This window comes from Sander lucioperca, chromosome 16 (assembly GCF_008315115.2).
Source record: "Sander lucioperca isolate FBNREF2018 chromosome 16, SLUC_FBN_1.2, whole genome shotgun sequence".
Lineage (NCBI taxonomy): Eukaryota > Metazoa > Chordata > Actinopteri > Perciformes > Percidae > Sander > Sander lucioperca.
In genome coordinates, this window is record NC_050188.1 from 2,717,589 (window position 1) to 2,861,767 (window position 144,179).

The 144,179-nt window shown below is 41.5% G+C and overlaps 5 protein-coding genes across 10 annotated transcripts; 2 read left to right on the forward strand and 3 right to left on the reverse strand.

The window, feature by feature from the left end:
• Positions 1-3,217: 3,217 nt before the first annotated feature.
• Positions 3,218-21,060, reverse strand: tent4a (terminal nucleotidyltransferase 4A). Of its 2 annotated transcripts, none has more exons than XM_031287089.2 (13): positions 19,991-21,060; positions 16,371-16,494; positions 14,513-14,559; positions 14,295-14,415; positions 13,207-13,314; positions 11,555-11,683; positions 10,666-10,879; positions 10,191-10,317; positions 10,001-10,104; positions 9,328-9,509; positions 8,648-8,806; positions 8,358-8,411; positions 3,218-5,898 (listed from the first exon to the last, which is right to left on the reverse strand). In XM_031287089.2, the coding sequence occupies exons 1-13, from the start codon at positions 20,809-20,811 to the stop codon at positions 5,728-5,730; spliced, it is 2,361 nt and encodes a 786-aa protein (XP_031142949.1). In that variant the 5' UTR covers positions 20,812-21,060; the 3' UTR covers positions 3,218-5,727. The 2 variants fall into 2 exon arrangements, with proteins under 2 accessions (XP_031142949.1, XP_031142948.1); XM_031287088.2 differs by having other exon boundaries at positions 8,238-8,411.
• A 2,779-nt stretch (positions 21,061-23,839) lies between these two features.
• Positions 23,840-33,215, reverse strand: srd5a1 (steroid-5-alpha-reductase, alpha polypeptide 1 (3-oxo-5 alpha-steroid delta 4-dehydrogenase alpha 1)). Of its 2 annotated transcripts, XM_031287092.2 has the most exons (6): positions 32,782-33,215; positions 32,307-32,473; positions 28,589-28,690; positions 25,431-25,581; positions 25,235-25,309; positions 23,840-24,692 (listed from the first exon to the last, which is right to left on the reverse strand). In XM_031287092.2, the coding sequence occupies exons 1-5, from the start codon at positions 33,090-33,092 to the stop codon at positions 25,243-25,245; spliced, it is 798 nt and encodes a 265-aa protein (XP_031142952.1). In that variant the 5' UTR covers positions 33,093-33,215; the 3' UTR covers positions 23,840-24,692; positions 25,235-25,242. The 2 variants fall into 2 exon arrangements, with proteins under 2 accessions (XP_031142952.1, XP_031142951.1); XM_031287091.2 differs by having other exon boundaries at positions 23,840-25,309; positions 32,782-33,214.
• Positions 32,928-47,268, forward strand: nsun2 (NOP2/Sun RNA methyltransferase 2). Of its 3 annotated transcripts, XR_004102868.2 has the most exons (20): positions 33,413-33,759; positions 34,524-34,681; positions 35,250-35,354; positions 35,440-35,545; positions 35,778-35,849; positions 36,010-36,094; positions 36,276-36,468; positions 37,601-37,675; positions 37,814-37,944; positions 39,245-39,318; positions 39,507-39,637; positions 40,414-40,510; positions 40,695-40,903; positions 41,190-41,282; positions 41,378-41,513; positions 42,557-42,637; positions 43,232-43,370; positions 46,004-46,043; positions 46,303-46,662; positions 46,737-47,268. XR_004102868.2 is itself a non-coding variant. In XM_035992921.1 (19 exons), exons 2-19 carry the CDS (start codon positions 34,626-34,628, stop codon positions 46,610-46,612), a joined length of 2,133 nt encoding a protein of 710 aa, XP_035848814.1. In that variant the 5' UTR covers positions 32,928-32,946; positions 34,524-34,625; the 3' UTR covers positions 46,613-47,268. The 3 variants fall into 3 exon arrangements, 2 of the variants coding, with proteins under 2 accessions (XP_035848814.1, XP_031142950.1); XM_035992921.1 differs by lacking the exon at positions 33,413-33,759 and adding an exon at positions 32,928-32,946 and having other exon boundaries at positions 46,303-47,268; XM_031287090.2 differs by having other exon boundaries at positions 33,414-33,759; positions 46,303-47,268.
• Positions 47,269-49,231: 1,963 nt separating this feature from the next.
• On the reverse strand, positions 49,232-85,011 carry ube2ql1 (ubiquitin-conjugating enzyme E2Q family-like 1). Of its 2 annotated transcripts, none has more exons than XM_035993062.1 (3): positions 84,761-85,011; positions 83,152-84,067; positions 49,232-49,850 (listed from the first exon to the last, which is right to left on the reverse strand). In XM_035993062.1, exons 2-3 carry the CDS (start codon positions 83,857-83,859, stop codon positions 49,818-49,820), a joined length of 741 nt encoding a protein of 246 aa, XP_035848955.1. In that variant the 5' UTR covers positions 83,860-84,067; positions 84,761-85,011; the 3' UTR covers positions 49,232-49,817. The 2 variants fall into 2 exon arrangements, with proteins under 2 accessions (XP_035848955.1, XP_031142978.1); XM_031287118.2 differs by lacking the exon at positions 49,232-49,850 and adding an exon at positions 70,621-74,286.
• A 1,137-nt stretch (positions 85,012-86,148) lies between these two features.
• med10 (mediator complex subunit 10) lies at positions 86,149-92,415 on the forward strand. The gene is made up of 4 exons (XM_031287199.2): positions 86,149-86,429; positions 86,516-86,599; positions 90,612-90,714; positions 91,586-92,415. Exons 1-4 carry the CDS (start codon positions 86,308-86,310, stop codon positions 91,679-91,681), a joined length of 405 nt encoding a protein of 134 aa, XP_031143059.1. The 5' UTR covers positions 86,149-86,307; the 3' UTR covers positions 91,682-92,415.
• The last annotated feature ends 51,764 nt before the right edge of the window (positions 92,416-144,179 follow it).

A 144,179-nucleotide genomic window follows, 5' to 3' on the forward strand; every position in this document is an offset into this window, starting at 1 on the left:
TTGGCTGAGGACAGACTGCTGGCCTGGGTCGTCAGGTTGTGTGGCTGGTACTGCTCAGACATACTGAAGCCAGCATCTGTTTGTTGGACAGATTCTTGGGTTATTATTGCACACATTGCACATATTCCTTGTACTGTGAACAGGTCTTTAAATAGTCAACAATTTGCCTTCATTTTAAATACTGTACAGCTCTTTTTATTTTAAAACCGATACATTTTGCATAGTTTTTATTGTTGCTATTCAATATTGATGATTGTTGACTTTAGTTCTTTGTTGGTTTGCTGGTAAAATACAGCACTTTTCCAAGCTGAAGAAAGGTTCAATACGTCGCCAGCATTAAAAAAAAAAAAGGCTCTTTACTTGTCTCTGTTTTCACATTTCTTATTGGAGTTTTTGTCACTTTAAGAGCACCCAGGCTTCTCTGAGAAACCCTTGATTCTCATCTCTTCATCTTTTTTCCTGTCATCCCTCTCTATGTTGTTCAACCTCTCTTGCACTGGACACTAATCCTTATGTCTCACGTTACAACAGCTTCACAATTCAAACACACTCACTTATTGGACCCTTTCACCTTCAAACAAAGCTTTAGATCTAATCTTTTAAGCCTTCCTCCGCAGTTCATCTGTATAACTGTTCAGGGGTCACATCAGTGAGGTTAAGACAAGTGGATCAGGATCGTCATCAATATGCCTGGGCAGGTGCTTCAGAGTGGGCTGTACTGATTCCTTTCTATCACGAGTAGCACCGCTGCCGACAAGGACAGTACACCTAATCCTAAACAAAACCAAACACATTCAAACACCTGACATCCACTGAAGGCCTGTGATTGAATATGAAGTCTGGCAGCGTGGAGTTAAGACCTCTACTGTATATTTGGTTTAGGGATTTAACAGAACTGAAGACACCAGAGAGCTCAGCAGCCTTGTGTTTAAGAGGTTCTCCTAATTCAGAACCGACAGCAGTACTTGTGCACCACCCAGTGTTGGTGAGAAGATTCACATGTTGACTAAAGAGGATATCAGAGCCTCATAGACACAGAGGGAACTAAACAGATAGATAGATAGATAGATGGAAACGGAAAAAACACACACACACACACACACACACACACACACACACACACACAAATCATTGCTGTGGAGCTTCATTCAGGGATGATATGGCAGAAGGCACAAAACTGTCACTTACTGTGGCATAAGTCTCCAGGCCAAGGACCTGTAGTGTGACGAAGGGGTAGAGGGGATGACTGGGGTCATGTGCGATTGTCCGTGCTTTAAGTTTGGTGGCTTTGCTGTTGAGGTCTGATAGGTTGGGGGTGGGAAGGCCAATTATTTTTTATGCAATCTGGGTGACACAAGTGAGTTTGTTTCTGTTGGTGGTAGTTAACATGTTGAAAAAGCAGGGGGAACAGTAGAGGAGAATGGATTGGAGTATGCTCTTATACAGTAGTAGTAGTAGTAGACACATAGTAGGTTACTTTCAAGAATGGCAAGTTAGAGCTACACTAATCCATATATATATATATATAAGGGCTGTCAGCGTTAAAAACTGTTTGAAATGCAAAATAATAGAATTGTAATCGTGATAAAATATGCAATTAAAAATAAATTAATTGTTTGACAGCCCTAATATATATATATATATATAAATAAACAAACCCAAAGAGAATCATCACCTGACTCTGCAGTCACCTCAGTGGTTCAGCATGTTGTTTAGCTCATTTTTTTGGTTTAATGGCCTGCACCTTTATTGTTTTGATTGCGTCTCACCACTCTCATCAGTGTTGCTTCCAGACACAACAGGCAGCTCTTTTAAACAACTAAAGCTATAGCAAACCCACTGTACACTGCCTGCCCAGCACCAAACAGGCAGCAGAAGACCAGAAAACTCTCACATTCTGGTTCGGTAAAACGACTGTTTTTGTCAAAGGAGTCTGGTGGCTTTGATAAAGCAGTGAAAATATTCCAAATATGTCGTACACTTAAACTGATATTGATTTGTTTTAGGTGGCTAAAATATGTTTTTTGCTACATTGCTTAGTTTCCGTGTCGGTACTCCTGCCTGCTTCTCCAAACCGGGGGCGACCGACCATCATCTACTGTAGATAATACACAGACTGTCATAAGTACCTCATACAACCCCACTTAAAAAAATCGGAGAGTGAATATTGGACTTACATTTGCCAAGTGGCCAAAACACAACTCCAAATGAATGCTAACGTTGCTCCGTGTCTGCTGGAAGTGCAAAAATAATGGTTTGCTTACATTTTCGGCATAAATGCTTCATACGATAATACGTATGTCAATGTGGTCAGAAATGTGTGCCCATATAATCCTATATCATATCATTCTATGTCAATACAAATAGAAAAACACACGCTGAGTGGCAGTTTTAAAATGTTTATTAAAAAATAAAATAGAAAAAAATATATTTACATAAAAATGTCCAAAAAAAAACAACCAAAAAAAAAAAAAAAAAAACAACAACAACCAAAGGCTGGGCAGTGGTTTCCTCTGGCCACCGGTAGCTCAGTGTCCATTTAGAGGGCCACTGCTCACATGAATCAGCCAGGACAAAGAGGGGCTGCCACTTTTCTTGAAACAGCAGCCGCCAGTTTAAAATCCCTCATTGTATTGCAATGGGGGGGGTGGATACTATTACATTGCATCTACATGTACTTGTGTACGCCAAAATCTCAGCGGTCCTAGCCTCTCTCTGTTGCTTCCTTTTACCGTCATTTCTACCAGTCTGGAGAAATGAAAGCAATGTGGCAGAGCCCCACTGAAACGTGAACACGGAGAGCTGCTTTAGACCGCTGAGATGCACATAGATTTTAATCCATACAGACTTCCTACATACTGCATGTCAAGTCTTTGCTGTGGAGATGCAAGCAACTCTAACCCAGTCAAAAAAACTCCCATTACCAATTGCATTCTCAGCCTCTCATCAATGCTGGTTCTAATCTCTAAAAGCAGACATGGCTAACAGGGGATGCAGCTTGCAAGTTCAAATCTACATCCACCTAGTTATCCAATTTATATCAGGCTAGGACTGCATGTAACTGAGCATTTCATGCGCCAAAGTGATCACCTCCCTACGGATGGAAATAATCACCCATAGGGAAAAAACAGAGTGAAAGGGTACGACAGTTTGGCCGGGGACATATCCGAAAAAGACCATAACGATTTTTTTTTTTTTTTTTTTTTTTTTTTTGGTGGTGTGGGTCAAATCATTAAAACGTGAAAGGGATTTCTCTAGCTGGAGGTGATGATTAGCTTACAACCTGCACTGCCTGTAAACTATCGGTCAAAACAGAAACCCTTCGTCTGAGATTGAATTGATGCCAGGTGCAGTTTTGACTGAGGGATCAGAGTTGCGATGGTTTAAAAGAAAAAGGCAACCATAAATAGTTTAACAGTACTGAACAGAGTCTCAGTAAAAGCTAGAGAATTGTTGGTGGACACTTCGGCCCCTTCTGAAGTGCACCTGCAGAGTGCAAGTCGCTCTCTGAGTGCACTTGGCTCACGGACCGTCGGATTAAAAAAAAGAAATCTGTGAAGGCAAGGCATGAGTCTCGATACTTTCTCACACACGTTTCACTATGTCACACACTACACAGACCCATACCCAACCATTGACATTAACATCCCCCATTCCTTACATTTGACTGATAAATGTAGAAAACTAGACTTTGAAACATATCAGGACATGTCTTCATACAAATACAGAGGGGGGTGGGGGGTGGGGGTGGACTTGTAGTTGACTTGCGAGTCTTGACAGTCAGTAACATTACTCCAGTCCAACAAGCAGTGTTGTCATTTGAAAAAAAAAAACAAAGACGAGAGTTGACACAATAATTAGAATAATCCACTTGCATAGTAATAACACCAGCGTGTGTAGTGTTCTGGGCGAGGCACAGCCTTTGACAGTCCTGTCTGTGAGTGTGTGTATTTGTGACACAGTGTGCTCGCCGAAAACGACGTACACACACTCCAAGTAAACACAAAGAAAGGCATTGCAAACAATTAGCGGAAGTACCTGGCAATCAAATATACACAAGATTCCTGAATGGAATCAAAATATAATTCCCTTTCACTAGGGTCCTTGGTTCAGGAAGACACCCCCCACCCCCCTCCTCTCTCTCTCCTTCCCTCCTTTTCCTTTGTCCAGGACCATAAAGGAGAAAACCTTATCGCTGAGCATCTTAGTGTTGGTCTGCACTGATTTACAGCTTTGGGCAAGAGTTGACCTCAGCCCTGGGATCAGATTTCCACAACCACGTCCTCCGTGGCTTTCTGCCCTCTCACCCTAATCTTTGATCTTCAAATTCAAGTCAGACACGCTGTTGCCTTCTTGGCCCAAACCCTCCTACGACATGTAATAAAAAGAGACGAGCACAAAAAAAAGATGAAAAAAAAAATGAAAACACACTAGCATATATGTCTAACAGAACAGGCCTTTTTAGGCCAACATTCTGCACTGTCTGGAAGCTTTTCTTTTAAAAAAAAATCTCCTCCGGTGGAGAGAAAACTAGCAGGCCACTACCAGCCTTCCCCAGACTGACGTAATATGGCAACAGTACAGTCCCATAAGAGGGACACACACACACACATACGGAGATATACACATTACACACAATCTCGAGGTGGCGCTGCTAAAGCTCTATCTGCTCGGGAGCTACCTCTTCTAGGCCCAAACAGAATTACATCCTCTCGTTTCTCAGGATATCCTAGGGTGCAATTTCCATTCCCCCCACTTCCTTTCAAGACGCCTTAAGACTAACTGGACTGAGGAACAAAACTTCCAGGAGGAATTCCATGTTAACCTCGCCCGTTATCGCAGGACAGATGAAGACAAAATGGGAGGAATATCAAGATAAGAGCTTAGTAACCCCTTTCTGTTCCTGCTTCTCTTTCTCAAACAGAACACAAGTACAGAGGGAAGAGAAGAAGAGAATGAGAGGGGGTGGGGGGGGGAAGGGGGGTGGGGGGGGGGCTTTTGAACTGGGGTCCATCTCAACCTGATGACTGACTGGTGCACACACTCCCCACACACGCACCGAAACAACAACTGAGGAACACACACACACATTCCAGAGATGCTGCCTGGGGAAAGGTTTTGTAAACAAAATTTTAAAACTCTACAAAAATAAAACAACTGTATAAAAATGCCTTTACATACACACACACACACACACACACAAATTAAATAACCATTTACTTTAGTTCCAAAAAAGAAAAATAACATTATTGCACAAAATGAAACCGATTGTTTTTAAGTGTATAAACTGTAAAAAAAAAAAAAAAAAAAAAAAAAAAAAAATATTACACTGAACCACAGGCAGCTTGGCTGCAACGGTCAAGACGAGGTCAAGTGAACTTGGAAGTGGCAGCGCCACCAAGTCCAACAAAAAATAAAACAGGAACAGACCTGAAACAAAGATGAGGGGGAGAAAAAAAAATACTGAAATCAACGTAATACTGAAAACTAAAAAAAAAAAAAAAAAAAAAACTGTGACAAAAGTCATGCAGAAATGAAAAGGTAGAGATAGTAAGAAGAAGATGCCGAGCTGAGGGCTGTTGCTCCATGTGGCGGCAGCCCCAGAGTGAAAACTGCTGGTCTCTGGTCCTCTGCCTGCCTGTCCATCCTCCTCCGAGACGAGCGAAGAGCCAGGGCTTTTGCAACCAGAGAGGAGAGGGAGCAAAAGTCGGGGAAGGGGAGTGGTTTCTATCTGCTGAGGCTAACCGGTAGGCTGTCCCTCTTTCTGCGTCGCCAAGTGTTGCGGTGATACTGTGTGTGTGTGTGCGTGTGGGTGTGTGTGTGTCCGCGGTTAGCCAGAACAGGGTTGCTGACCAGCGGCGGGTTGTGGAAGCCCTTCACGTTGAACTTGGCTCCGTTCTGGAGAGGGGTGGAAAGAATAGAGAGAGAGAGAGAGAAGATATGTAAACAAACTTCTAATTACTTTACTGATGATGCACCAAAAAGGAAAAATAACCAACCAAGCAAAAAAACACAGCAAAACAAAAAAGGCCAGGCTAGATGTTTCCTCCTGCTTTCAGTGTGAATGTCAAGCTAAGCTAATTCCCTAAAGGCTGTGGCTTTATAATTAATGTATAAATATGAGTGGTATCAATCTTCTCATCTAACTCTTTGCATCAAATTGAATAAGCCTTCCTCTGAGGTCTTTACATTGGCTTCATGTCTCTCAAAGAGTTGATTTTAAAATACTACTGTTGGTTTATAAAGCACTGAATGGTTTAGGGCCAAAAATACATTTCTGATCTGCTGCTACATTATGAACCATCCAGACCTCTCAGGTCGTCTGCTTTCTGTCCCCAGAGTCCGAACTAAACATGGAGAATCAGCGTTCAGTTTTTATGCACCACATATCTGGAACAAACTCCCAGAAAGCTGCAGGCCTGCTGCAACTCTCTTTTCTGGTTGACGCTGCCTTTTATTGAGTAATTGTTCATTTCTTACACAGGAATTTAACTTATATTCTTTTATTTCATACCGGTCTCATTCTATTTTAGCTGTTTTTATATTCTCTAACTGTTCTTTCATGTTTTATGTAAAGCACGTTGAATTGCGTTGTTGCTGAAATGTGCTATACAAATAATACTGCCTTGCCTAAGCATCTTTCCCAAAAAAATCTAACTATTCCTTTAATAAGCCAGTAGGCTGTGAGAACTAAAAAGTCCCTCTTTATGACATTTCTCATAGCAACACGTACACATCAGTTGTTGGAACACCAGGCCACAGAGAAGCAGTGATAGTTACGGACTACAGATGGCAACGTCAGAGAGAGAAATCGTAGCCTGAAAATCCAGACCCAAATCCGAAAGATTAAGTGTCTGGCATTGAGTAATGAAAATGGCCCAACTCGAGGGGCGGCACCAAGCATGCATTTGAAAATCTCACTGCATGCAATTGGATAACACTACGACCAATCACAACAATACACGGGGTGACGTATCCAGAGCCCCATACGCTTAGCTACCAGCGGAGCTACAGTAACTGGTAGATTAAACTGTCGTCATTTGTTAAGCTCGCCTCTGGCCGGCCTATATCAGATACACCGATGTGATTGGTGCAGCTCGGCTACAAGGGCATAGTTAACGAGCATCATTACACAATGCCAGAGTGACTCGCTGAGCAAATTCAAATTGTGCTCTCGCGAGAACTCTGGATTTCCAGGGACAGGGACAGGAAATCACACACACTTGGAAGAGAAACTGTGGAAGAGAAACAGAAAATATGAGATAAACAGTGTGTGTGTGTGTGTTAGGGCTTTGACGCCGAACTTCGATATTCGAATATAATACGAATAATAAAAAAAAATATTGATATTCGAACGAATATTAGGCAGCCCTTAATATTCGAATTTCGAACCTGTTATGGGCATTATTTTTTTGTAAATGTGTTTGCTTGTAAACCTTGTTTTCAATTGAGATTCCGAGGCTTTTTCACGCATTTCAAAATGTAACTACACGTCGTGGCGACGCACGTCGCTCGGCCATGGCTTGGTAGCGCATTTCCCCCGACTCATTTCCTGGTTCTCTTTCTCCATAAACAACGTAAAATCAAGGAGAGGGTTAACTTTTCCTGCTACAGATTTCCCACCGTGGTCAGAAAGAACAGGGGAGACACTTTGTTTCTCTCACTAAGACTATAGAGTCGCTACTTGCTCCGAAGCTACCGGTAATCACCGTCACTCTCTCACAACACACTCCCCAGACACACACACACACACACACACACACACACACACACACATACACACGTGGCTCGACGCACACACCAGCGCAAAAGTATGAACATCAGACCACTTACGTAGGCTACGGTGAAATATCCGACCTTCCTGTTGAAAGCATATTGTTTGTGTTTAATCCAGGGTCTGACTTTTAATTAAAAAAACAACAAAAAAAAAAAAAAAAAACCAGTGGTGGCAGTGTGTTTTTCTTCTAACATCATTGCACGCCTACTGACTGATACACTGCCCTCTGGTGGACAGAACATATACGAAGTTTGATACCAATATAAGCCTTACTGAAGGCATTTAATGGTCAAAATATTATTAATAAATATTCAAATATATTCAAATATTAATATTCATAAGCAAACGAACTTCGAATATGATTTTTGGGCAAAAGTCAAAGCCCTAGTGTGTGTGTGTGTGTGTGTGGCAAGTTTGCCTCGACAGTGCAGTGCGTGTTTTTGTGGCATCCGGCGCCTACCTTGTGTGTGTGGCTGGAGTGGGGGCTGGGCGGAGGCTGGGGGCTGGAGGGGGCAGGGGCATGAGCATGGGCTGGGGGGGGCATGTGGAAGAAGGGGGGGAGCCCGGTGTCTATACACACCTGTCTGCCAGGTATGGAGTGCATTGTTAGACCACCGGGCAGTGAGACGCGAGCCTGGGAGGACGAAAGGGACAATAAGTAAGTAACAGGAAAGAGCAACAACATCCAGTTGTTCTTGATTTCATCAAACGCTGTAAATGTCTAGTTCCAAAAACACCCTTGCTCTTAGAGCTATTTGGTCTGATGTTCTATATATAGCCTCTTAACTCCTGATCCAAATGTTAACCATCACTTCCTAATTTCCATACATTATCTAAGCTGCAGTGTAATCCCTACTGCTGTGTGCCTACCTGTGAGCCTGGAGGCAAGAGGAGATGGTGTCCTCCCATGCAGGGCTTGCCGGTGCCCATGTTGAGGCCTGGTGGCAAAGCTAGGCCCAGATGCGGGAAAGACGGGTATTGTGGCAGGGCAGGCGGAGGGACGTGACACGGCAGCGTTGAATCAGAGTCCTGGCAAATGACACAAAAAGGAGAAAACAATGAGCAAGGTTGAGCATGTCACTTGTCGCTACGGTACGTTTCCCCATTTACATACTACAATAAAATTAGATGCAAATTGGGTGTGCTTCCTTTAGATGGGTTGGAGAAAATAAAATAGGATATGCTTCATGCGGTATTACTCTATTATGTTGGATGTCAATTGCATAATCGCAACAAACTGTAGTTGTGTCAGATAATATATCATTCACAGAGGTGAAATTGGGTAGAGGTCTGCAGCAATTCACCAGTTTGTCATGGGCGTTTCATACCAGTTAGTGTCGACTGCATTTCATGCTGTCCACATTCAACAGAGTAGCCGTTATGTTGACTGACTCTTAACTATGTCAATGTTAATATGTCTATGACGTTGACAAATCTTTCTTCCATCTCCCATCTTTGAGTGTAAACTCTTACTTACAAAACCCACATAAAGTGCTTTAACAGTGTGCGCTTCATCTGCTTATCCTGCCTGTGTGTATGCATTTTCTTACGTTGTCTGATCCAGACAGTGAGGAGACAGAGGAGGCTGAAGAGTGCTGCTGGGGGCTGGAGATGGACATGGGGGAGTCTGCACTGTGGGGCGACACTGAGTCCCTTTGCTGCTCCTCCGATCCGACACTACCACCGAGCGTGCAAGGCTCCTGCTCCGACACTGGCTCCTTGGGAGGTGAAACTACCAAAACAAATGAAAGGTTCAGGGACTCACAATTTCTACATGATATGCCAAGTGGATTTTTATTATGTATACATTAAAAATAGTGTACTTTTTCTGTAGACTATTGAACTCTCAAATGTTCTCATAATATCTGGAGCTGTTCAATTAGCTGTAATTTATCTGATTTTCCACTTACTAGAATAAACACTACATTTAAATTCTACAATTAAATTAGATGCAAATTGGGTGTGCTTCCTTTAGATGGGTTGGAGGGAATAAAATAGGATATGCTTCATGTTGTTGTACCAAGTGGGTGGCAGTATTACTGCATTATGTTGGATGTCAATTGCATAATCAGATAATATAGAATATACAGAGGTGAAATTGGATAGAGGTCTGCGCAAACTAAGACCTCATACCGTCTTAGTTTGAAGACATTATCACGATAAGCACAAGCAGTTATTTCTTCATTACTGTAGAATTGTATATTAAAGTCAGAGGAACCGTACCTCTGCTGTCAGTTCGCGCCAGATCCCTGCCCCCCCACTTCTTGATGATCCATTCCCTGTAGTCGATCACTTCCTGGGTCAACCTAATTATCCTGCCCATGGTGCTGCGGAGAAGAGAGAGAAGGGGTTTAGAAGAGCACCACCTGTATCCAGGATATCTTTGGTGCTGCTGAGTGGATCGAATACTAACCTTTCAGAGTCTTTGTTGGGATACGACCGTGCAAGCGGGGACACGGCATGACTCAGGACAGTGTAGGCATAGTCAAACACCTGCTTGACATGCATGGCACCATAGGAACCCCTCCCCACATCATTACCTACATGGAGTAAAGACAGACACGACAATACAATAGTAAATATTAAAAAGGGTAAAGAGAAAGATTTGCAATTACTGTGTCCCATTGCTGTATGCCACCGTGTCGCTCCTGGAACTACCACCAGATGTCACCAAAATGAGAAATTTTCAAATCCTACACATACGTGACTTTAAGCTGACATTTGCCATGTTCTGCTGTTTAAAATGACATGTCCAGCCTCATTTCACTCGTTAACCAGTTCACTAACAACCTCATACTGACTGACTTCTATGATTGATGGTGGTCAATTTGCAGAGGTATTTTGTTCTTGGAGTCAGCATTCACACACACACACACACACACACACACCTGGGAGCAGTGGGTCCTCTATGCAGAGCATGGATGGTCTGTATCCATTTATCATGGCCTTCATGATCTCCTCTTTGGCTATGTATGCGCCTCCATTTTTGATGCGAATCCCTGTTTTCAAATAGTTGAAATGGCGGCCGTATAACTCAAAGAACTCAATCAGCAAAATGCCCAAGTTCTCATTGGGGTTTCGGGCATCGATACGAGGATGGAGCTGAAGAGCAAGCACAGAAAGACTGGATTAGTATGTATTTAAAACAAGTATTACTGTGCATTAGTCAAGATTACCATTGATGTCTGTGCCCAACACTGGATAAGTGGGAAGCCGTTTTCTACTACTAATTCCACTATGAATCCTCTTATTGCTGCAACTATCAGTATTGGTATTACTACCTTAAAAGGCCCCATATTGTAAAAAGTGAGATTTCCCTATAGTGTCCTTAGTCATTCCTCGGCTGAAATGACAGTACAGAGATGCAGAGAGTGCACGTGTGGAAGACCTGGAAGCACTGACCAATCAGAGCAGACTGGGCTTTTTTTTTTTTTTTTTTAAAGAGACAGGTGCTAAAATGGAGCATTTCAGATACAGGTATATTCAGACAGATAGCATGAGAAAAAGAATGTTTTTTTTTTCATTAAAGCATGTTTTAGTGTTTTAGTAGAATATCAAAATACAAGTTTGAACCTGAAAACGAGCATGATATGGGACCTTTAAGACACACTATGGCTAATATACTAGAATACTGCTACTGTCGCATTATTAGCACTGCTACTACCTCTGAAATTGCTCCCAATGTGCAACTGCTACCACATCCTGCACTAGGGCTACTTTCTGCTCATATTACAACACATGTTTTCTTTCGGGGTGTGTATCTGCATCTCAGTGTACCTGCAGGAAGCTGATGACCATGAGGATGAGGCTGTAAGAGCTGATTCCCCCAGTGAAGACTTCGTTTAGATCTCTCTGCAGCAGAAACTGCTTCAGTACAAAGATCAGGTAAGGCAGCACTGGATACATCTGAAAGTGGAAGAAGAGACAGGCGTGAGAATGGTTGATTCAGGTAAACAGTTTTACACATTAGTTATGTTTCTGCAGTAACTGTGACTAATGCATACTGTGCCAAACCAGTGAGAAACCCCCTGCTGATGCCACGGTTATTGCTGAAACCACACTGGTTCAATCTTGTTTATTTTAATTAAAGCTGCAAGAGGTAAAAATGTAAAAACAACAGCAGAAACTGCCTCCCCCAGCTTTAAGTTGAGGCAGTTGACTAATCATAATTTGTAATCAATGCTATGTATGAATGATAACCCTCTCACTTACCACATAAATACTCCATTTTCCAACTGGGTTAAACCTTCTAAAAAAGGTTTTTTTGTTGTTTTTTTTAAAAAAGGTGTTCAACGAGGCTTCCAAGAGCCTGTGACTTGATAATGTGCTGAAACCCCAGAAGGCCTGGTAATGGGAATTACAAATGTGTTCATTTTCCAATCGAAAAGGAAAGCATGACCTCCTGGCAGTATGTGTGTGCATATCTGTGCCAGTGGAGCAGCAGGACTTGGTTTGACTGTTTAAATATGCTTTTAAGAAGTGAGAAAAAGACTGGGCGCTACGCTGCTCCAAGTGGCTGGCATGGGAATCTGACATACAGTATGAGGATTGGCTTCGAGGTGACCTTTTCACTGGAGTCTGGTCACACCCACGCATTCATCATTCAACATCAACTATCCCTGGATTGATGCCAAGTGTGGTTGTCAGCAGCCGGCTATCAAGCTCCGACACGTTTTCCCAGAGTCCCATAATACAAAAATCAACAACAACAAAAGGGGAAAAAGTCAGACCCTGACAGCTCGCTGGAACATCAGCACCTGGAATTCCTCTCCTGCATTAGCTACTACAACCGTGACTAAAGCAGGCAGAGATCCACCTTTGGCAGGAATCTTGTCTGAGCCATGGGGTGGATTTCACCTCTGCTGAGTACATTTGGCAACAAGGTTTTCAGCAACACACAGACTCAGTTTGAGTTAAGTGGCCATTATACTGAGCACGGTTGCTGGGGTCCGTTCCAGCTCCACTTTGGAAATGAGATGTGCCAATGCAAGATTGGAGTGAAGTACAGTGTCATGCTTTAAACTGCTGGCTCGCCTGATTCACAGAGGGAATATCCAAAGTTCTGTATTTAGACCCCGCTGTAAAAAACGGTAATTATGTGACTCCTCTGGTGGTTTTTATATATGTCTACATAACCTTTTCCGGCTCTCCTCCTCCATATCTAAGTATTGCTTGTATTGTGCGTTGTGGCCGGATTTAATTTAGTCCACGAAGACTTGAATTCACAATCCCTATCTGGTTTTAAAATGCAGTAGCAAAAGGTGCACATGGATATCTGTGCGTCATTTGATGCCTTCTGGTCTGATTCGATGGCGAAATAAATTAATACTAAGTTAACATTTGTACCTGTAAGCTGTACATCCTGACAGCGGTAGGACCAAGGCCATATATATATAAAAATAAACACATATAAATATATAACATCTCACCTTAACATAATCTTTAATGAAGCTTGCCGCCCTGACTCCAGTCTCCACATTGAAACTGATGTCCACCTTCACCTCGGTCTCCTGGTCTGTCAGCTTGATGATTGGCACCTGAAGGGAGAAAAAAGTGACAGAGTATTAGCAAACATTACAGTCAAGTCATCTGCTCAGTCACTATGTGAGGAGGAGGAGGGGGAGGGGGGGGGAAGAGAGAACGACTGACAACTGACAGCCTTTTAGACGGAATGAATCCAAAAATGAAAAATTCAGCCATTAACTACTTATCATGTCAGTCAAGACAGCATTGTAGCTTGCAGTGGACAGCCTGTTTATGTGCACACGCCACAGGATGACAGTGCATGCTACCATACCACTGTGGGATTTTAGCTATAAACACTTCCACCAGAGTGGGGATCCACATTAAATGGCCTTGAGGCACAACATGCATTTGTTTTAGCTGCAAAATTGTATTTTAACTCCAAAACAATAAAGAACTACAAAAGTAAACAGTGGAGTATCACTGACCTTTTACTTTAGGTGGACTAGAGCTGACAAAGTATTCACTGCTATTGTAATATTATAGTGGGCATAAACAATACCATGTATATTTACAGTTTAACAGGAAACATAAACACACAACTGGCAGTGTGCACCACCTATCACGCAAACAGATGGAAGGCACTAATTGAGTGGTTCCTTCCCCCCCTCATATTCTCATGGATATGAGAGCCAAAGCTTTGTACATCAAACTGACCACTTGAAGTCCAGAACAACTTTTCTAGGAATGTAATAAGTGCTGCCAAATTTTCATTTGGCTAGGTTTGTTACAATTAGTTGCCCATTTATTGGGGCTGTAATATTCTATTACTTATGAAGAATTAAACCTTTAGGAAATTAACAGTCAAACTATTTTATGTTTGAAATCATTAATCATTGCACCAGTGTACATGGAATTTTAAATGGTCTTTTTTTTTATCAAATACGTGTGATGAAATGTGTCAATGTGGGTTTGATGGATATCTGTTGCTCAAACCAGTGTGGCTTTATTTAGGGACTCAATATGAAGACAGAAAGATGCCCTGGTTACTTACTGTAGCCTTGTCCAGCACTTTAATGGAGAAAGGTTCTGCCACGTTATGCTTGCGAAGAGCTTGTTCCAGTTCTTGCAGTGGCGGGCGCTCCCACTTCCCAAACACCACCAGGTCAATGTCACTGAAGACAAAAAAACAGGCAGAACGTTAAAATGCCGGCCAGCAAAACACATCAGTTTGAGTTTTTTTTGTTTGTTTCTTAAATACTAAGGTCTTACCTTGTTGGAAGGTACAGCCCTGTGCTGAAGCTGCCAAATATCTGGACCTGAAAAAGCAATGTTGAAGAAATATGAAAACATTGACGAAATTGACACACACACACACACACACACACACACACACACACACACACACACACACACACACACACACACACACACACACACACACACACACACACACACACACACACACACACACACACACACACACACACACACCTTTCCTATCACATTCTAACTATAATGGGCTTGGCTACATGCTTTTGACAGTACAGATCCTGTATCGTACAACAGCTCATTTGTCTTGATGATTAACAAATCCAACTCGAATGTTTGCAAACTAAAAAGGAACTAGGTATTTCCCTGTGCCACTTCAGGGACAGTAAATGCTGACAAGCGGAGTAAGCTGCCAAATTAATACAAAAGCTAGAAGGAAAAAAAATGCGGTGTTTGGGGGCTGCAAGCGAAAGCTCTCCAAAGAAAGCAGAGTAGAGGTCTTTCCCTTTCCGTCTGGTAAATACGACAAGGCAATAGCACAAAGACAGGCCGGGATTGATAGGTTAAAATGAAAAGGGAGGCTGGTACAAATCAGGGGCTTGATCCATTTCCCTGACAGTCGGGCTCACAGTGGAAGAGAGGGGAAGACTGGCAGCCAACAAATCACAACTGCGCGTGTTTTACATCATTAAGTAAAGAGAGGGGCATTACGTCAACCCTACGTCGCTGCACTACTCAACCAGCATTTCTGCACATAGAAAGTGAGTGCACTTCAAAAATATAATTTTTTTAATTACTTTTTGTAACTTCAACTCTGTGGCCTGGTCTTTTCCTCTACAGAAACATCATTCAGCATCATGATAATGCACTTGCTGGTTAGCTTACAAAAAAAAAAAAAAAAAAAACCCATTGCTAACAAATAGAAAAATGTCAGAATACAGTGTTGGTCGGGTGTCAGTTTAACGGGACTTCCCACAAATGTGTTACAACGACTTTTACTATATTTGATTATAGCAGCTCAATTTAAAAATGTTAAGAAATATTTCTATGTATGACATTGTGTGCTGAACTAATTCTTGGCCAGTACCAGTTGCCACGCAACCAGTAGAGCAGGGGTCACCAACACGGTGCCCGCGGGCACCAGGTAGCCCCCATTGACCACATGAGTAGCCCTCAGGCCTGTTCTAAAAATGAAAATTGAATATTGATATTATCTGTTTCCCACCTTGTTAAGTCATTGTTGATAATTATTGACAATGAGAAATCATTAACATGATCAGTGTCTTCACATAGATGACTATCATTAATCATTAATAATCATAACTTAAGGCAAACTGAGCAAATTTGTTATTTCAGAAGAGTGTATCAAACTGGTAGCCCTTCGTATGACTCAGTACCCATGAAGTAGCTCTCAGTTTCAAAAAGGTTGGTGACCCCTGCAGTAGAGACTCTGGGAAGTTATTGCTCCTGACCAAGAAATAGTCTGGTACATAATTGTCATCATTGTCAATTTGGTTTTTGTACGGTTTAAACAAATGAGACACCACACGTTAATTAGTGACTTTGGTGGCCAGATTTTCGTACGTTTGGACAACGCCGGGCTAGTTGTTTACCCTGTTTCCAGTCTTTGTGCTAAGCTAAGTTAGCCGGCTACTGTAAAAACACCGCCTCACCTTTAAAAAAAAAAAAAAAAAAAAAACTTAAAACACAGCATATCAAGAAAGCGTTCGTCTGTGTACCAATAATTCCTCCTCCAAGACTGGACTGCATGATTTGAGAGAGTGCTCTCTAAGATATTGAGAATCTGAAAGGGGGAAATCCATCCAAATTAAAACAGCGGCATGTGTGTGTATCTTACATCTGCAGTGGGCCACAGCTCCTTGATGATCCTCTCTATCCGGTCCACCACCTCCTTCCTCATAGCGGCTTCCTCGGGCCGAGGAGACATGAAGTTGTAGAAGTCCATCACCTCCTCGTGGAGTCTGGACAGAGAGGAGGATGACAGATAAGGGTTACTCTCACCGCTACAACAGTCATGCTCCACACAGACCAGCATGAAAGAAGGCACTGTAGATGATGTGGAAATATCTCTTCTGCTTTGGAGTATTTCACATTTCTTATTGCAAACTTCTATACGACTAACAATCAAAATGAGGATATCTTCTAAAAAAAAAAATTGACTTGCACATACACCATTTTTGGCTTACATTTTGGAATTTAAAAACACTCTCCAGATGGCCCACGATATGCTACCTTCTTAGCGCTGTGCTGGTTAACTGCAATCAATCCAGAGCCGGGGAAGCAAAGCAACAGCATAGTATGTTCTACTAAAAAAATATCATGGAGTTCTGTTTGGTTAGCTTCTACTTTACTTCAGACCTGATTACCAAAAAGCACAAGGTGCATAGCACAATAGCAAAATCCTAAGTATTGTGATTTTTTTGGCGACAATTTTTTTTAAAAAATAGATTCTTTTCCCCAGAATCGCGATTATATATATATATAAAAAAAAAAATTTCAACGTCACCTCAATATTTTCTGTTTATACATTACCGCTGACAGCGACTACATCATATCCGTTTCCAGCAAAGCAGACGGAAAGCAGAAAATACATGTTATGCACTTCTTTACAAATTAAATAAATGTCAGACTGACTGACTTGTGATGTGCATTCTTTTTAGAAAACAATTCGGTTTTTAGAAATGTCTCTAGAAGTGTATTATTCAACTTTTGTTTTTGTTAAGGAAGGAATAGAAAATTGCAATACTATGGAATCGCAATACTTCTAGAACTGCAATAAATGAAAATCACAATACAAATTTAAAATCGGCACCCATCGGTACCTAAGGAATTTCCCCAGGGTGGGATTAATAAAAGTCTATCTTATGTATCGTGAAATAATCAAATCGGTGTAAAGCATATCGTCCCAGCCCTAGGAGATATTGAATATGACATAACGTGTAGTTTGCTGTCGTATACGACATTGTCGGCCCCAGGGGGTTACATCTTAGTAACTGTAAATTGAAAATGGGAAATCCATAAAAAAACAAATTACTCTTTGTGTATTAATGACTACATTTGAAATAGCTTCAAACTACATTTACTTTTCTATTGAATTGTTATTTTAAAATCACAACTCTGTGAAACCATGAGGTCGTGATAAAAAAGGGAGGGAGACTTTGTAGCCTATACATTTTTCTAATCTTACTTTCAGTGAGAACATTTGTTCCTCGCCAAGAAACAGGTACAACAACACACGCATATGGAGGTTTTTAGAAGAATTTGACGCAGGTTTATTAAAACACTGAGGGTCATATCAGCCAGAGTATGCCTGATGTCCCTGGCTTTATCGTTATTGCAGATATGGATGGTTTCGTTTTTTTTCCAACAGAGGAACGCACATAATGTAAAGATTTCTGACTAGTCAAATGCCTCCGAAGAGTGGAACCCTGTTTAACCCTGTGGCCATTCATTTTTCTAGGAATGCATGCCATGATGTCAGTGTGAAATACAGAACAGGGAGACTGTCACAATCAATTACCAGAGCCCTGGAGGAAATACAGTCAGCCCATGTGCCCACTCTTTGATAAAAACTCTGCCAGCAAGCCAGTGCATATCCATGGCAATAGTCCACCGCTGACAGAGGGCATGGTTATTGTTAGCCCCCCCCCCCACAGTCAAAATAAGAACTGCCATCCCTGACAAACTAGTCAAACATCACCTCTTCAACAACTTTAGGGCCCAGTGTTCAAGTAATCAACGGTGTTCACTGGTGCAGTCTATGACCACACTACCACACTTTCTTTTAACCTTATCTCTGATCATCCCAATATCAATGCAGCATAACTACACAATTATTAGCATTTTCAATTTGAAGTGCAAATCCCTCTATGTGGGACTTCAAAGGGTACCCCTGAAGGCAAACTACTGCAAGATTTATCAGTGCACAAGCCAAAACTTGTACAAACACAAATGCACTTGTTATTCATTCACTATTTGCAGGAGAAAATATAAATTAACAACTTAAATGTTCAGTTCATTTAGGATGCGGGCTATTAGGGAACTAAGCATCAAGCATGTGGAAGTGCTGTCATGACCAACACCGATTCCTTGTACAGAAAATTCCCAGATGGGTGCAACCAGCCATTACAAATATCACACGGTCCTGCAACACATCTGGAAGTTCTTTAGTCAATTCTTATAGATAAAGGCTTCTGGCAGAGCAAAATAACTACCGTTAAAATGTTTTAAAAATCGTAATATATTTCAGTTACACAGCTCTCACTACAACAATGTAGGTGTCATGCATTTTTATAAAACCCCCACAAATCATGCATGAATACCAAACAGAAAAAAAGTTAGATTACACTAAAAAAATATAGTCCACTTAAGCTGTATTCACAGAAATTGTTATTTATTACTTTGGAAGATTTTGGCAATGGTACTTATATGTACATTTTATTTTTTGTTTTTTAAGACCCTATCTGTTATGTCACCCTGAAGGAAAAAGACAGCTAACTGTGACTGCACCCTGAATAACTTGGGAAGACGTGCATAACTAAGCTTACTAAGGAACAGTTTAACTTCACTTTTATTTAGTTTAATGCAGTGGAAACTACTAAAACATACAATACCAAGGCTCCTCCTTTAAACCCACAGTTTAATTATACTCTCACTCTAAGCAGACTGATCAACGGAACTTTTATGATCAAGCAATTAAAAAAAAAGAGTGGGATTGCCCAGGGATGAATCAACAGCTCAGTTAACTTCACCCATTACAATACACACGTTAAGTGTTATCCAACCCCGTTAGCTAAGACCTGGCCAGGTTGAAGTATTTTAATAATTATTTCAGTTTGCTATTAAGAGTTTAAACTCTACTTTCTAATTCGGCATAATTTTGACGGGAAAAGTGTATTCGTTTTGTTTTTAAAATTGCTAGTTTCCTAACTTTAATGTGGAGACAAAAGGGAACAACCGTTAGCTAACGTTAAGTTAGGCTCATCAGGCTAACAAACACTAAAAAGCACATATCCGGTCAAAACCTAAATAAATTACCCATTCAAAAACCACTTCTAAATCAAGTTCACACAATGCACGTCTTTTAATCGTTTTTCACAATGGTTTGTTGTGTTGTATATTTGTATTTTTTTTAGCGGCCCAGTTCAAACTTCAGCAGACGAAATCAGAGCACTTCCGGTCTTGTTGTAGCCAACCATCGCTGTCTATCGGTGGCTTTTAGCTATCCAGCAAACAGCCCAACTCCAGTTTAAACTGCAATGCTGGGTATACTGTCGTGGATAGCGTTAACTGCGTTGAAAATAGTTAGCTACATCACGTTCAAACGTTACCATAATACGTTATAGACATACGTTTTTGCGCAAGATGTAACAACGTCTTTTAGCCATTAACGTGAAAACAAACAGCAAATGTCAACGTTAGCCTTTTAATCCTACAGCAGTAATAGTGTTCACTCACCCGAGGACCCCAGGGTTGTACTTCCTCGTCTTCCAGGGCGTCCAAGTGCTCGCATAATTGCCATTAGTGCAGTTTGAAAGCAAGTAGTTCATCCCATAAGTGCTTGCTTTGTTGTCACTTTTCCTTCGGCCTGGATGGTGATTGTGTGTGTGAATTACAGGTACAGATGGGTGAATCTGATGGCGCCTCACGCAAACCTGCGGTAAATTAAAAGCCGGGTGCTCCTGTAACAGACGACTGTGGTAGAGGTTGACATTATTGTCCATGCTGTCCCTCACGCTAAATAGCAGATTGGCACCCCCGACGTTTTTATTAATGTTGCCCGTTACATTGCTACCCATAGTCCTCTCAAGTGAGCAGCTGGAAGGGGGGCTGTCCGCCCCGGATTCCTGTGAGGAGGACGAAGAGACGGATCCCGTCTTCTGGGGCAGGGGTCTACCCTTACCTGGTTCAGCGGCGTTTGTCGTGGCGAAGGAGTTACACACGTTCCCGTTGGACAGCGCTATCCCCAGCGAGGAAATCGCAGCGCCGTTAATACTAGTAGTGCCGTTCATGATGCTGTGATGGCTGCTGCCGCTGCTTAAACTGGCAGTAACGTTCCCGGTGCTGCTGCAAATGCTCTTGCTCGATGCCACCGCGGTCGCCACATTTTTTAAAACATCCAACGCAGCATAATTCACGCACTGGTTGTGGTTTTGATTGTGAAGCTGGTGCTGAGCGGAGAGTGTCCGTACTCCCTGAGAGGTCTCCCAGACGTGCATCCATAAGGCGTTCGCAGGTCCTTTCTGTTCGGGCTGAATCCAAGCTACCCTCGGATCCATTCAACTTCTTTCTCTGGTAACCCCTCTACAAGTATCACTAGCGAGCCCGTTGTGAATCTGCGCCACTACCTGGGCCGTTCAAATGTCGCTGCTCCGTCCGGGGTTGCGAAGAAGAGAAGTATTTAAACATAAAACCGAATCAGGACCATAGATAAAGTGGCCCCTTTACACCGCTAGCTGGGGGAAAAACGCTAGCAGTTTCCTACGGGAATTCAATATGGCGTATTCTATCTCTTCAAATCCATGCGCATGCGCTCTACGAGGGGTTTCTTTAACGATGACTGCGCCCCCCATCCGCCCACTTCTTTATCACTCCGGTCGTTTGATGAATTGCACAGAATATATATTTTAATTTTAATTTAATAAATATTTAATTGAACAAACAAGTAACGGAGTCCACGGTAAATCGTCAGTAATGAATAAGGATCTTGTGATCCAGTGGCTTTTGAAGCAGGGCCTGGAACCCAGAGGTCCTTATACATTAGCCTATATCCCCCGGCCATCACCAATGGGTGGGGGAAAGGGAGGGTGGGTTCATAGGGCATCCCCCATCAATGACTGTCAGCCTCAGATAGCTATTTTTAAATATTGGCACATAACATATCCATACTACATATGCAAAGCTGTGGATTTGGGGGACATTAATAGTTTGGGATTCAAAGGGAATCTGTCTGTCCTAGTAAGCCAGGCAGGGATCACAACTTCATGTACCTCTGTTTAGGAAAGCTCTGACATAAAATCGCCCACTGTTAACATATAAAATCCTAATTTGAATGTCTAAAAAATCTATAGAAATATAAAAAATCACTCTTCAAAAAATACAATTTACATAAACATTAGCCAGAGAGGGAGACACATTGTGTTGTCAGCTGGCATCTGAAATACAGCTGGGGCCCATAATCACAACCTCTGGCCCTTGAAATGCTGCTCACATACATACAAAGAGCAGAAAACTGCATTCCACAGGGTAACACACAGAGGGGTTTACTGTCTAAGCACAAATGGAGCATTTCAGATGTACTCTGCAGCCCATGAATCAAAATGCTCATTTTCAAGGGGCAATACACAGTAGATGGTGTTGATCATCCCAGACTCTGTATGCCACCCTGCCCGAGTAACAACCATCTCCCAGCCCATTAAGCTCTAGGATGGAGCGGAGGCAGGCTGGATAAGGCATAACCAGCACCTTCTGGGATGTGTATGCATGTAAAATAGAGGACGAGAGAGCGAGTGTCTTGCATAATGCCCGCCCCCAACCCCTGCTACTCACGTGCAGCATGTGACAGAGTCAAGGAAAACCCCCCAGAGCAATGTGCCAGCTAGGATATGCAGCCCTCTGTATGACACTCATACACACAGCTGCTCACTCCCACTGTATGCCTGTAGAAATCTAAACTCTTCTTTCTATCTCCCTCTATCTTACACTGTGTGAAACACAGGCGTTTGAGTGAAACACCAGATTGAGTAGGTTATTCCTCTCATTTCTCATGTCACAGTCTCGGCTCAAGCCAAACGCCAACATTGACGGTGTGCCAGAGTGTGTGCGTGCGCGATTTCAAGGCTGGTTTGTCTCATTGTCAGCTTTCATGGGATTACCACATTGGTGACGACTGGACCACAGCTGACAGATGTCTAACACACACACACACACACGGCTGGAAAAGACAACAGTATGCATAACAGTAATGGCAGATAATATTAAGGAAGCAGCCAGTAGTCTGTGAGACTGCATGTGGCTTGAATAATAATGAGGCCGCAGCATGTTCCCGATATTTAACCCACATTAGTGGAAAGCTGCATTTACACCGTTATATCAACAGCTATTTCACATCTCTACACAGGCACATATTGCCTGTGGTGTGTCAACTGCACTGTGGGGTTTTATACAGCATAACAAGGACAGAGTTACAATGGGCCCAGCTAATATCATCCAACTGCAGAGCTGCAGCTCCTACGGGGTCAGAACTGCAAATCCGGACCTGCCAGTTCCAGTCAACCTGCGAAAAGTTACAAAAGCTGTTTAGACCTGAAGTGTGCCATAATAGGCAAGGGAAAACAGCTCATTTAATGCTAACACTCGCACCACCTGCAGGCAATTGCTGAGGCTTTACGTTCGCTTTATTTTTGCTTTTTGCATATCAGGCTTTCACACTAACCAGCCAGTCATGTGTGTTATGTTAACTAGAGCATAGTTGTTATTTACACCTATCGTGGGTTTGGAAACTGAGGGGGAGGATCCTTACTAAATTTTATCAATCCAAACACACACAAAAAGGCCATGGGATGCAAAGGCCAAAGATGAAAATCAATTGAAATCTGCATTGTACAGTAATTTGACTAAGTTCTGTAATCAGTAATATTGATCTAAACGTTTTATTACGTTATTAAATCAATTGACCTACTCTTGTGTATGGCCAGAATAGTTAGCTCTGATCAGCTGACTGTTTCTCATGGTCCAGTTCCTGAAAAAAAACTTGCAAAACAAAAATCATCATCTTCTAGAGCTTACATTTGGTGTTTTAAAGACACAACTTAAATTCTCAAAACCTCATGAACACACCTATGTGACAGCAGCCATAACAAAAAAGCTGACGCTGTAATTGAAGAGGTATTCAAATGAAAGCAGCTATTCTATCTTTGTCTGTATGACGTGACATTGCAGGTCTACTGCTGCTTTTGCTTTGCTTTCCTATAGGGGGCCCAGGTTGGCATATGTAAAAACAATATTTCAGAACAGCGAATGAATATGTTTGAGGAGTTAAAAGCCAGTTCAATGAAATACTTAGCATATAAAAAAGAAAATCCTTTGGCGCCTGCCTAAAGATGAATGGTATTATAGTCAGATGGCAGGCTCAGTAAAGACTGGCTGTGTAATATAGAGATGCAATTACATGAAGCGTGGACAAAGAGGATACACAGAGGAAATAGCCTGGAAGAGAGAGACAGTGGGGACCTCGGAAATGAAGGATGTCACTCGGCATAGCCTTCAGTGACACGCAGCCTTCATTCTTCATTACACTCAGACACAGAGGTCCTATTATTTATTGATGAGACCATGTGTAAAAAAGATGACAAAATATATATATTTTTTCAAATACAACACATTCATAAAATTCATAATGACGTGGCCTTGACTGTGACTGGAAAGGGAGAACTGATTAAGAGTTATGAGAGGAAACTGCAGCTGGCACTTTTGGGGATAGGGAGCACTTCAGTATAAACTCAGCTTCGGTGCAATCATGTCATTTTCACTTGCATACGAATTCAACTTGTGAAAAAGTGGATGAGATAATTGCACTTGTTTCCTATCTAAACCTGTTGTGAGAAATACTGAACATAAAGCAGATCACATTGTTAGTATATAAAATAAGACATGATTTCAGAAAAGTCCCAACTCCCACTCATAAGATGAAACAAAAACAGAATGTTAAGAATCGATTCCAATGTTTAATTTTCGTATCTTCTCTCCCAGGCTCCCTCTTTCCATTCAGTCGCACACAAGCTCATCCATTCAGTGTTGTTTGCGTCAAACGAGCTTCTGCTTTGAACATAACTCATTCATCTCTCCACCAGGTCTTCTTTGCTCTCTTTCTCAGAAGCCCCGACAGGAGTGACGTGTTGAGGCAATGCTATCTTCTTCTCATTTCAGGCATGGCTGAGTTATTGAGGGCCATGCTTGATTCCCTGCAGCCCAGTAGCTGTGGACAGGCCTGCTACAGCCTCAAGTCTTTACAGGACAGCGATGCAGTTACCTTTTGTTCCAAAGTGGCTTCTCTTCCAGGAGTTTGAGATGATAAGGCGAGTAGTAAAAAGTTTTTACCCAGAGCAAAATGAGGTAGGGAAATGTATTGGGACTTAATTCGAGGTCCTTCGTCTTTCATCTGTGCAATTCAAATGGATGTTAAAAAGATGCACTTGCAACAGATGACTCGAGAGTGAAGTGTCTGCTTTGCATTTCCAAGTTTATGTTCCATCTGGGGGAATATACAGATCAGCGGAGAGTCTTAAAAGTGTTTCTTGCTGGTGCAGAGTGTTATAAATCCACTGTATTACTGTTGAGGTATACTCCATTTGATAGCTTATTTCCTCTGGAGGGGCGCTGAATGTTGCCTCTCCAGCAAACATAGCGCTTTCAGTACATTCAGTTCATGGTTATTGAGGTTATTTTGTGCTTTATGGACATTATTAACAAAGTAATAAGCAAAGGTAATGATACTAATCCATTTAAGATGATGGTTTTTAACCGTTGCTTGCTTGCAGCTCAGATGAGAGAATTTAAAAGCATGCAGCCTGTGATTGATTCTGTTTTCAATGTCAGGTTTGTTCTGACATTAGAGCTTTCCTACATTATAAGAATTTATTGTGAAAATTTTATTCTTAGCCATTGTAAGAACCAGTAGCTTTTCAGGCTTATAGTACCCACTGTGTTTTCTAGAGCAGAAAGGGAATCAGTGCCTTCCTACTTTTAGGGTAGTCTTCAAACTTAGCGAGGTACCATCTATAGAGAGAGAAGGAGGGGAAAAAAGGCATTTTCTTCTATTAATACAAGTCTTTGCTTCACAGTGTGCAATACAATCCATGAAAACCTTCTTAATCTGTGTGTGTGTTATATTTCTTACTTGTGGTGGGCCACAGCCCTGCTGGCGAGGACCACTGTGGTAAAGATGGCAAAAGCTGAACTGTGAACAGAGTGGCTAGCCAGAGCGAAGCCAGCCCACTCTGTTATCTCACCTAAGAAGTTGGCTCCAGACACATATTCAAACATTCCGCCTGAGGGTGGAAGACACAGGAATTAGGACGCTTACCCTTTCGTACGTTCACTGAAGCAAGAACATCCCAAATAATTTACTCTGGACGAACATAAAATGGGATGGATTTTCATCTACTACAATACTTAACTGAAAGAGTACTGACATTTCAACGATCTCAATGTAATTTTGAGTATGCAAGCCGCTAAAGTCTCAAAGCTAATAGCTCCACATTGACCATAGCTGGCTGAGCACTCTCTCTTTGACTGCAGGCCATGTGTAGTGTTGCTACCCTCTATGTGAAAATGGCATTCTTGGCTGAAGGGATTCCAGACGTGCCTGGGAGTTCATTTGGAGCAGCACGGCTCACAGCTTCCTCCTGCCTCGCCTTCTCCATTTTATTTTCCTTGAGGGTCCGGGACAGATTGTTTTAACAGGTTCACCGCAAGTTCAGACTCAAGGTGCTATTGTTGTGACTTTATGTTCTTAGTCAGGGGAGCCACTCTCTTCGTGGACCTGTTATGATTACTGATTCAGTTAGCAAAGGAAAAAAAATCCAATTTACTGTGTGAATTTGCCAAGTATGTAATCCAAAGAAAAAGGAATTTTGCTTTTCCAATACACACTGCCCTCAAAACTATGTCAATTTGGAGATTGGCCAAAATCTTGTTTAACCACCCCTCCCCTGTCCTTGTCACTTCTTATTAAATGTGCATCCATGTTTAACACAGTAAAGGTCATACACTCTAAAAAAAAAATCCAACATCAAAACCATCTTTCATCTGTTTTGTCAGTGAATTGTTTTCATTGTTAATCGACTTGTTGTAGAATTTTCAGAAATGTTCATTGTCTTGATACAAGTAGGGCGATAAACCCTATCATTCTTTGTTTTAAGGGAACAGTTCCATATTTTGGGAAATACACCTGTTTCCTTGCTGAGATCAGTGGATCCCAACCATTGTTTTTATTACAGAAAGTGTATGAAACTCATGACCAAAATAGTCATTCTTTCATTGTAATACTTATGGATGGAATTATTGTGGAAATAAAGGATTCCCTTTTTTGCTGGGGACCCCCTAGAACCCCTCTCAAGGACCCCTGGAGGTCCCTGGACCCCACTTTGGGAACCCCTGAGCTAGATGATCTTCTCATATCTGTAAGTTCAATATGAAGCTGGAGCCAGCAGCCAGTTAGCTTAGCTTAGCATAAAGACTGAAAACAAATAGGGGGGAACAGCTAGCATGGCTCTGCAAAAAAAATTTTTACCCTTTATTTTTGTATTTATTAGACAAACAATATATAGCACATTAGTGAGCTTAAGCTGTGCTGGCAGGCAGACTTTTCTACCTTTGTTACTGGACAGAACCAGGCTAGCTGTTTCCCCCTGTCTCCAGCGTTTATTTTAAGCTAAGCTAAGCTAACCAGCTGTAGCTTCATATTTGCCGTACAAACATGAGTGTCTGACTGACTTTATTTAGCATGTATGAATCAGTCAGGTTACAGACGTAATGTCCATGTTCCAGCATAGGGCTGTCTAACATGATTACTATAAACACTGTGTGGTTTAGAACATGTTTCTCTCTGTGTCAAGCACAGCAAAGCTACACACACAAACACTGCAAGTACTGTGAGTCACTAACACACAGCTGAGTTAGACCAGTCAGAGCAGGAAGAACATTTTTAAACACTAATGTGAGGGTTCACAGAGGGCAAGGCAGAGAGGAAAAGATAACTATTGACAACCTGTGATTCTGCTTACAGTTTGATCCTCTTTAATCATGTGACCACACTGGAAAATTAGCATCTAGCGCTGTGTACAAAGACTGCAGAGTTCTGTGCCATCATGTGATTACTGCTTTCTTGACTTTCTTGTCACTCCCATGACAGTGGTGGAAAAAAGTCCTAAACCTAAGTAGAAGTAGTGTTACAATGTCAAATGGGCCTTTGACATTACATGTCCTGCATTCAAAATTAAAAATACTCACTCGGTAAATATAAGAATTTTTAATTGTACATTGTCAAGGTTGGCTACAGTAACTAGCAGTCTTGTATAAAATACTTGAAAGCAATACTTGAAGGCGCTCTAAGCGATGTCACGCGTTTTTTAGGCTACAACATTTTTTGTCACATACAGCAAACATCTCCTCACTATCCGCGACCTGCCTGTCCCCTGAACACACTGTAAAAAAACAAACAAAAAAAACAAAAAAACAAAACGCCGTCTCTGTAGACAGCCCAGGCTCCACAAACGGTAATAAAAACAAACTGCGCCAACCTGCACCACCAAACATAACAAACAGTGTTCCAGCGTTCCAGCCAATAACTCACAAGAAGGATTTGGGGGTGGGGGTTGGGGGGTTAGTGCGCGGAGGGGACAGGATGAGGAGGAGGGAGGGGCGAGCTAGCCTCGTTTTGTTTGAAAATACGTCAACAAGAAGTGCCGTCACCCAACATCGCTTAGAGCACCTTTAAGTAAAAGTACAAGTATCTTACCAGAAAAAGACTTTGGTAGAAGTCTCCTTTTAGAATATTACTTTAGTAAAAGTCTTAAAGTATCTGATATTTACAGTACTTAAGTATCACAAGTAATTTTCTGATATTAGATGTACTTAAGTATTAGAAGTAAAAGTAAAAAAAAAAAGTTGGTTATGAACTTTATGGCCAAAGGGGTGTAACGCTATCTTCATCACCACTGTCGTCGGGGTGGTCATCGTCTGTTACAGCAGGTGCTTCCATGACACTATCCGTCATTATGCTTCCTCCTCTTCTACTTTTTTTGCTGCTTGGCAACAAACTTTAGGGCACCAACTGGAATAGAGCATGTATTAACTTGCAATCTAGGAGCAATGATTTGCCAAACCTGCTTTTCTTTCCATTTTATATCTTTAAATAAATGTATTTTATTATTTTAAACTTCTCATCAAGTATCCCTCTTTGAAGGTTAGATGTACTGTAACAGGAGTATAAGACTTGTTCGCTGTGGTGAGAGAAATTATTTGGCCCAGTGTTTTCATGACTAAAGCCCTTACCTGTGGGAATCTTGTAACCAGTCTCTCCGGGCTTTCTCAGGTTCCTCAGGATGTGGTCAGAGTGCACATTCACCAGCCACCCGACCAACCACAGTATGGACCCTGGAGACAGTCAACGGACCAAAAGCTGCTTTAGCATGACATTTTACTGACCAAAAAGCCAACTCATGTTTAGAAAAAAAATACTTTCAAACATTCTAGGAAGTACTCTTATTTGCTTTCTTTCCAATAGTGAGATGAGCAGATCAATACCACTCTCCTATGTATCTATGCAATAAGTAAGCCGCTTCCTCCTGGTTACAATCTTTATGCTAAGCTCAGCTAATTGCCTCCCGGCTCCAGCTCCACACTCCATGCACAGACATGAGCTTGAGTCTGAGCTCAAATGTTCTCATCCAAGTCTCAAAAAGAAAGCAAATGAGCGTATTTGCGAAAAATGTTGAACGTTCCTATTACAGTTACCAGGGCTGGGAATCACCAGAGGCCTCAGGATATGATATCATCACGACACTTATGTCACGATACGATATTTTCGCGATTTTAAAACATATTGCAATATTCTGCGATATATTGCAATTTATCACCTTTTTTCCAACTTCAAATTTTTCCCAATTTTAAATGATGTCCCCAAAAGGAAACGTTGTCAACATCTGTTTTGTCTAAAAAGATACATTTCTCCGTTTGTTCATCTCACTTCAATTTTACTTTACTTTCATATTTTATTGCCACGGAAAATATCGCGATACTATGCTGTATCCACCCCCCCTCCTAACAGTTAGAGCATGTTTACACAGTATTCATCAGTATGGTTGCTTCTGTGACCTACAATGCTCAAAATAAACTTCTTACACAACACACTTCATGAAACAGATATATAGTATTTTTGTACACTTAATATCTGTTTAGAAGGTCATATTCCGTCATATCATGAGAAACTCTCAAATTCACCTGCATAATGACAAATGTAACAATAGTTATTTAAAAACTAAACATACACATGATATTTCAGACATTGAGTTCTGTCACTTCTAACAGGTTTGTCCTGGTTAATTACAGTATGACCTGTTAAAGGGTCTCACACACCAAGCCGATAATCGGCCGTCGGACAGTCTGGCGAGGTCGGTGACTCGAGTCTGTTCGGTGTGTTCCGTGCCGTCGTCCGTCCGAGGAGCTGTCGGCCTTCATTTTGGCCGACCTGACTTGTTGCGTCGGAGGGCGGGCAGTCGGACTCCATGACCTATCTGATTGGTAGGCTGCTAACCCGGAAATGACGAGCGGGATGAGCGTGACTAAGCCTCTCAAAATCTGACAAAAATCTTTTGAACTGACCTTTGTCGATCTGAAATGAAGACAGATTCAACAACTGCACGGCCTATTTCTCGCTTTAAATGTTTTCAGAAACACGTTTCGGTGAACTCTCTTTCGGTAAAATATGAGATCGTATTTTGAACGAAGCCGCCGTTATGCCCGGTTGAAAAATCTGGGAGCAGCCAGACCCATGTGACGCGTTCATCCAATCAGCTGCTGGTTTTCATTTTTTTGGCCGACAATACAGATTAGCGCCACCTGCTGTTATGGAGACGTATTACACGCTCAAGTCGCCGTCGCTTCGGTGTGTTCTGAGGCACTTTTTGGACCTCGGGGAGCCGACTGATCAGTCCGACTGCCTTTTCTGCCAACGGTCGGCCGTTGGGTTGGTGTGTCAGGGGCTTTAGAGAGTCTGGACTGTGGACAGACTGGGCTAGTTAAACTAATCGGGTAATTACTGTAGATCAGCCTGGTTCCAGATTTTCTCTGGGATTCAAAATGGCAACTCAGTCAGGTTATACGACTATAATTATACGGATTTAAGGTAATATATTCACTGAAAATTGGGACATAAATTTAGGTCGGTAAGTGAGTCCTAACATATATAATAATAACATAGATACAACCCATATATCCGCATTAACACAAACGTCTCGCTACTCCACAGAGTTAATAATTGTTTTAATGTTATATACATGTGTGTTCCATCATGTGTGAATCCTTTTGTCAAGGATGAGTGGTAAAATGTTGGAAATAATTTAGTAAATTCCATTGTAATTCCACTTGTAAGTGCAGCAAGCTGACTCACTAGCCTAGGACCTCAAAGTTCTTTTGTACTAAAATTCTTGAATCCAAAGTTCTTCGTTTGACTGTTTATGTTTTGAAATTCATAAGTAAAGTATAAAAACTTAGGATCTTTACTTTTCTTACAAATTAACTGTGGCTCCGTGTAGGTCAAAAGACTATGTTGCTCCAAAGTCCAGCGGCTTCTGGCTGTTTTGCAGGGTTCTATTTCTTTTATACTAAATCTAACAGCCAATCAAATTACATTATTCTAGATCACTGGTCAACTGTTTACATTCCAATTACTACGTTCCATTTTGCAACACAGGTTTTCTCAGGTCTTACAAAATAAACTCAAAATATTATTACTTCCATAGAAATGGTTTCAACACCATTCTACTAGGATATTTATTTTGATTTTGTTACACTTGTTTTTATCTGCTGCAGGCCTGCGCGCAGATCGACAGGGATTGTAAGGTGAGTGGAGGGGCATTTACAGTGGAAAAACATTTATTTTAAATTTATAGTTTCCTGTGTTAACTTGAACAGCAATGGGAGCCAAGAAAAACTGCTGAGCACTTTGAGGTTTGGAAAGCGTGAGAAGCACCTTGCAGTGGAGCAAAAGCCAAAAGAGGGAAATGACAAGATGGACCAAAGAGTTTGAATGACAGCAGTGTGTGTTTAAGCAAAGTCATTTCATTTCATTTCAAATGGAAAAAGAGAGGAGTAGGAGACGAAAGAGTGGTAGAAGGGATGAACTGGGAGAGATGGCAGAGATAGGGATCCTGTATTTCCTGACTTTCACTTGATTTTTATTTTATTAATGTGAATGTTGATTTAACTTGAGTATTCTTCTCATAGAGTTTAAACACCACTGCACCCTCTCTTATCCGTGTACCTTGTGTGTCAACATTAGGGGTGCAAGATATATCGACTCAGTATCGTTATCGCAAAATCACGGTGCGCAATATTATATCGAGGGGTGCAAGATATATCGACTCAATATGTGTCGCAATAAGTATGCAATATTTATTTCATTTTGTGCAGCGCTGTGTCCCGTCCGTTGGCTGTGTGGCTTAGTTGTGTTTGATTTAGAGCTCGCTTGAAACGCTATAATGATCATGTTTCATTGGCCAGTTACCGTGCCACTTGCACATGTTAGTACACGTCAGCGCACGGGTGACAAACCCTATGTAGCGTACCATGTGACATGTGTGCATATTTCAACATTGTTAACAGAAATAGATAGAGACAACAAAACGGAACGAATCATGTTGTACCAGTCCAATATGACCGTCAGTTGAAATAAACCTTGTTTAATTTGTTATGAATCTATTTTGATGCGTTTTCCAGTAACTTTTGTAATTTTACATGTGTTTAAAAATATCGAAATTAATATCGCTATCGCAATATTCATAATCGATATCGCAATATCACATTTTGTCAATATCGTGCAACCCTAGTCAACATCTGACAATATAAAATAGAAGAAATCCTTCATTTCACCTATGCTAATGTCACAACATCAATTTGAATGCCAAGCCAGTTTCACCAAGACAAAAAAACCCAACAACAACAATTTCTATTTCCCTTGTAGAAAGTGAGGTAGCAGACACAGAACACCAACCTGTGATGAAGCATGGATGTGTAACCCAATATGCAGGGTACTCAGCATAATGGCTCAGGTACCTGATCTGCATGTAGCCATTATAGATGCAGAAAACAATGGCCAGGACAAATGAGGCGAATGGTGTTGGTTTACCTCCTCGGATTAAAAACGGATAAATAAGGGATCTGCAGCAGAACAAAAATATTAATAACACAACTAAGTTATTTGAAATACTTGCTTTGACATTCTAACATGGTGGGCTAGTACTACTGATACAATATGAATCTAATGTACGTTTTTACACCCTGATCTCTTCCTGTGTCCATTATTAAATTAAGCTACATAATTATTCAGATATTAATCATTTTATTTGTGGGAAGGAACAGGATGATGTACACAGCCACTATACTACCGTATTTATGCTGGTGACACTAGCCAGCAAACACTTGCCTCCAGGTGTAAACTCCTGATTAAATTGATTGTAATGACCTACCTCTGAACATAGTGGCAGAAATACATGGCAATGAGCAGCTGGTTGGGCAGTCGTGAGGTTTTCGCAGATGATGTCCAAACTACCAGACACAAAGGTACCAGGAACGCAGGCAGCTCCTGAACGAACCAAGCAAGCCTGACATTAACTGGAAATCCATATTTGCTGGTAGCATATCGTCCGTATGGGACATTTTCGAAAAGCAAAGTAACGAAAGTGCAGGCTGCCATGAAAGCCATTGAGTAAGCCATGCAGTCCAAAATGTACAGTTCCTCTTCTTCCGAGGAGAAGAGCCTGGAAAAGAGTGCGTCCATCACGGCTGAGAGGCTATTGTTACAAAAATGAAAAAATAGAAACAATGCAAATGTAACTAATGTTTGCAACTATTTGCCAAAATGCTGTATCACCATTGACATACTAGCTTACTGACGAATCGATTGCAAGCGGTAGCCACATGTGTTTCCCATGCAGGACCAATCACAGTCCCTGAACAGATATGGCATTGGATCTTATCAGCCAATGAAAATGCTCTCTTTTGTGTCTGATGTCACTAATACATATTCATTACTATTTACATCACCTTCTGTACTGACATATTAAATTAGAAAATGTATGTGCAGAACTGTTGAATGTTGAGTTTAACAGTGCAACAATGTTAATAATTATATAATTTATATAACACTGAAACAATTAAACTCGAAATCGTATTCGGTGTCAACAAAGGAACAGGCAGATTTCGTGGCCACCTCGAGTGGTCCTGATTCACGTGCGTCAGAGGCAACACGTTTCGAGGATAGCAATTCTTTTTCAAACGCTCAGTAGATTCACATTTTATCCGAGTTGCAGGGACATTTCTCTGCATCTACCACCACGTTTTTCCGCAGACTTTTCTCCAGAGTTGTGTGCTATTCCAACATGGGGAAAAGAAGCAGGCAGAGGCAGAAAAACCAGACTACTGGCAGGGACGACAGAGACAACGCTGTAAGATTCACACTTCTAACGTTGTGCAGCAACTTTTGCTAATGTCAACCTTAGGTGTAAAGTGCTCAGTCAGGCCACATACTAGCGTAACCTTTATTTAGTTAATTGCGAAGGGGGCTGGGATGAACACGGTTATATTTGTTTTAGAAAACCTGTGCAGTCATGCTGCTATACACTGCTAAACAGCTGCAATATCAGAGAGCTTTAGCTACTGTTAGCTAGTTGCCGTTAATTTGGCTATTTCCTAAGTGTGTGACCATCATTCGTGACGTTAGTCTATAACGGGCCTTTTTGTTTTTGCTCGGAGGGGTCGTGGGCTTCACCAGACTTAGTTCCGAAATGTGTTTATTTTATGTTGCCATATGTACAGGTACAGACATTCACCTCTTACGAGCCTTAAGACTGAATGAAAACACCGTGAAGGGAAGAAGCAAGCAGGGTTGAAAACTCAAATGTAATTAAAATAAGTGCGTAGTTTGTGGATCAAAGTTACTACATGCCGAATTGATCATTAGACCGTAGTAAAATAATGTAGCAGGTTTTATGACGTGTTCTAGTTATTCGCCCTTGACCATAAGCAAGAAAACAATAAAATTACATATTTCTGAATGACATTTATTTATTTATTTTTTTTCGTAAAAAACAAAAACAAAATTCATCTTTATTTAGTAGTTGCTTTTCCAGTTATAACTGTACTCAAAGACAGTTAAAAAAATATGTAGTAGATATGACCCATACTAGTAACCATGCATTTGTGTGTTCAGGGCTGGGGATCTGGCTATGCTGACATTGTCAAGGAGAATAAGCTGTTTGAGCACTACTACAAAGAGCAAGGCCTGGTGCCTGGGGGAGAGTTTGAACAGTTCATGGATGCAATGAGGGAACCGCTGCCAGCAACCATCCGCATCACTGGATACAAGAGGTGAGCCCGACAGATTTATAACCTGGATTTCGACTGTTTGTCATGTCTGTAAAAAAAAAAAAAAAAAAGTGTCATGCTCCAAGCCATGCAAGATGCTGTTCAATGAATGTGCCTGTTCTTTATGACAAGTTCAGAAATCTTAGAAGTTGTAAAAACAGACCAAAGGGGTTTGGTCTGTTTTTGATGTCTGTCTGTACATGTGTCACCTTTTGAATTGTCATTTTTCACAACACAAAAAATGTTAAAAGATAAAGTTCTTATTTTAAGATTCACTAGGTGCTAAGCTGCGGGAGACAGTTAAACTTGTTATTTAGCTGTAATTGATAAAAGTGCTTTTCAACCAAATTTACATGATGATAGATGTGAAAGAGTAAGGCATGAATGAAAGTTGGTATGTAGGAGTAAACCCACAACTTTGTACATGTGCATCATCTTGATCTAAGCCACCATGTTTGGGATTGTAAGGAGGACAGTGGTTTGAATTTATTGTATTTATCATGTTGGATGACTGCAGTTAGTATTTGTTGTTACTACATGCCCAATTTCTCCTCTTTCTGTCTTGCCCCAGCCATGCCAAGGAAATCCTCCACTGTCTGAAGGAAAAATACTTTAAGGATATTCAGGAAGTGGAGATCGATGGCCAGAAGATTGAGGCTCCACAACCTCTGAGCTGGTAAGATGTCATGGTTTACCCAAGACTAAAAGAACACACAGGTTCAAACTAGACACTCAGTACACACTGTGCCTGTCCTCTCCAGGTATCCTGACGAGCAGGCCTGGCACACCAACATGAGCAGGAAGATCATCAGGAAGTCTCCGCTCCTGGAGAAGTTCCACCAGTTTCTGGTCAGCGAGACTGAGTCGGTGAGTCAACACAAACAGAAATATCCCACAAACACCCGTGGCAGTATTTTGACGTCATTTTTTAGCCCTGTTAAAGAAGTTAACTTCTAACCGTAGCATTGCAGCTGTTCATATTGCCGATGTTCACAAAATGTACCCTGGATAGGAAGTTAGAAAACTAAAGTGAAACAAAATGTCGGAAGTTGTCCGAGAAATGGAAAGGCGAGCATCATTCTTGTGTTTGTCCTTGCAGGGTAACATCAGCCGACAGGAAGCTGTCAGTATGATCCCTCCTCTCCTCCTGAAGATTGAGTCACACCACAAGGTAAAAGCACTCCCCTCTTTGAAGGTTAAAAATGGTAAGTCTGTCTGTGCTTAATGCATTTTCTGTTTTCTCTCCCTTGTGTAAAACACTTTCCTTGTGGCGTGAAAACCGCTGTCTTTAAAGAAAAAGATATTGTTAACATGCATGTGTCTCTGTGCAGATCCTGGACATGTGTGCAGCTCCAGGGTCGAAGACAGCCCAGCTGATTGAGATGCTCCATTCTGACATGGACGTGCCATTTCCAGGTAAGATGCACACATTTAAAACCAGGAAAGATGCTACAATAACTGATTTCTTTGTATTGAATTGAAAAAAATAATTTCGTGATCTATGAATATAAACTTAGTACAAAATAACCTAGTGGGCTAATCAGCAGTCCCTGTCACTTTAACAGTAGTTCACTTTAATTCACTCTTCTACCTCCAGAGGGCTTTGTCATTGCCAACGACGTAGACAACAAACGCTGCTACCTGCTTGTGCACCAAGCCAAGCGTCTCAACAGCCCCTGCATCATGGTGGTCAACCACGACGCCTCCTGCATCCCCACGCTCAAGATCGACGTTGACGGCCAGAAGGACATCCTCTTCTACGACCGCATCCTGTGTGACGTGCCCTGCAGGTCAGCAAAGGGCTGCAGGACTTTGCCTTATGCATCTGGCTTGCGTCGGCATCACTGACGCATATCACACGGTCTCTCCGGGAATTTGCAATGTCGCGATCGCAACAATTCATGCAAATTCAACCAATCCAACCAATTTAACTAATTAGACGATGTCTCAAGTTGAGGAGAGCTACTAACAGATATATTATTGAAGATGATTCAGTAACATTCATTCAATAGTAAATTATCATTTGGTGTCTTAAATCCACCAGCCATATTTATATTGATCCAGCATTTGCAGAATCCTCAGCCTTTTTAGTAAGGTTACTTGGAACACTTAGCCCAGAGTAGTTTTATTCTCCCAGAAACAACTTTCCATTTTCTTTTTAAAGAATTATTTAAAAAGAAAAATCACATTTTTTGTTGTTGCAATTTTCACGGTCTTCCACGATTCCATAGCAACAAAAATACAGAAGCCATTGCAACTTTTATCGCAAATGTTTACAAAGCTGCCGCAAAATTAGGCATTTTGGGCCGCAACAATCCCCCCAAAAAAGGCAGCAAAATCCTGGAGGGACTGCAGGAGAGTTAGGGTTTGGAAGGCTGAGGAGGAAGTGGATAAAGAAAGAAATATGGTTGATGAGCTTTGCTGTATGCGTGGGTGTTTGGCTGGAGAAAAGAATTTGTGTGACAGATGGAGATGAGGCTTCACCCTGTCTGCCCAATGCAGGGCATTTACAGGTCCCTTTTTATGAATGTCTTTTTAATAATGTTTTGTTTCAGTACGGGGTAAGTGGTAAGACATCCTCCTCTTGAAATCTAGCGTCAGTTTATAGCCAAAACAGAACTGCATTTGTTTGCAAATGCTGCCTGAGTTTGGCCAGCTGTGGTGCTGAAGCCAGAAGCCCCTGCCAAACACAACAGAGCGAGAGGGAGGGGAGGAAAAGCAGTAATGAAGACAGAGAGAGGCAGGCAGGCGGGCAGGCACCAGTGATGTGACCAGTCAGCTAAAGCCCGGCATATAGACAGTTTGTGCTTGGCAGACATTTTTGCCCTGTGAAAAGTGTCAGGGATCTCCGGTGGTTTCGGCGCCTCGGGCCAAACTGGGGTTGTGTCTGACTGGTTCTGCTGTCTTCTCTGTGATTTGCAGCGGTGACGGCACCTTGAGGAAGAACATAGACGTGTGGAAGAAATGGACGACCAGCAACAGCCTGCACCTCCACGGGTGAGTGGGGAGACTGAGCGTTTGTGCTTTCGTGACAACATAGGAATCACTTGTGTGGTAGCCCAAATTGACTAAAGGACAAGGGAATGGAGTGTGTTCCTTTGTTGCTAATTAAAAAAATGTGTGTGTGTACACCAGGCTCCAGCTGCGTATCGCAGTGCGTGGGGTTGAACAGCTGGCTGTAGGAGGGAGGATGGTCTACTCCACCTGTTCACTCAACCCTATAGAGGACGAAGCTGTCATCGCAGCACTGCTGGAGAAGAGCGAAGGTAACCAACCTGCACAAACACTCACAGGGCTATTCAATTTAAGCAATATGCGTTAGACTTTTTATTTAAATCAATGTTCTTGTACTGTTTTCAGTTTTTTTTTTTTTCTCTTCCAGTTGTTATTGCTGGCTAGAGTAAACACAAGTCAAAAGTCTCAGCCCTGATTGGTTCAAACAGCCTGCTGTAAATTTCTCAAAGTTGGGAACACGCATTCACATTCAGGGGGAATTCATTTCGCCTGACTCAACCACATCCACAGCAGATATAGATAGAGGATCTCTGTCACAAAGTGACCGGCTACGGTGTCATTAACTAGCTTACGATTAGCTTACTTTGTGTTGCAGCTTTGTTTTGATGGTGAAAAATTTTAAGAGCACTGATGCTTAATTTATTACAACTATTATTAGGGTGGCAGCCAATTATTTTTTTTAATTATTAAATGATCATCATTTTCTCAATTAATCAATTATTGTTGGTCTAAAATGGGACAAATGCCCACTATAATTTCCTGAAGTCCAAGGTGACGTGTTCAAATCGCTCATTCTGTCCGACCAACAGTCTAAACCGCAACAATATTCAGCTTCTTATCACAAAAAAACACTCAATCTACACATTTGAGATCCTAAAACCAGAAAATGTGTGCCATGTTTTGTTAAAAAATATGGTCTAATTTCTTCAAGCGATCCATATTGATAAGTTATTAACATTATTTGCATCCTATTCCTCCTACTTTTTGATTTGTTGGTCTGGAAGCTTACTCTTCTGATGTTTACGTGTACATATATATGTTTATATCGGGTTCTCTGAACCTCATTTACTCGTATCGAGGTGGTATGAAAACAAGCATTCACTAAAACGAGTTACGTGTGGCAAATATTTGGTATGATCATATAACTTTGTCGTGTGCATTCACATCATATCCATTTGAAAATCCTATGTAGTGTCATAATGTAACTAAAGCGAAATGAGTCTTCAATGTGACCGTATGTTCCGGATGCAGAAATATTGTATTAGCACATGTTTGAATGCCCACACAGAACATTTCTGTTGTTTATTATACTGTTACAGACTGCCGTGGAAGAAAGTCTCCTTTTCTCCAAGCTATCAAGTAGTTTTAACGCTGTATGTTAGATTGTAAAACTGGTCAGATCATACAAAATGGCAGAGTTGGAAACGCCTAAGGTCAATAGCTGCAGAGCCAACACCACAATTTAATTCGCTTTTGAACTTGCGTTATATATAGATATAAATTTCAGTCGTTTGCTGCCAAGTTGTAATGTCTTTCCACTCCCCGTTGCAGGAGCGTTGGAGCTGGCCGACGGCTCGGCTGATCTGCCAGGGCTGAAGTGGATGCCTGGGGTCACTTCCTGGAAGGTACTGGAACATTTTAGTCTTTGACAGCCATTACTACAAACCAACCGCTACGACAATAAACCACAAAGGCAAACCGTATTTAGGTCGTGGAAGTGCTTCAGTCAGACAGAACTTTGTATGCCGTGTGTGCTCTGACCGTGGATTACTTTGACTGGCTCACACACTTAAAGCAGTTGTTGTCTCTGTAGCTGATGACCAAAGAGGGCCAGTGGTACGCTGACTGGTCCGAGGTTCCGAACCATCGTCACACGCAGATCCGCCCCACCATGTTCCCGCCGACAGACACGGAGAAACTTGCTAGCATGCATCTGGAGAGATGGTATGTACACACTCAATAAAGGTTTGTGCTGTTACGTATTGTGAGGGACTCTGTTTGTGACTTTTCAGTCCCTAAGCAAAGGCCTTTCCCATACTAACCCGTAACCTTTTAAGTCCATGTACGGCATGGTTCTAATAGCTTCAGCTAAAGGCTCTATTGCCAAAGCAAACAGGAGCAGCAGGACAGGAAGCCTTGTTTAACGCCTCTTTGAGTGCCAAAATAATCAGCGTGTTCTTATTCTCCTAAAATGTAACCCTCTATTTAAAAATTTCCCCAGGTGGTATTTTTCTGTATAGAAAAGGAAGAGCCATTCAATGTGATCAAACTGCCCCCCCCCCAAATCCTTTTCTTAATTTAGCTAATTTTCCTTATCTTTTATCCTACTGAGAGTATTTTGTTCTCATTAAAACACACTTGAAGACACGTTTCTGTTTTGATGCACCAACTTCATTAGCAGAGTAATGTGTCTGATGTATTTCCTTGGCACAGCTTTGCACACACGCATACACACTGTCTGCATGGATGCACATACATGTACACACCTGCACTCTCCCTAAATAGTGCATGATGTAATTTCTCCTCTGCAGCTTTTACTTTAATGCTCAGCCTCACAGGCACGTTGCTGGCCAGCAGAGGGAGCTGTTGTCACACGTCTAAGAACCTTTGTGTTTAATGCTGGAAAAATAAAAAAATAAAAAATCCTTGTGTATCTTCACAGTAGGTGGCACCGTAAAACTCAAGCCATGATTTATGTTTGTGTGTGTTTTAAATGTCAGTATGAGGATTCTGCCACATCACCAGAACACTGGAGGTTTCTTTGTGGCTGTGCTAGTGAAGAAAGCCCCGATGCCTTGGAACAAAAGATACCCCAAGGTACTTCCTTCCAAGCACACGCTCATCCAATGGATGATTAGATTGTCGGTCTTAACTTGAGGAGGGAAACAGAGCAGAATTCCCCCATGTGTGTATGCCTGTCTCCCTGCATCACTCGCCTGTTACTAATCACAGCTGGGACTTCTGTCTTCTTTGTCGGCTCTTCTCTGTCCGTTGTCTCCAGCTGAGGAAGGACGTCTCGTCCAGCTCAGCGGCCCAGACTGAAGGCTCCTCGGCGGCCTCGACCCCCGCAGACACTCCCCGCCTCCCCGAGAGTGCTGTGGAGGAGGGGGAAGGCCCAGAGGGGAAAGTAGACCGGGAGGCAGAAGAGGAGGCAACCAAAGGAGCTTCCTCGGCCCAGGAGACCACTGCCAAGCAAGACGGAGCGTGCGGGTGAGTCATGTTGGTGTGATGAGCTAATAAACAAAGGGAAAGCTGCGAGGTCTTTGTCATTGCTTTGAGTGAGAAATTCCTCTTTGGATTGACAAAAAAACAGCACTGGTCCTGAAGAAAGCTTTATTGAAACTCTTGATCTATAATATGCTTATTATATATCCAAATAAGAAGTTTCCTTATTTGTTTATTTATAACTCGTGTTGTGCTGCAAAAATATACTACTAATAATAAGTAAATAAATTGAGTGATAAATGAATGTCTGTCTTCTCTCTGTGTTTTCCAGGCCTCCAGCCTCTAAGAAGATGAGGCTGTTTGGTTATAAAGAAGACCCCTTTGTGTTCCTTACTGAAGAAGACCCTGTCTTCACCACCATACAGTAAGTGTCTCTATGTGCGTTGGACATGGAAATTTATAGTTTTCAGCATTTTAGTGTCGCAAAACTGTTTGTTTTTCTCTTCGGTTTTCTTCTAGATCTTTCTATGATCTGTCACCCAACTTCCCCAAGCTCAACGTTCTGACCAGGACCCACGACGGCAAAAAGAGACACTTGTACATGGTGTCCAAAGAACTCCGCAACGTGTTGATCAATAACAGCGAGCGCATGAAGGTGTGTGTGTGTGTGTGTGTGTGTGTGTGTGGTTTAGATCATCGCACACGTGAAACGCCAGGTTTGATGATGACGATGAAGCTTTTTCTTGCAAGGAAATGCGATTTTAAAAATAGATCCAACAAATCAATAATCATACCTTTCCTGGATGCAATGCATTTAGTATTGATCACACTATACAGTGTAGTCAGACTAACTGCATTATGCTTATTCTATCAGTGCACGAGCCAGTTTTTGGATACGGACATATTGGCTTTACTTTGGCACATTAGATCATTTTCATAGTGTGTGTGTGTGCTTGTACAGTACCAACCTGTCTGAGCGAAGCAGCCTAACAGATGGGACCCTCCTATCCCAAATCCCTCTGGTCCTCCACCCTGTAGCACCTGCACAGGTGGCACTGTGTGTATATGTGTGTTTCAGTGTCTTTGTTCTTCTCATTGTGTCTTGATGCTTCTCACTGTTTAGTCTCTTCCTATTGGGCTAAACAACAATGAGTTGCATGTCTCCACACATTCTGGATGGGGTGACTGAAAAACACACTAATAATATCTCAAGTTCAACAAAGAAAATCAATGAAATCAAGCCTTTTCAGAACGTTGAATAGTTCAATCTTAAGAGAATTGAATCTCTATTTCTCAAATTAAATTGTTGTGTTAAGCTAATTGTACTTGTTTTACTTCCCGTAGGTTTTTAAATATTTTATTTTTATTTCAGAAGTATTGTTGAATTTTGCTCAGCAGATCGCTGACAGTTTCCTCCCACTCGTGCTGGGACACCAGAGACCAGCTGCACGGTGTTTACCCACACATTTAGAATATCTTGTACAGTAGATGCCTTGAGCAAGGCAGTTTGGGGAACATCACTAATTATTTCCACACACACACACACACACACACACACACCACATTACCAGTGTAATACTACAAGCCCGTAACATAATTAGGTTAATTTTGATTTAAATTACCACCCTTGGTTATGTTTTCAGGAGAGATATTAATTAGTGAAGTTAAAGTCGGCATGCTGTTTTTTTTGTTTCTCAGGTCATTAACACAGGGGTGAAGGTGTGGTCTCGCAACAGTGATGGAGAGGAGTTTGGCTGTGCCTTCAGACTGGCTCAGGAGGTAGGACACACACACACACACACGCACACACCACAGCACCCTATTTTTCACCACAGCACCCTGGACATCGCTTCTCATCCTCACACATTCCATCTTCAGTGGAGTTAAAATCATTTGCTGGAAATCAACTTTTTGTTGAGCCGCATCTTATTCAATCGAAAGGTGTTTTTTATTGTGAAACATGGCATTCTCTCAGAATCGTCACACCTTAGTTGCACATTTTCACATAATTCCCATAATCCTATTTGCGTACAAACTAACATGATTTTAAGTGGTACATGCAGTGATGCATAGCTTCTATTTCTAGGGCTTCAAACCCTTTACGTATTCTTTGATGTTATACTACATTTCATTGTGAAAAAAAGCTCCTTAAGGTGTGTTCAAACTTGCAGTAGGTCAATCTTACTGTCATTACTGTATTCAGCACAGAGGCCACGAACACAGCTGAATAACAAGGGAGCCAGACGGCCGAGTTCACGCTTCAAATAAACTTAGAATTAATTCATTTTAAATGCATCGTGCAAGTGTAAAGGATCTGGAATTACTATGTAGGGTCTGCAGATTGTCAACTACATCTCCTCTCCGTCCTACAAGGGTATCTACACTCTCCAGCCGTATATTCGCTCCAGGATAATCCGAGTGAGTGTGGAGGACATCAAAGTGCTGCTGACCCAGGAGAACCCCTTCCTCAGCAAGCTGGAGGACGACGCCCACGCCCAGGCCAAGAAAATGGGTAAGCAGCACGGCAAAAAAAATCTCACTCCAAACAGACTGATCTCATGAAGTGGCGTATGTATGACACGCCAACTCGTATGCCATTATTCGCGTGTTATCAAGACGCATACTCACTTTTTAGCGTGTATGTCAACGCCGTTTGGCCTCCATTGACTTACAGTGAGGAAAATAAGTATTTGAACACCCTGCTATTTTGCAAGTTCTCCCATTTAGAAATCATGGAGGGGTCTGAAATTGTCATCGTAGGTGCATGTCCACTGCAACTGAGAGACATAATCTAAAAAATCACAATATATGATTTTTTGGTGCATGTCCACTGCAACTGAGAGACATAATCTAAAAAATCACAATATATGATTTTTTAACTATTTATTTGTATGATACAGCTGCAAATAAGTATTTGAACACCTGAGAAAATCAATGTTAATATTTGGTACAGTAGCTTTTGTTCGCAATTACAGAGGTCAAACGTTTCCTGTAGTTTTTCACCAGGTTTGCACACACTGCAGGAGGGATTTTGGCCCACTCCTCCACACAGATCTTCTCTAGATCAGTCAGGTTTCTGGGCTGTCGCTGAGAAACACGGAGTTTGAGCTCCCTCCAAAGATTCTCTATTGGGTTTAGGTCTGGAGACTGGCTAGGCCACGCCAGAACCTTGATATGCTTCTTACAGAGCCACTCCTTGGTTATCCTGGCTGTGTGCTTCGGGTCATTGTCATGTTGGAAGACCCAGCCTCGACCCATCTTCAATGCTCTAACTGAGGGAAGGAGGTTGTTCCCCAAAATCTCGCAATACATGGCCCCGGTCATCCTCTCCTTAATACAGTGCAGTCGCCCTTCCCATGTGCAGAAAAACACCCCCAAAGCATGATGCTACCACCCCCATGCTTCACAGTAGGGATGGTGTTCTTGGGATGGTACTCATCATTCTTCTTCCTTCAAACACGGTTAGTGGAATTATGACCAAAAAGTTCTATTTTGGTCTCATCTGACCACATGACTTTCTCCCATGACTCCTCTGGATCATCCAAATGGTCATTGGCAAACTTAAGACGGGCCTTGACATGTGCTGGTTTAAGCAGGGGAACCTTCCGTGCCATGCATGATTTCAAACCATGACGTCTTAGTGTATTACCAACAGTAACCTTGGAAACGCTGGTCCCAGCTCTTTTCAGGTCATTGACCAGCTCCTCCCGTGTAGTTCTGTGCTGATTTCTCACCTTTCTTAGGATCACTGAGACCCCACGAGGTGAGATCTTGCATGGAGCCCCAGTCCGAGGGAGATTGACAGTCATGTTTAGCTTCCTCCATTTTCTAATGATTGCTCCAACAGTGGACCTTTTTTCACCAAGCTGCTTGGCAATTTCCCCGTAGCCCTTTCCAGCCTTGTGGAGGTGTACAATTTTGTCTCTAGTGTCTTTGGACAGCTCTTTGGTCTTGGCCATGTTAGTAGTTGGATTCTTACTGATTGTATGGGGTGGACAGGTGTCTTTATGCAGCTAACGACCTCAAACAGGTGCATCTAATTTAGGATAATAAATGGAGTGGAGGTGGACATTTTAAAGGCAGACTAACAGGTCTTTGAGGGTCAGAATTCTAGCTGATAGACAGGTGTTCAAATACTTATTTGCAGCTGTATCATACAAATAAATAGTTAAGAAATCATATATTGTGATTTCTGGATTTTTTTTTTTTGATTATGTCTCTCACAGTGGACATGCACCTACGATGACAATTTCAGACCCCTCCGTGATTTCTAAGTGGGAGAACTTGCAAAATAGCAGGATGTTCAAATACTTATTTTCCTCACTGTACATTACCTTGCGATTGCGTGTGGATTTATGCCGTAGCGAGTTGTTTGAAAGGGCGACAATCCGCGCAGGGAGGTTGGTCGGGGTGGAGGATGGGTCAAACACAGGACTTTCACCCAGGTGACCGAGGATCGCGTCCCGCGTGTGACGTTTCCTAAACTCAACCGTCGCTTTCTTCTTTTACTAAAGCCAACTGGTTCTTCTTTTCCTAAACTCAACCATAGCTTTCTTCTCGCGATAACACGTTCTATCGCCAAGTGGCGTGTATGTGTACGCCCGCTCTATACAGTGTAGACATACACGCGGATAGCTCAAAAAGCGTACAAATAACACACCACTTGGCTTAAGAAAGTTGGCATGTATATTTAAGTCATGATGCCATGTTGCTCCAAAATATAAGACATGTATTCCAACTTAAATAACCACTTTCAGAAAAGTGAAGCTTTGTAATCAGTATTAATACAGACTTTTTACTACACCATTTTTTTTCTTTCTGATACCGAAACAAAATAAATATTTTTTGGGGAGCAGCCTAGAGGTTAGAGTAGCGGATTAGTGACTGGAAGGTTTCTGACTTGGCTGGCATGCGAATGAAAGAGAAAAGTGAATGAGTAATGCTTTGTCTTCCTCAAGAACTGGTGTTGAGCTGCCCTTTAGCAAGGCACTGACCCAGAAACACACTCGCAAGAGGAGCACTTCCAGCGAAAGAAAACTAGTTACTCTAATTCTCCGAGATGTAATTAAGTGTACATGACAAGCGTCGTGGTCCAAAATGGCTTTTGGAATAATCTGTTGTTTCTCTCTGTTATTCTCTCTACAGTAATGGGTAGCATTGTGTTGAAGTACATCCCCAACCCAAAGTAAGTTGTTTCTCTATATTTGAAGTGTATGCATGTCATTTTTTTTTTGTGATTTCTCAATCAATCAAACAACTTTATTTATCCCTAAAGGGCAATTCAATTTTGCCGTCAACCAGTCAGATAAAAAACAAACAGCCAAAATAAACCGCATTGCAATCATTCAATTAACCAAACAAACATGTCACTAGCAGCAGGTCAGCAAATGGTTCTCTTCATTTTTGGTCATACTGACACCCTCCATAACCCTCTTGTTTGTCAGTAACCCGGCAGAGCCTCAGTGTCCCATCCAGCTGTGTGGCTGGAGGGGGAAGACGTCCATCCGAGCCTTCGTCCCGCGCAACGAGCGGTTTCATTACCTCCGACTGTTAGGCGTGGAGGTCTTCAGAGACAAACAGGGCGTCGGGGCAGAGAAAGGGAGGGGTGGAGAAAAGGAAGGAAAGGAAGAGGTAGAGGATGCAGCGGAAAAGGACGCAGGGGAAGAAGGTGCTGTGGAAAACGAGACAAAGCTGGACTTGGAGAATGGTGAAGAGAACCGATCATCAGAACCAAAAAAGCAAGCAGGAGACTAGCAGGTGAGGATGTAGAGGAGACGGCAGAGAGAAAGGAGGACTGACTGAAGACGTAGTCAAGCTCCACGAGCTGTTGACCAGGTCAAAGACCACATTAGGTGGTAGAGGAGGGTGATGTTCCTCTACGGGTTTCTCTGTTCACATCACTGCCACTGCAGAAGGATTCCCTCCCACAGATGGACTCCTTTTGGAATTGTTAATTTTTGGATCCCCTCCCTCTCCCAGGAGGCATCACTATTAATCCCACTGCTTTCCTTGGCTAGGTACGTCCTGCGTAGCATTCAAGCGCTAGTATTGGCCAGGTTTCCATGCTTGCTGTTTCAGGTCCTGTCCCCTGACCAATGGGCTATCCATTACCTAACCACTCGAGGTCAACGCCTAACCTCCACAATCTGCCTGACCACTCAGCTGCTACACAGAGCAGGTCTTGCCAAGGAAAGCGGTGGCATTCATAATAACGCCCACAGGAACTTTTTAGTTGAATGCTTATTTTATTGATCTGTTTTTTTATATTTTAACAGACTTATTCCACTGACCTAGTGGCTTCAATTTTCTTTCCGTTGATTATGTTTAGAGAGGTTTACGTGAACGGTCTAATTTTTTTACACCTGTAATTAAGCAGAAATATGGGGTTGATTAAAAGCGTTAAAGGTTAACTGTGTCACCACCTGTTCAAATGATTTAACTTTCTGCTCATTCTTGGCCCACTGAAGTACTAAAGGCATGCTTGAGAAGGGGTTGATTAGGTTCTGCAAATTACAGACAATAAAACGGCTTTGAGGAATTAAATAGAAGTACGAACCCTGAAAAGTTGTAAATAAAGTGGGTGCTGCGGCACCCTGCTAGGGCCGGGCGATATATCGTCGACGTCAACGTAATATAAAAATGTCTATCGTATGTATTTTTCTATATCGTTTTTAATCGCAATATCAAAAAACAAGCAGCCGAACTGCGTTTGCAGAAATATTTACGTCCTTTGGGACGATGCATTACCTTCCGATCCTTGCACGTTATGTTCATTTTGCACTGAAGTTTTTAATTAATTAGAAAATCCTCAGTACTTTTTATTTGTCAAGTATTTAATAACACAGGAGTAAAAAAAAATAGTCTTTAGCATGTGGATATTTCACATAGACTCCATTAATTTAATTTTGAGAAAACATGCTACAGTCATATGAACAAATTAGGACACCCATGCTAAAGTTGACTAAAAAGAGGAATAAAAAAAATCATCTTTTGGAAATTGATCTTAATGCCTTAATTAAAAAAATGAGGAAAAATCCAACCTTTAAGGACACCAATTTTCTTTGTGAATGAATAATGTATCGTAAATAAATAAATGTTCTTCCTTAAAATATAGGGGGCATAAGTAAGTACACCCCTATGTTAAATTCCCATAGAGGCAGGCAGATTTTTATTTTTAAAGGCCAGTTATTTCATGGATCCAGGATACTATGCATCCTGATAAAGTTCCCTTGGCCTTTGGAATTAAAGTAGCCCCACATCATCACATACCCTTCACCATACCTAGAGATTGGCATGGTTTTATTTCAGTTAGCCTAATAGCTGGTTTGATTTGCATTGAGAGATGATTTTATGGAAAGTACCCCATGCCAATCTGTAGGTATGGTGAAGGGTATGTGATGATTTTAATTCCAAAGGCCAAGGGAACTTTATCAGGATGCATAGTATCCTGGATCCATGAAATAACTGGCCTTTAAAAATAAAAATCTGCCTGTCTCTATGGGAATTCAACATAGGGGTGTACTTACTTATGGCCCCTGTATTTTAAGGAAGAACATTTAATTATTTACGCTACATTATTCTTTCACAAAGAAAATTGGTGTGCTTAAAGGTTGGATTTTTCCTCATTTTTTTTTAATTAAGGCATTCATCCAAAAGATGATTTTTTTTTTTTTTTTTTTTTTTTTTTAAATTCCTCTTTGTAGTCAACTTTAGCATGGGTGTCCTAATTTTTTCACATGACTGTATATCGTGATATATGTAGTTGTCGAGATATGAAATGACCAATATCGGGACAAAAGATTTAGTCCATATGGCCCAGCCCTACACCTTGCGGTTTCGGTAGGACGGACCATGTGTGTGTTTTCATTTATTTACTTGTCACTTTTTTTTTTTTTTATGACGTGAAGCTTTAATAAAAATGTCATTTATATTAACTACATTTTCATATTCAGTTTTCAAATGTAGAATAATGAAAGAAATAAGCTGATATAGTAATGCATCACACTTACCGAAACTTGAGCTTTTCAGGTTCACAGCAATCGGAAACAAAGACTAAGGCTGCTATGATACCAAGTAAGCTTAAAGGACATCTCAAGACAAAACATGTCACTTTAACAAGTCATCAAGATATTGACTTTGAAAAACTAGGATATGAAAATGAAAAACATAGGATGCCATGTGTGTGTTTTTGTCAAGTCAAGTGGGTTTTATTGTCATTTCAACCATATACACATTGTGTATAGTGAGACGAAACAACGTTTCACCATGAATCAAGTGGTGTTACACGCTGAACACACTGTTAGATTTAAAATATGTAAAAACGACATTTGAGACAGGCTACATTTAGTGCACACACATTATAGATATACATAAAGTGCAATTACTACTTAAAGTAGAGCATTTAAGACAGACGAGGGACAGGACAGACAACAAAAGACGGGGCATAAGTAGACCTGTAACAGAGCACTGATTGTTATAAGTTAGGTTCACCGTGAGGTGGAGGTAGAATATAATAGAATTTAGCAGCAGAGAAAAAGTGCGGGAGTGTCCTTCAGTCAATTGGCATAGTTCTGGAAGGGTGCCATGAAATCAAATTTTAAAGACGGATGTCTCCTAACTCCAAGGTTGTACAGTTTTCTCAGACTACAGAGAGCCATGGTTTTCTTAAAGCGATGATCAAAATATGAAAAACACAAAGTTAAACTTGCCATCACAACAGCATATTTGCTGCATCTTGTTAGTAGTTGCCACAGCAGCTTCACTGCACTGGATGGACAGACATCGCTCCTCCTGTTTATTACCCAGTCCAGCTGCCATGACAACAGCCGTCATGACAACCAGCCCCCTCACCTCTCTCTGGTGATGGGAGGGAACAGAGGACAGAGGGACCACAGAGAGCATCCTGCACTCCTCCGCTCTCTTCATTTTCTTCTCCCAACTCCATCCTCCCTTCTCTTCTTTATCCCCTGTTGTCCCTCGTTCCCTGCGTCGTCTTATTTATTTATTTTTATTATTATTTGATCCTTGACCTCTAAAGCGCACGGCAGTATTACCATGCAGGAGAGCGGCTGTCATGTCAATTCCCTCGGCTGTGGCTCTGCCAGTGACAGCGCTGTTTGCAAAGACAGAAGGGTACAAGTCTGGGACAAAAGAAGTCAATGTTTAGGTTACACGCTGGGATGGAGTGGGAGGGTTGTATCTTGTTTTACAGGTTTTCTAAGGAAAGCAGAGAGACATTTTGACCAAATTAGACTGATTTCCAACGTTCATCCCTGCTAATATGACCGAGACAGATGGAAATGAAAGACTAAATGGTTGATGATTGAACAACATGGCTGAGGGATAGATTGGAACAGGTGTATTTTAGTGCGAATGTTGGGCCATGGCCAGGGGAGCTGCTTGTGGAGTCATTCAAGGATGAACGAGGAGAGAAAAACGCTCAATTCTTTCGAGCTGAGTAGAGGATAGCACATGAAAATGGAAGGAGTTGAAAATGATAAAAGCCTTGGGTAGATGAAGAGAGATGAGTGACTGGAGGGTTACAAAGAGGGTGGGGGGGTGAATAAATTAAATTGGACAAACCAGAAAAAGGTTTGGAGATAAGGCAAAAGTTGTCATTGAGTCATAGGCCTGTCTGTGCGTGGGAGTGTGTGTTTGAGTCAAGCCTGTGCCTGAATATGTGTGTATACTTCGGTTAAGCCCGTCTTTGTGTGTTTAAAGTGTGTGTGTGTACTGGTTTGTGAGTGTGAAGTGATGCCTAGCTTCTGCCAAGTTTTCACGCGAACCTATTAACACTAGCAATGACGTCAAATCCGCACACGGACACGTACGTTAACTTCTATCTCCTTCATCCTCTCTCACAATCTCCTCTCCTGTCTTTTTACTTTCAACTGAAATGTCCATCCAGTCCTTGTCTCTAATATTCATACCACTCACTTCCCCTTTCCATTTTGATTATCTCTAGCTTTCAGAAAGCACTCACGGCCTCCCAAAGCTCAGATTCTAAAATGTTCTCAAACTGTCATCTCGATTTAAGTCTCTGCTTTTAGTTCTTCCGCAATACATAATTTTTTTTTAACGGGGCATTATTGTTCTTCTGTCCTCCATATGTGTGTGGTAGCCTTTACTGAGATCTTTTTCAAGGCTTCAAAGACATTGTATCAGAGTATAAAGTATTAGTATTAGTTCCTGGTAATTTCATTAACTGGGTATTGCTGCACTACTTAATATTTTTATAGTACAGTGGATCAAAAGACTGAGGGGCCATCCACATGGAAACGCTTTTTGGTGTAAACACACGTTTTGCATCGTTTTGGCCGATCGTCCAAACGAATCCTGTAAACGCACTGCCTGAAGACGCACTTTTTAGAAACCTGGTCCCAGGGTGAAAAAATTTCGAAAACGTCGCCCTTGCATCTTCGTTTGGACGGCGAAGCTGCATACTTGCGCCTTCGACCTCTTATCCTGCGACGACGTCTTATAACAACAACAGTGGCGGACTACATGCTTGTGTTCCTGCTGGAGAAGATATTGAGCCTATTAGGGTTACTAGGGCAAAATATACTGTCTGTCTGTATACAGCGCGCTAGCTTTATGAGCATGCTCCGTCTCTTCTCAGTTTTTTTGTGAATTTCTGTAGCAGAAACAGCGCCACCTATAGGCCTGGAATATGAAGTAGCGTATTGAGTCATTTACAAATGGATCCATTTTGGACGCAAATATTCTTGAAACAATGCCAGGGTTTTGGTTTTGGTACGTGTGGACGTGGTCTATGTGTAATGTGAAAGGTATCACTTGTAGCAACGACTGAAAAGAAAGTGATATCGGAATATTTGTGCCAATTTGACCTCTGGACTGTTTGTGCACCTCATGATAGAGATGTTCCGATACCAGTATCGGTATCGGCTCCGATACTGCCTAAAACGCTGGTATCGATATCGGGAAGTACTGGAGTTTATGCACCGATCCGATACCACGTAATAAAGCCCTAAAGAAAATCTACTAGTTTATGTTCTTTTTCCGTTATAACTGACTGTCAAACTGGATAATACAAGAAAGTTCTGTGGCATTCATTGTTTGTGTTTGTTCATGTTTCACAAAGAATTTAACCTGAGCCAGACTGACAACAAAGATAGAAATCATATCACATCCATACAGAGATAGTAGTATACAGCTGTTAAAACATAATAAAATATATGACACACTGGTATCGGATCAGTACTCGGTACCGGCCGATGCGCAAGTTCAGGTATCAGAATCGGTATCAGGAAGCAAAAAAATGTATCGGGCCATCTCTACCTCATGATATTATTGACTCCGTAGTAGCCTTTTTTATTTTTTGGGATTCTACAAGTTTCCGCTCATCAACAAGTACCTGGACTCTAAGTGGTACCAAACCCACTGTAGGCAACCTGCCCAGCGCAAGAGTGGCAAAGTTAGCGAGATAGCTGGTGAAGAAAGTCAAACATCTAGCCACTAAAGACCCAAATATTTTATAAGGAGTTGGTGAAGACCAAAACGGAGATAAAAGAAAAGTGAATATTGGATTTATTGCCAGGTGGCTGGAAACATAATTCCAAATGAATGCTAATGTTGCTCCGTGTCAGCTGAATGTGTAGGCAAATGCTAGCATTTTGAATATTTCTAGCATGGATGATGTTGCGTTTTCAGATTGTTGTGTTGTGATGGGACTTTTTTTGAAAACAATTTCTAGTAGGCTATTTAGCATTTTTATACATTCACAGTGTTTATTGTGTTCTCAACCCAGTTTGAGGGACATTTTATGATATCATGTACACTATTTGACATTTATAACATCACCCTCTGCTTGCCACCTTGCACTATTTAAGGAAATTAATAAAACATGCCGCCTCATCTGCTCACCTTTAGATGATCTTACATCGACATGATTTATAGGAGTAAGTGTGTGAATCGGTCATTAGAGCTCTAATCCAGACAAGTAATGTACCCACAGTGCCGCAGCGCTATGGATGTTGTCCCTTCTTCACCTCTTTCTTTTCTTTTCCTTCCTTCCTCCATCTCATCGTCCCCCCACTTCAGTTTGATGCTCTTGCATACTTCATGCACTCTAGCGCTCAGCCTCATGGACATGCATATATGTTTGGGATTGTATAATCAAGCTGTTACGCAACGCTAAAAAAGACTGAGGGAGGCAAATTCACACACACACGCACGCACACACACAGAGGGAGAGAGAGTGACAGAGGGGAGGGTGTGTGTGTCTGTGTGTGGTGGGGGGAATCTTGTGTTTCATGTTTGGATTAAACCAAAGCCCACTCAGCTTTACACACACACACACACACATACACAACAACTGCTCTCCCTTTTAAAATCTGCTGATAAATCCCTGGTTTTGGATGTTGTCTCTGTCTGATAGTGTCATTGTGTAACGCCTGTGTGTGTGTGTATGTGTCTATGTGTGCCTCTGCATCCTTAAAATCTAACAATTTTAAGGCAGCTGCCTTCCCACTCCACACATGCACAGAGACAGAGCCCGCCCTATGCGATTTTATTCCTATTCCTGATACACACTCTGTTCTCTAGCGTATCATGCTGCAGCTTTCACAGGCTTTAATCCTTTTTTTCCCCTCTCTCCCTGACTCGTGCTAAACGTGGTGTGTGTGTGTGTCTCTCTCTCTCTCTCTCTCTCTCTCTCTGTGTGTCTGTGTCCAAAAACCGGGAATACAGTATACTTGTGGGTTCCGGACAGCTTTGTGGGGCCAAAATGTTGGACCCCACAACTTTAAAGGGCTGTTTGAGGGTTAAGACTTGGTTTTAGGATTAGGGTTAGAATTAGGTTATGGTTAGGGTGAGGGTAAGGGTTAAGGTTAGGCATTTAGTTGTGTAATAATGTAATGTGTCCCAGGACTACATCCAGGGTTTAAATCTGAATTTACCTCTAATGTGTTATGAAATGATCTCCCACACATGAGCAAACACCTACTCTTGCATTAGGCCAAATTAAAGCCAAGAGGTCCACTTGAGTCCTCTTCTCAGTCCTCTTTGGTAATCACCAGCTGAACAGCACCCACATCACGATGACTCTCTCTGCTTACACATCACTGTATTACTGTGACAAGTGAAATAAGCTCAAATATAAGACTCATATCAGCGTTTTATTCGTCAAATGTGGTCAAATCAGTGATATGAAGCTTAGCTAAAGTTAAATCAGGGACACTCCCTTTACTCACTCATTCAGTCTTGTCTCTCTCCAGCTATTAATCTGTGGTCGTTCACTCTTAAGTAGTCCAACCAGATCTTGCCACGATCTCGCTTAGCCAATCGTATCCATGTTGTCAAACTTTAAAATGCGTTCTCCCTGCTGCTGTCAGTTGTCATTTCAATAAGAACTGATGTGAACCTCCTCCACCCCTTCACCTCCAGTCTTCATCATATCAGCGCCCAGTCCTGCTCCACATTCCATCATCCAGGTCTTCAGCAACTCTCTTTACCACCACCACCACCACCACCACCAGTGTCTAGACCCCAGGGGGGAATATCCTGAATTAATCACGGCATCACTACCCCCCCTAAATATACTGTACCAAGTCCCGATGGGACTCCTCTCAAATTCTTTTTATCATGCACTTGAGTAAAAATGGATTGTTCACTCTTAATGAAATCTCTCCTGATTTAAACAAATATCACAGTCTTGATAAATGATTCAGTAATACGGATACATGTATGTGTTATTATTGAAATGTTATGTGAAATTACCAGGAACTAATACTAATACTTTATACTCTGATACAATGTCTTTGAAGCCTTGAAAAAGATCTCAGTAAAGGCTACCACACACATATGGAGGACAGAAGAACAATAATGCCCCGTTAAAAAAAATATTATTATTATTTAACAGGGTTTAAAAAGAAGGGTTTGGGAGTCTAAAAGCACAAAATCCCTTTGTATCGGTCAAACCCAAGATTACCGCACAGCCCAGGCTCATTGCTTACAAACTGTACTTGCTGGCGGTCTGTCAGGTTGACTGAGCTCAAATATGGTCCAAAGATTTGTCCTTCTCAGCAGCACGGAGAGAAAGATGGGGTAGTATGTCAGGATGACATTTTGGGGTTAGTTTGACCTGTCTGTTCCCCCAAGTGTGCTGTCTTTAACTACTGCCTCTCTCTTTCCATCCGTCTCCGTCTCTGTGGCTCTGTAACCTCAGCCCTCATCCTGCCTGCGTTGACAAATGACCAAAAGAGAAATAATAATCTCAGGGTAAATGAAATGAGGGTTCAGGGCAGAATCCATGTGAGGGCTGGGTCACCTGTTCACCATGCACATTAATACTGCATGCTCATGGGATTCCCACTGCATTAAATTGGCAGCAATGCCTCCATTCGGATCCATCTTTCTTAACAGATGAAGCTCATACCACTCAACATTTCTGCACTTTACTGCTCAAAAAGTGGCAAATATAATCTTCAACAAGTTACAGAAAATAGTGCTGGAGGCTTTTATCACCAAAGAATCCTTTAAGAATGCATGAAGCTTCTGTAGCCGATGTATGAAAAGAATAGTATAGTTCAAAGAGAGAAGGATGGAGAGTGTTTCTGTGCAGGCGCTTTGTTGATGCTTGGTGTGCTCTCAAGGAGTTCTGGGGCACTTTGCATGAAAAATAATATATAAAAAGAGCATTTTACAAATAGAATAAAAAGCCTCCATTACATGGACTAATTATAAAAGAACAGCTTGTAGACTTTTACTTGAAATCAAAGCCTCTGCACACATTCTTTTCATTTGGTTCTCCATGATGAAGACCACTTTTCCTTTTGTGTTCAGCCGTTCGATAAAGCATTTTATAGCTTTTGCTTTAAAAGTGCCTTGAAGCACTTATTGCAGCTATAGGCAATCTAAATGTGCTTATGTGAGTCAGAGACTGTAGGATTTTCATTAAGTCCTTGTGGAAGCGCCATGTCTGAAATGCTTAGGTTATTATCAGAAATGATAATATCCTCTATAGACCAAGTTCAAGACATAGTTCAAACTTAGTCTAATTAGAACATAAGTGTTGACTGAAGTGTAGATTTATGCATTACGAAATCAAAAAGGGTAGCACCCCACAAACTAGTTCATACACAGAGATGAATTGTCTAAATTAGGGATCTTCAACAGGGGGTCCGGGACCCCTAGAGGTCCACAGAGTCAATGCAGGGGGGCCTCCAAATTATATATTTTTATATATTTTTGAAAGTTTAACATGAATCCAAAATATTATTAGCAAATATAAATCCCCACTGACGATAAGCTTACTTGCCTGTAGGGAAGGTACTGTAGTCACTATGGTAGCCATCCCCAGATACAGTCAGTTAATCCTAAAGATTCACTGTGTCACGTTTCTGTTTTAACATTAAAACATGATTTATAAAATCATGCAATCAATTATTAGGCTATTTTAATAGTTTAGTATTATATGGAAAAAAGGTATGTATAAATTCTTTAGGCCACCCTACATGTTACTCTAGGCCCAGTTTAATATGCAACTTCATTTTAGACATTAGTCATATTATATTATAGTCATTATATCAGGCTGTTTTTCACCTGATATAATGTGTATCTCCTCTCCTAACATGCAAAGGGTCTGTCCTGTCATCACGTGTGTTATTTTCTGAGATAATATGGAGATGTCAGCTTTTTTCTAGCAAAAGTTACAGAGGGGATACACAAAATATCAGGCCGTTTTTCACCTGATATAATGTGTATCCCCTCCCCTAACATGCAAAGAGTCTGTCCTGTCCTCATGTGTGTTCTTTTCAGTTTTTACCAGGTCACAATAAACAACCTGAGATAATATGGAGATGTCTGCTGTTTTCTAGCAAAAGTTACAGAGAGGATACACATTATATCAGGCTGTTTTTCACCTGATATAATGTGTATCCCCTCCCCTAACATGCAAAGGGTCTGTCCTGTCATCATGTATGTTATTTTCTGTCTTTACAAGGTCACAATAAACAACATGAGATAATATGGAGATGTCTGCTGTTTTCTAGCATAAGTTACAGGGAGGATACAAATTATATCAGGCAGTTTTTCACCTGATATAATGTGTATCCCCTCCCCTAACATCCAAAGGGTCTGTCCTGTCCTTATGTGTGTGTTATTTTCTGAGATAATATGGAGATGCCTATTGTTTTCTAGCAAAAGTTACATAGGGGATACACAAAATATCAGGCTGTTTTTCAACTGATATAATGTGTATCTCCTCCCCTAACATGCAAAGGGTCTGTCCTGTCCTCATGTGTGTTATTTTCTGTCTTTACCAGGTCACAATAAACAACCTGAGATAATATGGAGATGTCTGCTGTTTTCTAGCAAAAGTTACAGAGGGGATACATATGTAGTAGGGGGACCCTGCTCTGTCTCTCTCGGTTAAGGGTTCCTTGGCTTAAAAAACGTTGAAGACCCCTGGTCTAAATATTTACACCCAGTAACTGCCAGGTGTTAACTGTTCGCCAACTGAGCTAACTAACAAATTAAAGAAATAATCTCAAAGATTTTCATTTAAATAAAAATATCTGTTAAGTCACTATGTATCGCTAAATGAGGTAACATTCCCAGCAAAAATTATAAGCGGCACCCAGTTAGTGATGTCAGCCAGTAATGGTTGATCCGCCAGAGAGGGGGAAGGAGCTACCGAAACAGACTCGCTCTGGACTATCTCTGCTAGCGTTGCAAATAAACAGTTACCACAGCCAGACAAACAAAGAAAAGAGCGATGACTACAGAGAATGAAAGACATTGTAATATCCCTCGCAGGATTAATAAGGTATGTCAAATTTGAAAATTCAAAGACGATGGAACTTATTTAAAATAATTGAATGTGAACACACCTGCAATTACTGCTTATCGCCAGGTGCCGACAAAGAGAACGAAACAGAGATCTTCTAGTTTGTAACTTTAACGTTAGCTTGCCAATACATGACCCTTGTTTAGAGTGAAGAGTAAAAGAGAATAAGGAATATGGTCGATACTTGAAACTTGATAACATTTTATAAACTTTATAAAAGTGATTTTAAATGAAATTTAATATATTTCACAAAAGTGACACAACATACCCCCCAATTACAAAACCTTGTCAGTAAGGTTTTGCTAAACTACCTAATAACGTTAGCTAGGTTAGCATAATCAGATTTTGTTGTTTGTTAAGCTTGAGATACATTTTGTTCACATACTTGATTGCTTCATTGTGCTACAGGTGTTTACTAATAACTTATTAATTATTGGTAAAGTCTTCAACCTAACTAACACATTTGTTAGCAACCTGAGTAGCTAAATCGCTAGTTTAAAACTAGCTTGTAGTTACTAAGAACTTAGAAAGGTCTTCTTTACTAATGGAATAATGAATAGCTGAAGCAACGCAATTCAGCTTAAGACCTTGTATCTTAGTTGTTTACGCTACTTCACATTTGTCTACAGGTCACATTCATCTTTACTGATAAAAGTACATTATTATTGTTGATTTGGATTTAACACCAGCAGCAGGAGAAAGTGTAGCTAAGAGAACACTGGATCCTGTAATTTGATTTACCTACTGTGTCTCTAACCCTGTTTTTTTTCCAAACAAAGAGTGCTGTCGTTCCTGTTCAGAGGACGACACAGGAAAGAACAGGATGTGTGAGGGGAAAGTAATGGGTGCTGAGATGATGGGGTGAAGGGTAAGGGTCATTTGAGGGATGAATGAGAGAAGGAGAAATGGATGAGGTTGATGGGGAGAGAGTGAGAGTTGGGGTTGGAGTTGGCGGGGTTGAATAGTGAGTACAAGGCTTTATTTAGTGCATGCCTGCAGGTGTTGCCTAGTAACAGAGAGGAAACAGATCGAGGGAAGAGAGCTGGAGAGCACATCTCCCTTTATTTTTTCACTCTTTCTCTTTTTGCTCCTGGCCTAACCATCTTCCAAAATCCCAACACAGGCACGCACGCAGACAAAAGACACTCTTTCTCCCTCAGACTCTGTCACACTCACAGCAAAAGCCCTGTCCCTCATTAGCAGTCAGGATGGCTGCTGTCCTCCTGTCACGAACAAGGCAACGAGAGGCAGGAGGAGAGAGATGAATTAGGGAGGAAAAGTAGACACGGAGGAGAGAAAATGCAATGAAATCTTTCCTATATGAAAACATCCACAAAGGTTGTTGTCATAGCATTTGTTGCTCTGGTACACTTTCTCATAATTTTTGCTCTGTGAAAGCTTGTTTCGAACACACAGCACACATCCAACCAACATGATGGCTTTTAATGAGTCAGATTTATGTTCAGCGTCTTACCGGAGAGCTTATAAAATGAGTATGGAAGGCGGCTCAATAAAGCACTCAATGTGCTATTGTAGCTTCCATCCAATCATGATCCTTAGTAGCATTGATCAAGGTTAGAATGAGGGCACTCCGGGTGCGAGAGTGTGTGTGTGTGTGTGCGTGTGCGTGTGCGTGTGCGTGTGCGTGTGTGTGTGTGTGCGTGCGTGTAATCGACCCAGTTACCTGCAGCCTTCTTTAAAAAATACAGCAGCTAACAGATCTGGTGTAAAAAATACAGAGAGACAGATGATCACATTGTATCTTTGCTCCATGATGATGTGGTGCGAACAGATTCTCCTCTCTCCATGCACAGAAACACACAAATTGCTTCACTGATGATGTGGCTAATGATCCAAGGATATGTCTAATGCCTGGGCTACCAATGAGTGTCTCTAGTGTTTTTTCTTTAATCTTCCTATTATCTCTTATGTCTAAGCAGATGCAAACGGCTACATCCTCGGGTGTTTGTAGCGCTGCGAGTGTGTGACCGCTGTCTGCTGCTCATGTTCATGCATGCATGTCTTGGTGGCCGGGGAAGGGCGTGCTTTGCATTTTAACATCCCATCCCTCGCTAGCGACATCTGCAAAGGCTTTTCTCTCTTCCTATTCTTTGATTTTTCCTTGCAGGCCCCATCTTGAGCGATCAGTGTCTTTCTAATTGTCCTCTGGGAGAGAGGGATCACTTTGTGGAAAATCCACACTTGCACTGAGACGCAGCAGGTCCCTAAAACTGGAAATTTATTGAATTTAAGGCTCACATAGCATATCCTACCTTAGAGGAACTCATTAAGAATCGATGATGCAACTGTTGCCAGTGGACAGCAGTCAGAATTGATTGACTGGTTAATCAAGGCCGACACTGATGCACATGCGCGTACACAAGCACAGACGAGGAGAGTTAATCCACACCAAAACGCTGTCTGGCTTCACAGAAAGCTGGTTTCTAGCGAAAGCACTGAAATGGGCTAAAAATAAATTTTTCCCACATGCACTGTGCCATATAAAATATTTATAGTGAGCCCCAGTCTGCTAAGAATGGAAAAGATGAGAGAGAGAGAGAGAGAGAGAGAGAGAGAGAGAGAGAGAGAGAGAGAGAGAGACACAGAGAGGGGTGGCTGCCAAAGCTTTCGGTAGCCTCCATCCCAGTGCCAGAGCTTACATAAGAGCTAACTGCAGTTTGAAAGAGTACAGAGCTTTACACACACACACACACACACACACACACACACACGCTCAAACAGAGTGACAGAGAAATACGGAAAGAGCGAGAGGAGTGATTCTACTGTGTGTTCTTTCTCCAGAAATCTAAATTAATCATCCCTTTTTATAATCTACAACTCGATACTACGCATGTCCTGATTTCACCAAGCTAGCAGTTGTGAGACTTATTTATCATTCAAAGCCGAAACATGTGAGGGAAGAACACAAAATTATGATTTAAATTGCATTAATATTCCATTATGCATTAGTATACAACTAAAGACCCTTTTGCAATGGGATACGCAACGCCAAATTGGGCTAGGGGCGTAATGTGTGTGTGTGGGGGGTGGGGGTGGGGGGGAGGGGGGAGGCAAGATGGTCCCTTCCCTACTCCCCCAACTTCCGGCACCCTTGCTTGGACAACACCCACAGGTTAAAACAATACCAGTGTCGCTGTCGCAACTGGTAATACAGTCAGGGGAACCGAAAGAAAAAGCTGGGAAAAAATGGTATAACTGTACTATCGACAGTTAGCTGTTACACTGCCCATACTCTCTGGATTATTAGGGGTTTTCAGCGCACATCAAAGATCACTTCTCTTGTCATGAGGCTGTCAAGTGGGAAATACCCATTTTACAAGCTTTACTTCAATTTCAATTTTTTTGGACGAATGATTTGTACCAGGGAAAAGCACTTCCTCCCTGTAGAAGGTTGTGGACTTTCACCATAGTTCCCTTATAAAGATCAAGCATAATTTTTTTCAAGGCAGTTATGTCATCACTTCACACAGTATGATGACAGACTTTCTTGTTGGAAAAATAACCTTATGTTGAAAAAATGTCCATTTCAAAGAATCTATTCAACAAAAAGTCACCATTTAGAAGTACACTGTGTAGGAATTTCTCCCATCTATCATCGGTGAAATTGTATTTTGTATTCAAACGAGTGCTCTCTAGCGCCTCGCTTTTTCAAATGCGTCTTGCAACTACGTTAGCCGTTATGTGTCACGTTGCCTTTTTAATTCCCTTTTCCGCTTTTTTGGCGACGAGGATTCCTTCTCCTGTGGCTCGGCATAAGTATGATCCTCCATTATGAACTAAAGTGCAGCGCAGGCTTTCAAATTTGCCGGGGCAGTGACAAGCGCCTCTCACTGATCTCCTTCTCCGTTTCAGCTGGTTTCAGTCCCATGACGCTGGCTCTGAATGAAAACGCGTTGTGGATTAGCTAGACAGGTAGACTAGTGCTTCATGTCCCTCTCAGCAATTATAGTTTTTCAAAATGGCGGGACGACATGAAAGCCTCCTTGGACTTTCCCTTCCAATGTAAATACAGATAAGAAATTCTTCGCTTACAAGAATAAGTCTGATCATTGGGCATTTTACACCAATGAGGACATATTTATGAATGAAGAAAATACTTAAAATACTACACAGTGTACCTTTAACAATTTCTGATTACCCAATGAACACTGCAGTGTTTTAAGATTTCCATCTCTTACTTTATATGGAACAATTCCATAGAATACAATACAATATAGAAATACTGAGCAGAACTGTGTGAGGAGAAAATTGCATCAGCATCATTTAGAGGGCATGCCATACATAAAAGTTAGCCACCTAGCTTGGTAAATGTCACAGTTGTACTAATGAGCAACAACAGCTATGCTAACTGAGCTCTGATAGAGCCATGCCTATTTTAATTGCTGCAAAACAGCTTCCATTCCTCAAACTGCTTTAAGTGTCCTCTAATTTATCTAGCCGATGTTTTCTCATGGAGCAAAATTCATTTTTGATGGCCCTAGTTCACACACATGCACAGTGCATGCATGATCAATGTGCAAATCCTCCCACACACAGACAGTCCATCTTATCCATACATCTGTGTATCAACAGGGAAAACAAATTCATTATTTAACACCATATTTCCAAGTGAGACATGGATGCATAATGCATGTAGCCTGTAAAGAAGGAACCCTCATCTCCAGTGTCCCTCACTCTGCACAGTGAAGCTACATCTCATTCTGCTCTGAAGCCATGGCATCACTTATACACACAATATTTCATATCATTTCTCATCCTGCTGTGATGGAGAAGCATCCTTCAGCTCCTACTCTGACATGACAGCATCATTGTATGTCATCCTGTGGGAATTAGCATATCAACAGCTGATACATTTTTTGTGATCCATACATCACCCACGCAAAAGCACTGTCAGTACTTCATGCATTTTAAAAGACAGCTATACATCATGGATTGACTTATGTATGTTGGAGGGAGGGGGAGGTCTATAATTTAGCACAGGCTTTTTGATGGCTTCTCCCCTGAGATGTCTGCCCTTCTGGTTTTTCGTTTACAGCCCCTTTCTGCCTTTACTGATCCTCTTGACATTAACTCTGTCACCTATTGAACGGCAAGTGTTTCTGTGTGTGAGAGCAGTCGATGCATGCGTGTGTCTAATGGGGTGTGTGTTTGTGTGGTCTGCAAGCACCAAGTGTCCTCTCGCCAGCTCTCGACATGGCTGATCTCATATAGAGACATTCTGGGAAATCTCCTCGGCATCGGGTGTGTCAGCGAGGATGGGGGCAGAGGAAATGGCAGACTCACAAATCACATCTTATCTAATGAAGCTACTATAATTCAGATGGAGAGGAGAAACTAACCCTCTGCTCTTCAGGCTATGTGGCCTTATTTCATTGTCTTGTTATATCCCTTTTTCTTTATCACAATCCCCTTCTTTCTTTGTCTCTGCTTGATTCACAGAGAGCCACTATCCCTATAGGTTTCTAATAGGTTGATTAATCAGTTGGTCAACTGACCAAAATGAATGAAAAAAATACTGATAACTGATGAATCCAACTAGGCTTCATAGCTAAACAAAAAAAATAAATAAGTGGGTTTTCAGTGAGTTTAAATTAGGGATGCACCAAATCCAGATTTTTGGGGTTCGGCCGAATACCGAATCCACTGGTTAAGATTCTGCCGAATCCGAAACCGAATATCGAATCCTACTCCCATCCTCAGTCCATTAACACAGTAAACACATTAATGAAGTAAACAACGTCCACAGCCTCTAAAACAGTTAAATGTAACAACTTAATGTTGAATTCACACGCTCTTTTCACATCGTAGGAAAGCGCATCGCTATCGCCAGATGAGTGCCGATTTTGTTTGGCAAATTTTCGCTAACCGGTGTATGATAAAGGCATTAGAAAGCTAACGTTTCTAGCAGCAGCAGCAGCAGCGGGCTGTTCGGTCGCTCCGCTCCCACTGTAGGGAGACTCATTTGCTGAGAGAACCGCTGACAGCCCGGGAGAGGCACAGTCTGGTTAACACAGGTTTTTAGCTGACTGTCCTTCCTTTGCCGTACCTGAAGTTGCTGCATTTTGGCTGCTGTAGATTCCTTTATGCACAACTCGTATTCTTTCGGATGTTTCATACGCAAATGTTTTAACAGCGGCGATGTTGTGTATTGTTTAGGGTCCTTGCTACCACGAGACAAATCGGCATTGCAAATTGAACATGTAGCTGGACTTGAATGGCCTTCTTTTGACTGAAAGTCCTGCCAAACTACACTTTTTCTGCTCACGAGGTCCATTTTTGCTTTTTCACAGCCTACTGCATTGAACGGTCCACCTAAGTAAACACCTTCCCGTAATCAACGGCGGCGTCATTACGTCGACCAGCATACCGCGCGTAGTACAAGCATAGGGTTCAGTTCGCTGGAAAAAAAATTCTAAGGTTCAGCAGAAACCGAACCCCGTCAAAAAGCCCAATATTCAGCTGAATCCGAACCCGAATCCTGGATTCGGTGCATCCGTAGCTTAAATACAACGCCTTTCACCACAAAAAAGTATTCATATAGATGTTTTGATCTGCTGCCTCCAACCATCCACGCTGGTTTTGCAGTCCTAGAACAATGTCCTATTGTTGTTTCCACCTTTTTTCATTTTCATTATTTGCATGACCACAAGAGGTTAGCTACTTGTAATAAAACTAACAATCGGCCAGCAGTGAACTGATTGTTTGATTGCTAACGTTAGCTCAAAACGCCATTCAAGTGACAGCCTTTGTGTTTGATTGCTAAGTAGTAGCCAGCAGTGAACGAACTTCGTTATGTAGGTCCATTTTTATTGTTTTGACATTACAGAAGTCTCTCGTTTAGGTTCTTGTAGGCTACTTCAGCCTCTAATCTAGAACTGACATCAGGGATCATGCCGTGAAAATGTGATGCCTTATACTAAATAATAAATTACTGCTATGTAATGTATCTATCTCTTTATTCTGTGGCAAACAGCAAAACAGATCTGCGTGAAATCAGGTCATTGTTGCAAAGTGATCCATGCGCAACTCACATCCGCACTCGACTCACATCGGGTAGTGACAACGTCTCCAAGCAGAGGCCACGTGACCACACCTGAGGCAGGAAGGTTAACTCAAACACGAAAAGAAATGGAAAAGAAACCGTCCCCTTCAGGTGCAATCAATCATCCCAACTAAGCAAAGCAAATAAGTCTATCTCAAATTGTTCTATTACTATTCATTCAAAATAAATGTCGTTAATGAGCTCTATTCCTCAGTAATGACTGGTAAATAAAAAGGTGTGTAAACAGCCACCTCTATATAAAGAAATCTACAGGATACTAAACCATTTATTTAAGCTGGAACACTTACAAAACCTTATCCTTAGAACATCCCAGTGTGCTACTAGTTGCAGTGATGCATCCTCTGACTTTATCCTAAAAATGTATGTTCACTCCGAAAAGGAGAGAAAAACGATTCCAGAGATAAAAACGTGACTAGAATGCTTTAGGAGGTTTTACCCTCCACCACATCCATAATCCTGAAGAAAACAATACTCCAGGTACGACAGCACCCATAAAAAAAAGGCTTATCACCATTTCCTCACCCCTATTAAAATCTCATTCCAACTAAGCTTGCCCCATGAAAACAGGCACCATACGCTTGCATTGCTCAGACTGTCATGCCGCTATTTCATCATGCTGCGTGTTGCTTTTACAAATCACATAAACGGCTTCCTCCGGGGTTTTCTTTTTTCATTTTTTGGAATAAAAGCAACCTGAATACATAAACACAGTGACGGCCAACTTCCTCCTAGCTCACCCTCTCCTCTCACTCTGCCTCCTGTTTTTCTTTCTGTCTCTCAGAGCCTCGCTGAGGTTTTGTGTGTCAAGTTACCTTCAGGGGATTGTGTCTTGTTATCTCACAATTGAATAACAAATGTTTTTGTCTGTTGCTTCCACTGGAGCAGAGGAGTGCAAACACATACACAAACACACACACAGAACCAGGGACGTGCACAGACATTTGGAGGAGCTATTGCTCTAACCTGGAAAAAAGGCCTCTTTCACAGCCATTGGCAGGAGCAGAGCCTGTTATTTACAGTAGTTTGAATGACTTTTTCCCCATCTGCATTCCACAAAGATCCGCCCTACTCTGCCTCTGATTGGCTAGTATTCATTGCCTTCTTCACAGAACGCGGCGCAAAGGGAAAAAAATAACACTGCTAGAACGGACTTGGTAGATGATTGCAGTTTTAAGGATTATATGTCACACTGATTCAAGAACATTTTAAAATGGCACTACACATTAAAAAGGTGGCCGACCCCTGCCTCAGAGCATTCGGCATGGTGTCATCAATATCTTACTCGCTCGGATCCACTCCTCAGTCTCTCTCCCGCCCTAATGAGCAGTGGGGAAATATCAACTAGACAAAAACAAGAGTGCTCAGGGATCAATTAATTTGGGATGTCAGCAATGATGTGTGTGTGTGTGTGTGTTCCTTTAAGGGTCATTTATGCTCAACTTTATACGCATATGACGGAGCCCTTTCGTTCGTTTTTGTGCACACTTTCTGAAAGTTTACAGATATGAACGAAACGGAGCAGTAGCACTGGAAATCGCACAGGCAATGTAGCCAATAGTTCAAGTGAGACCCGATCATAGGACAGGACGAAGACATTTTAAAAATGACGGAGCTAGGCAATTTGGTCAGGATTTTTAACATCTTTACTTACTCCGCCCAGACACAGGGACAAACAGCAGAACAAAGTAGAAGAAACGAAGAAGCAGCAAAGTAAAAGCAGAGATCCGTCCGTGCGACACTGATTTGTTCAAGCCCCTCTAATGGATGTATTGCTTACCATCCATGCCAACGCGAGGACGCATGTACGTATGTGGGCAGCGATGGTTACGTTGTTTGAAATGGACGTACCTTTCTCGTACGTAAAGGCAGCATAAATGAGCTTTTAGAGGGGATGGTAGTTCGATTACATTACCTTTGGAAAGAGCCAGGCTAGCTGCTTCCAGTTTTTATGCTAAGCTCGGGTGTGCTGTTCGTGCCAGAGTGACCAACACAACCACGTTGGCTGACTTGCGACAAATGCTGGTTGAAGAATGGGATGCCATCCCACAGCAGTGTGTGACCAGCATGAGGAGGAGGTGCCAGGCTGTTGTGGCTGTGTATGGTTAAATTGCCAATATGTCTTGTTTCTTTCATAGCAGGAAAAGCACAGGTGTTACTAATAACAACGATGCCTCCATTTCACTTAAGCTGTGTCTGTGAGCAAGCAGGTGTTTGGTATTTTAAGCCCCCAACGTCTTCCAGGCAGCGCTGCCTGGAAGGCACTAGGATTAGGCAATGGTTAGGGTCAAGGTTAGGGTTAGGTCCCTTGAAGTCGACGGTCGCAGCGCTGCCTTGAAGTCGACGTTGGGGGCTTAAAACACCATCGAGCGAGCAAGCATGCACAGCACCTAAATTGTGTTGATTAGTATTAATGTTATTAATTACACCTGTGCTGTGCATGCTCTGATGAGTCAAGATGCCATCTGTGAAAGGATCTATTCTGATGGAATGTTTTTTTTTCACTGTATATTATACAAGAAGGTTCTGGATGGAGGTAGACACATTTCTATTGCTACGTTTAAACGTGGCCGGCTATTTTCATAAACGGACATTTCAACCTCTTCGTTTTCAAAAATAACATCGTGCACAGCTGTCAGTTCGTTTACATATACCCGTGTACATATGCCATCAGTGCCGTCAGGAGCATGCCAAATCTGTAGGTGGCAGTGTAACGAGAAGCTCAAGCCCACGTTAGCCAATCAGAATCCTGAAAATAGCAACAACAGCAACGAATCACTTCCTCTCTCTTCTCTTCCTCGCTTCCTCAGCTGCCTAAACCTCCGTTTGTCTCAGTTTACATGCAAACGTGCAAACAAAGTTTTCCAAAATCTCCACTCTGGCTGGAGTTTTTAGAAAGAATCGTTTTCAGAGGCGAATTCTCCGTTTGCATGTAAACGAAGGGCACAAACGAAGGGAAATGTCTCCGTTTTTCAAAATATGTTTAATGTGTATAAAAAAAATGACATTTCTGTCAAGATAAGATTGAAAATAACATGATATATATTATACAACTATTTATTATAAATTTTCAGCAATATAGTACCCAATGACCCTAATATTAAAAACAAAAAGCCATTAAGACCTTTAAGTTATTAAATGAATACAATATCAAAAGGATGTGACACAAGCTCTGGCATTATCAAATGTAATGTATTTTTTTGTATTGTCTTTTCTTTTGTTTCTGTTTTGTAATGTCTATTCTATGTATCTGTGTGTACCTTTGTATATGCACTTTTGCACAATGAAGAATTGGAAAAAAAGAGAATTTTGATGGAATGTGAGCAGCTGAAATAATGGTGAATAGTTTAAAAGACAGAAGAGTACGGCGATTAAACAGATACACAGTGCACTGTATCAGCTCTTCTATTTGTCATAGTGGGGAAATCGCAGGTGTTGCTAATCCTGTGAACGATGGCTCCATTATATTTAAGTGTCCTGGTCAGCCAGTATGCACTACCTGAAAACTGAAGCAGCTAAATCAATTTTATTATTTGCGCCTGTGCTTTTTGTACTGTGACATATCAAAAACATTTCTTCAGTGAAAAACATATGTTCCGGACATAAGAAATGATTTTTAACTGGGTTGAGATCAATTCAGGTACTTCAAATTAAAATCAGCAAGAATCAACTTGATTTTCACTGGATGAAAATCAAATTCTCTTAAACGCCCACACAGGTGTTTTCAGTTATTGGATTAGATCTCTGCTCAGGTTGGAGGTGGGTGGAGTAACCCTGGTGTGATACAATATGGATTATGGTGATATATCATCTGTTGTTCATGCTGTTTTATGGATTTTGTCCATCATTCTTGTCAATTATGATAACATATTACTCACTCAACTTTATTACTGAAAATGCTGTGACATCGTTAGAGTGGAGTCCAATATGGCAGGAGCAGAAATGTTGTAAAGTAACCCCTGGTTTAATCATATTTTCCCCATCAATTCTCTAGAAGTGCAAGTAAAAGTGAACACACCAGAGATGTCAGTTACAGTCCCTCACTGCATAGCACTAGGCTACATGTGTGGTGGTCAACTTTGGTAAAGGCCTATGCACACCAAAAATGTGTTTGTCGTATGCGTTTTTTAATCGGTATTTCGTCAACCCACAGAAACCTCTGGCACACTGATTCCGATTTGTTGCGAATATTCGCAATAGGAGACCGAATGGAATCGTCGAGCAGTAAATCATTTTGTGGTCCTCTCACTTCTTGAATTAATTAGCCTACGTGGATGCACTAGTCCCGCGCCTGTAATGAATGACATTAGCAAAGAGTAACATTTAGCTGCCAATGCACAATCACTGTCTAATCCATTCATACATCCTTTGTTTTGCGATTCCAATCCTCAATACCAAGCTGTTTTGCAATCACCTGCCAATCTCTATCTTTAAGTGAAGTGCTTTGTGCTGAGAGATTAAGTGAATCAGATGATCAGATGCCATTTCGGATGATGACGTTTTTTCATGTACGGTGGCTCTGAGTGGTCACGATGAGTGCATACGAAAAAATGCCGAAAATCAAACCTGTTGCAAATTTTTTAATGACGGACAAAGTTTCATGATCAGTGAAACGTGATTGACACAACGCAAAGTCGTATTTTGGACAATTTTGGATGGAGAATTCAGACTTGGTGGGTTAGGGTTAGACTTATAAAACTAACTTTCTGTCACATTTGCTGAAACTGACCCTATGTTCGAGTAGAACTACATGAAGCAGGTAATAAAAAAAAAAATCCAGCTCCTCTGGCTCCTACAGCCTGTAGTGTGATTTGCAAAAATCCACCGCTCCCTGTTCAGATACACCAATCAGGGCCAGGGGGGGGTGTCTAACTGTTACGCAACTTCAAGCCGGCCTTCTATGATTGGTCATAAGCTCCAGCCAAGCAGGAACTACTGGAGTGTTTTTTTATGCTACTGCGGTGTTAACGTTGTCACATGTAGCTGCATGCTAACGGCAGTAAAAAATGTAATCTTGGCCTGCAATGTTGTTAAATTCTCCCCAGTTCCGGGTATCTTTTTATCTATTCCGTAGTATTTGGTTTAAAAGCCTTTATCTGTGATTTTTGACGGTAGAAAGTGCTGCTATATTCTATTAGTGTCCAGTACAAACTATAGTAGCTGTGTGCTAACGCCAGGGAAACCTGTAATCTTGGCGACCAATGTTGTTAAATTCTCCCCAATTTCTAGTCGCAAGAACATTTCCGATTGGTTCAGAAGCCTTTATCTGTGATTTTTGACGGTAGAAAGTACTGCTCCGTTCCATTACAATCCAAGGTTAGCCTAGTGCTAACTATTAAGTAGCTGTATGCTAGCGCCAGATAGCTGTAATCTTGGCGGCCAATGTTGGTAATTTCTCTCCAATTTAGAAATGATGGAACAGAATTTTCCTTTAAGATGTGTATTGTCTTTACAGTGCACCTAACTTAATCTTTACAAAACTTTCTTTAAATGGTATGTTCAGTAGGAGTCTGTCAGCATTACCCATGCACTCTCTTTAACACATCCATTCACGGGCTCCTGTGTCTGATTAGGGCGACCATTCCACACACACAGAGAGGGAACACTGTGTTTCCATCAAGCTTGAGGCCATCTGATAAAAGCCCAAGAGTGGAGGATGTGTGATTAGAGTCTATCCTAAATGAGGATGTTAGAAACAATGTCTTATTGACTGCAGTAAATGAAACTAGGACAATGCAGGGACCACTCATAGGACACAGCAGCCTAAAGTAGGTCTTTAAAATGCATGCAAGTGTACAGTAGCAGCACACAAAGCTCCCAGGTGTGACATTAGCTCATAATGCAGATGTGAAACAAAACCACAAATCCAGTAGGCAGAGTTTGAATAAGCTGTAACTTTTATTGCACATTCCTGTTTGGTCTTGCAACGACCTTTCACCTTTTAAGACCTTGGTCTCGACCAAACACTCGAGTCAGGAGTGGGATAAAGTCGCCCAGAGTAACTGATCACAGGTCAGATGTGCACATTCCCTTTACGAGCGGGATTTGAAGCATAGGGAGGTCTCACTGATCCCTGATCTGTGACTGGGGAAAACTTCAGTCCAGATCTTTGTGTTGACTGCATTACCCATAAGCCAAATCACTGTCTACAGCAGGACCAACGGGGAAGGGACAGTAGTGACATCATGGAGGCGACTAGAAAGTCTTCAAGGGAGCGTAGGAATTTTCTTGATTCCACTTTGATGCTCTCCCAATGAAGAAAATACTCCCTTTTATAATCTTGAGGCTTTGCAACCTTCTGTCCTTCTTTACTCCCTGAAATCCCCCCAAATAAACACACCTTCCCCTGATCACACTAATACATAGGCTATCGTTCTTAGCAAGGTTTTTTTTTTTCTTCTCATTTTTTTGTGACATTACCTGCAACATGCTTCAAATAGTCATTTTGGCCACCACAAATAAATTAAAACACAAACATTCATATAACACAATGTGACATTATTTAGGAGGCTTCGAAAGAAAAGAAATATACATACAATACAGAACCCAAAAAAATAAAAAAAAAGAACAAGAAAAGAGAAGCATTTGCAGTTTTGTTTTTTACCGTAGTTTTTTCTTGCTTTTCTTGAAAAAAGATATACAGTAGCTAGCTACCAATCACATATCACATGCAGATATAATACAACATAATCAATTCACCCAGTTAGTGTCTGCAAACTACCAATCTAAACTATATCACAAAATGATTCTCTTGAAACCTCAGCTTTTGAGATATTTTCTCTTAACAATAATTCAGTTTACAGTTTTCTCCGCTGACAAGCCGATTGATCACCATACGATCGACCCTGAAATGACTAGCCAAATTCAAAGAGGGCTAACACGCTTTCGTACATGATCACATACCAGATGGTGTTGTTGTTTTGTTTTTTTTTATACTCTTTTGCCTCTTTTTTTTCACGATGGGAGTGCAACACACATGTTTGCTCACACATGCACTCACACACAGACGGACATTTGTTATCGACCACGCGACACAAGGGGGGGCTTTGAAACGCGGCGCAACCCGATCCAAACGCGGCATGCTGGCAGCACGGCTCGGCTTCAGCTCAGCGGTTTAAACATTCTGCTCCAGGATTAGGGTTGGGCCTGCTGAGAGCTGACTGGCATCCAGATGCTCCTACACCCCTGTCTCTCCTCACCTAACCCGCTGTCTGCCTTCCCTACACTCCTTCCCCCAAAACACGGAGCAGGAGCGGAAAGTGATAAAATGTCAGTGCCGAGCGGGAGGTTTGACATCCTCCATCCTTCTGCTCTCAGCTGCTGTTCTCTAATGACACTCTGCTGAAATGTCAGACCAATTAGCAGCTTTCCCTCTGACATTTAACTGGCAGATAGCAAAACAAACACACAAGGAGCCCACTGGATTGGACGGACAGCTAGTCGGTGGCTAGTAGGCGTCAGAAAGATTAAGATTAAGACTGACGTTGCTGCAGCTGTAGAGCAGATATTTATAAAGTCCTTGGAACTAAAGGTTGGAACTCGGGAACTGTATGTCTCTTAAGTAATCACAGCGGGGACAGCAAATAATATCTGTTTTCGGCCATTTTGCAAGCCACCTGACATTTCTAGAAGCAGCCAGTGGTGATCAAAGCTCCCGCAATTCCCTCCTCTCCCTCTGTTCTTCTTCTCCTCTTCCTCTCCCTATTACCTTGAGTCTCTCTATTCCAGCGGACATCAATCAGGCGGGCTCTGAAGTGTATGCTCATTTAAAGCAGCACTCCATCCCCGGCGGCGCTCAAGCCCTCCGTCTGTATTCATTTCTAGGTGTTACTGCCGGCGTAAAGGCTGCAGGTGTATGCATGAGTGTGTGGGCGAGCTTTCATGTGTGTGTGCATTCGTCTGGAGCACAGCTAAACATCCGAAGCGTATATTCTACTGACCTTTAGTTCTTTACATGGAATCGGAAAGAGACAGACGAGATATTCAGTCGCAACCACACACGTGTTTACAGTAGGCCTGCTAATGATCTGACAAAGAAAGAGGAACAAGACAGTGACAAGTAATCCAACAAAGAATACAGCACTCCCTTTAGGCCTTAGGGTCATTCACAGTAAATTATATTCTTCTCTGTTTAAAGGGTTGTCTCCCTTGCTCACACACACAAGCACGCACACACGCGCACACACACACACACACACACACACACACACACACACACACACACACACACACACACACACTTAGGCCTAGCCTTCAGCTGTACCATCTGGTATCTAAATCATGGGAATTACAGTCTCCTTCCTCTCACACACACACACACACACACACACACACACACACACACACACACACTAACATGAGAGTAGAGAGAAAGAAAGAAAGAGAGAGAGATGATTGACTTTCATTCTATTCTATCATACATAGTCTCTGCATAAAGCAACGTGTGACTTTTTATTTCTCAATTAGAAATCAATATCCATCTAAGCAACAGTGAGCTCTAAATTTAGCTACAGGAGACGGAGAGAAAGAATGAGAAACAAAGTGAACGAGCGAGCTAAAGAAAGAGATATAGAGAGAGCACAGCTCCATGTAAATTACAATCGTGTTGCATTGAACTGTGAGCAACGGCACAGTCGAAAGAAAGGGGAAATAAAGGAGTAAATGAGTGAGTAGAAATGCCAGCGCGGTGCCCGTCTATTAAACATTAACAACTTCATTTATATGCAAATGACCCGACAGCTACAGAGAGAGACGGCGGGAAGGGATGCCAGTTCAGTGCTGTAGAGAAGAAGGGAGAGAGGGATGGGAAGAGAGGGAGAGAATGGGATGGCAAGGACAGGAGAGTGGGATGAGTCTTCTTCATTCAGTAGTCTTTCACATGGGTGGAAAAGTCCACACTGTCCGATTTATCCTGTATGTTCATGGGTGTGCGTTACGACAAAAAAAAAAAAATCTGAAAAAGAAATCCACCGATAGTAACGCACACTCCAATGCACATGCACATACTCCCAGTTGATATCCAAGTGAGTGACAAACACACACACACACACACATACAAACACACACACATACCCACACACCTCCCTCTTAGGTCTTTCCAAAATGGGGGAAAGAATCTCCGTGGGCGAGAGGGAGGGGAACGAAAGTATCTTCTTGGTGGAGGAGTGACGATGATGGCGGTGTGTCTGCTCTCCGAGAGTTTTGGTGGAGATAAGGACTAAAACAAATTCCAAAAAAAATAATAACACAGACACACAAAACCCCCCAAAAAAACAAAAAACTTTTTGAGTAAAACAGCAAAAGGTGAAGATGGAAGATTGTTGAGTTAGCGTGGTGTGTTGTTTTGCGTGTCGGGGCTAGCTGGGCTAGCGCGGGGGTCAGGGGGTCGGAGGGTCGGCGGCGGAGCACTCAGCCGTCGGACACAGGCGGGGACACCCAGCCGTACTTCTCGTGGGTCTTCACCAGGGACTTGAAGGTGGCCTCGGCTTCCTTACGGCTGAACGCTTTCTTAGACTTCCCTGCTTTCCTACATATACGCCCCTGTGAGGGAAGACACAGATACAGAGAGAAGGGAAGGGTTGAGAGGGAGATGAGGTTAGGATTGTGTGGAAAGATACAACATAGAGAAGGCATCACACTGTCCGCTATTGGGACAGATTGGCCCGTTGCTTCATTTCTTTAAGACTCTTATTGGGGTCTAAACACATTCATACTTTGTTTGATAAAGACATCATCTCAATTGCATACAGTGGGGGACACCATGACAGAGGTGTAGCTTAAGGCTCTGACACACCAACCCGACGGCCGGCCTTCGGCAGAAAAGGCAGTAGACTGACTGCCTTCCCGAGTTCCAAAATGAGCCTCAGAACACACCGAAGCGACGCCAACTTGAGCGTACGTTCTGCGCGTGCGCGAGGCGTAATACGTCTCCATAACAGCAGGCGGCGCTAATCTGTATTGTCACCCAAAAAATGAAAACCGGCAGCTGATTGGACGAACGCGTCACGTGGGTCTAGCTGCTCCCAGATTTTACAACCGAGCATAATGGCGGCTCGTTTAGAATATGATCTCATATTTTACGAAGATAGTTCACCGAAACGTGTTTCTGAAAACATTTTAAGCGAGAAATAGGCCATGCAGTTGCTCTTCATTTCAGATCGACAAAGGTCAGTTTAAAAGATTTTCGTCAGATTTTGAGAGACTCTAGTCACACTCATCCCACTCGTCATTTCCGGGTTAGCGCTCCACCAATCAGATTGGCCATTGAGTCCAACTGCCCGCCTTCCGATTCAACCTGTCAAATCTGCCAAAATGAAGGCCGACGGCTCCTCCGACTGACAGCGGCACGGAACACACCGAACAGACTCGACTCACTGACCTCGCCAGACTGTCTGACGGCCGATAATCGGGTTGGTGTGTCAGGGCCTTAACAATAAGGACAGCAAGCTCTTTCATATAGTCTCTGGGGATTTGGGGGTTTAGACCTGAGGAGTTTACTTCCTACAAACGTGGGTTTTTTTAAGCAATAGTTTATATATATATATATATATATATATATATATATATATATATATATATATTTTTTTTTTTTTTTGGGAAGTCTTCAGCGAATAGTTATAAATGTAAATTTATAATTGTTTGTGCACTTCAGTTTTTGTATGAATTAAAGGACCAAGATATTTAGTGGTGCTGGTAGGCAGATTTGCTAGCTGTTTCCCCCAGCCTGCTGGTTGTAATCTATTTCATTTATCAATCTTCTTATCTAACTTACAGGAAATGAATTAGTCATTATTGATTTATCTGCTGATCACTTTCTTGTTTGGCCTGTGGTGAACAATAGCCATCACAATTATCAAAAAGGTCATGGTGATGTCTTCAAAAGTCTCATTTTGTCTGATTAACGTTCCAAACCCCAAAGATATGCCTTTTACAATCATATAAAGTCATCGCAACAGAGAACTGCAATCAGGATTTTAAGGAGGAAAGATATTCTTGATTTTCTGTCTTTTTGCATTTTGACATTGATTTTGCTTTCTAGATCAAAGACTTATATTATGTGTGAAATAAATAAAAAAGTCAAAATAGTATTTGTCTGATCTGAATCTGTCTGTCTGATCAAAGAAGAATATCATTGTGTGAAATTAAAAAAACAAACTGTCAAAATAACAGTTGTCTGATCTGAATATGCGTTGTCAGATCAAAAGAAAAAGATGTCTCCCTTGCTCAGGATTGTCAAGTGGTCTGAATGCAGGTTGACCAACATTAGATCAATGTTTAAAGTCAGGAGATGGCCTTTTAAGACATCAGGTCCATTTAGAAGTGAAAATATACCCTCCACAACACTGGGCAATGGGGAGATAAGTAAAGACCAGAACCAAACGCTGCACTAAATAATGAAAGGGTTGTAAATATGACATAAAAACAAATATATGAGCACGTAACCCTCTTGAGCTCAGTGTGAAAAGCATCTCACACAGAGACATTTTCAGCCAGGCACCACCTTGCTAAAGCCCTCCCTCCTTCACACACTGGAGCTAATAATAATAAGCGTGGGATGACAGGGGGCAAAAAAAAAAAAATGGAGAAAAGAGGAGTGGGTGTGACCATATAAAGCTGCTTATTCTTTTGTTGCTGGCGGTGCTAAGTCTTCCCTAAAGAAGAGTGTGTGGGAGGATGAATTAAAAAAAGAAACAACTGTCTTCACATTAAAACACAGCTCTGATACACAGCCATGACAACGTGTGTGATTCATATGAATGCCACTAACTGTTTGAAGTGCATCATTTCATTTATAAAAATCATCTCCGAATCACAGAAACCTCACTAATGGAAGGTTGTGACAAACAGGTCTGACTGCACACAGTAAATCTCTGGTCATACTGCAGCTATAACAAACATTCTGTTGTAGTCGACTCACTGGACATGAGCCTGCTGCTGTATAATATGCCAGGTACTTTACTGTATTTGTTTGGACACGGCCTGTAACACTGCACCACTTGCCTCTACCCTGAGCATTTCTTGGCAGGGAGAAAATGGCACTGAGGCCACTCAGCTCCACTGAAACCTATACTAATGGAATTCTTTTAGATGGTGATCTCCTCTGCATGCTGCAGTGCAGCGCAGATAAATACCCTCTTATTTTCAGACATCCATGGCCTGCACCTTAGTTCTGCAGCTACATGCGCCTGTCCAGTTTTTTAGGAGAAAAACACTGGATAAATGGAGCCATTATCCCATTGTTGAGGAGCCGGGAGATATCCATTGTTATGTAGTGACACAATGACCCTGTTCACACCTGGCATTAACATGCGTCTTGGGTGATCCAGTCACAAGTGGACAGCTCTAAGTACAGCTGTGAATGCATCAAGATGCATTGAGGATGCGAGATCCAATCGCTCAGACCACATTCAGGTGGTCAAAGCTGCATATGGCCACATTCTTTTAGCAGGGTGTAAGCGACCGCCTACTGAACTGACTCCCTCTGCGTAAGCTGGCTTTTGGCCACAACGTCTGAACATTTTCTAAAAGCCCACAGAGATATATTATGAGTATGTCAAACATATTGGCTGACTTGGTTTGCCTGGAACATGCCAAGGTATAGACCCAGGGAATAGACAGAGATTTCTTCTTCTTAATTTCTAGTAGACTAGGCACAGGAAATCCATTGCTGCAATCTGCTGGTCAAAAACAACACTGCATTTGGTCTTTGCAAACAGAAATGCTGTATGTGTTTATTTGCATATAAAGTGGAAAAGTGAAATCCCATCACATGTGGAGACACATCATACTGCCAGGTGTGAACACGCCTGTACTTAGAGCTGTCCACTTGTGATTGGATCACCCATGATGCATGTTAATGCCAGGTGTGAATAGGGCTAATGTCTGATACATAAAACAGCATTGATAAACTTTTTTGCTTAAAGGAATAGTTCAACATTTTGGGAAGTGAGCTAAGTCCGGTCTGGGACAATGTTTCTGGAGAGACACAATGCTTTAGATTTTTTTCAATGCTGTCAACACCGCAAACAAAATTTCAACTAAAACCAACTGGGACAAAACTATTTGTATGGCTAGATATCGCTAGTAAGAAAACATGAGTAAATGTGTACATTTCTTTTGTAATTTGGTGAACCAACACTTTAAAACAGATTTGTACAGCAACTGGAAAAATGGCTGATCGGTATGCATTGCTAGTTTGCATCAGTACTAATTAAGATAGTGTCTTTTATACCTTTTAAATCTGATACAAGTAAAAGAAGTTAATCTGCCTTATTTCCCAATACCGTCAATTAATACTTGAAAAAAACTTAAACAAACTGATTTGTATTTTGAAAAAAAAAACAGACTGTAGAATTTTTCAAGGTTTGGGGTCAAAGAACAATCCTGCTGATTTACAATAAGATCAGCAATCTGTCTTTTCCTGGATTAAGGATGTAGAATTATGTTTTTTTTTGTATTTACCTTATGTTTTACATGTTTATGTCATTATCCCATGACATCTGAGGGATGAGATCAGTATGTCCTATTGCGTATTTGCTCGGTTATTTTGGGTCAAAAGTGATGCAGGGGATAAAGGGAGATGAGGTGATAACGTTGAATGATCTAAAGATTAGGGTTACAGTTTCAATTCCTGTAGCAACACTGGCCTCATTTCACTGCGGAGCTTAGTGACACTCTCACTCTCTCCCTCCCAATTTGTCTCTGTGTCTCTCTCAAACAGACACACATTTTGAATAGCTTGTCCTGCTGTTTCAACTTGTATTTCAATCAATATTGAAATCAACCCCTACAAATGTCCACCGTGATAAGTCGTTTCATTTCATGCATGAAACACTTCAAATGAAGTCAGACAATTGAAACCAGGCAGAACATGACTACAACATGACTGATTTGATTGTGGAAGTTGATTTGCACTGGAAACAAGAAAACCTTACCATCGTTGGCAGGGATTTTTTTTCACTTGTTTTTGAGTAACTCAACTCAATGACGCAGTGAGTGACTCATTCAGATAGATATATGCAGCGTTCCTGGGGGAATCGCTTTGATCCACACAGCCTTTAAAATGGAAAACAAATCAACCGGTAGTCACCTAAGCAGCGCTGCCTGGAACCTGCTTTGGCTCTCTGTGCAGCCAGAGGCCTGTAACACAGATTACCCAGGCTGACAAACACAGATAATGCACTGCTTGGCTACTGTCACGGTGCCTTGGTGAAAAGCGGGGATATGTTGTTCTCTTTATAAATCATAAGCAACCTCATAACCATGCATGTCTTTAAGGGCCTCAAAATGGCAGCCGCTGCCCTGGATATCGTTATGGCAATTGGCCATTGTTAAAGAGGTGTGATTACCATGGTGATAGATGGCAGGGAGGAAGGTACCCTCATCTTGTTGTCATTAAACCAATCACAGTGTGCATTATGTAAATATTTTTTTTATGCACAATAGCTGGCAATTTCACATTGGTGTGTTCCCTATGAGGGGAACATGGGGCAGTGTGTGTGTGGACAGCTTAGATGGACTCCAGCTGCATATGCCTACACTGAAAACAGTGGTTAAGTGTGTGAGAGAGACAGAGTAAGATAGGAGGAGAAAGGAAGTGAGTGTGTGAATAAGAGTGAAAATATGCTTGTGAATGTGTGTATTGATGCACAAGCCGCCACAAAGGTCTATGGCTTCAGCATGAAAAGGTGAAATTGAGCATTATTAGCGCCATTGTGTTCGCAGTCACTACAAGAATGGCTCAGTGTGAAGCATCCGAAGATGGACGGAGAGAGAAAGTAATATCTGCTTGTGAGAAAAAAAAGAATGGGCAAACAAAAGAGTATGATATTGTGTGTGTGTGTGTGTGTGTGTGTGTGTGTGTGTGTGTGTGTGTGTGTAAGTGAGTGTGTGTGTGTGTCTGTGTGAGTGTGTATGTGTTTCGGGTTGAGCTGAGTGAGCGCCCCGGGCCTATACAGTGCCATGTCAGTGTTTATCCATTTCAGCTAAGCGCTCACTCGTTGAGAGGTACACACTCGTGTAAAGTGGCTGCTGGGTAATCGTGTGAATGGCGATCAGTCAATGGGCAGAGGAGGGAAGGCCCCAGTGCATGTTGGGAAGCAGCTCTGGGGGATGGGGGGGGGGGGATTGCATAAAGCAGACATGTGCTTAACAGGGTCGGGATAAACAAACAGCGATCAATGTCATTACCATTCTCATCAGATCATTAAGGAGAGCTCTGTGGGACTGAGCGTGGGGTCATTGAAGCTTCTTTTTTTTTTCAAAGTTAGTGTCATTGGTCTAGCTTCCTCTGTCTGCAGACAGACAGCATAGCACTTTGCTGTCATTCATCCTTGTACAGTATACCAATGACCAATACAATCCATCACAGAAAACAGGAAACTTTAAAGGGGAACTCCACCAATTTCCCATAGTAAATTCTGTGTAAGTTAGACAGTTCAACAGTATAGTGTCTTGTGTGGCTCTGAAGGAACTTCCCAAAGTAGAAAAAAATAACCCTGATGATGTCATCAGGGGAATCTCGGCTTGGGCTCTCAGAGTACACATTTTTAACAGAAAGTCTGCATTACAAACTGGCGTTGTGGCTTTTGAGAGAAGTGGGCATTTAAAAGTTGGTGGTTCTTATGAAAAACACATGCATTATGGGAAATGTAGAATCCAGATTCTTTGAGGTCTAACCCATAGTACTGGGGACTGAAAGGCAATTTATGCCACTTCAATTTAGACAATTTCTTATCTGTCTGTTGCGAGTCCCCAAACTTAATGAAAGTGATACTAAATTGCTGGTACACAACCTCAATTTGGTTTTGTCAAGTATTATCCTTATTTAGATCCAGGACTGCAACAAACGATTATTTTCATTATCAATCAATCTGTCAATAATAGTTTTTATAATCATCATTGATCGTTTAGTCTATAAATTAGTTTTAAAAATAGTTTTAAAAAAGCCCCCAAGGCAAGTTTCTTTAGCAAAAAAGTGATTTTCTGAATTTTAGTCAAAAATATTGTATTTTCAATCATATTAAATTGAAAATAGTAGCAAATTATAACATTTGCGAAGATGGAACCAGTGAACCGGATGAATTAATCTTCAAAACTGTTGTCACCATACTACTTGCGTCCCAAAGCTGAGTTGCGAGGAAGGTCTGAAGAATGAAACATTGTCAATGCGGGAACGACAGGTTATCAATTGGCTCACACTACAAAGACACCTATATCGAACATGACGCTGAGTTTGCCCCCACTAGCCTACCACCTGCACAGCCCTATGAGGCTTAATTCCTGTCTTCATAAAAGACAGATCACTGTGCCAGTGATTGTCTTAAAACTAATAGTTAAGTATCTGATGGCCAGACTGGTGAACTGGTGATTGATTACCTTTAGTAATGCCACTTCATCTCAGCTTGTGTGATTGTGTGTGTGTGTGTGTGTGTGTGTGTGTGTGTCTGTGTTCCCTCACAGCTGCGAGTGAAGATGTGTTTAGCTCTGTTGACTTCCACCTCACCACTTTGTCACCGTGTGTATCCTCTCACACTAAAAATAGGTAGGGAGCTTCTAAACAAGACCCATCACTATTGTCATAGTGAACCGGTGCCCAAGGACGAATAAATATATTCTGCGTATTAAGGTTTATATATAGTTCTGTGTTTGTCATGATGCATGACAGATGAGTACATCTCCCAGAAAATTAGGACATGAAACACATGCAAGCGCCTGTGTAGGCACATATCCACAAAAGAGGCAGACAAAGAGAGAAAGAGGTGCACAAACACGCACACGCACACACACACACACACACACACACACACACACACACACACAGGAATAATTAATCAATATTGTTTCCATTAGCAAACTGGAGAGGGAAGACACTGCACCATAATTAGGGAGCAATGCGGAGCTGCTAACTCATCTCCTCAAGCAGCAAATCAAGATGAACACACACACACACACACACACACACACACACACACACACACACACACACACACACACACACACACACACACACACACTTTTCTCTGTCTCTCTCTCTCTCTGCTGTGGATACAATTTTTGCATGACCTCTATGGTTACATATGCTTAATGACAACAGAGGACTCAGGAATAATGTTCAGTTATATCATCAGAGCACTAAAGGTTGGGGGGTTGGGCAGGAGAATCCAGTGACAGTTTATGTAAGGTCTCATCCTGCCACAGCGTCGTCATACTGCTGACGTCAGACAGTCAAAAGAAGCAGACTCTATAGATGAAATGGAAATATGACACAAATGTGAGCATTTTAAAACACCATTGGAAACTGGGATTCTTATTTGGGTGGAAAATAGAAAATCTATTCAGAGTTTAAACGATTATAGCCTGGAGTGCATTTGGAGATGCAGCTATTTCCATCGGAATTACAGAGCTGCTGCTGCAGTGCACTGAGGATGTGAAAAACAGATTTGACAGGATTACATAATCCAGTCAGTCTGAGGACTGCTGGTAGGTAGGATATACCTGCTGTCTCTATTTATTCATCTGTCTTTCTATTCATCATCACACATCACACGTGTTGAATAATTGTCTTATTCCTCCTTTAGAATAATCTGATAGAAGTGCAGATACACTGTATTAGAACCTGTACTGTATTAGGACTGTTCCATTGCATGGCAGCAGGTCTTTGTTGTCAAAGGATGTTGATTCATGGAGGCAATAAAAGGAGAGCAAACCGGGACTGTAGGGAAGAGCTGGCATCAAGGAGATACTGAGGTTGCACTGCATGAAATGGCTGCGGTAAAGTCCACATAAAGATTAATAATATTCATATTCGTGGGTTTGCTCATAGCAGAGAGGAGGGGGAATGAGGAGACTACAGGCCTGTGATATGACAGTATAGCACATATAGCTTACAAAGGCTATACATAGGCTAAACATATAGCAAATACATACATTTTATTGAACAATTTTGTCTTGTAATTATATTTTTTTCTTTAAGGCATAAAAAGGATTGGACGTATTTCCTGTTGGGATACACTTGTTTCATGAATTTTCCTATACACATGTTGTCTTGGGAGATCACTCCACTGGTGTCCAAAAATGACACTTCATTCAAGAAAATGATGATTACAAGTTGAGTAACATTGAAAATATTTTCATTCCCCTCTCCATCCTGAATTGCATTAAACGAAATACTGCTTTAAACCTCCGTATTAGACTAAAATCCTCACCATGGTGGACATATGTTGTACATGCGTAAAAGCAGTTTTACGCGTTAATTACGCATGACGCATGAATGCCTTATGGGATTGCTCATACCCAGTGCGTGTCATGGCTGAAAATAAATGTACTAGAGATGATTAACAAGCCGTATGGTTGATGATATGCCATGCAAGGACCCCCCTCCCCACCAGCCCTTCCTCCCCTCACCTGTCCTTTTACGAGGCTGGCCGCAAACTGCCTCATGACCGCCTCCACCGTGTAGGCGCTGGACCATCCGCGGGGGGTCAACAGCTCCATGCATATGGCCCCGCCGTCCAGCACGTAACCGTTCTCCAACCGGGGCGTCAGGACCCGCATAAACGGCGGCGAGAAGGGGAAATTGTCGGGAAAGGTGACGTTAAGCAGTATGAACTCGGTGCTGGTCTCCTTCATGTCCTGCCACAGCGCCGAGTCCTTGTCCACCTGGTGCAGCTTGACGTTCCAGTCATACAGGTTGTCCTCCACCAGCTCCACCGTGATGAAGTTGTCCCCTAACCTCCGGATCTCCTGTAGCTCCTTCATCAGCCTCCGCGTCCGGACCTGGGTGCAGTGTTGCCGGTGAGGCGCCAGCGGTGGTATCGAGGAGGCAGTGGTCGCTTTACTCCCGCCTCCTCCCGTCTGCTGCTTCTCCTTTGCAACATCTTTGCCCTGCTTATCCTTGCCGGACGGCTTGTCCTTGCCGAGCTGGTCCAGCTTCCTGGCCTTAATCTCCGGGGTGCTCAGGATGTTGGTTTCGTTGGCGGTCTGACAGTGTTTGTTGGCGTTGTTTTTCTGGTTCCCCTTGGTCCCCTTTAGCGAGCCCTGGTGGTGCTTTGGGTCCTCGGTGTCTCGGTCGTGCAGGCGGATCAGACCGATCTTCCGCAGTAGGGTGGCCATAATTTTTATAGATCTATTTCTCCGCCGATCCCCCCGCACAGGGGCAAGAATCACCCTCGTGAAGTCGGTCCCCGTTCACAGAGAAGACCTTTATTGATGCTGATTATTGTACCGCAATCCCCCCCTCCGTTCACTGCAGCCTCAGGATGAACACAACCGGGGAGCCTGTGCAGTTTTCTCCTCAGAGCACCATCTCGACACGGCTCGACTAAAGAAACAACAGAATAACAACAAATAAATGCGAGTTTAGATGAACATTCTCTTACAGAAAACACCAAAAATAAAACAGTTTTGTCTTAATAAATCGATGGAATTCAATCATTTTTCTCCCCCCCACAAGCGGACCGAACGACTGGGACTGCAGTTGTTCAATGATAGGACGATACATTACGCAGAAGCACTGAGGTGATGTTATAATACATTTTAGCAGAAGGGTGCATCGTCATATCATAGCTACAAAAACTCAGGATAAAGAAATATACTACAGGGAAATCATAAAAGAAAGCATATAGGCAGACGGAAGGAAAAGGATTAGAAGAAAAACACACCATATGCATCACCAGGTTGTTATAGCAAATGTTCTTACCAGTGATTACAAAAGACACACTATGTAGCCTATAGGAATAATATAGAAACACATTACTAGTATACCCTATTACCAATGGCACTTTAAACAGGCAATACGGTTATATGCACGATATGATGTTGGTAAATAATACGGAATATATTTAAAATGCTATATCCGATTAAGTCACTATAAGGTCACGTATGCGTCCAAAACATAAGCTACATATAGCCTACACTGTGAATCCTTATCATAAGAATATCAGCCTTTATGTGTGCTCTCCCGCCCACACAAACCCAATATTAGACCAGCAATCCGACAGTAGCCCGTGCTTACCGTAGACGGGTGAAATTCGAAGTATGTCCGTTTTATATCCCCGTATGTAGACCGGACACCGATCCCGCTGTGTGTAAAAAGAAGAAATGGCTCCACCGTCTAGTAGACCTGCCGTCGGTGGGAGCTGCAGTGAGGGAGAGAAGGAACGCTTTGATGTGTGTGCAGCTACGGCAGCTCCAGCTTTAATGCAGCCGAGGACAAACCAGCCCCCGGTAACCCTTTTCAGCCAGTCTGTTCTCATCTGTGAGGCGCTGCAAATTACGGCTACGCCATTTCAAAATAAAAGCCCTAAGGTATACATTCAAGGCAAACCAAGCACCAATAGGTAGGCCTACATTTATGGAGAAAATGCTGTATATTGAAATTACCGCATTGACATATTCCGGTTGGCAATTACAATAAGGACCATAACAACTCAGCTAAGCTACTTTAAATTATTGCATTTTCCAATAACACTCCCCAGCCTACCTACATATTTTAAGCTATAGGCTACATGGAAAACAAGCAACAGCGGAAAATAGAACATGAATAGCCTCGCAAAAGGTAGTAGTCACACTATTACACATAACACATTACGCCAGCCTACCAATAATTACAATGCACCAAGACAATTAACGGAAATATGAAACAATATGGCACAACATTAAGATCAGTTCCACAGCTGTTTAACTAAAGTTTCCAGAGAAAAAAATAGCACAATTTTTAATCAATATCGAAAACATATAGGCTATTAAATGCCAGCAATTGTGGTAAAACTCTATTCTCCACACATAAAACGTTCCTAAATATTTAAATTTAGAGACTACATCAACCCTCGGCCCATGCAAGGTGCCATACTGTATGGAAATATGTAATACTAATTTTATTTTGAAGGTTCATAGTACATTTGAACGTGATTTATTCTGGCTAAATCTGTGTAGCTTGGTGTTGCTCTGTTAACCTGAAAGAATACATGCTAGGCAGAAAGAACATGCCAGAGGAATGTAATCTCAACGTCAGTGACATTCACTTTCACTTTTAGTCTTCCATTTATCCCCATGCAATCAGCACTTGTGTTTACACTTAGTAAATGTTACCCTTTATTGTTACTGGGAGCAGAGCTCAGCTTTATTTTAGTGGTCCGTTGGAAAATGCAGGATACTTGCCTCTTTTGTTTTTTTATGGCACATATTTCCATATTAAATGACATAGTCTCAATATTTGATTGTGATTGTACAATACTGCTTTAGATGCAGTCAAGTCACCGTACTTACTCTGCACTAATGAACTCAATTCATGTTATGTTTTTGACAAAGAAGCTTCTCCCTAACTCGCAGCACGACACTTTAAGGCTTTGAGAGTTAGTTAACGGCAATCTGTCATTGGTTGTTACCTAGGTAGCCGAACAGAACCCACAGCGATTGGCTATTTTATTGCCGTAAAGCACCTCGGCTGTGACTGTCGTAGAGTCGGTGGCGAACAGTCAACAGCGATTCATTGACAAAGAGATTCTTCCAAAACGGAGTCATTTCTATTCATTTTTAGTAGTTTAGTAACAGTTGATCAACATGGCTGAAAAATTTGATAACCTGGAGGAGCATCTGGAGAAATTTATCGAGAATATTCGACAGTTGGGAATCATCGTCAGCGACTTCCAGCCAAGCAGCCAAGCAGGACTGAACCAGAAGCTGTGAGTCATGTTGGATTGAGAACGTTATAACGACACGAATCTGCAAATAAGCATGATGTTGACATGTGTTGTTTTTTTCTTCTGAGGAATTACATGATATCTGGACTGCAAGACATCGAGAAGTGCCGTCAACAGCTTCATGAGATCAACGTACCACTGGAGGTCTTTGAGTGAGTCCACTGACGTTAACGTTAACGTTATATCTAGCTATGATGTTGTTGTGCCTGTCCGGCTTTATGACCTATAACGATCTTCCTTGCTGTCTTACTGTGAGAACACACTTTTGTTGTGTTGAGAGAATACTTTTCGTTAAACCACGCCAAACCCTCTTCGAAAATCTGACTATTTATATAGTGTCATTCCTTGTCCGCACATCTGGTAATGTTGCATGCCTCATTCAACTTTTATTCTGGATTGTTGAGCGCCGCTTTCATATTCGGCATACACATACTTTAAATATCTAATAATTATAAAGTGGATCACATTGCATCTTGTAACAATTCTGAGGTTTTTACATTAGCTTCCTGTCTGTCAAATAATTGATTTCAAAATACTACTGTTGGTTTATAAAGCACTGAATGGTTTAGGGCCAAAAATACATTTCTGATCTGCTGCTACATTATGAACCATCCAGACCTCTCAGGTCGTCTGCTTTCTGTCCCCAGAGTCCGAACTAAACATGGAGAATCAGCGTTCAGTTTTTATGCACCACATATCTGGAACAAACTCCCAGAAAGCTGCAGACCTGCTGCAACTCTGTTCTTTTAAACCAAGGTTGAAGACTTTTCTGGTTGACGCTGCCTTTAATTAACTCATATCATTATTCATTTCTTACGTCGCACAGCAACTTTTTTATTGTTGTATTTTATACCTATTTTCTCTATTTTAGCTTGTTTTTATTTTTTTTATTGTCTTTGCTCTTTAATGTTTTTATTTCTATTCGAATGTACTTTCAGTAGTGCCGAGATCGCAATATGGCTGATGGTATGTACTAGTGGTACAGCGGCATAGGAAAAATGCCATTTCTAGTGTCAAATGTTCCAGAGAGATGTGGCTTGTGAATAATCTGTGTTCACGTCTCCTTCTCCTATTGGAATCAACACACTCAGAGTCAGGACCTGCCGCCAGTCTCCTAAAGAGGTGTGGCAGTGGTAAAACCCACGTGACACAGCAGCCAGGGGTGTCGGACTGGGGCTGGAAATGGGACTGATTACTAGGACTGAGTACCGAATTCAATACTTTTTAGGCACCGACCGAATTGCCTATAAAGTATTGAGTATCGAACAATGCCTCGTCATTCAATATCCAATTTCAATACCTAAGGAGTAAATCTCATCAGCGTCAGTAAGCCAATAAGCATGCAGCATGCTACTACCAAGATCTAATAATGTCTGTGATTGGCTGTCTAATGTTACAAGTCGTAGAGACACCCAGGAAAAACCCTATGTTATACACAAAGACTGGGCTCACGTAGTAGGAGCTGACAAATGTATAAAAAGATTTGTGCCATAATGTTGTAATATATATATATATATATATATATTTTTTTAATATAAAATAGGTGTTAAAAGTATTGTTTAGAACCAGTATTGAATTCACGGTATTGGTACCGGTACCGTTATTGAAAATCTTTTAACGATACCCAGCCCTACTGATTACCCAGGGCCCTCATGAAAGGAGGGCCCAAAAAGATGCCTGAATGAATAGCTGTGGATGCGGGGAGAGGCCTTAAGAGAATGCCTTTCTTCAGGGCCCAGAATTTTGTGCTACACCCCCTGGATACAGGAAATTACGTAAAATTGGGGTGAGAAACGTATACAATCCTTTATATTTAACGTAAGTTTGCTCTTATCTTTCTGTTATTGAATAATCAGATTGGCTATGGTGGCTATGCTAACAATAGCCATGTTAGCTAAGGCTAGTTGTAATATTAACTTTTGGTACATTGGCAAGGATATAGGAAATTACTTTACTGTCTGTCACTGACGGTAGCCAACAACTCTCAAGTGGCACCTGCCATTAGAAAACAGTTATGTGCCGGTGGAACACAAATGGCATACTGCTCTATAGATCGGTGTATGCTGCTGTAGTAAGCACCACAAGCCGCCAGGGAATCTGTTTATGCCACTGTACTGACCAGCATACCACTCCAGAGATCGGCTTATGCCGTTGCACCCAACACATTTTCACTCCCATCGCGTAAAATATGGACGCCTGGTCAGGTGCCTTTTGGTGTTGTTATTGACGCTAAAAGTCTCCTTTAGCGTCATATCTAAACACGCTCGGTCGGGTCTATTGGCATCACTTTTGACGCAGTTAGACTAAGGACAAGATTGTGGGTGGGCTTATAAAAGGTACGTTTCCGTGACGCACGGGACAAGAACGGGACATTTGGGTTTAGGAAAAGAAGAACGGAAAAGAAGAACGGGACAGTTGGGTTTATGAACAGTAACACGCGGGACACGAACCCTGGTCTCTCTCGGGTGAAAGTCCTGTGTTCTTAGACCCACCCACCACCCCAACTAACCTCCCGACGCAGAATTTCGGGCTTTCTTACTACTCGCTACCGTTGTCGCTCTTAAAGGACAATTCTGACAAGACAAGAGATGGCGCCTGCCTGTATATGCGAATACATCCTTTATAAACTATCTTTTTAATAAGCTGTCTGTACACTTACAAAGTTCTTAATGCTTCGGTTTACATTTTTACATTTTGTGCCGGAATTGTCCTTTTTAATACTACTTCATCGTCAAGCGGTGCGTAGCTGCTGCTCTGCCCGGTGCGTTCTACACACGTGCTGAAGGGTTGTTTTTGCGTCGTATCTGACGCTGACAGCCACTGCCCAAGCGTCCGCTTTTTTTACGAGTTCGGAGTAGGGTTGCACGATATTGACAAAATGTGATATTGCGATATCGATTATGAATATTGCAATATAGATATTAATTTCGATATTTTTAAACATATGTAAAATTACAAAAGTTACGGGAAAACGCATCAAAATAGATTCATAACAAATTAAACAAGTTTTCTTACAACACAAGGTTTATTTCATATGACAGTCATATTGGACAATATGAATAAATAAATAAGGACCATGTCTACAGAACAGGACATGTTTTATTGGTGTACAATATATATAAAATAAATAAATAAAGAGAACAGGACACAAATTTTCTTTCGCTTCTCTGATTCGTTCCGTTTTGTTGTCTCTATCTATTTCTTCACTTACACTGTCACTCTGTCGAAATATGCACACACGTGGTACGCTACATAGGGTTTGTCACCCGTGCGCTGACGTGTACTAACGTACAAGTGGCACGGTAACTGGCCAATGAAACATGATCATTATAGCGTTTCAAGCAAGCTCTAAATCAAACATAACTAAGCCACACAGCCAACAGATGGGACGCAGCGCTCCACAAAATAAACAAAATATTGCATACTTATTGCGACACTTTCGATGTATTGCGATAACGATATAGAGTCGATATATCTTGCACCCCTCGATATAATATTGCGCAACGTGATATTGCGATAATGACATTGAGTCGATATATCTTGCACCCCTCGATATAATATTGCGCAACGTGATATTGCGATAATGACATTGAGTCGATATATCTTGCACCCCTAGTTCGGAGTGAGAACGGGTTGTTGCACCACATAAAAATAACATAAATTTTTACAATTAACACTTGAAATGATAAAGGCACTTGCAGATTACAAAGTAATACAAAATATAGACTATACCATGGCGTTTCATGTTTACCCCGTGGTGCATACCATCACACTGTACTTTTGTAGTGCGTTTTCTTCTGCACTTTGTCTTAAAGCTGTTTCTGTTTTGATGTAAAGCACTATGAATTGCCTTGTTGCTAAAATAACATTTTCAACTTTAAGAAGTGGTTCACCCTTTGTGTTGTGTACTGTATTTGCGTGGAGGATTGCTGGAATAATAACAAGTAAGCAAGCAAAATATTTGCCGAAATAAGTAAAGCATCAAATCAAAAAGTGACTGCAAATGATTTAGAAAAAATCTGGAGTCTCATTTTATGGAGTGTGCCTTTGCCAAGAAGGAAGGCCAAGTTACCAAATTGAGCCAATGGAATTAATACTTCCTTTCCTGTGCTTCATAGCTTCATCACGGTTCCCTCGACTGATTATTATGCCTTGTGTTTGTAGATACATTGACCAAGGGCGAAACCCTCAGCTGTACACCAAGGAATGTCTTGAGAGAGCCTTGGCAAGGAACGAGCAGGTCAAAGGGAAGATCGACACCATGACGGTGAGAGATAGTGGCAGGGCCACTGAGATTCCCCACCAATGACACTGCAAGAAGAAACACAGCCAACAAACTATTTCACTGATTAAATGCTCCCAAGCAGTTTTAGGAATTTCTTAAAAGATAAAAATGTCCCCTTTTAAGGATCATCATTATACAAAGAGCCATGTACTAGAAGCTCTGCTCCACAGATCAGATATTTGATATGTTTATTCGATATTCAGTTGTGTTTCTTTGTTATTTGGTAAGGCAATTGGGCACAAGGCCGATTTTATTTTGGTCTGATCAAATATTCTGTTACTATTTCCTTAGTCTATATCCACGACGTTCCGCTTCCGGGATTGCTCCGGTGCCGCAGGAATTTCTGCCAGATTTCACTGTTTTTAGCTGGATGTCCGTTACCTTCCGCTTTCTTCGTGTTGGAATTTTAATCTCCGGTGGATTTATGAACATTATGGTTAACTGTTCCTCAGATCTCTGCAGGGTAAATCCAGACAGTTAGCTAGACTATCTGTCCAATCTGAGTTTTCTGTTGCATGTCTAAAACAAGTTTTGAACGTACACGTTCCACCAAAACAAGTTCCTTCCCGAGGCTATTTTGCAGCGGCACCGTGGCTCTGTCCGGTGTTTAGCGCTGCCCAAGACGATTGTGATTGGTTTAAAGAAATGCCAATAAACCAGAGCACGTTTTTTTGGAATGCTGTGTGGACTAGCCAGACCCTCCTCCACAGCGCTGTGGAGGAGGGTCTGGCAAAGTGAGACTACTATGTCCTAGACAAAAACATAAATACGTTTCTTTTCTTCTACATGAAATGAAAAGTAGTTATGAATCAGTAATAAACCGACCTCTACTGTTGTATGTCTTTTATTACAGAAATTCAAGAGTCTTCTAATCTCCGAGCTCAGCAAAGTCTTTCCAGAGGAGATGGTAAACTATAAGGCTATACATGGAGAAGATGCCCCTTCCTAGTGACTGCTGCACCCATGACCCCTGACCTGCAACCTGTGACCCTTGAAATGAAAGCCTGAATGGAGTTTGGCCAAACAGGTTCCTCTGTGGTCGCCCGCAGAATAGGATGATAACCCATTATTATTTTTCATAAATATTGCGATGCTGTTGCTGACAAAGACGTTTTTTTTTTTAAATATTTCTGCTCAGCAGCACCCTGACTCAGCCAATCCTCTCCTTTCTTTACATTTAAACCTAATTAAAAGAAATACAAATCAAAAGCAAGTGTATGGGAGGGGTAGAGAGGAGAAAGAAATAATGTTCTGGGTTGTTATGTTGCCAGGAGACACATTTGTTTTTAACGTCCCTGTTGATGCATGGGCAGTCGGCAGCAGAGGCAGTATCTACAACTCCCAACCGTACAGGAGGAAATATCCAGGCGCTGCAAGGCACCTGTCTGATTCTGCATTAAGGAATTTACTCCCATCACTTGTACATACAGTATATTTATACTCTTACACACCCTTTTGTAATGCTTCCTAATCATTGTGCAACATGAATTTGTACCACACACACAGTTCATGACATTTTGTATCAAGCTCAGGTTTCTAATGGCCACGATTACTGAATGCAAATGCTGTTTGATGATAATTCTGTGCCTGGTCACTTGACATGGTCAGAAATGAGTCCACTCTTTATTTGTAACTTGTTTGTATTATCATTTTTGTTATTAAAAATGATCCTTGTTGGACTGATGGTGTGTTTTGACATTGTTTTATTACAATAATAAAAAGTTGTTTTTGGCAACACTTTGAATCATATAGCATTTGCTGGCAACAATCAAATGGTATACTATTATTACTATTACCTAGTAAATCTTGTATTTTATGTAAGAAATATAGATGTACAGTTTAGGTTGGGCTAATACCCACTAGGGTGGATTACTTTTAATGCCAATATAAAATGTCATTATAGTATTTGACCATTTAAGTTAAAATTCAATTATTTGTACATGTTTTCCCTAAAATATTATTTTAGCTGAAAAAACTGTAAAAATACTATAGAGTATCACCATTGACAACTGCTGAAATAGTACTTCTATTTGTGTATATACTGTATATTCACTACTATATTAATATTTGTATTTTTCCTTCCTGGTGCTATTAAAAATAACATAAAATACAATATTTAAAAAGAAAATATAATCATTTTTGAAATCCCATGAACCAAGATAATCAAAATAAAGAACTGCAACATGGCTACTGTACATGTGTTAGTTGGCCACCTGCTGACCAGACTGATCTCATGAAGTAGCGTATGTATGACACGCCAATTCGTATGCCATTATTGGCGTGTTATCAAGATGCATACTCGCTTTTGCATCCGCAACTCGAAAATCCGCGTTAGGGAGGTTGGTCGGAGTGGTGAACGGGTCAAACACAGGACTTTCACCCAGGAGACCGGGGATAGTGTCAAGTGGCGTGTATGTTTACGTCTGCTGTATACAGCGTAGACATGTGAATAGCTCAAAATGCGTACACATAACAAGCCACTTGGCTTAAGAAAGTGGGTGTGTATGTTTACGCGAAGTCATGATGTCATGTTGTGCTGAGACATGATGATGTATCAGTGAAACATTCAGGGTCACTCAGCTCTAGTCTCCTCCGGAACATCTCACATTGTAACTATACACTGCCTCCTAGTGTGTGTGTGTGTGTGTGTGTGTGTATATGTGTGTGTGTGTGTGTCTGTAAGAAAGGGACAGATGTTCTGGAAACAGACAGAACTGCGTTATCAGGCAGGTTATGGCCCACCACGCCTCCTCCTGCTGGGGCTAAACCAGGACGACACGCCCCTCTGACCCTGGAGGCCGATCCTCTGGGACAAAGGAGGGAAATGAGCCCTGTTATTGGTTTGTGAGCTATGCAGCAAAGTAATACAGACAGCCCTCTCCCCTCGCTGTCACTCCTCCCTGAGGATTTCCAGACACACGTCCTCGTTTAGTCCTCTGTGGTTTAGTGAGGACTCAGCTTCCATCTTTTATTGGGGGAGGAGGAGAGTCTCAGATGCCATATTTGCATCCAAAGAATTTGGTCTTTTATTCGTTTCTCAACTTGCTTTTTATGTTGCATGTACTATAATTCCTTAATTTCTTCCATTAAAATACACCTGGTTAATACTTACAGCCTAATCATATTTCTGTGAAATTTTAAAGAGTCTTTTCATTCTTGCTTTTTAAAGGAATATTTGACATTATTCACAATTTAGCAGAGCGTAAATGTAAAGCTATAGCTAGCAGCTGGTTATCTTAGCTTAGCACAAAGACTGCAAACGGGAGAAACAGCTAACCTGGATTTGTTCAAAGGTAACAAAATCTACCTACCAACACGTTTAAAGCTCACTAATTAACACTTTTTTGTGTGAAACTGTACAAAAACCCAAATGTACTAATGACATGTTGTGATTTTACGAGAGGTTCCTACTCCAGGAAGTCACTGTGCCAGGCCAGCAGAGCAGGCCTCTGCCTCCAGGAGCCTGATGGGTAGAGTTGGGTCATCAGGAACTGCAAGACTATTGCCTCAGTTCCACTGCATGGTACGGCATGACTCCATACAACGTAACTCACTCTTTGTTGGTTGTGGGTAATAAATGGTTCCTGGTACTTTTCTTTTTTGGTACCATCTCGGTCGAGGTTGCAAACGAGCTGAGCCGATACTAAAAGGTGGAGTTGAAACACTGCAGACCACTGATTGGTCAGAGAAAATCTACTAGCGCAACACAAAATATCAAGCACAAACCCGCCATTTAAAAAAATAAATAAATAAATAAAATGTTAAATTTAGTTTAACATTACAGTAAAGTCCTAGCCTGGGAAAACCCTGACGAACATCCTGCAAATTTGAGATTTGCTCTGCAAGTCCGTCTGGCCAAGAGCCCATTCAAGCCCATTTCTAATTTTTCCAAATCGAGGCACCAATCACAACCGTCGAGAAGGGCTTTACATGGTGACGACAGTGCAACTTGCTCGCTGGTTGAGATGTTTTTCCGTCGCTCTGCATACGTCATCTCCTTCATCGCCCTGATTGGTTTAAGGTCTATCCAATTGCACCCAGAGGCATTTGAGCGGCGTCCGTTGGTGACGCCCCTTTGGAAATGGGCTGTGAATGAACCTTCCCCAGACCCACTCTCAGTTACAACTGAGAAGGGTCTGGTGTCAACCAGGCTACTAAATTCCCCTTTAGTTATGTAAAATACTTGTTGCTATACAACTCATGTCTGGTCTCCTCTTCTTTGTCCCATATTTGTCCCGCATTGAGTTGGGCTGTGACAGCCATTTTTAAACTTTGGTTTTTGCGCAGTAGGTGCTGTTATATAGGTGGATTTTGAAACCTTCGTTCAGGGCCAGATTCTGTTTACCACCGTTTCAAGATTTTGTGCTAAGCTAACTGGCTGCAGCTTCATATTTTACGATCCAAACACAGGTGTGGTATCAATCTTCTCGTCTAACTCTTCAAGAAAGCGAATAGGCATACAGTATTTCTCAACGTGTCAAACTATTCTGAACTGTGGGCATATTTTTATGCAAATTATGCAATTAGCACACACACTATTCTTGTTGAGAATTGCTTTTGGCAAGGGCAGTTTTGTGCACATCTCCAAAACCTTTGTGGGATAGGTGGTAGAAACAAGAAGCTAAATAAAAGAAAGCTTTATTCAGTTTACTTAAAAAACTTAAGGGAGATGTGATTCCAGCGTGCAGGTACCTTTCTTTTGTGTTCAATACTTTATTCCTATGCTCATTCAGTGCTATTATTAAAGTATTTGTAGATGCTTTGGATAAAAGCGCTTTATGAACGCAGTTCAAAAACAAAAGACCTGATCCAAAATGGGCCGAGAGATAATTAGACCCAATCCAAAATGTGGTCAATTTAAACAAGCCCAAAAAGTTAGCAAACAACAAGCAGCATGATGCACCACCATTATTAAGCATCTGCAGCCAAAAGCAGTAGCAATACATTTCATTTGTCCACTCCCCTTCATATGTCCTGCGATGCTTGAGTCTGACGGCATTAAGACGAACTGACGTGTCAATACAGTCCTTCAGTGAGGATGCAAACAATTCAGTTTTTTACTCAGAGCATCATTCTTTGGATGCTGTCAGCCGCCTCTATTCCTCTGCTCCTCATTTCTAGCCTATTTTTACCCTTTGACAACGCTTCTCTGTCTCTTGATGACGAACATCCTCACTGCAGTGAGTCACAGCGGCTGTGGTCAAGGGCACCCTTTCAATCCAATAACACGCTAATTCGGAGGGAGGAGAAATTAAATTAAATGCTGTTTTTACCCAGTTTGTGAATGTGTCTGCACCCAGTGACATGTCTGTGACAGGGTGACACAGACTCGGTGTGTGTATGTGCGTCGTGATGCTTGACTAACTGGTGAAGGAGAGGGAGAGTATTGTACAGTAAATGTGTCTCTGTATGAAGTGCTGAGGTGTGTTGGATGACTCATCCAAGCCAAGGTGACTGAGTCTTTCTCTCTCCTCCTTTTCTTCCCTCTATTCACCTCCTCTTCTTGTGCGCTCAGGCGCGACACTCCCAAATAAACAGCTTCCTTTACCTGACTTTCCTTCTTCCCACTTTTTTAAAGGAACACTAGAGCACTTTTCCCGCTTCGGTCCCCCTACAGGTTGGAAGCGGAATTGTCCTTTACATTATGCAAGTTTGCCAGATCGGGTAGCGGATCTGTGGTTCGAATGAGACATAATGAGACATTACGACAGCGGTAATGGACAATTCCGCTTCCAACCTGTAGGGGGACCAAAGTGGGAATAGTGCTTTAGTGTTGCTTTAATAGCCAACGCTTTTTCTTCTTCTGTGGCATCTTTCTCTGCAAACCTTGAGGAGCAGTGGTGTGTTGGAAGAAAGTCATCCTTGTTGATTAACATGAGTCATGTTTTTATAAGTCGTTCTGATAGGCTTAAAGGGTGCTTTAACGCAGGAGGACAGAGTTCATATAACACGCTTGGTGGGGTAAATAATAATAGCCAGAGCCTGTGATATTCCATTTGGTCTGCTGGACGAGCCCTCCATTCTTCCATTTCATGGTGTAAATGGGACACCCAACAAATTGCTTTTCAAAAAACAAAGGCATGAGTGTGGCGCGCCGCTATCTTTGTCCTGCAGGTATCACATTGTGAAGGAGTGTTTGGTGTAGTATCAGGTGATCAGTTGCCTTTGCAGTCTCTAAATAGTTAATTCAGTTCCCTGAAAACATGTATGTAGGTCAAAGAAAGGCATTAAACGATAAACATGTCTTAAAAAGGTTGTCAACAATGAATGAGTGGCGGACTCAGGCTGTCTGAGGGGCTGGGGCGCAAAGAAATGAAAAAGGGCACCAGCTGCATGCCGTGGGGCACCAGGCTGCAGGAAGTTTTTTAGCATTTGTGGCAGCCTATATTGAACGGCATTGCATTTTCTTTATTTTAAGGCCACCCTAGAGGGCACTTCATCATGTTTAATCTACCATAGGGGCATCCAAGAGGGCACTTTTGCTGCATTGGGGGCACCAAGGGGGGGAAACCCCCCACCAGTACTATTAATGACCTAATATCACCTCTTGCCCCTTTGAAAAGAGAATGTCCAGCTTGGCTGAATTGTCTGAGTCTTGTCCTTGTTCCTGGTTAATTCTAGTGAGGCTACACTGAGGATATACAGTCTATTTATACTGTAATTGATAATGAGTTGTATGAACAGGCTGCAAATGTTTGTCTATAAGGAATATATTGTTTGCTATTGTTCCGCTAGTGTATACGTTGACATGTTAATGCACTTTATTTTGTACCCTCAATACCTCTATCATAACCTTATTATTATCATATACCACCCCCCCTCCCTTTTGAAATGCTGAATATGCAGTAATGTTTACTACGAATACATTTTAACTCACCTACTTTTTACGCAACTACTTTTACTTTTACTTAAGTACAATGTATTTACAGTTAGAGTACTTCTGTGTAAAATATTCTAGTACTCTTTCCATCCCTGTTAATAAGACCAGCCTTAACAACTTATTTGCTCTTCTGTCTCCCTTTGTTAGCATTATGGAGCTAATGGCAACTCGCCACCTGACTGGCATCAGTGTGTCACTCTGGGTGGCGGATGTCTGGGGCTTGTGGGGAATGTTGTTCATCAAAGGCATTTTAAAGCAGAAATAAGAAATAGACAACAAAATTACATTAAAAAGTACCATCCCTGTCTGACAAATGAAGTGAACCATGACATATTGTTGAGCAAGGTTATAATGTCAGTTGGGATTTTTACTAATTGCATTATTACAAATGTCAATGAGATTTTTGAATGAGGTTTTCTACCACTGGAACACAAGTGAAGCGGAAGTTGTGATTTCACTTTGACTCTTGTGTAGCACGTACTGAGTTTAGCTTTTTTTACCCTCCTGCCTTGAAGCCTTTAATCTCAGCGCCTGTGGAACTTTAGAAGCTCAGCCTTGCTTCATCGTTTTGTGTAATGCATCATGTTTTTTCCTATTTTTTCTTCATGCAAATGTTTTTTGGAGTTTCTGGAACGGTGGTTGAAATGTAAAATCCTCCCGTGCCCTTGGGTCGGCCCAGGAAACAAAAGCGGGGGGCTGCAGCCTTTGAGGCTATTAGCATAATGTCTTTCTGATGCTAATGCTAAGTGCCTCAGACTGGCCGCCGAGGCTCACACAGCCCACAGCCATGATGGTCTGAACATGAGGCTCTCTCCCTCGCTCTTGTCTCTAGCGTTGTGACTACTGCTTGTCTTGCCTCAGCTTAGATCACCTCAATGAAGGTCAGGAGGCGACCCCAGCTTCCTTCTGTCGCCCTGGTCACCATGGAAACACCCCTCCCATTTGCCGTCACCCACCCTTTCTCTCTCCTATCTCGACAATGGCCTTTCCTGTGTGTGTGTGCTGCATGGTAAATGTTAAAAGTGTGTGTGTGTGTGTGTGTGTGTGTGTGTGTGTGTGTGTGTGTGTGTGTGTGTGTGTGTGTGTTGGGGTAATAGGCCCTGTCTCATCACAGCTGATTTGTGTTGGTTATTCTACAGTATTCCAGGGCTCAGATATGAATTGTAAAACACATCACATCGGAGGAGTTTAATTTCCTACGCACTGCTCTCTGATAACTACACACACACACACACACACACACACACACACACACACACACACACACACACACACACACACACACACACACACACACACACACATAGACACAGTGTGAGTCAAGTCAAAGAGCCCTGCTGCGGAGGTGAGCAGGGCCTGATTGTGTTGCAAACAGTAATGAGACACACAACACAGGCTAGTGAGGAGCAGGGCTATTATACCTTGTGGACCCTCTCAGGGGTGCCGCTGTCTGTTTGAATATGTGTGTGTGTGTGTGTGTGTGTGTGTGTGTGTGTGTGTGTGTGTGTGTGTGTAAAATGGCCAATAATGGGGTGATAAAGACCATGAATGAAAACTATAAATTAGCCCAATGATGTCTGCTCCTTGCACCTGCCGCTGCAAAGCACCTGTCAACAGCAGCATTTGATTTAGTGAGCTGAAAAAACCCCACCACAGATGGAAGTTAATACATGGAAAATTATTATTTTCATCTCATCTTCATCATCATCTTGGGGGCCAAATGCCGACATGCGTACCATCCTGCTGTTTTCTCTTTTTTCTCCTTTTTTGGATTGCCATTTTCATCTGCAGTCAGACTGATTTGCTGACAAGCAGTAAGAGTGAGCGTGTACAAGGCAGAAAGTGAGAGAAAAGAGAAAGAGTGTGTGTGTGTGTGTGAGGGGAGGGGAGGGGGGGCAGGGTATAATTTCCCTCTGGTTTAATTATCTGAGTCTGAAGACAGCCATACTCTTTCTCTCTTGTCGTTAAGTGTTAGAGGTGAGAATGTTAGCCGTCTGTGTGTATATCTGTCTACGAGATATTCTTTTCCCTGTGTGTTAAGGAAAGGGAATAGCCTTATCCCACTGTAATGTTTAAACCTCGCTTATTACACAGTTAAAAAGAAGGATTTGATTATTTTCATCACCTGCGGTCTCCGTATGATTACATAAATCAATGAGCCATCATATTCATAGATATGATTTACTGTACACTAGTGCAGCACTCCCTCTTATGCATTATTAGAGCTTCAAAATGATCCCTCCTCTTTAAACAATGAATGGGAAGACAGTCAGTGGAGATTCTCACATTTTTATTGGTGTTTGCCAGAGGCTGTTTGGGCCTGAGGCCGTGTGTTTTCAGGATATCCAGGCAAGTACTGGGAGGATTCTGCTAATCTATATTTCTGTTGTTGGTCTTGTAGATGATTTTATCCTTCATCTCTCTGTTATACCTTTTTCACAGCAGACACTGTGACTCTCTGTAGAATGAAAAGCTCAAGTGTATCTAATGCCATTAAAGATAGCTCAGTCCAATCAAGCGTCCCAGTTAGCAAGCGTACACAATAGCAGGAAGCTGGAACTGACTCACCTAAATGGAAAGCAGTCATTATGAATTTTATTGGCTACACCTGTGCTTTTCCTGCTGTAACATGACAACAAAGTGTCTGCTGTGAAAAAAACCTCAACACTGCTAAAACAGCAATTCTGTTTCTCTGTATACTGTACATACTGTGGCTAATGTTGCTAATGCTGGCCACCAAGGTTTTATTTTATCAACTAATTTCCTTTTTTTATTGCTTTACACTTCAACATTACATTGGGGGGAAATACTGTACTTTGTACTGCACTACAGATGCAATTTATAATAGATTAATTTGATAATCAATTTGTTTAAGTCATTTTCCAAGCAAAAATGCAAAACATTATCTAGATTACACTTCTCAAATGTGAGGAGGAAAACTGAATATCTTTGGGTTTTGGACTGTTGGTCGAACAAAACAAGCAACTTATTTTCTATTATTTTCTGGCATTTTTTTAATAATATTAATAATAATAAAAATCAACATAACTCACTTAAATACAATTTTGAATGCTGGATATGAATGAATCAAGTTGAATCACAGCTGGATTATAACAGTGTATTAGTGAAACAGAATTTATTTAAAGGAAAATGCTGCAGATTGTTTTACGATAGCTATGTGAGATTAATAGGCGGTGTCCCAAGTGGTCAAGAGAAATGTTAATTTGTTTCTTGTATAATTTCCCATATAGTCAGCTGCTACACACAACCTCTATTGTCCTCAGGGTGTCTCTTTTATCCCTACGGACACACACACACACACACACACACACACACACACACACACACACACACACACACACACACACACACACACACACACACACACACACACACACACACACGCCAGGCTCCATAAAACTCACAGCCACGCCTTGCCTTTGTTTTGCCATTTGGCTTCAACTTCTGCCTTCTGATGTGACCCCCACAGAGGCCATCACATTAATGCCGAGCTGGTCCCCCTCCCCCCACCACCCAACAAACATCCAGCATACACCCCACCCCACCACACACAAGGTGACCTGGCCACATGCACATCACACAAACTTCCACATCTGACCATGAGCCAGTCTTATACATCAAGAAGACATGGAGAGGCAAAACTCTCTAGTACTATATCCAGAGGATACAGACAAAAACACACAGGAACTCAGTACTCAGTACTCCAAATTCAAAACAGGAGGTGGTCTTTGGATCAACCATCCTTTACTTGCTTTTTATGCGTTCTCCCTTGATTTCATTAGTTCTTATTTAAGCACTTTATTGCTGTTCTTGAACATGAAAAATGACAAGTATTATTGTTTTGGTCAATGCTATGGTCTGAAGTGTTGTAGGGCTGACTGTCTGCAAGTCACAACACATGGGAGTCTTTGTAGAAACCCTGAATGAAGCATTCTGGGAGTTCTTAGGGATGCAGGTTGCCCTGGTCTTGGGGGGATGATTGATACAAAACGTATAATGGGCATATGTGTGTGTTAGCAGGGGTCGTTGTTCTGTGTCTGTGTGTGTAGGGCTGGGGGGGTTGGGACAAAAATGAGGTTGCCACCAGCATAATGAGGGCAGAAGTGCATGTATGCATGTGTCAATACGACTGGCCACTGTATAATGGGCCAAGTAGGCCATATTGTTTCCGGCTCGTGCTGAAGTCCCCATGGCAGCAGATGTGGTGTTACACAGCAACAACAAAAGCTCATTAATCACTGTCTAGAGCGTGTGGATTTGCGTGTGTGGATTCTTATTCTGTTCTGCTGGGCTGTTTTGCATGTATGCATTTTTTCTGTCTGCCTCTTCAGTGTGTGTGTGCGTGTGTGTGTGTGTGTGTGTGTGTGTGTGTGTGTGTGTGTGTGTGTGTGTGTGTGTGTGTGTGTGCATGCGTGCGTGCGTGCATGTGCATATTTGCAAGTGCAGTTATTTGTGTGTAAAGTTTGATCCCATAGCGGCCTAAATAAATGTGAATCAGTGTGTGAACTCCCTCGCCTGGTGTGTGTGTTGGGACAGGGTGGGGTCTTCACAGTAGTCTAATTCAAAGTGTAGCTGGGGGGCTTTATGTGGCCTCAACATCATAAAACACAAGTAGCAGCTATCGCTACTCTCTGATTCAGCTTACATGCACGCACGCACGCACGCACACACGCACACACACACACACACACACACACACACACACACACACACACACACACACACACACACACACACACTATGCAGCCCACCATATTTCCAGCTGGGAAAAGGTGTAGAGAGACCTGTGGTAATCTGATAAACACTTAAACACTAACAATTACATGTGATATTTGATCAGGTCAGAGGCAGTTTGTGCTGTGTTGCCCACACGCGCAAATACACACACCTCCTCATGGATGACTCAAACCCACACTGCCCGAACCCACCTGCTGCCTACACTTGACTTATTCTAAAGTAGTGAATGGAGTAGTGAAAAGAAGATTAATCATCCCTCATCTCTCTCTCTCTCTGTCTCCCACTATCTTTTTTTATGCCTGTCTTTTAACTTGTGTCATCATCGCAGGCTCTCTGTCCACATCTGCGGTGGGAGGATCACGATGTGTGCCCACGGCTTGCTTAATGACTTTTGATCAAGATGTTCCAGCAGAATTCATCACAGTCCTAATGATTCTGGAGGAGGGCCAGATGTTTGCTTACAGGCTCAATAGCTCAACTTCACAGCAAAATGGATGAGTTTAATTTCCAATTTGAATGTCTAATGCTGTCCTCACACTCCATGGGAACGAGATTTGTACTGAGTTATGTTGTTCATTCTGGATAGTAAATATCGCTTAAGGCCATGATTTTTCTGACTTTTTGAACTGTGAACTTGATTGGGAAATTCAAGCATGGGTAATGATGAGATTGTGTTCATGCTACTGATTGTTGTCTCTAACAAAGACAGCATTGGTTTGTGTGAAAAACACAAGTTAAGTAGCAAAGACTGAAGCATTATGATTAAACCGCCAAAAAAAAGTCTTAGCAATGGAGGGGTCTAAATAGTGCATGAATCCTTGATCGTGGTTTGTGTCCTGTCTTCAGCTAGCGGTCAACAATAGTTTGCATCTGTCATAAAGGTGATTGTGTCATAACCTTAAAGATAACTACAATCTTTAATTAACACTAACCAAGACAAATTAGTCGTCAAATTAGTACTAATTTTATTTGGCTGCATTCAGACAGACAACAGTACTGTGTGAGGAAATGCATGCAGCCCCCTTATTCATTCCAGTAAGGCCATTGTGTTCACTCAGCCGATGCAGAGGTCTCCAGGTTCGTCCAGAAAAAAAAGTTGAACCTGACTTAACTTTTGCTGTAAAGAAATGTGATGTAATGTGGCAAGGTGCTGCACTGGCCAAGCAAATATGTACAAGTGCACATTCCAGGTGGATTACTTTGTAACTGTGAAAACAGTAACGTATTTATACTGTTTACCTCCCCCAAAGTCGGCGTGTTCCTTTAAGCGAGTACAACAGCGTGCAGGTTTCTTCTTAGTTTGTGGTACACAGGAACTTCTTGGACGTTTCTACCAGAGGTCTAAACGTAACCATGCCTTAACCATAAGGTCATTTTCAGTGTTGGGCATGTTACTGAAAATTAGTAATTAGTTACAGTTACTAGTTACTTCTTCTAAAAGTAATTGAATTACTTTACCAATTACTGTGTATCAAAAGTAATTAGTTACTAGGGAAAGTAACTTTTAAGTTACTTTTATGTCTGCCTTTTAAATGTAAATATGAACAGTACTGAACAGTCAAACACAATAAACAATTTTTAGACCTATTTATTGTAATCAACAGGGCAACAGGCCTTCAAATCAAGCATGAGACATGTTGTACACCCTCAAATGTTTTTTAGCTCAACCTGCAATTTAGCATATTCTCTCTCTAAATAGCTGGAAAACATCTTCCTGCACATTTGCACCGAGCCTCCATTTGTCACTGGTATTTTGCTTATTAGTTGACTGAAGGCAACTTACTCGACAGTTGACAGAGGATGCATGTCATCGACAACATACCTAGCAATCAATTTATTCAGCTCTGCCTGGCTTATCAGCTGCGCTGCAGTCCGTGTAAAATCTAGCTTTGGTTGTTTGCATGGAGTGGCGCCTTCAGCAGCCGTAGGGCTGGGGTCTTTCGCTACTAGCTTTGTCGAAGCGTGTTGCTTCAACAGGTGCTTCATAAGATTTGAATTGCTACTCTTAGATGTGGATAGGTTCACACACCTGCACATAATTGACAACTCACCACTCACGCAGTCATCGGCCATGCTGTGGTTTAATGCTCATTGTTTGATTGGTGTATCATTGCGCCACCATAAGGTCCTGCAACGTTAGATCAGAAGCAGCTAAAGTAGGCCTATCTGTCTTCTTGTCTGCAAGCGTTCATTTTTCACAAAAGAGAGTAACGCGAGTAACGAACTCACTTAAATTTCAGTAATTGTAATCGCGTTACTTGATTAAAAAAATGTTTTGTTACATGCTTGTTACCGCTAAAAGTAGTGGACTTACGGTAACGCTTTACTTTGTAGTGCGTTACTCCCAACACTGGTCATTTTCTGCGTGGGTAGACCAAGGGTGTGAAGGGGCGTAGATTGCTGATGACCTATTAAAACAAGTCTTTCATTAGTAGTCAACTGCAGAATGAGAAAGTAAATTAATCTAATTACAGTGTTTGAAAAAAGAAAATACAATTAGCAATCCCATTTAGAGACTTAGCTGCTCCTTTGGCTGAATACCTTGACAAAAGAAGCTTTGATTGTTGTTTAACCACTGGTCAGACCTGTCAGAGTTTTTATTAGTTGCCTCTTGGAAGGCACTGGAGTGTTTTTTTGTTAGGACACGACCAAGCACAGCTAAGTCTGGAATCACACTAAGCCAGTCCGAAATGTATTAGCTAAGGGAGCAAACGCTGCTGGTATTAGCATGTCACATAATAGTTTCACTGGCTGCTTCCAACAGACCTCAGTGCCAAAAACCTAAATCCTGCACTGGCAGGAGAGTTACATAACACTACGTCATGGAACTGGATGTAACCTTTCTCTCTTGCTCACTGCTGGGACACTGCTGTTCTTGGAACACTTTGAGACATAATTGTAATGTAATACCAGTGTTCCACCTTTGGACAAGTTCATTGAAATTAAGATTTGTGCTGCGGAAAGGAGCCTCACTAAGCATTGTGGTGAATCACCGCCTGACTCATTAGACTTGAGAAAAACCTGCAAAGACAGAGTCATCACATATTAAAGATTAAACACTTGAAAAAAAGAAAAAAAAGAATGCACTCAGTCAGCTTCATAAATACGTTATATTTGTGCCTTTTTAACCATTGAAAATGGTTAAAAAGGATATTGATTTTTCCTGCTTCCTCCATTTATGGCCGTGGCTGTGGTTGTGAAAGTGTCTCCTCCAGGTTTAGAGAAAGCAATGACTGTGAATTAGCAAAGCAGCAGAGAGAAGCAACAACACCTGCATTCAATAATGATGCATGCCCGAAACAATTCTTCCAGACAGGCTGGAAGTAGGCCTCGGTGCTGCCTCACATGCCTGCTGCACACCAGGCACCACAATATATTAAAATCAGGGACTTTTTGTTTGTGTGTGTGTGTGTGTGTGTGTGTGTGTGTGTGTGTTTGTGTGTTCGTACATCTGTGGTTGTGCTTGTGTGACTGACAGCTCTACCTGTGTGACGTTTAGAAATTACAAGGGAGGAAATTTATAATTGCCTTGCTCAGGCTTCAGTCTCTAGAGTATTAGGGTAGGGGGAGGTGAAGAGGAGGGGGTTATTTTAAAGTGCACAGTCGTGAGCTGGCCAAATTTAGACTGGCAGCGAACTGCTGACTTTCCTACAATGTCAGCGATTTGCTGTTCAGGGCAGACACGTGCAGAGAAATTAAGAGAACCTAGGAATAAGGTGGAGTAAGGGAAGTCCAGTAGGAAAAGCAGTTTTTAAAGAGAAACCTCGTCAAGCCTTTCCCAATCAGCAAAGATCACCCTCACTTTCTTCCTCTTTACTGGAGAAAATTAAAGGGGCACTGCAATGATTTCATTACCTTGCACGGCAGCTGGATTCTGACGATTTCACGAGATTGCGCGATAATCACGAGATCACGCGAACATCTATCTTGTCAGGCTTCAAGTAATGCGATTGTGTCAATCAGCGGCCTGTGAAGAGTTACTGGCAGCTAAGAGACACTGAAAGGGGACCGTTTGTTTAAAACAACAATGACGGCTCCTAAAGAAGTTAGCGTAGATGCTGCAATAGCATCACTTATATCAGAACTGGAGAGTATGTCTTTACTGAAACAAGAACAAATAATGGCACTGAAGGCTTTTTTTATGGTAAAGATGTCTTTGCTTGCTCAAGTAGTTTATTGATCTGATTAGTTGAAGTTAGACGGGGTTAGACAGAAGGTTCATCCAATCACCTGCCAGGTATTTTTTGAAAGTACCTGCCCTTTTACCAAACAGTTTCCAATGACAGTTTCTCAGATAGTTCTAACAAGCCATTTGGCACATCAGGTTATCAATTTCACACATAATGGTCAGTTTACTGCGAAAACAATTGTGTAATGACTACTGTGGCTCTGGAGGAGTTTTGTCAAGTCTGAAGCAATAACCCTAAATACTCATTATATCTTGGATTGGGCTATAGGACAAATTGACAACAGAAAGTCTGCATAACAAACTGGGGACATGGAGTTGGGCATTTACCAGGATGTGCATTTCCCAGGCCAGGAGAGTCTCGTGAAAATATATTGGCTGCATTATTAGTATTTGACCAATTCAAGGGACTAAAATTCCATTTTGACCATTATCTTTTGAACATTCTAGCGGCATGGCTCTCTGGCTGGCAGTGTTGGTTGGTCGGCCACTAGCATTTTGGTCCAGACTGCGATGTTTCAACAGCTATGTCATAACATTTTACAACAGATATCTATGGTTCCCAGAAGATGAACCCTAATGACTTTGGTGATTCCTTAACTTTTCATCCAGTGCCATCAACACGTCACTTACTCTGTGAAATATCTCTGGAATGCCTCTTTAAGAGTTGAATGTAGGGGGCAAATTAGGATGTGGTCCCCACATTTGAAACACATACTTACAAATTACAACAATTTAGTAGAACAAAAAGGCGGCTGATGTCATTTGCTATGACATACTGTAAGGGCAGGGTCAGCGTCACCAGCAAAATGTATCAGAGATCTTTGTACATCAATCTATTCATCCCTTTTCACATTCCTATTCCCATTCTCACGTGATAGCTTGGAATTAAACTGTGTCTCAGATCATTTGTAAGTGTGCAGGAACTACAGACTAATCCCTAACCAAAGACCAAGCAGCTTTGCATTTCATTTTTCAGCCCCTCTGCCTTTATCTTTCTTTCCCCTTAATACACTTTCTCCCTCCTCATGCCTCCACACAATGAAAATCACAAGCAGTGCCATGGTAAGGATGTCTTTGGCTGTTCTTATCCATGTCCATAAGCTTATTTAGGACAATTAATCTGTCTGGGTTTACAGGTTTTAATTCCCATATTCCCATGGTTGAATACGGGGTTGAGACTGTATTACAGCGAATGTAGGTGATGTTGTTGTATGACTTATACACATCTGACTCTCTGCCTACTTTAGAGTCAGGACAACTGTAATCCTTTCTCACATCACACATGCATTCACACCCACCCACAAGCACAAAAGGGCATGCATGCACTCAAACACATTTTTTTTATACATATTTATCACAAAAATCATTCTTATGCAAAGCCTTTATTAGAAATCATCCTTTCATCTAAACCTGCGGCTGCTCTTTCATGTCTGATCTGTTGGCTTCTGTTTCTCATCAAAGTTTCACAAATAAAATATCACAAGAGCCATCACAGTGTGTGTCTTTGAGGTGCTTAAAGCAGCACAGACCTGGAAATAGCTTCGACATGAGTAAGATATTCACAGAAAATCCTGTTGAAAACAAACAACATGACGTCTATGGAAAGATCTGCCAAAGGTCCTGCATCTTTATTTAGAAGCATGGGTCACCATCACTCCTTTACTCCTTGCTAGTCACAGGAATGGACGGGATGAAGATGGATTAGACGGTGACGTCATGAATTCATGCTCTAGGAAAATGTCATCCCGTGTTGGAAATAAATAAATAATCATGTGTTGGAAGTATGTCACACATGTTCCTGGAACAATAAAGCTGAAGTCAAGGCAAGGCAAGGCAAGGCAAGTTTATCTATAAAGCACAAGTCATACACAAGGTCACTCAAAGTGCTTTACAGAGGCAGAGAAACACATTGATAACATAAAGAATAAAGTAAAAGTCAAACTACTCCAACTGGATGGTAGTGTGTCTGGGCCTGGGCTTCCTTCTGGTCTGTAGAAAAGTAGACTAATCTTTATGAATTAAACCAAACTCTTTTTTTCATCACTAAGCATTACTCTCACAAGCATTGTTGGCATTGGCATCAGTGGGGAAGTTGTGCTGATTGTAACGAGCAGAACTCCTGTGTCCAGAACCGTTTTACCTTCCTTGGGAGCTCAGCAAACACTGACACTTACATGAGGCTCTTGTTAACCACCAGGCTGAACATTGGGATGCAACCGTCATCGTAGACGGGGATTTTAACAGTGCTAACCTGAAGAGAGTCAGACCTGACCTTCGGCAGCACATCACATGCCCCACCAGAGGAGAGAGAACCGTGGATCACCTTCACTCACCCTTCAAGGACGGCTACAAAACAAATTCTCTCCCTCCGTTCGGCAAATCTGACCATGCTGCAATTTTCCTCATGCCAAATATAAAAAACAGCTGGACGCTCTGGACCGCACAGACTGGGATATGTTCAAGTGCAGCTCTGACGATGTCAACATGTTTACCATCTATCATGACATCTATTGTGTTGTATATTACTATTTTTATGGATTTTATTGTTATTGTTTTTATTGAGCCGGAACACGTACACAATGAATTTCACTGCACATTGTACTGTGTATGATTGTGTATGTGACAAATACAATTTGAATTTGTTTTGGAGATTTCTAAGGCAGACAACTCTCCAGAGTCACAGAGGAATAATAAGCATGCACACTGTTTTCCAACAGACTACTTCACATGTATTGCTGTTCTAGCTCACTCATTAGCAGCTCTGTGGTACTATTACAGTCACCTAGTTTTATCACATAATGATGGTGGTGTAGGGTTTTACAGAAGGGCACCTTGATTGAGGCTATTGAGGGAGGAGATAACCCATTCATCACCTTGAACTTTCTGGTCACAAGTCCCCTTTATCTTCAGGCAACAGCTGATCTTTTTCTTCTGACACCAACAGGCCTGCAGGATGATCAGACTGTGATGTGATGGAGAAAAATACATTAAATGCAAGCACACAGCGCAATCAGGGTGCACCCAAGAGTCTAGACCACCTCCTGAAGGTAACCAGAGATACGTTTGTACACAAAAGTGTACTGCAACTTCCAAACCTTACAATGACAATGCTAACATGCTTATGTTTGCATGACATGTTTGCCATGTTCATCATCTTAGTTTAGCTTGTCAGGATGTCAGGATACAAAATAGCCTACACCTGAGGTTGATCAGAATATTGGTTAAACCAAAGTATTGAACGAAGGGAAAGTTTGACCTGATGATGGCACTAGATGAAAAGTTAAGGGATCATGAAAATACACACAATTCATCCTGAGGGGGACATAAATGTCTGCGGCAAATGTTATGGCAAGCTATCCAATATCGCAACATTCACTCAAAACCACAAACATTTACCACAGGCCCTAGAGGAAAAGTCGCAGTGACCAAAGTCAAAAATCTGCACCAGCACCTCTGAAGCTCACAAATAAAAATAACCTCCACCAAGGAGGTTATGTTTTGGGTTTGGTTTGTCTGTTCGTTGGTTTGTTGGTTTGTCTGTCAACAGCATTACGGAAAAACTACTGGCCTGATTTTCATGTAGCATCGGCCAAGACAGAACCCATTACATTTTGGAGCAGATCCGAATCACGGGGCAGATACACAAATAATTTTGTACTTTTGTTAACATTGCAAAATAGGTTGTTTGTTCTGCATTCACGTGGTGTCAGAATAATCGTCGGAGGTTTGCGCTCTTTGAGTGCCCTTCTAGTTTATGCATCGTTCATTTAATCCATACAAAAATTGAAGTGTAAAAATTACAAATTGTGGTTTTATGAAGGATTATGTGCTGGAACATTTCTTGGATGAAGTCACTGCCCAAGGACTACATCTTCTCAGTGTTTATGCTAAGATAAGCTAAGTCTGCTGGCTATAGCTTCATATCCTCTCATCTAACTTTCAGCAATAATGTGAATGAGCGTCTTTGCCAAAATGTTGTGATCTAAATTGTACACATTAGATAGAAAATCAGAAATGGATGCTTACACTGGGAGGAAAAAGAAGATGGTTTGAATGCCACAAATAGACAGAAATACAGAACGAAAGGACCACATACAGCCATCTGGTTGCATCTGATGTGGCAACATTAAAGCGAGACATGTGAAGGTCCAGAGCTCTACTGCAGCCTCCGCTGTGAACCTCAGACTCCCTTGGCGCTTTTGAACTCAGCCACCTAAAAAAATGGACCACCTGCTGTTTTTAGTTTGGGAGCCAGTGACTGGACACATTGAGTTTGTGGACCATTTCACTGTAGGCTAAGTGTGTATGTGTGTGTGTGTGTGTGTGTGTGTATGCCCAAATCACATTTCCAATGAGTCTTTTTCGAGAAAGCACCGCTGGGAGTTTGCTCTGTAATGGAGGTTAACAGAGTTAGGCCTTACAGATGCCGCTGGGGTAGAGATGAGGCATGATAAACACTGCAACAAATCACACACGCACACACATGCATGCATGCACATGCACATGCGCACACACACGCATGCACGCACGCACGCACGCACGCACGCACGCACGCACGCACGCACGCATTTACACTCTTCTGCTTATCATAATCGCACTCACACTTATAGAGGCACTTTCAATTGACTATAATTTCTGCATGATTCGTTTTGTGTGTGTGAGCATGACTATGGGTGCCATATCACCCTTGCCAGGGTGTTGGTGGGATCATTTGCATGCTGATTAATGGGCTTGTGTCCACATGCCTTCTATATGTGTTGATTAATCCATGTTCTGCAGTCACACTCCATCTGCAGAGTAGGCCTGTATATATGCATGCTATGTATACACCCTCACCTATAATTTCCACCTAATGAGCATGTGCGTATGTGTGTGTGAGAGAGGCACAGATTGAGTGCAGTCAAGTCAGACAGTGGAGCGTATAAATGACGCAGAGGGGTTCATAATGTGAGTGTCATCTGGCCTTCTGCTCTGTTTGAATGTCATCCCGACTCCGCACAAATGCACACACACACACACACACACACACACACACCAAAGACAATGTTTTGGTCACTCAGAGCAGTTCATCTCCTTATTAAGCTTTTGTAAGCACCTGTGTGCTACAGTCGGCACAGACAGGAATAGCCCTAATAATAGGCTTAATCACACACACACACACACACACACACACACACACACACACACACACACACACACACACACACACGCACACAGTTCTAGATCTTGGAATGGGGCTAAGCTTTTTTCCTATGAGAGAGTCATCAAGGACGTGTTTTTCTAGCACTTAAAGTAATGTTTTTTGCGAGTGATCCAAACAACGTTCTATAATTTTATTTCCCTGAATAGAGGCATTAAATCTCCTTAACAGGTTTAATTAAATTTGCCCTTACATAATAAAAAACACAGAATCCAATCACATGAATACTTTCAAAAAATAGCTGCTTGTTGCCAGCCTTGAAAATGTTAAGAGTGACCTGGTACAGTCCTGCTCAGGGCAGCTCTTATGTAATGGGCTTTATGCAGCCTCATGAGTCGCTGGTGATTCTCCCCTTATTTGGCAAACGGCTGAAGGTGACACAGCAAAAAACACTGTTGCCATGCCATGTCATTGCATGGCTATTTAAAGATTACATCCTCACTTGGCTCTTCATGAGGTGTCTGTGTGTATTTCATAGTGAGAGTGCCTGTCTGCCTCCTCATCTCTTTATAGCTTGGTAATCTGTTTCTCCGTGCAGGCCCAGGAGAGCAACAGGTTTAAAATTGACCCAGAGTTTAATAAATGTCTGCATAAAGGTGTGAAAATGCACTAATCACTGTGGCTTTGTGTTGTTTCTGCAATTTGGGAGTGCATGTGAGTTAGTGCGAAGATGTCAACAGATGCAAACGGTCATGCAGTACTGTGTTCAGACAGGTCCAGGCAGGACACACAGTAATAGAAAGGCCCCCCCTCCCCGTCACATTAAAGGAGCAATGAATTGGTCTTTTACTTTTCATGGCTGCAAAGGCATATTTATCGGGAAACATACTGACTTGATGGTTCATCAGCAGCATTACTTTTTGGGGCGGCCAATCAGATTTCAGATGTAGGTGCCATCCCTGCCACACCCCTCCATCTGTGAAAGGAAATGGTGGTAGCAGACCCTGACAATAATTTGACAAGGTATGTGGCTGGAATTGTACACTTGTGCAAAGGCAGAAGGAAACATGGCAACACTGACTACGTTTACATGCACATGATATTCCGGTTTTTGCCCTTATTCCGAAAAAAGATGATATTCCGACTTATCTATTTACATGGCTAATGAAAGTGAATATTCTGCTAATATTCCCGTTTACATTTAGCCGTGCAAAATACGATTTTTTCAAAGTTTACTTGACTATAAACTGTGCTGGAAGCCCCACATTAAATATCTGTGCATGAAGAAGGCCAGGAGTATTGGTATATTGAGCAAAACCAGATACATATTGAACCAAAATACATTACATACTTTGTACTGCACACTTATTTTACCATATATGTTATATTGTGTAGAAGTCTGGGGAAAGACCTACAAAAGTAACTTACACAATATTTGCACATTGCTAAAAAGAGCAATCAGTATAATAAATCACACCGGGTATTATGAGCACACTAATCATCTGTTTTTTAATTCACATTTGCTGAAATTTATGGACATTGTTACGTTCAAAACTGCACAATTTATGTTTAAAGTTAAAGCAAATAATTTACCTTGTAACATACACGCAATGTTTAATGAAAGACACGGGGGATATCATCTAAGAGGTCATTGTATGTTCAAACAACCTCGAACTACTGTTAAAAGTATGTGTGTTTCTGTTTGTGGAGTGACCTTATGGAATGGACTGAACAGTGTGATCAAACAGAGCCTTAATATCATTCAGTTCAAAAATAGATTAAAGAAATCATTAATTGACCAATACAGAAATGAATAGACCGAAATACAGGAACAGAATTGTAATATAAAGGTATTGTTGTATATTGTTGTACTGTTTTAAGTTATTGTAAGACTGAAAACAGTGTATGCTGTATTTGCATATCTACTTACTTTGTATCAATTTGATTTTGTGAAATAGGGGCAGGACCAAATAAGCTATTTGCTTCCGCCTGCTCCTTCTTGAACTAATCCCTTTTATGATTGTGTTTTATTTTATGGTTTTAAAATTTTGTTTTTGTTTTTTGTTGTCGTTTTGTCTTGCAACATTGTTGATTGTTTGAGATAAATAAAAAAATAAAAAATAAAAAATAGATAGATATACTTTATTAATCCCAAATTGGGAAATTACTCTGTTCAGTTGTTTTATGTAATTCGTGTTTTTGTGTGTTTTATGTTTGTGTGTATGTGTGGTTGTGCTGCTGCCTGTCTTGGCCAGGACACTCTTGAAAAGGAGATTTTTAATCTCAATGACTCTTTTCCTGGTTAAATAAAGGTAAAAAAGAAACAGCAAGTTACAAAGACATACACACATACACATACAGAAAAAAAACAAGAAATATACTAGAAATTAAAAATAAGATTGAAAAACAATAAATATACAAAATACATATATATATATATATACTATGTATATACACGTGTAGAATAAAATTAATTAATTAAAATACAACCTATAACAAAATAAAATATGTATAATATTAGATGGCAGTTATGAACAATATATTAATATTTCTGTAAAACAGATGCAAAATGGAGAAGAAATTGAACATAGCCAGCATTTCGAAGGTCTAAACAAAAGAACACCTCAAAAGGATGCTTGGAGAACGACTGCATTGGTAGTAGGAGTTAAAAGTAAGTTTCTAAAAGTTATTTTTGAATAGTCCAATTATTGTTTGCTGCTCATTTAAATGAATCACAAAAAACAATATCAAAGCAGCAAAAAAAAGACATGCTTTTCCCATTTCTCCTGTTCTGTGTGGCTGTGGATCCACCCTCAGTCCGTCAGAATGAAGAGACCAAAAATCAACAGCTTAGAGTGTAAATACTGGCCCACATGAGAAATGATTCAATACTTCATTTTTTTGTTTTTTAAATTTAAATTTACATGAATTTCCCATTCTTTCCAGAAGATGATAAGTAATTGCCTTTGTTTTCATGTGCAGTGTACAATAGCCCTGAGATCTTGACAGTGCTGAGGTATGCAGCAAGGAATGGTTAATATGTTGGGGGTAGGGTGGGGTTGAGTTGGGGGTGGAAGGTAGCCCTGCCGAATATGAAATGCTATCAAATTACCATGCTTCACATGTCTCGAATTAGCATACATCAGATCAAACAGCCTGAGACTCCTCAGTGATTGTGCATCAGGCGGATGTTCAGTTTCAACCCTATTTTACTCTCAATTATCATATCATTATCATAGCATCGCTCCTCGGCTGCTGTGTAGACAATTTAGTCCACATTGCACTCAGGGGAGTGGTAGAAATGGTGTTGCAGGACAGACTGTCTGCATCTCCATCCATCTATCCATCCATTCATGGATGTCTGTTGGTGTTTGAATTTGCTGTCATGACGCTGTAAACTCTGAATCATCTTTTCCCTCGCTCTTTTCCCTTGGTGGAGTCACACTGCTGCTCTGATGCAACTCAGAGGACAAAATGGTCAAATTCACAATTTGTTGCAGGTAAAACAAGTGCAATACGGATATGTCACAGTTTCAAAAATATAATTATGTTTTCCCTAATCTGTAGCCATTCATGAAAGTGAATTGCTGTCAGGACCCTCAGTGTTTGGTTAGTCTTTCAGAAGTTTTCATAAACATTCAAACAGAGTATTTGATGTGCAGGTGATCTCTGGCAAGCTCTGTGCAAAAACACCACAGCAGTGAAACTCTAGCATAATTAAGAACAAAACAAACAAAATCTAAATGAGCATCTTCAACATAAAAACGTTCACAAACTGGGAGTGTTGTGATTTAATGACCACAAAACGGCATCTTACAATTAAGTGCCACCTTGTTATGGCACATTAAAAGCACTACTGTAATATAGTTTTGGTGCTGTTAGGAAGTTGTGAATTATTTCAGAATTAAACTGGCGCAACGACACCCTCGCACCATCCTTGACTGTCAAAAACTACTCAACCTGTCAGGAGAGGGCTGCGGCGCCCGTACCCACTGTGATGCACAGCGTTAATAGAAGCGAACAAAGAGTCTGAAAAAGCACCCTTGGAGGAGAAGAAAAGGATGGTTTAATAAAAGGACTGAGATGGGCAGAAATGGCGGGCTGGGGAGAGCAGCGCTACTTAGAGACAGTGATTAACATTTGCTGGGCTGTCATACAGTGAACTCCTGCCATGCATTCTGGGTCCTTGCAGAAATTATTGTGTTTTATTGTTTAGGAATGAACAAAGAAAAAAAGAAAAGAAGTGCGGAGTAACAAAGAAGAGGGAGACAAGGGGGGAGGGAGGAGAAGGACATGAGGGAGGAGTGCATTAATTAACTGGCAAATACGTTACCTGTCAGGTCTTCTACCTCTTAATAGGCCATATGGAGCACCACCATCCCCCATACAAGTCCCCATCCGTTATTACAGTAAATGATGCAAGATATCTGTTGGGACAACAACAGATTCATCTTGGAGGTTGAAAAACATTGTACGACATCACAGATCTTTTTTTTAGGACAACACCAGAAAAGTTTAGTTACAGGAGTGGAAGATAGATGCTAGCTAATAAACACGTGATTATTCTTTAAAGTACTTGTAGAGACAATATAATCTGCGAGTCGGGCAGCAAGACGATCTGCTTCTGAGACGCTGCCGGCGTGGTATGGCACGTGGCGGAGGATGGAACAAAACTGGAACACAGCCTAGACGCACGCGCCAAGTGGGGAATCGGAGTAAGACCGACACCTTAAACATTACGTAGTCATTTTGTCCTTTGTTAATATCACCAATGAGCCTCAGCCAGCCTGTTGCTATGACAAAGAACCAGTCAAGGGTGTGCCTCAGAGCTGTAGCTACTTCAGAATGCTTCAACTTTAAAATAGGGAACAAAAAAAGCACACCAAAATTGACTCATTCTGGAAAGTGAATTGATTTAAAATTCAGAATGTTTCTTACAAACCTTATGCTTCTGCTTGACATTAGTGGGCATTGCAACAGACTTTGAACCTAAAATTAATGGATATGTTGTACGGAAATGCTCCTTGGGAGTTGTAGCTGAGTTCTCTCCGTTTTTTATGTGCACAGGCGTTTATCTTTGACAAAGAACCAGGTGTTTTCTAACGCAGTTGCTCATCTTTTGTACTGATAATTCAAATGGGAAAGTTTCCTGACCATCCAAGCTTTAAAATTGGTCCAACTGCCAGTCAGCGGTGTGCAGAAAATGAATGGGACTTTTGTACAGAATCCTCCACTTTGCAATGCTATGATTTACCACACCGACCAAATAAGACTAATTAAAAAACAGTTACAAAACGTTTTATAAAACCAACAGTGCACTCATGATTGTAATTGTCCTTGGCATTAGAACACACAAGCCTTTGTACTGCAACACTTATTGCTCCTGGAGCTAACACAACCCCATTTGTGGTACCGCTCGTCCCTGTGTCTGTTGTTATGCTTTGTGTCAGATGAAGCCAAGGTTGGATTCCCTTGTGTGGGTCTCCCACTAAATACTGCTCTCTCGTAATCAATGGCACCTGTAGGGATCCCACTGTGAAAAGGACGGATGAAAAATGACTGCTCGCTGTGGGGACTGACAGATGAGATAGAGATAGTGTTAGAGGGAATAAGAGTGGAAGGAGCAAAGAGGGGAGTTAATGAGGAGGTGTGGGGGGACCTGAGAACAGCATTTTATATCTTCTCCATTAAGGGTATCCATTTATTGCACTCGGAATTGTTTAAAAATCATTCAAATCAACATGCTTTTCATTGATTTGCTGGAGAATTGTGTGATAATCCATCTCGGCTTTGGTTTCGAAACATGTCAAGAATACATGCGACCATGTCAGAATATGTCATCGTCATTCATGCAATGTTTATAAAAAAAACTATCCCATCTGTCCCGAGCAGTGTTATTGGTTATATAACTTACATGTCATGCATTTCATGTATTGTCCTGTGGTGACAATAGGCCAGGAGTGAGACAAAGCACTGCAACAGCATCTGAGTAAAAGTGCGTAATACTGGATATATTATTCATTTGATACGAGGTGAATATTTCATGACCCGCGAGTAGAAATTGCTCTCAGAGATTATTTCAGTCTGGGTCAAAACTCAGTGGAAATCATCCGAGTTTGAACCAGAAAAATCACGTCTGCTGGTGTGTTTTCTGGGTTACTGTGAATCTTATCCAGTCATTTTAGGGAATGACAATGCACCCCCCCGCTCTCATTTCTGCAACAGGATAGAAGCTCCTACCCCCAGTGATTTGTTGGAGTCACTGAGCTAGTGAATAAAATATATTGCATATTGGCTATTTATGATGTTGTGCTTTTTTTGTTGTTGGAGCATCCAAAGCCCTTCAGTTTCTTTTCTCACTCTGGTCTCGGTATTAAACACTGGCTCTACAGTACATCAGTACTACACACTGGAGAAAGATGCAATGCACCAATTTGTTGTACTCACTGTAACGGCATGATTCATAGTCTCTGTTTGCCCACTCCACGTGCCCCTAAGTCCTGTGGAACAGGCTGTGCTGCTTTTAAATAAGGCAATAATGCTGTCGCAATACTTTTTTCAGAATTACTCAAACACCTCGACAGCTAAAACAACATAACAGCGTTCCAACACATTATTTCTTCCCATTTCCTCTTCCTGCTGAGGGACAGTTTGAATGCTACGGTTTTGCATTTCTGTTGAATATTCGTGGAGGTTGCAATGAAATGAAAGGTTAATGAAAGATTTCTATCTACTCAGGCTATTGACATCCCTGTTGACCTCAGGGATAAGCCTGTGGTGTTTTGGCGGTCCTGGAATGAAAGTGAAAATGTTCAATTTAGCAGTAAAGTGCATTGGCTGTGGATGCCGGTGCAGTGCTGTTACGTTTGTTTTTTTTTGGCTGAGTCAAAATAACGAGACAGGATTGAAGATCATAAAATATTTATTCTACCTCTCATGGCCTGACTTGCCCCGCCAGTTAAAAGCAAAACAATTCACCACTTTTGAGTATGACTCAAATTCAACACGAAGCCTTTCTCACTGTAAAATCAGGACTGCAGTACAGTACGTGGTTAAAGTATCCACTGATACCAACATAATGCAATTACATCTCAGCATGTTGCACCTGTAGCTTCTGTATGTATCACTCGCTCTCTTTCCATCTGCACTGCTTCCATGGCAACTATGGCCAGTCTGCTTTAGGAGAAGCTAATGAGCATTACGCACAGGAGAGAAGGGCGATAAGCAAGTGTTTCCTGGTGAAGGAGAAACACAGTCAAGACTTTGCAGGGAGAGGTGGACGAAGTGTGGAGGGTTGAGTACAAAAAAAGGGGCGAAGGAAACAGCGAAGGGGAGCAACCGAGGGGGAAAACTGGACATGATTAGACATGATTTTCTTACTGTTAGATGAGTTAGAATTAGATGAGAAGATCAATACCACTCTTATGTCTGTAGACTAAATATGTTACTACAGCCAGCAGCTGGTTAGCTTAGCATAAAGACTTAAACAGGGGGAAACTGCCTAGCAACACCTCTAAAAGCTCACACATTCACGTATTATCTTGTTTGTTTAATGCCTATAAGACATGTGTAAGAAGTGTTTGAGCCAGGATTGTTTGGGATTGGTTCAAATAGGCCCATTGGTAACTTTCTAGGGGGTCACAGCTCCAACAGTGGCCCATAAACAAAACTGTGCTCTGGCTTAAACGTTTGGTAAAAACACCAAACAGGCACAAATGTTGCAGCTTTACAAGGGAGTATGTGTGGGACCATTTCTGTTTCCCTTTGTTTCCAGTCTTTATGCTAAGCTATGCTAGCAGATAGCCTTTAGGTTAGAGACAAGAGAGTGGTATTGATCTTCTCATCTATTACTGGGAATTAGCGGAATTATTGGGTCTTTGTAAATTATAGAGTGTGGTCTAGACCTACTCTATCTGTAAAGTGTCTTGAGATAACTTGTTATGATTTGATACTATAAATAAAATTTAATTGAAATTGAATCTAACGGTTGGCAAAAAAAAAAAGGGGAATAAATATATTTCCCAAAATGTTGAACTGTTCCTTTTCAATTTTTAGAATACCTGCTATTGATTATGGAACCATTTTCTATTCACATGCCTTCCAGTCTGTAGATACTGGGGGAAGTTTCCTTCAGTGTTTTTTATTAGAGGCAATACATTTCACAGTCACCATGGAGATTGAGCTCACAAAGTTGGTGTTCTGGAAGGGATATGAATTGCATCAGATTGAAAGTAATCACCAGGCTCGACTTTTCAAACTACTGTGTTGCTCCAAAATCCATTATTTATAGTTTCAGATCACACTGCGAGTCAGATTCAAATACCACATACCTAAGTTCTCAACATGGCAAGACAGGTCTGTCGTGCTATGCATCTTATAAAAGAGAGAGAGAGAGAGAGAGAGAGAGAGAGAGAGAGAGCAAAATCACTTTAAATGAACTCACATCTCACATTTTCTGTGAGGTTTGAATTTGTTTTTCATAAATGGCATCCCTGTCTGGCTGTTTGATTGTTGCTTTGTTTTGTTTATTTTGATTATCATTTTTATGGATTCTTTTGTGCTCATGTTTCTCTCGAGACGTGGAACTCAATCTGAATGAAAACACCTGATGAAATAACAAAAAAATGAAAGAAAGCAGACAAGAGGAGGAGGAGGAGGGAGGGATAGAAAATGGAAAGATATTGCAGAGGAGTGACTCAGTCCCTCTCCTCATGCCAGCTGTGTTCCAATCTGTCTGACTGATTGGTTTTGGTTCAATAGAGGCTTGACTGGAACATTAGAGTTTGACGGACAGGTCGTTGGTGCTATCAGCTGATTTCATCCACAGGCCAAACTATTCTGGGTGGGCGTGTCGTATCTCTGCAACGAGTAAATAGAGCTCAGTCGATAGCCCCTTACAGGAATAGCTATCCATTCTGTCTCACTCGCATCTAGATCTACGTCAGACTGAGTGCGTGCTTTGTGTACGTGTGTGACGGGTGTTTACAGACTTGTAAATGAACATCGATTCCTTAAACTGTCTACCTCAACAATCAGTTATCGGCTGGCACAATAAGGGGACTGTCAAACAGCGAGAGAGAGAGAGAGGGAGAGAGATAAAAACAGTCTGACCCTCTCTGCTTCCGTTCACCTTATCTGTGATTGACCATCCAAAAGTGTGTGTGTTTCTGTTTATGAATCACACAACCGAAGGGAGAGGACATATATCACAGTGCCAGCCACATAGGGATTAGCTATAAAAGGAGAGTCATTATCAACCAGTTAATTAAGGATGGGGAAAGATGGGGCTACTTTCTGTGTGGACTAATGAGATTACATGACATGAACAGAAGTTATATTATTAGAGTATTAGAGTTCATCTCAATTTGTGTTCTTGGATTAGTTCTGTTATGCTTTATCGGATCATAATTACTAAATTATTTAATTATTTTATTAACTCAGCCCATCAGTTCTATCAGTTATGATAATGATAACATATTTAGGGCTGCAAATAATGATTATCACTTAACCTGCTGATTATTTTCTTGATTAAAGATACTGTAGGTAGGATTGTGAAGATCCAGGACTTAGCCAAAAAATGTGAACATCGACAACTTCTCAGTCCCTCCCCCCTTTCAGGTAAAGCCCAAAACGGTCTCCTAAGCCCCTCCCCCCACAAGGGAGGATGAATGTCTGTGCATGAGCAGTGATTGACAAGCAGTTAGACACCCCCCCCTTGGCCCTGATTGGTGCATCTGAACAAGGAGCTGTGGATTTTTGCAAATCGCATTACAGGCTGTAGGTGGTGCCAGAGGAACCAGATTTTTTTTTTTAATGACCTGTTTCATGTAGTTCTACTGGAACATAGGGTCAGTTTCAGCAAATATGACAGAAAGTTAGTTTTATAAGTCTTACCTACTGCATCTTTAATGAAGTCATTAATATTCACGTTGCTTGATTTGTCCAAATAGCCTAAACCCAAAAGACTTTTGCTCTGTTGGACCTATTTTTAGGGATGTCACCACATTCTGAGATCTCATTAATCACACTAGTGAGTGCAATGCTATCGTAAACCAACTGCCCGAGCTATGCAAACAAAACCCAAGTTGTAATAAATCATAGTTTTCCTTAAAATACTGTTTAAAGTTGCATGAGGCAATTTAGCATTTTCCTGGCCCAAGCTGCACCAGGAGACTTGAAAGACGATGTTCTAAACCATTGGTAATGGCATTTCACTAGGCAGACATAAATGCATTTGTCCTGTATCACTTTCACAGAAGTACAAGATATTAAATACATGTTAAACATACATGATCATGTATAGTCGTTCCGGACAATGTCCAGAGAATCAGGTTTGGACATTGTCTGAAGTCCTACACATGTAGCACACAACAAGAGATTGTCCGTGTCAGACGCATTCTCACTTACTGTAAATACTTCTTTTGGTTTATGCAAGTTTTGGTTACGCCTGAGTAGAACGTGCAGGAGGCAGGACATGGCCGCTTCGTGATGTCTTTGCCGTTTCTGGAATTTGTCTGGCGATTCGAGTTCCCGAATCACGTCGTCTCTCCAGCTAGACATTTTCGTTTGCGTCTTTGTGTAAATCACCCTTTCTTCTTCTCCCTTGAATATTTGTATTCCTGCGATTTCGCGCCAGCTGCATGAAATGCCATTTACACGACCACTCGCATGCTGTGAATTCTCCGGACAAAGCCCTGCTCTATTCACACATGGGTTCAGCTGGCAGTGTCCGATCCAGTTGATCCAGATATTTGCGTTCTCACATACAGCTCCTCCGGGTAATGTTTGTTTACACAGTTAATTATTTACATATTTACAAGTTTACGTTTTTGTTTTAATCAGCAACTTAAAAAAAAAGTTACAATAATCTGCTGCCTCTGTGTTTTTCCTCACATTTTCCTCAGTCTTCTAATTAGTTTAATCACACATGACTCTTGCTGTTTCTTCTCATTAAGAGTGATACAACAACACATCGAAACCCACTTTACATGCATAACAGACCATTGGTCACGGATTAACACCTGGAGGTTACCATGTCACACACCACTGCAAAAAAATAGTTATATTGTATACTTATATTTTTGCAACATTTCTATTTTGAGATTCAATACAGCCAACACTGCAGACGATCTGATTTAAGGGTTTCTTTACTTTGGTGATTTTGCCGCCTATATCAAAACTTAAAGGTGCTCTAAGCGATGTTGGGTGACGTTACTTCTTGTTGACGTTTAAAGTATTGTCAAACAAATCGAGGCTAGCTCGCCCCTCCCTCCTCCTCATCCCGTCCCCTCCCCCTCCCTTCCGCGCACTAACCCCCCAATCCCCACCCCCAAATCCTTCTTGTCGGTTATTGGCTGGAACACTGTTTGTTATGTTTGGTGGTGCAGGTTGGCGCAGTTTGTTTTTGTTGCCGTTTGTGGAGCCTGGACTGTCTACAGAGACCGTGTTTTTTTACAGTGTGTTCAGGGGACAGGCAGCTCGCGGATAGTGAGGAGATGTTTGCTGTATGTGACAAAAAATGTTGTAGCCTAAAAAACACGTCACATCGCTTAGAGCACCTTTAAGGCAATAAGAAACTTGCTTTCTACATTCATGTTTAATCATCTTTGTGAGAGCTGCAATTTCTCAATACATTACAGTACATGTTCCCTGATGTCTCTCCTTCATACCAATGCTGAATAATGTCATTGAAGTCAGTATGGGAGCAGGGTCTTGGAGCCAGGTTGTATAATCCATGTTGACCCATTCACACCAATGGCAAACGTACGGTTGTCCTGAATCATGGCTGCAGTGTGTGAGGAGTATTAGTGTGTCTTGGGGAGCTGAGTCCAGCTGGTTGTGAAAGAAGCTTGACGACAGCTAATTAGGTGACGCACTTGTATTGTTTCACTCTGAACTCAGCTCTAATTTGTCACTTCTCGTGTGTGGGAAAGACCTCCAGTCAGTGACCTTACTGGATATCATTAATTGGTTTAAATAATGAAGTGTATTCGACCTTACCAGATATCATTAATTGGTTTAAATGATGAAGTGTTTCCAATTCTATTCAATTCTACAAATCCATGCCATTTCAAATACAAACTGATAATGTGGATGTATTATTATATAGAAATCCTTTCCTACTGCACTGTATAGAAAGGATATGGAAATGTTCAATGGTGAAAAAGCCTCTAGGAAAAATGAAGTGAATGTGCAGTATTTTTTCAAACATCTGAATAAATATTATAGTGTAGTAGCAGTTGGAGATATTTAATTGCACACACATCATGGAAATTGATTATGATAAGCTGACTCTTCACCTTCCCAAATCTCTTTGCCCTCCAGTCAGGATTTTAGCCATGAATATAATTTTTTTTGATGTTCGGGCATGGCCTTCTGCCTCTCCGCCTCTTCCCCATTATTTGGGAAACCTCCATCACTGTGGGGGTGTATGAACATTACACAGCATGAGAGGAACTCTCCTCTCATCTCTGCCCACCACCTCCCCATGCAGCGGACACCATATGCCACGTACACACAGACACACAAATGTTACACAGGCTACACCCTGGAGCTCGGTGCTTAGGTGTAATTTTCTAAGCATCTAGATAAGCTTTCTGTCTTGTCGTTGCCATACCAACGCAACATAGTGACCGGGCAGCAGGGGGGAAGAGTAATGAGGTGTCACAATGGCACCGTGGGTTACCGGTGACCCCTGACCCCCAGGGCCAGTGAGAACATGGAGACTGAACGACCTAATCTCACGCCTGGCTGTTTAAACCTCTCTAACTGTATTTTGGACCAACCCAGAAGCCAGCAGGGTGGAAGACAGGCCAGACAGCAAGGCAAGAGGTAGATGGGAGGGGGATTTAGTGATGGAAGGTTGCCACTCACTCTTTTTTTATTACTTTATTGTAGTACTTTTCTTAGTGTCAAGTGCTAAAAGCATTACATTCTTTATCGCACTACATCCCCATATTAACATTCAATAGAAACACCATGGGGGAACAGGGGGAACACATCACACAACAGGGAAGAGAGAAAAAAAAGAAAAATAGAAATGATAAAAAACACAGAAAGACAGAAAATAAGACAGCAACAAAACGCACAAAAAAAGAGGGGCAGCTCCACTATGTGTGTGTGTGTGTGTGTGTGTGTGTGTGCGTACGCGTGCGTGCATGCATATCTATCTACAGTATGCACTTATTAGAAAGTTTAATTATTCTTCTAACTATATGCTCTGGATACAATTTATTCAATTTTTCTATTTGATTTCTGACTGTTAGAGTGAGTTTTTCCATTCCCAGTGTTTGTTCTATTGTCTTGTACCAGATCTGGAGATTTGGCTTGTTTCCAAAGCCTGGTCACTTGCTTCAGTGCCGTTAAGCTGAACATTTTAAATATGTATCTGTCCCTAGCGTTGATCTTGAGGTTTGTATTAATACCCAAAATAATTCCAGATGTGAGTGGAACTGTAATGTCAAGTAAATGTTTAATATCGCTCATTACCAGAACACCTGAATTACTGAGCAAGTAAAAAATATGTGCGTCCGCATAAACCCACAGACAGTAGCTAACATAAGAGCATTTTGGGAAGAAGGGACCTGGGCTTCAGCTTTTCAGAGGATGAATGGAGGAATTCTGAGACTGGTGCATGCTTCTTCACCATGCTCCAGACACGGCTTGCTACAATTTAAAATTGTTCACAGATTGCATTTCTCCAGGGTAAAACTTGCAAAATTGTATATTAATAATATATTAATATAATAGTATATAAATTGATATACCCTACCTTGTCTTTTGGTTTGTGGGTGGCAAAATGTAGGCTCACTTTACTCCAAATGTATACTTGTATGGATAGGTTATGAGGATGCATGGGGATTGGGGAGGGTGGGGAGTGGGTAGAAGACGTTTGTGCAGGTAATGTATATTGTGCTGTATATTTGTGTATTTATGTACATGGCATATATATATATTTGCTTTTCTCTCACCGCATCCTCTCCAGCAGCTTGATAATAAACAGTATAAAAAATTATAAAATAAATTGTTCCCTCTATTGCTGTGTTTGTTTTACATCTAGCTGGAGTAATTATTTTCCAGGCATATTCCTTCCAGTGTTTAGATTGCGTTATTTTAAAATGTTATTTTAAGGATTCTCTCCACTCTTCATCTGGAATGTCTATACATAACTCTTTCCCCCATTGTGTCTTTTTCTTAATTTCCATAGCTGTTGCATTTTGCAGGATTGAATAGATACTTGCTAATTTTAGGGTACTTTTACTTCTGTTTTCTGCTATGAATTTTAATATATAGTTGTCTAGCTCCCCCTCTTTATTGTTTTTAACATAACTCCTTACTTGCAAGTATTTAAAAAACTGTTTTTGTTCTAAACCATATCTAGGCACCAGTGTTTCATGTGATTCTATGGAGTTATTATTGAATAGTTGTGAGTATAATGTTAACCCCTTACTTGCCCAGCATTCTAAAAATCGTGTCTGTTCTATGTGGTTGGTCTAAGTCTGAGTCATGTACCATTTCTCTAAGGAGGATACTCTCCCTCTGCACTTTCAACCTTTTACACCTCGCTGTTTTGACGTCTCTTCTTGTTTGAAGAGATGGATCCTCCACTTGATCTTCTTCAATTCAATTCAAACAACTTAATTTATCCCTAAGGGGCAATTCAATTTTGCAGTCAACCAGTCACATAAAAAACAAACAGAGCAGAGTAAACACCATCGCAATCAATATGTCAGTAGCAGCAGGTCAACAAATGGGTAACCCAGGCAAGAGCAGCAAAGCACACACTGGTTGCGAAATTTAAGCTAAATCAAATAAAGAAACAACCATAATCCAACTTAAGTGAAGTAATAAATACATAAATCAAAGCATAATGCTTCCCCAGAATTACAAGCTCTGGATGTTACAAGTTGCTGCCATCAGCAGCATGTAAGAGCCTAATGGCAGCAGGAATGAAGGAATTCAAGTATCTGTTGGTCTGCAGTGCTGACAACTGCAGCAACTGGTAAATATGTTTAATGAAATTGGGAAATACGGTGTGCCTGCCTCTGTCTGTCTGTTAAATACAAGGCTACAGCAAGCAGCCGGTCAACTTAACTAAGCATAAAGGCTGGAAACAGGGAGAAACTGCTCTCCTGGCTTTGTCATGCCATAGGACTATTACTTGGCTCTGTTGCAGTTGCCAGGCATCCAGTGGAGACTCCAGGAAGTCTCCCCCTTCCCAAAACGTTGAATTGTCGGTTTTGTGGACTTATTGACCAAGCTAGTGAGCTTGCTAATTGACAGTTAACAAACCAGCTAGCTCCTCAGTTAGTCTTCATTTAATGAAAGAAGCTTGACAAGCTATTGCAGCGGTGAGCCAGTAGTTTGCCAACTACTTCTTACGAGTAGTCCCCACATGAGCTTCCCCATTGTCTTGTTAGAACTTCAAAGCAGGTGGCACACCTGAGTCACACCTGAGATAAACTTGCTTTTAACTACTAGTGAGCATGATGGCTGCCTCGCATATCCTGCGTCCGTATGGAGCGTTGGTTGTGCACATCCGTAGAAATTGACGCTATGCGTCCGCAATACGCACATAAATGTTAGGGGCAGTATGGTGATGTGACAGGGTCAGGGATCAGTAGGCAAGTCAGCAGCGACAGCAACAATGGCGGAAAGTTTTGAAGGCAAGCTAATAGACCGATGTGTCATTGCTGCTGCACAGTGACAAATATGCTTCCAGAAGCTCTATACGGTCTGAATTCTCTCGTGTGCTCTCTAGTGGAATCCTCCAGCAACCCGCATAGTACATAGGCAAGTATGTAAACAACTCCATTCATGACGCATCTGGTTATAATGTAAGTATATCTCCAGCCTTACACATACCTGTAGGGTGATAAATCTACCACAGAGAAGTGGCTTCAGTAAAAAGGGACAAGTGTCAGTGCAGCCAGTCATGAAATGAAATTCAGACACCATGATAAAATACACAACCCAGATAGATTCTTGTTCCTCTTGTGTAGGTGCAGACCCCCTGGCCCCCTCTGCTACTGTATCTGGGTCAGGGTGATGGACAGAGGAGCAGAGTGACTCACAAGTGTTCTTGGTGCTTGTGTGTAAATGTATGAATCTCTGTAACTGTCCACTTCTGGCCTGGCAGGCTGGACAGAGCTCAGCGCTCCTGTGACACACAGTCCAGGATGTGTGGCATGTCTGCAGAAATCCATCAGGATTTTAGATGCAAACTGTGTGTCTGAATCCATTGTTTATGTAAAGATTCACAACATAGTCCTCAAGCCCCTTGGCTTATGGATGAAAAGAAAATGCTCGGCAAGATGTCCAGGAGCCAGTGTTCATCAATACCACAATGATGTGCTGCTGTGACAGAAATCAGGAAATGCTTATGAATAGTTGGAATGATTGCCTGTAGCAATGGTGATAACGTCACACCAAAATGAAAGAAAACCACAGCTGCTTCCCTCATCACTTTAGGACCCATAAATCACTATGAAAGCATACGAAAACAATTCCCAAGGCTGTTTAAATATCAACTTCTGCCTTTTTTTTGGTGGTGTATTGAAGGTGAACTCAGCAAACTCTTGCTGAGTTTTTCAAGGGTTTAAAGTAACACATCATCCAAAATCTGTTTGAGTATGAAACACTCAACCCTGTAGGCTTGAAAGAGATTTATTTTGTGGACAACAATGACTGTGGTCAGCTTAGATTAAGTGTACAATGGACTGCAACTGTCAAGGCTTTTTTCATGGTTTTCAAGCCCATAGAAACGTTTTAAACCTACACATGCATTTTTGTGATAACAAGTCAAGGGAGGAAACTTTCATTTGTTTTTAATCTATCACACAAGTCTAATGTTTCATTCATAGAGGATGTAATTGTTTGGCATTTTTATGTGACATACCTGAGCCTAAACTACAATAATAATTCAAACCAATGAATGTTAAAATGTTGACAAAAAAGCACTGGTGCTATAATGCGTGCAAGCCAATGCACCTGCTTGCAATCATCAATGGACCACACATGAAGATTGTCATGAATCCAAGCTGACTTCAGCTGGTGTTCTCTGTTAATGAGAAAACATTTCACAGCAACACCTATGGGAGTGAGTGTTTTGGTGAGATTAGGGGAGAAATATTACTTTAAAATCCTTAAAATAAACAGCGGACAATTGACAGAGGGGGTTGTGGAGGAGGCAGAGTGCACTATGTGCTCTGTGTAGTACCATCATCAGCATCATTGCATCATCATCATCATCATCATCACCATCATCATCATCATCATCATCATCATCATCATCATCATCATTGGGCCTTCTTCAGATGACAACAGGTGAGAACGTTTGAATTTTCCAAATGATTTCCAAATGATTCTTTTCCTTGGGCATGAAGCAAAAAATTCTGGTAGTAATTTGTGTTCCCATGTGGCAATACCATACAGTATCAAAATGAATTGTGTGAGTGTGTGCATCCAGAAAAAAAACCTTATTTAGCAGCATTTCACACAATGATGATATAGAGTCATTACTGTGATATTCTAGCCTCGTGAGACCGTCCTGATCTCACGATCTCCAGTTTTCCACTCACAGATCAGTCTGGCATCTTGAGATACAGAAAATTTGGAGCCGTTCGCCAAACGACCGACCAATCAGCGTTGGTTTTGAGGCGGGTTTAGGTATGACGCAACAGTTGTTTAGACTGTTCAGTCTAAACAACATGGCAGCTTCCATGGATGAGATGAGCGTAGCTATCGCGCAAGTTTTATCCGAATTAGAAAGTATTCCTTCATTGAAAGAAGAGCAAAAAACGGCACTGGAGGCTTTTCTCGGAGGACAAGATGTTTTTGCTTTTCTTCAGAAGTGTACTGTGAAAACTTGGTGGGGATTGTCATTGATGAGGTTCATGTCACATACAAATGGTAAGTTTAAAAACATTAACGTTAGCTACGTTACCTAACTTAATTGTATGTTAAACAATGGCATTAGAAGAACCGCAAGGTCCTTGAAGCCAAACTAACGCTAGCTACACTAACTTAGCTAGCTTCGTTGATCTGATTGGTTGATTTGGACCAGTTGGTTTATCCAATCAGCTAACCAGTATTTTCGCCCCTTCCCAAAAGTTCCCAGATGGATATGCCGAGCAAATGCAAAGCAATCCATCTGGCGGAGTCAGGTTAGTGATATTCAGCTTATTGTGAATACTAAATATGTTGACACTAACTGTGTTTCAGTGATTCCTGTGCGCTCAGTCCTCTCACCTTTGATCTCTCCTCTTCTCCTGTCCTCGTTCTCTTTCTCCTCTTCTGTCTTTTGTTCCTGGTTCCAGCTTATCCTTGTGAGTCATCTGAATCAGAGATTATGCTCTCTTTCTCTCCCTCTCTCTCTCACTGCATTATTGATCAGAGCAATCTAAGCAGACTCAACCTTCTGACGGTGGTAGCACACACACGCACACGCACACGCACACACACACACACACACACACACACACACACGCATACGCACACACACACACGCACACGCGCACACGCACACACACGCGCACACACACACACACACACACACACACACACACACACACACACACACACACACACACACACACACACACACACACACACAGAGTGGTTTGAATCACCTCCCCTGAAGACCATTAACTGAGCCAAGAAAGGCAAAAAGGTGTAAAAGGTTCTCCATGTACAGTGTAACGCCATCCCACCATGTCATGTGTGTGTAGGTGTGTAGATGTGTGTGTTTCATAGGAAACTACGCCTGTCTGATGTCTATAATTCAACACTATATTACATCCAGACCACTATATTACATCCAGGTCTGCTTCAAACGTTTTCTGAAGGCATGAAAATCAATTTCATTGTCCTTGGCTGTAATGAAATGGTTGAAAGTGTATTTTATTTCAAGGGACCAGTGAACAGCACTTCACTCTGACAGTATGTAGGTATGGGCACTGGTATATCAGCCAAGTCGCATAGCAGTTCGTGAAATGGTTACGTTATTGAATCTATTGATTCGTGAACAGGACAAGATTATGTCGTTTTTTTCATGTGGTGATTACGAATTTTAATTTAATGTATTTAAATGGGAAGCATTTTTCGTAATCACAACATGACAACAGTAGGGAGTAGTATGAAAAGTAAATAAGCACTGCTGGATGTTCCGCCGGATGTCCCTCGCCTTGCAAAACTGTTTGGGGAAACGACAACCTTCGAGCTAGCAAGCTATATGCTGAAAATGTCAAGTTTTGAAGACAATTTGCATTGTGCAACAAGGCAGGCCTGCTTGGTTCTTTCGGGGAATGATTGTAAAGATTTACAAAGAATATGTTTACGGCATTTACTCTCTAACTGGGACGTTTTAGGACCGATTGGTGGGGATTTGCTGCGGACAAAATACACATGGCGATACACTGGTAAGAGCAAATTATGTTTAACCATGTATCCAGCTAATTTAAATAGCTCACAGTTAACTTCACTTAACATTGTATGTGGCATTTTTTTCTTTTGCGGGGTGCAAATGTTCCACCAAAACAAGTTCCTTCTTGAGTCCATTTTGCAGAGCCACCGTGTTTGCAACCGGAGCTTAGCGCCACCCAAGGCGATTGTGATTGGTTTAAAGAAATGTAAACAACTCAGCAGCGTGAAAACACTATCAGTGTTTGTGTGTGTGTGTGTGTGTGTGTTTTAATTGCTGTAATGCTTCTTCATTACAAGCTACAGTGGAGGGACTCCTGCCAGTGTGGTAGGAGGTGGTTGGCGTCAGGAACAATATGATCACAGATACCATGCTCGCTTTGCTTGTTAATCACTACCAATCAAAAAAACATCAGTCACACGTACAATTACGTGAGCATAAACATGCGGTCACAGTTCCACATGTAACATGAGGAATAGAACATTTAGAATGAAATTCGTGTATTCGTGTCAAAATGACATATAAACATCTTTTCATATTCTATTACGCCTGGAAACGCTTCCAACAAGCTTGCGTGTCACATGAAAAATAGGCGTCTGTCCTATTTCTAGCATGCACGTGTTTTCGGCAAGCTCTAACCTATTTACATGGGAGCCGGAAAAAAAACTGGACACACCACGCAGCTGACACGCTCACGCCACGCAGGCAGTGTGCAGGGGTCCTAAGGTCTATGTGGTGATAGCAAAGCCCTGGGACTGGATCTGTGGCGACAGGATGATAATATTACTGTGATAATACATCTCGGAGTCAACACTGACATGTGGATAGCAAAACAAAAATGGGCACAGAAGGTCAGAGTAGTAGAACAAAACATACACAAGAAGCAAGAAAAATGACATTTGGCCATAAAGGCTATCTGGACCTAAAGGGTGTGTGATAGGAACATAAGGTCATTGTCCCGCAGTGGCTTTCTGAGGTCAGATGGATGAGTGTGCGTAGTGTGTATGTGTATGATGTAAACCTCTGTTTTGGTATCATAACAAGATGCAAACCTTGTATGAACAAAATAATCCATATATTGTTTTCAAAAAGCAATTCTTCACATACAGCATGTGTTCCCTTAAACGACCTCAAATCTGCATCTGCATCTCACAATTTAAGTCATCAATGATTCACATCAGCCCTAAGAAGGTGGGTAAACTGACTTTGTGCATGCTTGACTTTGTAATTACGGTGCGTGTCTGGATTCATAATTCAACAGAGAGTTTGTCAGTGATGATGTCCTTACCCAGACAAAAGCACAGATGAGGGGGTGAAGTTTTCTTCAGAGCCGTCCCTATAACTAAACCCCCTCATCCAGCTGTCCACACAATTACACATCCCTCTCCCTTTTTTTTCTTTATTCCTTTCTCCCTACAGTACAGCGTCTCTTTCATCTTTCTCCCACCCATTGCCTTAATTCTGTTGTCATCTGCCTCTCTTTCACAGCAGACCCTGTCTCATCGCAGGGTTTCTCCCCCCTCCATCATCTTTCCGGATCCTCCGTCTCACTCCTCCTCTCTAGGTGCCTCTCCCTACTGTCAGCCCCTCACCCACTCTTACTTTTCTCTCTGGCTCTTTCTTCGATCTTCTTTCTCTATAGGGGGCTCAAGGCTGCCAGTCTGTCTTGCTAGTGAGTGCACCCACATACACACATGGCCAAGCATGAATGCTCAACACACACACGCACACACACACACACACACACACACACACACACACACACACACACACACACACACACACCTCCCCAGGGTGCGTTGGACATGGCTCTGTCCTGCTGTGGTACCGATCTGCTCACCAAGGTGAGGGGGCGTCTGTCCATGTTTTATCACTCTGCCCACTCAGCTGTGAGGGTGAAGTTCTGGTTATCTGGTAACCCACTGTTGACCTGGGATGCCAGTTTGGGTGTGGTCATTACCGTGAGTGTAAATAATATGAGAGATTAAGTTGATATTTTTTAATGCAAAAAATGTGTTAACCAATAATTTTCAGCAATGGGTTATAATCGTAGCAGATTTTTACCATGATCACTGTGTTAGTTTGGCATTTGAGCATGCTAATCGGGAATAGAGATGGGAATTTAATTTGTTTTGCAGGTATTTACTCGTTAACCAAAATATTGGACAATTTTAAAAATGGAGTTATAAAAAAGTTAAGGGATCTCCAAAGTTATTACAATCCATGCTAAGAGGAATATGAATATGTGTACCACATGTTATGGCTATCCATCCAATTAGTTATTGAGACATTTCACTGAAAACCACAACCTCAGAAATTTGTCTTTCACAGGGCAAGCTCAAATGACAAAAATACATTTAAGAACATAAATATACATATAGAAACAGTGTAATAACATTGACTGTACAAACGTGAAAAATGCAAAAACATTGCAAGAAGAAGACTGAATGGAGCTGTTTGATGTTGTCTGTGAATGGCTGTTCAGTGTGGTGATAGCAGTGGGGATGAAGTATTTTTTTCTTGCAATGGGAAATTCATCCTCTTGTGATCATGAATGTATGTTCAAAGTTTCAAAGTAATCCATATTTTGAGATCCAATAGCTGTTGAGATATTTCAGTCTGGAACTGGAAGTGGTGGACCGATTGACAGACCAACACTGCATTCCCTAAAGAATAAAAAGTAATCCATAATAGCTCAATGGGTTTTGGAAAAATGGTGGTTGTCCATGCAATGGGAGGAGGTCCAGAGAAGGTTGGTCTGAATTGTCTATGAAAAAAAGAGAGAAAGCTACCAACAGAAATCTGCACTTTTAGGAAGGTCACAAACTTCAGCTCATCAGTTCCCATCTACCTTCAGTTCTGACTCTGAAAAGATGTGATGCAACATTTGGGCAAACTGTCAATAGAAATAAATATTACTGCAAAAATGTGGATGCTGTTTGTATCAGTTTATAGCACCTTGTCTGTTCATTAGGGGTGGGAGAAAAATATCGATACGGTAATATATCGTTGTTCTCGTGCGATATGAGAATCGAAACGCTGGCGCCAAACATCGATATTTTAATGAATCAAATAAGGCGCTCTAAATAGATTTCCCTACTCCCAGTGTCGCTACTTCATGGCTCCTCGAGGTGGTGCTCAACACCTGAATGTGGGGAACTTGAACATAAGTTAACTAGCCGAAGAGGAAGAGGATTTCAACGGGATGGCAGACAGCAGTTTGAGGAAAACAACAGATGCCCCAGCCATGCTTAAGTCCAAAGTCTGGACCCTTTTCACAGGCATTTTGTATTCACAGTCAGAACAATATCGTGATGTATCATTATAGGATTGTCTCGCAATATATTGATTATCACAGAATTGTGAATTGTGAATTGTTTATATCAGTATAATTTATTTGTTTTCATCCCTAGTAAATAAGATAGTAAATAACATGTATCCTGAATAATCAAACCCTGAAAGACTACCCTAAAGCCAAAATAATACATTTATTCACAATACTATTATCCTCCTTCTAATACCACATGATGTGCTGACAGCCTCCTCCCATCTGAAAGGTGCGAGCGTAGCCGTGAAGGCAGTGTTTACGTGTGTGTGTGTGTGTGTGTGTTAGCCTAGAAATCTAGACGCACCCTATCGGCAGCAAATGTAATTTGCAGCCAGGGGTTCTAGCGACTCTCCGTTGGCTTGTGAGCTGGAAGAACCAAACTCTAGCCAGGCCAATCACGTCGTGTATAGAGTTGGTGGGCGGGCTTAACATAATGGCGGCAGAGTTATGACGGTTCCGCATGAATTCCCTGCTACTTCAAAACAAAGACGATGGCTGCTGCTGCTGGCGAACAGCGGTCTTTTGAATCGGCTTTGGCCGCGACTCTGGAAGACTTGGAGTTAAGCTTTTCTTTGAGAAAAGAACAAAGAACGACACTGAAGTCATTCTTAAAAAAGGAAGATGTGTTCGGAGTTTTGCCGACCGGATACGTTTAATTCATCAACTAGCGTTGCTCTCGTTGGTTGTAGCGCTATCCTATTGCGTGCAGAGGGAATTTGAAAGACAACCGTTTATCCCGCCCCTCGGATTGAGCCCTGCCAATGGTGAGACCCAACATCTTGATGTGGGTCTGACTTGTCAGGCTATGTGTGTGTCTTATTGCTGACAGGTTTTGTCTTCACAATACACAGTGTGCTTTAAAAGCTTTACACAAAGTGACACAGGCTCTGTTAGAATCAACCCAGCCAATGAAAAGACATTTAAGCTTTCACAAAGCTGCTTTTGTGTTTGTTCAAGTGCTCCCAATCACACCTCATTAGGGATGACTGATTGCCTCTTGTTTATTGTCTCGAGGATAATAACTCTCAAATTATCAAGGACTTAAATTGAACTCAAATTCAATACTTAATTTATCCAATCATTCACTATGAACTATTCAAAGTCATCACTTGCAGTTTTTTTTTCTTCGTTCCCCATCTCCCACTGAAATCAACTGTTTTTGCGGCTTTTACTTTCATTATTATCTTTTTGTTCAGGCACCACTTAGGACGCCACTCACTGATTATGGCCTCTCAGTTTCCATAGTGATGCTGAAATGAATTATGGACATAAATGGGAAAGAGGAGAGAAGGAAGCAAGTATAGCACTTCAGTCCCACTCTGCCCTGTACTTGTAAATGCTCACTTTAGCCCAATCATTGCCACACTCCACCGGCCTTCAAGGAATTAGCCCGCAGAACCTTTTCTGCATGTACATACATATCATCAACCAATACCATTATTCTTAAAAACAAGGTGCTGGAATGCAGAATTTGATTGAAATTATGAGGGATAAATGATTGAAACATGGTGTAGACATCAATGCCATCCGCTTGTTAGAGTGTCTTGATGGATGTACCCATTTGATCTGAACCAAAAGGAACATGGTTTACAAATCATTAGGACCATGTTTGAACTTTCCAGCCTCTCGTCGTTCATGTAAAAATGATGTAATAAGATGCAATAAAGGCCTATTAAAGTAATTCTGCTGTGAGCCCTCTAGAAATTTCAGTAACTGTAATATTTGCAAAAGAGATTTTAGCCTCTTCTAAAGGTTATTTCAAGACATTTGCAAGTAACAAGGCTATCTGTATTGTTGGAAGATAAAAAAATACTTGGTTTGGTCATTTTTGTTTTACAGTGCGTTTCAAACAGTCTTCTTCAGGACTATCTAAAAAGGTTACTTGTGGAAAACATTGGACATAGTTAACATTTCAATTTTTTAGGCTACAACATTTTTTGTCACATACAGCAAGCATCTCCTCACTGTCTGCCAACTGCCTGTCCCCTGAACACACAAAAAAACGCGGTCTCTGTAGACAGCCCAGGCTCCACAAATGGCAACAAAAACAAACTGCGCCAACCTGCACCACCAAACATAACAAACAGTGTTCCAGCGTTCCAGCCAATAACCGACAAGAAGGATTTTGGGGGTGGGGTTTGGGGAGTTAGTGCAAGGAAGCATGGAAGGGAGGGGGAGGGGACGGGATGAGGAGGAGGGAGGGGCGAGCTAGCCTCCGTTTTGTTTGAAAATACTCCGAACGTCAACAAGAAGTAACGTCAACCAACATCGCTTAGAGCACCTTTAAAATTGTCATTTCCATGTAGTGTTGGAAATTTCCAGTGTTATGTTGTCTCATCATAGCTGGGTTTGGACCTCTAAATATATCAAACGTGCCATTTTTGGGGGGTATTTCAGTATTAGGCATTAGAATGCAATTTATGCTTTAGTATCCAAAATATGAAGTTGTAGGCTACATAAAACTGATAATTTCTTTTTCTTATTCTGATTGTGTTGATGGTACTTGTGTTTTATTTTACAGTAAATAAACAAAAATCTACCAGCCCGTTTGTTGGTAGATAACCCAATCATTCAGATTGAGACACTGATTTCTTTGGCCTTTACTCTAGTTTAAAACAAAAGCCTCTAACATTACCATTCCAAGCAACTCTCAATTGGCATTTGGTTTTAATATTTAATTAGGCTATTACTCATTGTTACTTAATGACCTTTTACCCTTTTCACTTCTGCTAAATTTAAGAACAGTCAGAGGACTTGACTCACATTACTGTAGGCTATTGGTGGTCCCATCTCCACCAACAATGAGTAAATGGGAAGTTGAGTCACATGTCCGCCCCTGTTTTGGGTGTCAGTGTCACAGACAATCGGCCACTCGGGTTACTTATGCACAGAGCAGTCATGCTGCAGTGCAGTGTAAGGTTGCACAGGGATGATTTCACCACATCAGTGACGAGTTTTATAAAGCTGGGAGCAGAAGTGGGAGCGGGATGGTTGAGCAAATGAGGGACGAGGATGTTTTGGATTCGAGGGAAGGGAAAAGTTGGATGACTAATGAGGATCCGGGATTGGGGGTTTTGAGTGTGACATATGGTAGTGGGGTGACTTCCTCAGCTGGACGTATTTGACCACCAGCTCTCCTACTGAGAGCAAACCCAGTGTGTGTGTTTGGTTTGTGTGCTCATGCACCGTGAAAAATGCCCCCATCTGCAATCCACACTTCTATTGTAGGGGCAGATAAAGGTCACACCAGGACTATTGCCTCTATATGTGTGTGTGTGTGTGTGTGTGTGTGTGTGTGTGTTTTCCCCCTTTGTCCCCATTTTGACAGAGCAGGTAGCGGAGGTAAAGCACTCACTAGCTCATCATTACAGTCTCTATAAACACAACTCATGTCGCGAGACCTTGAAAAGTAGCCTTCTGTGAGCGTCAATGCTGAACGATGACAGCGCAGAGTAAATCTGATGTCTATTTCTTCCTATTTTACAGCACACTGGAGCGAGAAAAAAAAAAAAAGGGGGAAAAAGCTCTGGAGATGTCTATTTTCCTCTGCTTTCAGTGTGGCCAAAGCATGTGAGAGAATTGAAACAAAGGGAGGTCAGCAGTAAAAAGAAATGATAGAACAAGGACAGATAAAACAAAAAGGAGGGAGGGAAAAAATGACATACAAAAACAACTGAGAACGTGTTTGTGCACCTGCTGTGTGGAACGAGCTGAGAGAGGGATTAAAATATGGACCGAGAGAGGAGATTGCTCATACCAAGACACACTCCTGCTCTGTCATCTTGATCTAGGCTAGCCTCTTCCCTTTTTTTGTCTTCCTTTGTGTCCTTGTAGTTTGGTTTCTGTGTCCACGTCATCCTCCTGTGATTATTGTGACACAACGCAGTCCAGATGGACGAGCATCGCTCATCTCTCTTGTGTGTGTTGTTCTACGTCTGTTGCCGCACGTGTGGGTGGAGGAATATGTGTGCTCCCTTATATCCATGTGCGTATGTGTGAGCAATCTCTCTGTTTATATGCATAGGTGTGAATGTTTGTGGTGGGTTGGGATCACACTTAATTACACTGATGCATGTGTTCCTAATAACTCATTTCATATTCGATCGTCTGTAACCACAGCAGCCTGCTTCACATGTATTATTTTCAACTGTACATTATTACATATATACATATATATTATAATTGGCATGCCTTTATTTCTAATTTTTCAGTTTTATAATTAAATGTGGTCCTGCCCTGCAGTACCTCTCCCGACTATCCCCCTCACCTGAGCAACTAAACTGCATACGTCTTGAGGGAAACATATTTTCTCCCGCATTACCTTTGTTTTTGACGTTTAATCGGGGAGAAAATACGTTTCCCTGAAATGTAATTGGCAATACAGTTTAGTTGTATGGAAATGTCATCAGCCTCCCAGTTTCGCTCATTCCCTGCCAGATCGTCTAGTGTGCATCCGCCAAGCTTTCCAGCCATCTGATTAGCTGTCTGCCTGACCCTCTTGAACTTTAGATTCCCCTGCCTGCTCCTTGTTGGATTTGTTCGCCTGTTATGCTTGATCTCCAGGTTTTGACCCTTGCCTGCCTATCGACCTAAGTAAACTGAACTTTCACTGATTGCTCTCCCTGTCGTGCTTTCGGGTTCTTGTCTGCGTTTCGTCCAGAGCCTTTACAGGTTCAGTGAAATATGATTAAACATCATTACTCTTTTGCATGGTCGTATTTACAGTTAAGTACATGAGTCAGCAGTTCTTGAACTAAGTGTGAGGAGGCCAAAACAAAACAATCTGACGTGCTGGTATTTCATGACAGGACAGTGTGAGGTCATAAACCAGATCACTTATTCCTTGCCACTGTTGCATTTACACACTTATGCATGCTCTTGGGGGAATCACTGGAATTGTTGGGTCTTTGTAAATTATAGTGTGGTCTAGACTTACTCTATCTGTAAAGTGTCCTGAGATAACTTTTGTTATGATTTGATACTATAAATAAAATTGAATTGAATTAAATTGAATTGAATTATAGAAACATGGACATGATGAAAAGGACTACTTACTGGCTTCTCTTCAAAAATAAAAGTAACATATAGTACATTACAACAATACTCCTTATAATTTCTTCATTTTATTTTATTGTCTTGAAAAAGAAAATATCACTAATGGTGCAAGTTTAAAATTGCACAACCCTGACTTTGGAGCAGTACAGTTGTTAGTGTCCAGTTCCTCTGTTGCAGAATCTAATCATTTCGTCCAGGCTTACTGACAAAATAATCTGTTGTCCAATGCATGATCATGTCTGTTCATGGCCAACTTCATGTGTCAGTCAGTGAATGTTTGACCCAGTTCCAGTTTTACGGTTGAGTGAGCCAAGATATAAATTTGAATTTATTGAACACGATGTTGTTAATGTTATTTATTTGAGACAGCAAAGAAAGCTAAGAAAACCAAGTTAGCCTTAGCTCAGTTGAGCTCTAAGTACGTGATATGTGGCTTGTGCTCTCAGACTTACGTTCCTGGAGCCTGGCAGTCGTTTCAGTGTTGTCATCTTCATGCTGATAAACCAGTCTTAAAATATTAATGCAGCAGCTACAAAAATCAATAATTTGAAAATTCTGGAGTATGGTTTTAACAAGAAAAGACAAAGATCACAGGGTGAGAAAATGAAATATACTAAATATGGAAAGTGTCCGTCTTTGATTTACCTCTGTCTGTTTGTCTCTCGTTCCTCTTCTTGTTCCTCACTCTTCCTCGCTCTCCTTTACTTTCCCAGTTCAAAGTGAATCCTAAGAACCATGCCTCAGCAGTGTCTATCTGGGTTTGGTTGATCTCTGTTACACACACAGACACACACACACACACACACACACACACACACACACACACACACACACACACACACACACACACACACACACACACACACACACTTTAACTCATGCCCAAATATCCACCAGCTGAAGCGGACACCACTCAGAAGTACACACATCCACTCACAAACTTACAAAGACACACACAGTACATTATTCATAGAGAGCAGAAAACACAGATATTACATTATTCATAGTTTGATGTGTCATTATGTAAGACTCTCTATCTGTCTTTCTCCCATTCTCTTTTTGTGTGCACACGTCTGCTGTTTTGCTCGTGCCTTGTCTTGTCCATGTGTCAGCCCATGTGACCCACCAAGCCCTCCACCTCGTGCCTTTTCTGTTGCACATACAGTAAGAGCTTCATCACAATGCATCTGAATGGGCTTTGAATCTGGGTGCAATGTGCCGTGTGTTAACGTGCCGAGCACGTGGACTCATGATGTTGTCCTTTGCTCAGCTATAATGCATGTGTGTGTGTGTGTGTTTGTGCGTCTGCAAATTCATTAAACAGGAAGTTGGCCTCATAATTAATTTCCTGTCTTAACGTCAGGAAGATGGATGAGGATGATTAGGTGCAACAGAGACAAATGCAACAAAGCAGATACTAGAGGATCTGGATTTCTTTTACGAAATTGCCTTCAGTAGATGGATCACTGTGGGGACTTTTTCAGTTGATAAAAAAAGTTGTTTTCTATATAAAATGTGCTTGTTTTATAGTGATTACAACAAGCAAATGCTATGTACCATGAAATCATGCAAATGTAAAAAGAAATGTACACATTCTCATGTGTGATGCTGTCATTTAAAGGCTGCTATTGCATAACATTTGGCACATACTGTAGGAAGGATGTGACACCATGTGCTCATGGTACGTATGACTCTGCCAGTGTGCGTCATTTTGCCTATAAACTAAATCGTGTGTACACTGAATGTTAATGTCAGTGTGCTTTGAGTTACTGTATTTAGGTTTGTTGATTCTCATCATGTTAACCCCCGTATTGCACAGTTTAGCCTTTCTGTCCAAATCTGCTGGTGATCTTTACATGCAAACATGCACACAAATACTAATATAGGCACAAACACAACCACCTGTGTTTGCATACAGTATGCATGGCTGCAACGTTCACTCACAAACGCAGCAAAAACGCACATGGACAAACACATGCACAACACATGAAAGACCAAATGTTTCAACAGAACAACAGTACTAGCAAACCATTACAAAACACTAGCACCATATACAGTGAAATGATTTGTTGATGCTTTGTGTGTTTTTATGTGTTCATCACTACGAGCAACCCACACACTTATTTGATCCACTGTCAATATAAAAAACACTGAAACAGTTCCATTGTTGGGACCAGGTCATTTGTTAGTGATATTAAAGCTATAGTGCGTAGTTTCTGTCTCCCCCATGGGGAATTCTAAGTAATGACAACAACTCTGTCTGCGCATCCACACGAAGCAATCCTTCGCACCACCTCCACCCCATTCTCCACACAGCTGCTAGTAGTGTTTAAATTGTCAAATCAAGGAGGACACGAAGGAATAAAAAAAACATAATGTACTCTTCAGAAGAGGTAATTATCTTGTTATTCTTATGTCCTCTTTGTCTTCAAAGCTGAATGCAGCTGTTGTCTTTTTCTCAGCGGTGACATAAAACGCATCACCTGAGCTTCTGCATGCGAAAGTCGCCGGACTACACCATTCTGTAAACATAGCCATACTAAGAAATACAGAGAGTTTTGTGGAGCTGATAGGCTTAATTAGCTTTGTATCAACTTATTTGACAATGACTTGAATGTCACATTGTTCATTATTATAAAAAAGTTGCGCACTATAGATGTTTGCAATGCACAATATACATTGAATGAATTAATGAATATGGTTGAATGATAGGAAGAGTTGTCCATGTGGAGCTGCAAATAGAATGCATTTACTAAATTAGCATTAAGTAGGGTGCAGCTGCTTTGATGCAGGTATTTATGTATTACTTATCAGCACGTCGGGTATAGCAGAGTTTTCATAACTACTTCTATATGATATGAATGTGGCATATTGTGCGTCCAGGTTTGCAACCAGATACTTGCACAGGGGAGTTTGCGGCACACAACCACAGTAAATGGATGAACTGGTAGAAGGCCAAGCCTCAGCTCCACTTAGCTAAGGAAACTACACATACTGAACTATACAGGTTACAGAATGAGGTGAATGAATGAGCCAAGTCAAGCACACACTTGACACATGCATTTGATTCAATTGTGCTGAGGCTATGAATGCGACAAAGAGCACTCATGTCACACCATCTTGTGTCCACAGTCCATAAAAGTGCTCTTAGTGTTTTCTTGCTGCCACTGTGAGCCTGCATATCTGATTATGAAAGACCGAAAACAACAGAAACAGAAAACAACACGCTCAAATTGATGAAATACTGCCTGAATGTCAGCCAAACAGTTTGTAACAGATAATGGCAGGGATGCACACATACACAGCACACAGGGGCTGCACAGCACCCCACCTCTTCCTCATCACCCTCCCTTCTCCTCCTCCTTTTCCACCTCCTCTACCCTATCCTCTCTTTCCTCCTGTTTGTCCTGTGACACATGCAGCCATGCAGAGCAGTCTGTTGTGTAGGCAGAACTGCAGAGATTCACATCTTCCCTTTCCTTTTTTAGGTCTCTCCATCCAACTCCCCCCCCATGTAATCTGGAGCTGAGCCGGCCTCCTCTGCAGAACACAACTTGTGCTAAGAGCCTGCAATCTGACTTTGCTGATTAGCTTTTTGTGTGTGAACTACATGTGCATTGAGATGTGTGTTATTTGCCTCATCTCCTTACTTTCTGATTTTGCAGATCACTTGAAGGACACAGACATATAAAAATTATGTTTTATATTGAGTGAAAAATTATGTTTTATATTGAGCGTGCATATGAATTGATCGTTCGCTAAACCTCTCCCCCAAACAGCTATTATCCAATAACAGCTGAGCAACTGTAAATGGCACGGCAGGTTTGTCAAGCCTTGGATTTTTGCACATGCCAAAGTGGTGTGAATGTGTATGGATAGGAGCGATAGTTGGTATGCCAACAAATTCTCACTCCTAGCGTGCCAAAAAGGGACGCTCGTTCAGGTGCATTTGGCGTTTGTTACTGATGCAAAATGTCTCTTTTAGTGCCTAACTTTTTGACGCTCTGGGTCGGTGTAACTTTTTGCCACAACTTTAAGTATAACCTCTGTTTTGCTTGTCCAATAAGCTAATCAGTAAACTAGCTATGCAATACAATAACAATGCTGTGCATTTACTTCTGTGTCTCTCCTCAACACGGCTCTGTTGCCAGCTCACTTGGCTCTGGGCCGGGCCTGAAAACCTCTTCCTCCCAGCGGCCCGAAGCTCAAGATCTGTCCATCAGGAAAGAGCCTAACCCTGGGGCTGAGATCGGCAGGGCTGCAGCTAGTTAGTATCCTCTGAGGAGATTCCTAGTCTTGCGGCCAGTCGATAATAGAGGCAAGCCCCGGCTGCACCAGTAGGGTCACATGCTGCTTCGTGTCCTGAGAAAATGAGGCAGGGAAGAAGACGGGAGGACATAATTGAGTCATTAGTCCTTTTGTGTAAGTGTCAGAGCATAGTGGACATGAGAGACTCGAATCACTAGCAGAGAGAGAAAAACACAAAGAGGTAGGTGGGAATTTGTGTTGCAAACAATAAATGGAAACATGTACTTTCTGACTCTAGATGCGTATAGTTACCATGGCAACCACAGAGTGACATATTGCTTTATTCTGTTTTTCACACGTCCACACAATAAAGGGCCTAATTTTTCTTTTTCTTGTATTCCTTAATTTCAATGTATGTGTGTATGTGTG

Excerpts from the sequence above, each read along its gene's own strand:
- med10 (XM_031287199.2), top strand. The coding sequence starts at position 86,308 with ATGGCTGAAAAATTTGATAACCTGGAGGAGCATCTGGAGAAATTTATC. Across the intron at positions 86,600-90,611 it reads GTACCACTGGAGGTCTTTGA|ATACATTGACCAAGGGCGAA; the intron begins GTGAGTCCACTG and ends TTGTGTTTGTAG. Across the intron at positions 90,715-91,585 it reads GGAAGATCGACACCATGACG|AAATTCAAGAGTCTTCTAAT; the intron begins GTGAGAGATAGT and ends CTTTTATTACAG.
- tent4a (XM_031287088.2), bottom strand. The coding sequence starts at position 20,811 with ATGGATCCGAGGGTAGCTTGGATTCAGCCCGAACAGAAAGGACCTGCG. Across the intron at positions 14,560-16,370 it reads AGCTGTGGCCCACTGCAGAT|GTCCAGATATTTGGCAGCTT; the intron begins GTAAGATACACA and ends TTGCTTTTTCAG. Across the intron at positions 10,880-11,554 it reads TGGTCATCAGCTTCCTGCAG|CTCCATCCTCGTATCGATGC; the intron begins GTACACTGAGAT and ends CTTGCTCTTCAG.
- ube2ql1 (XM_031287118.2), bottom strand. The coding sequence starts at position 83,859 with ATGGCCACCCTACTGCGGAAGATCGGTCTGATCCGCCTGCACGACCGA. Across the intron at positions 74,287-83,151 it reads CCAGCCTCGTAAAAGGACAG|GGGCGTATATGTAGGAAAGC; the intron begins GTGAGGGGAGGA and ends CTTCCCTCACAG.
- nsun2 (XM_031287090.2), top strand. The coding sequence starts at position 33,694 with ATGGGGAAAAGAAGCAGGCAGAGGCAGAAAAACCAGACTACTGGCAGG. Across the intron at positions 36,095-36,275 it reads CATGGACGTGCCATTTCCAG|AGGGCTTTGTCATTGCCAAC; the intron begins GTAAGATGCACA and ends TTCTACCTCCAG. Across the intron at positions 40,904-41,189 it reads AAGCAAGACGGAGCGTGCGG|GCCTCCAGCCTCTAAGAAGA; the intron begins GTGAGTCATGTT and ends TGTGTTTTCCAG.
- srd5a1 (XM_031287092.2), bottom strand. The coding sequence starts at position 33,092 with ATGGACGCACTCTTTTCCAGGCTCTTCTCCTCGGAAGAAGAGGAACTG. Across the intron at positions 28,691-32,306 it reads ACATCCATGCTTCATCACAG|GGTCCATACTGTGGTTGGTC; the intron begins GTTGGTGTTCTG and ends GACTGTCTCCAG. Across the intron at positions 25,310-25,430 it reads AGGGCTGTGGCCCACCACAA|ATGGTACCTCGCTAAGTTTG; the intron begins GTAAGAAATATA and ends CTCTCTCTATAG.